A 118,280-nucleotide genomic window follows, 5' to 3' on the forward strand; every position below is an offset into this window, starting at 1 on the left:
AGCCACACCTCAGGCCACCTTTATGCCTCTCCCAATTCTCGAACTTGGCACTCAGAGCTTCAGCCCTTCCTTAGACCCACAAAACCAGCCGTGGGAGACATAGTGCTGAAACAGGCGTCCGTCCGAGCAGTTCCTTTTCTGGCAAGGCAAAGCAAAGCACCCAGCAGGGCCCAAAGAAGAAGAAGGAGGAGGCATTTGTTTCCGATCATTTGGTAACCGGCATCCATTTACACTTTGGAAAGCAATCTAGGCTCATTCAGGCTCTCTGGGTAATTAGTTTCTCGTTCTTGGCTGTAATGAGACGATGCACCACCCTGAGTTACTCCTCCTCATTGGCCTTTTCTGTTTGCTCTTCAGAAAAGAATTGTTGCTGCCTCGGATAACGGCCTTTTCAATCGGGGAGCCCAACATTTTGCAACCTCCTTTTGCAGCCTTTCCAACCCCCCCAACCCCCTTTACCAAATTATGGGGTGGAACTTTCTACATCCGTCCAGATTTTCCCTTATTTCTGTTTTTCTACAGACCATTTTTGAAGGTCTATGACAGGGGTCGGCAACCTTAAACACTCAAAGAGCCACAAAGGCCCTAACCAGAAGCCCCCATTCAATTCTGCAGCCAACTGGAAGTCCGGTTCCCTCCACCATAGTGTCTCCTCCTAGTGCAGCGGCCTTTTTCCTCTACCTATCCTAACTGAAAGCCCTCTCAGTTATCAATTATCAATATATTGTGGAGCTGACTGGTGACAGGGAGCCTGTTGTGGCCCGCCAGCGGCCTGCGCGGATCGTGGCTGATCCCGACGAAGAGGAGGCTGGTGTGGAGCGCACGCCAGCAGCCTGTGCAGCCGGCGCTCGCGTCAGACAGCGAGGAGGCCGAAGAGGATGCGGTGCCAGAGGCCGAGACTCAGCCAGGGCCTTCAGAACCTCCAGAGGCTCCTTCAAGTGGAGAGAGCGAAGTGGAGGAGCCTATCCTCAATGCTCGAGCAGGAGTGGCTACTCAGGAGGAGGAGGTCTACTCGAGAGTAGGACTTGAGGATAATTGGCCACTCCCTTAGCCTATTTAAGTCACACGCCTTTAGTAAGTTTCTTGCTGGAAACAACTCTTATTTATTATCAGTGTATTTTGGTTTATCATATCTTGTTTTCTGGGCTGGTTGCCAACCTTTGCCGGTCTTGTTTATTCTTGCTACTTAATAAATTTGGTAAGGACGGTTGGTGTGTGTCAATCCGGAGCTGGGGCAGAACAGAGCTGCAGCTGAAGGATGCAAGAGCCACAGGCGGCTCCAGAGCTGCAGGTTGCCTACCCCTGGTCTATGAAGATCCTCCATCATCCAGGTCATGATTGTTCCAAAAGTGGGGGGGGAGGGGGGGGTTTGCTTCCAAAAGGCGACTGGACTTTCTTTTTTTTTTTCTTTGAAAACGTTTTGCTTCTCTTCCGAGAAGCTTCTTTGGATTTTCTTCAGAAACTTCAGAATCGATGAAAGGAGGAGGAGAACCTTTTCAAAGTCCAGTGGCCTTTTGGAAAAAGCTCCATTGTTGACCGTTTCTGTTCAAACTGCCAATCAAATGAAAGAACCAGCAACCTTTCCCAGATTTTGCAATGCTGGCTGGACTGTTCTGGAAGTTGAAGTCCAGACACCTTAAAATGGCAACGGCTGGAAAATACCCTTCAATATACCTCTCTCTAGTTTAATCCCAAATGTTCCTATCAGGGGAATAAATGCAAGATTGCAAACTATGCTAAAATGTATGGCGGTAGGTCAGATAGATGAAAGCTACAGTATTTCCCCCAAAAATTTCCTTTGGGTTTGTTTGTTTTTTAACAAATGTGTTGCTTTTCTGCTGTCATTCAGTTCATCTTACTGATAACTCCTTATCTACAGAATAATAATCCGGCTTCTATACAAATCCCCTTTGTCAGGAAGAGGCCTTCTATTATTCACTAGGAATTATAATAACGGAATAACAGAGGTGGAAGGGACCTTGTAGGTCATCTAGTCCAACCCCCTAGTCCAGTGATGGCTAACCTTTAGAGACTGAGTACCCAAACTGCAACCCCAAACCCACTTATTTATCACAATTTAACCTGAATAATGAGGTTTTACCACCTAAAATAATGATAAACAAGGCAGAGTTCAGCTAATTGTTCTAAGAAAAATATGATAAATGCCCCTTCATTTTTTTTCTGCTTTTGAAATATTTTGAAAACTTTTGTAATATCATTTCTCTTTTCCTCCCTCCCTCTCTCTCTCTCTCTCCACCTCCCTCTCTCTCTCTTTTCCTCCCTCCCTCCCTCTCTCTCTCCCTCCCTCTCTCCCTCCCCCCTGCGGGAGAAAGGATGGAGCTGGGCTGGGGCGACGGTGCGTGTGCCCATAGAGAGGGCCCTGAGTGCCACCTCTGCCACCACCACTGCCCTAGTCCAAGCAGGAGACCCTCCCCCATTTCTGACAGATGGCAGCCCGGGGTCTTCTTGAAAGTTTCCAGGGACGGAGCTCCCACAACGTCTGAATATTAGGGATCTGTATCATATCAAGCAATTAAGTGATTGCACTAAACAAAAAGAATGATATCCTTGAAAGAGCGCCATATTGGATACTAAAATTAGAAAGTGCTGTTTCAATGCCCCGGGGGTCACAGAATCCTTTTTAAGGGGAAGCCAGATTCGCCCAACAACCTTAACAGCTGCAGTGATTCACTTAACAGCTGTGGCAAGAAAAGTCGTACAACGGGACAAAACCCACTGAACAAGCGTCTCGCTCGGCAACAGAAATTCTGGGCTCAGTTGTGGTCTACTTGTACGACCCTCCTAGGACAGAGGCCTTCAAACTTGGCAGCTTTAAGACTTGTGGACTTCAACTCCCAGAATTCTCCAGCCGGCAGAGCTGGAATTCTGGGAGCTGAAGTCCACAGGTTTTAAAACTGCCCAGTTTGAAGGCCTCTGTCCTAGGAGGTTCTTGGATGGAACTCAATGCCCAGGCAGGCCAACACCGGATACAGAACTGGCGGCTCTGATTTCTTCTGGCAGATAATATCATCGAGATGCAGGCCGGCTCCGGAGTTTCCCCCGGGGTCCTGGGTGACAAAACCCAGCAGATTCGAGGCCTCTCCGTGGGGAAACAGAGGGGGGGGGGGGCGGACATTATTGAATGAATCCCATGGCAGCTCAGGATGACTTCAGCCTCTCTGACTCAGGGGCTGGAGACGAGATGATGCACAGGGATGCAGCAGGAGGAGGGTGAGGGGGGAACCGCCTGCTACAGCACATTTATGCCCTGGTTGAGCTTAAAAGGGAAGCGAGGAAATAATCTGGGGGGGGGGCGGGGGGAGGAATGCAAGAGGCAGAATCGGGCTTGGAAACCTAACTCGGGCCCACTGCAAAGCCGGAGCAAATATTGTTTTGCATGCATCCAATAGGAAATGCTCACAGATAGAGAGAGAGAAATGCACAGGGGGAATTAAAAAAAAAAAGCTGACCAAACAGACCAGGCAATATGAACAGGAATGAAAACAGCCTCAAACCAACACAGACTCACTGCCATGAAACCTATCATCCTCATATCATCATCATCATCATCATCATCATCATCATCATCATCCCAACTTCAAGTCTCCAGTCCAATTCCAAGCAACCTTTGCTGTCTTCCTTTATCTATTCTTGCTTGGGCGGGGGGGGGGGGGGGGGGTCAGGGTGCTTCCCTGGATGGGGACGATTGTGGCCGAGCCCTCCAGGTTCCTTCCTAGTGGCCAGAGATGTCTTTGGAAATAAAAGGAATACAGTTCAGGTTTTGCAGCTTGGTGGCCTTCCCAGCCCCTTCAAAGTAAATAAGAACGGAAGGGAATAGAATAGAATAGAATAGAATAGAATAGAATAGAATAGAATAGAATAGAATAGAATAGAATAGAATAGAATAGAATAGAATAGAATAGAATAGAATAGAATAGAATAGAATATATGGAATGGAATGGAATGGAATGGAATTCTTTATTGGCCAAGTGTGATTGGACACACAAGGAATTTGTCTTTGGTGCAAATGCTCTCAGTAAATATAATTCTCCAAAAGAAAAAAGAAAAAAGCCCAATGAAAGAGTATTTAGGAGCAGAAAGATAGGTCCAGGGGCCAGATTTTTAAAACCTCGGTCTTCAAAGCAAAATACCATTTGGGGGGGAGAGGAGTGGAATTATGATAGAACCAAAACAGCCACGGAATAATTCAGCACGTCAACATTAATTACAAAGAAGGTTGCTTTTCTTGCCTCCATGTAAGCAAGGGACTTGTTTGTTTGTCCTGTTTTCTCTCCGAAATGTAAGAGAGAAACAAAACCAGGCCAGTCTCTCTGAAGCTGAAATGCCAAAGATGAGGTTGTCTTGCAAAAGACAAAGCAGCCTATAATAACCAGGCACTTCCTGAGTAACTTTCTGAATAGGAACAAGGCTCTTCATTCAAACCCGACAGCTGGAAGGGAGTTTTCAGGCCATCAGTCCAGAAATCCAGATGAAGCCTCCTTCACAGTTGGGGGTCTGTCTTCTCTTGGCCAGGACAGGAGGGAGGGAGACCACCAACTCATTGCATCATCCCATCACAAGGAGACGGCGAGTTCTAGTCCTGCTTTAGGATGAAAGCCAGCTGGGTGACAGTGGGCCAATCACCAGGAGGCTGTGAGTTCTAGTTCTGCCTCAGCCATGAAAGCAACTTGGGTGACATTGAGCCAATCACCAGGAGGTTGTGAGTTCTAGTTTTACCTCAGGCATGAAAGCTGGCTGGAGGACTTTGGGCCAATCACTAGGAGAGGGTGAGTTCTAGTTCTGCGTCAGGCATGAGAGCAATTTGGGTGATGTTAGGCCAATCACCAGGAGGCTGTGAGTTCTAGTCCTGATTTAGGCATGAAAGCCAGCTAGTGACTTCAGGCCAATCACCAGGGGACTGTGAGTTCTAGTTCCACCTCAGGCATGGAAACCGGCTGGGTGACTTTGAGCCAATCACCAGGCAGCTGTGAGCTATAATCCAGATTTAGGCATGGAAGCCAGTTGGGTGTCTTTGAGCCAGTCCCTCTCTCCTAACCCCACCAACCTCACAGGGTTGTTGTGGAGAAAAAGAGGAGAAGGAGGAGGCGGGAGTATTAGGTATGTCCGCTGCCTTGAGTTACTTATAAAGTATTAAAAGTGGGCCAAAAAATTAAATGAATAAATAAATGAACCCTACAGCTGAGTGCTGCCGCTTGTTACAACCAAAAGATACCAAAGTCCTTCAAGTGAGGCTTCAGTTGCCTTCCTGCCATGGCCACGTTTTTTCCTAGACGGCGGAGACCAAAGGGACCCCCAAGGGTTAGGGTCTCCAGTGTATAAGCGCTCAGTGTGCACACAAATAACAACAAAACGACAGGTCACAGATCACAAATCACAGTTACAATCATTAACCATAACATTAAAAGCCGCAGGAGAGAAAATGAGAAGAAGGACGTTTGATTCACTTCCTCGGATTTTTTTCTAAAGCCAGACGAATCGTTTCCCTTTTCCAATGATGTTCTCTAGTCCGTTGGGTTCTAGATCAGCTGAGAACAAGGTCAAGGCATCCTAAGACGAGGAGCAAGAATCCAATCCTGGTTGGCTGGCTCTGGCATGAGAAACTAAGCAGGATGGGACCATCAAAACCCAATCGGAAAATAAAATAAAGAGACGCCTAGAAGGCAGCTATTCCCTTCCTGCACAGACATGAGATGGAGACCAATCAAACTATCCTAAACCATATTTCTTTCTGCATCACAGGAGTGAAGAATGTCTTGGAGGAGACTCCAATATTCCCTTGCCTTCTCCAGAGTCTGGGTCACAAAGCCAACCCCCCCCTCACCCACCCCAAGCTGATATTTCATCCCAACGGCCCATCTATGTTCCTCTGAATACAAATGGGAAACCCTCCTCAATTCTCAGATGCAATTCCAAATTTCGCTTTCCAAGGAATATGTTTTTGGAAAAGCTCATTTCCCCCCAACAGGACGGCACCTTTTTCACCTGCACTTCTGAGTCGCAAAAGCTGCATTTCCACAACTAAGAAAAAGGGCAAGGAATAAAACGTGCAAAAAAAAAGAAAAAAAAAGAAGAAGTTAGGATTATCCTGGTTTGTTAGAAAGAGGGTTTCTGGACTTCCAGTCTATGTTCTTTAGAGTTTCGGATTCAAACAAACTGCAGGTTAACTCAATAACTGGCTTAATGACTGTTGCTGTGCAAACAGAGGTATTTCATTAGAAAAAAAGATGAAGAATTTGATTAAGTTTGGATTCTGGAGGAAATTTACTAGCCGATCTTGTTCCTTGACAAATTTCAGAGGGGCATCCCATTTATTCTCTCTAAGCCAAGAAGATGGGCAGCTCCATTTCTGTGCCTGAGGCTCAAGGCAGCTAATGCCCCAAATGCACCTTTCTTTCTTGGCCCTTTGCATGCCAGGAGATGGTTGTGGTTGTGACTGCAAAACACAAGCAGGCCACACACACACACACACACACACACACACACACACACAAAACCAACCCTTGGGGAAATCGCTCTCCTCTTGAGCTCCGGGCGACGCAGCCCAGGAACTGTCCAAATCCCTGCCGAGCGCCTTTGCCTTGGCATCGGCTGCGTTTCCCGGCGCCCCGTCTAAGTGAGCCTCCGGGGCTTTCCTGGTGGTCTCCTCTCCCGGGTCAGCTACCGAGGAGAGCAAGCCCTTTCCCCGCGGAAGTCTTGGAGCTCCGCGGACAGCTTCCCGGGGGGGGGGGTCGGGGAGGCTTTCCCCACGGCGGAGGGGAAGCGGAGCCCACTCGGGAACCCCCCCCCCGGGGGAATCCCTCCCTCCCTCCCTCCCTCCCGCCATCGCGCGTGGCTCTCACCTCCCGGCAGGGCGGCAGCTGCAGGCTGGCGGTGGCGGCCACGGCATCGGCATCGGCCGGCCAGCCCAGCAGAAGCGCTGCCCAGCCGCCCAGCCAGCACAGCGCGCCCGGCAGCCGGATCATCGCCCAGGGCAGGCGCCGTGCCCGCTCGCCGCCGCTCCGCCTGGAAGCCTGCCTGCCTGCCTTCCTCCGCTGCCCTCCCGGCCGGGCACCGACGCTCCCTGCCTGCCTGCCCGCCTGCCAGCTGCTGAGCGACCGAGGAGCCGGAGGGGAGGGGGGGGAGAGTGGGGGGAGGGAGAGGGCGGGGCCGCCGGGGGAGGAGGACCTGCCACTGCGCAGGCGCCAATGGGGAGGGGGGAGGCAGGGGCTCCCCAGCCCCTGGCCCCATTGTGCCAGCTCGGAGGGGATGCGCGGGAGAGGATGGAGTGGCCGATGCGCTCCGAGGGGCGCAGGTGGTGAGATGCAGGCTGGGACCAAGGCAGCAGAGCCGCCTCTTTCGGTTTTTATCTTGGGGTCGTAAGTCGAGGGCTACCTGGACTGGGGCAACCCCCCCTCCCCCTCCCCCGCAGAATAATAATAATAAATCCCCTTGAAATAGGAGAATTTGATGTGTTGATTTGTCAGGGTGGTCCTTCACTTCCACAACGGAGCCCAGCATTTCCATTGCTAAGCCAAACATGCTTGTCAAGTGGATTTTGCCCCAAATTTCTCGCTGCGGTTAAGTGAATCTGGCTTCCCCGTTGCTGGTCAGTAGGTCACAAAAGGGGATTGAATGCCTCCAGGATGCTGCAACCGTCATAAATATGAGCCAGTTTGCCAAGTCTCTGAATTTTGGTCAAGTGACCAGGGGGAACCTGCAATGGTCATAAGTGTGGAAAACAGTCGTAGGTGACTTTTTTTTTCCAGCGCCGACATAACTTCAAAAGGGTCGCTAAAGGAACTGTTGTAAGTCGAGGGCTACCTGTATTTGTAGCTCAGGGTTGAAATGAGGGGTCCTTGGTGCGGCCTGAGCTTGGTGGGTTTTTGTGGACGTTTCATTACCGAACTAGGTAACACCATCAGTTCTAGATGAGGGCCAGGCTGGGAACGGTTAGGTTGGCCCCAGGAGATTCCCAGATTCACAAGGCACCTGAATCCTAAGTGAATCACCAATTGGATCACGCAAGAATTTATTTATTTTTTATCCAGAAAGACTGTATTTGTATGATTATTAATTAACCCTGGTTTTCTGAGCCCAGGGCACTATAAAGTAATTGAACAAACTATGTTTGCTCCAAGTCCCTCCTGCCACAAGACAAAGAACCGAGGTTAACATTAACCAGGTTCAGCCTGCCCCCGGGGGGAGGGGGGGCTTGTCTGCAGAGTCGCAACCCAGCCTCATTATGCTAACTCAGCTGTTAATTTATGGTTCTGTGTGTTGAGCAGACTTGTAAAACTGGATTAATGGAGGGAACCAAGATTTACTTCACCATGGTTACGGGTTGCATGTGATTCTCCTTCCTTAAAAGCTTTTGCAGAATATATTTGGATGTTGCCATAAAGTAGAATGTGAGATTTTTGGTGCACATACAATGAAAGTCAAATGGTAAATGAATATCTTTAAAAGACTCAGAAAAAAATATGGCTGTAAAGTTAATGTTTGCAAAAGCAACTGCCATCCATCATAAAAGAAATTCCAAATAAACAGACTTTTTTTTTTCTCTGTGGTGCAATACTGAGAAAAAAATAGAAAATGGAATCTTTATTTTTATCACCTTCGTAATCATCCATCTTCACCATTTCTCCTTTGACTTCCTAGAAAAATCTTGCAAGGTAATAATTTTCACTATTTAAGCAAAACCAGACGTTCAGAGAAGCTTACTAATATTTCTTATCCTTTATGGGACTACAATCAGTGGCATGTTATTTTTGTATATGGGAGTGTGTAATATATATAAAAATCTGTGGCTTGTAACAATTTAACTCATGTTTCCAAAATATGCACAATGAAATGGCTGTCAGCAGCCGCTAACACTCAGCTCTGCTGAATTTCTTTTAACATCTGCATCGGGATTGTCATTTTGTGTCTTTATTATTCCCAAACAAACTAAATCAAAGATTATGATGCAAATGCAGTAATTTTAAAATTCGAACTTGAGCCATATCTTTGGACTGTGCGATCCTAAGCGAAGATAAAATTGTTTTAAGCCTCCATTTTCATGCTATGGAGCTCCACGAAGGAACAAATCACAGACCACATAAAATCAGTTCCTCCTGCAATTTAATGGGTACATTTTTTTAACTCAGCATCATGAAATTATAACAGTGGCATAAAGCTTGAAGTAGGTGACACTGAAATGCACCTGCTGATAGAATGTGGAATACTATGTACAAAAAAAAGCCTGTTAGAAAAAAGTAAAAAATTGTGGCTCCAGATCTTTCCCAAAGTGCTTGTAGGCCCACAAAGAAAGAAAGAAAATCCACGTCCTTCATTCCCCTTGTATTCATTTCTATGCCTTTCTGTTTAAAAAACAAAATCCTAGCATTTCCTCTCCTTGGGTTCTGAAAAGCCTCCAAGCCACCTTTCCTCTTACAAGATCTGCCAGCATCATCATGAGTTTGGGAGTCGGGATAATGCAGGAATTTTCCAGTGAAATGGAGTTCCAGTGTCAAGGAAGCTACAGAAGGCAAAAGACACACCTACACACACACACTAGCTCAGTTCTTAAACGGGAAAGGTAAAGAACCTTTCCTAATTTTAACTACATGTCAACATTGGACAGAGAATCTGGAGAGACAGGAAAGATACAGAGTGGGTATAGCTACTTCACATAGAGGTGGGACTAGGGTTTCCTGGTGCTCTGAAGATTTATTTGTTTGTTTGTTTATTTATGTTATTTAGATTTGTATGCTGCCCATCTCGCTTCAGACAAATTTCCTTTGTTCTTTTAGCCCCACGGAGTCTATTTTAGGGCATGCTTTCATTTCTAGGTGACTCCTACATCAAAAAGTCAGGAACTTTGTACCACTGATTTTTTTTTACGCTGCCAAATTTGTGCGAAAGAAGGAAGGAAGGAGGGAGGGAAGGAAGGAAGGAAGGAAAAAGAGAGAAAGAGAAAGAAAGAGAGAGAAAGGAAGGAAGGAAAGGAAAGGAAAGGAAAGGAAAGGAAAGGAAAGGAAAGGAAAGGAAAGGAAAGGAAAGGAAAGAGCTGGGGACTCTGAGCATTTACAGACTTTTTTAAAAAAAGAAAAAGGAACAAGGCAAATTGTTTCTTACAAGGTGATTGTAACCATGGGATGAAAGCTGGATGCAGCTATCAACACACAGCTGATGGCCATCACCTTGGATGACCCATGGAGGTCCACGGTGCAGAAAAGGAGCTTTTAAATTATGGAACACCTCTAATTCCCTGCATACTGTTGACTTCCATAGGTCAGTTCCATCCAGCAAATGCTGAATCAAGAAGAGAAGCCACCTAGAACTAAAGAGAAATTTCCTGACAGTGGAACTGCTTGCCTCCAGAAGTTGTGGGTGCTCCAAAACTGGAGGCTTTGAAGAAGAGACTGGACAGCCATTTGTCCAGAATGGTGTAGGATTTCCTGCCTGAGCAGAGGGTTGGACTAGAAGGCCTCCAAGGTCCCTTCCAACTCTCTTATCCTGTTACTCTTAGGTTATTTTTACAGCTATAAACGATCGGATAAAACAAGTTGATGACATTATTGTCGAGATCAAGAGGATCACAAGTAACCCAATTTTCTCTTTCGAGATAAAGCAGATCTAGGACATTGTGTCATAATGGCTCGACGGTGATTAAAAAATGTTATTCTGTCTTCCACAGCATTATTAAAAGAACTCCGGGAAGGCTGGCATTTTAGTCACTCCAATTTCAAATCAGAGAGGGAAAGAAAATTATTTCATTTACATTTTAATGTGACTTTTGCTCACTCTCTAAAAGTCTTGGGTACGACACAAAAGACTGTTACAGTCAGGTTTTAGAAGTTTGTGTCATGTACAAAAATATTTACAAAAAGAATGCTTAAGATAAAAAATGCTTGTGTTAGAGGAGACCACTTGCGAAAGTTCATATACTAGGAAAAATGTATATAGGATGTCTATATTTGAGAAAAAAACATTTCCTAAACTGTACGTGTCAGGAGAAAAGCAGAGGTGAAATCCAAATTTTTTTACTACCAGTTCTGTGGGCGTGGCTTGGTGGGCATGGCACAGGAAGGATACTGCACAATCTCCATTCCCACCCCACTCCAGGGAAAGGATGTTGCAAAATCCCCATTCCCATCCCACTCGGGGGCCAGCCAGAGGTGGTATTTGTTGGTTCTCCGAAGTGCTCAAAATTTCTGCTACCAGTTCGCCAGAACCTGTCAGAACCTGCTGGATTTCACCCCTGGAGAAAAGCATAGGTAAATAGGCACAAAAATTCACACGGGCTTATTAAAATGTAAAGTGTGAACAGATGAAGAAGCAGCCAAAGAAAAACTGAGGCCAGGAACCGAATGAAATTTAATGTGGCTTGTCTCTAGCCCACATCGATTACGAAGCACGAACTTCTGGTAAATATCAAGCAAATCCTTCCGTATCAATGTTTATTAGAATATATAATTATATTAAAGTTTATTCCTTTAAAATTGACTATTCTGCTATTTACCCCTCACATCCTGGACATAAACTCTTTCAACTCCTACCCTCAAAACGAGGCTATGGAGCACTGCACAACAGAACAACTAGACACAAGAACAGTTTTTCCCCGAACGCCATCACTCTGCTAAACAACTAATTCCCTCAACACTGTCAAACTATTTACCAAGTCTGCACTACTATTAATCTTCTCATCGTTCCCTCCACCCATCTCCTCCCACTTATGACTGTATGACTGTAATTTTGTTGCTTGTATCATTTGTACCCTATGACTATCATTAAGTGTTCTACCTTATGATTCTTGATGAACTTATCTATTCTTTTATGTACACTGAGAGCATATGCACCAAAACAAATTCCTTGTGTGTCCAATCACACTTGGCCAATAAAAAATTCTAATTCTAATTCTAATTCTGGATTTCTTAGATCTGCGTTTTTCCAACTTAGCAACTTTAAGATATGTGGACTTTAGCTCCCCAAATTCTCCAGTCAGGATGTGGAAGTTTGAAAAGCAGGGTCTTACATGGAACCAGGAGTAGATGCTGTTCCTGATTCATCTGTCTTGCGTGTTTAGTCTTAGGGCCACCCTGTGAGGAAGGCCAGCAAAATCCTGTGGGGACGTGACTGGGTCTCCCTCAAGGAACTGCTGGTAACTCTTTCCAGATTCCATGAATGGATCTAAGTGTTTAAACAATGAAGGTTGGGTTGTCAGAATGACTAGTCCTAGCCAATTCTGCATCTCACCATGTGCTTTGTGAAGTCATCCTTTCTCTCTCCTGAGTCTCCCTCTGGTATCCATTGCTGATCAGAGATTCTGCTTCTTTTCCATAACGTAATTGGCTTTTAGTTTGTCTTCCTTTCCCTTTTTCTCTATCTAAAAAAAATTCTGATTCTGCAACCTATGAAGTTGTCAACAATAGAGGTGCAGATGTCTCCATATACTCCCACTGTACAATCAGAGGAGAAGATTCCAGAAGACCCTTTCCAGTTGTTCTAAATTTGAAACGTGGTTATCTAATACTAATAGTACTAATACCACTCTATAAAGCCCTAGTAAGACCACACCTAGAGTACTGCATCCAGTTTTGGTCACCACACTATAAAAAAGATGTGGAGACTCTAGAAAGAGTGCAGAGAAGACCAACCAGGATGATGAGGGGACTGGAGACTAAAACATACAAAGAACGGTTGCAGGAACTGGGTCTGGCTAGTCTAGTGAAGAGAAGGACCAGGGGAGACAGGATAGCAGCCTTCCAATATTTGAGGGGCTGCCACAGAGATGAGGAAGGGGGTCAAGCTATTTTCCAAGGCACCTGAAGGCCAGACAAGGAAGAATGGATGGAAACTGATCAAGGAGAGATTCAACCTGGAAATGAGGATAAATTTCCTGACAGTGAGAGCAATCAACCAGTAGAACAGAAGTTGTCTTTTGAAATTGTGGGAGCTTCATCACTGGAAGCTTTCAAGAAGAGACTGGACTGCTATCTGTCAGAGATGGTATAGGGTCTCCTGCTTGGGCGGGGGGTTGGACTGGATGACCTTTCCAACTCTTCTTATTCTATTCTACTCTAAAGGAAAAACCTACCAAGTGATGTGTGCACACATCTGCTTCAATCTAGCAGAGAAACTGGAAGAAAACATTGTCTTCATCATAGACAGAGTTATGCTGTGGAGCTATGGAGGGCCAGAATTTGGATGGGGTTCACAGGGGTGTCTCAGCTAAAGAACAACATACAAACAAGCCTACAGCTTGAAAGCCTGGGTAAACCGCTTCCACACAGTTGCACGTAAGTGAAGTGCCTTGAATCTAACTATTAATATAATTCATACTTGAATGGATGCATCCTGGAACACCAATCGATCTTACCTTTTGTTCCATTCAGAAAAGTTAGAGCATCTATTTGGTGCAAATGCCCAAAGATAAGCATATATATGAAGAGATCTTACATTGTTTTGCAAATAAATCTACTCCAATTACTCACACACACACCCCAGTGAATTTATTTATTAGCTTTGCAGTCCACCGCAATCTAAGAGACTCTTCATATACGTCAACAGCAGCGCAATAAAGCATCTCACCAAAAGGATATAAACACAATTAATCAAAAGCCACGCAATCATCAGTCACTTCAGTGGTGTCGGCTGCTTCTCCCAGAGGCTTTCTGAAACAATTTCAGTTTTCAATAGCGTGCAGAAAGCTAGTAAAGTGGGAGCAGGTTGACTCTCGGAGGAAAGTCCATTCCAAAATGGAGACGTAACCCCAGAAAATGCTCACCTACAAGCTTCTCCACACACACACACACACACACACACACACACACACACACACACTTTATGAAAGGAGGGTCTCCTGAGCAGGTTCCCCCAGGATGTCCAAGTCAGGCAGGTTAAAACTGGTGGAGAAAAGGTCTTCTTGCAATGCTCTGGTGGCAAACCATGTAGGGCAGTGACAGCTAATCTTTTCTAGACTGAGTGCCCAAAGAGCATGCATGCACATGCGAATGTGTGTGTGTGTGTGCGTGCGTGCCTGACGCCCCCCCAAAATACAATGTGTGTGTATCCCCCGCATGCATGTGTGCCCCCACCCACATCCCGCATCCTGCGCATGTGTGCACCCCCCCCACATGAGCCTCCCCACATGCACAGCAGAGATCCGAAGACCAGTTGGCCGGCAGGAGGCGCACACACATTCGTGGCGGAGCTGAAGTGGGGCAACGGCTTGCATGCCCAGAGAGAGGGCGCTGCGTGCCACCTCTGGCACGCGTGCCACAAGTTCGCCATCACAGCTGTAGGGACTTCAAGGTCAAAAACAGCCCTTGGCACATAAAACAGCACATAAAGACAGTGTCAGGTTTCAATATCATCTCAAATAAATTGCACTCCCAAACAATTAATCTTTGCTGAAATATTCCATTTATTGAGTACGACAGATCTGGCCCCGACTTCGTCATAGTTGATACTAACCCTCTGACCCCCAAACCCTTCCCTTTTCGTTCCCCAATTCTCATCTTCTCATTGGCCATCTTCCAAGTCAGTCTCCCCAGCTTCTGACCTCACCCCACAGGAATGTTCCCCCCACCATCCCATCTCCTAGGGGATATTATCTACAGAGAAAATAAGTACGTGAAAAGTCAAGCCTCGTCTTTTTATGGCAGCATCAGAATGCTGACAGATAGTGTCCAGAATAATAGAGTTGGAAGGGGCCTTGGAGGTCAAGCAGGAGACCCTGTGCCATTTCAGACAAGAGACTGTTCAGTCTCTTCTTAAAAACCTCCACAGAGCTTCTGGTGCCAGGACGTTCCACTGGTTAGTTGTTCTCACTGTTAGGAAGTTTCTCCTTAATCCCAGGTTGCTTCTCTCCTTGATGAGTTTCCATTCAGTTGCTTAAATGAGGTGGGCCACCACACAGATCAAATAAATAGCACACAAGAACCATTTGTATACATTTACACACGTTGAGTAAATTTTTATGCAAATGAGGTAACCCACACGCAAAGGTTTGTTTTCTTGGAGGTAACCAACTTCACCTCCTACCTTTCTCCCCTTTACGTGGCTCAAAGATCCAGCACATCTGGCTTCTTTGTTGCAAGGTGACTCCTCTAACGTTTTTACTTTTAATTTTGGGAAGTGGTTGGGAATGGTCAAGTCCCATTTGTGCAAGACAGAAGGAACTGCAACACACTTAATGGACTGTCCCAATCCCATTTGAACCAGCAAAGGGGGGGGGGAAGAGACCTCAGGTGAGGTTCACCTTCCTTGCAGGTTAAGGGGCAATCTGAGAATGACATTACTCATTTCTCCCCTCCCAAATTGACAGGTGGCCCATTGCCTCACTGGGACAAACAGGAAGAGCAGGAACAGCAGATCAGCCCATACAATCTGGAAATCCTAATATTTGGATAGCACTTTACACTGTCTCCTTAAGCCAATAGCTAACTTACAAAAAGCTTGTTCCTGTTCTGCAAATACCGGACATATTCCTCTGTAAAAGCAATAGGCAAACTCCTTTTCTCAGTCAGCTGCTTCCTTAAAGGCAAAAATAGCTGGAAGGCAGGGGCATCCATTGGAAAAAGCATTTTTGTAAGCTGCATCTTTTCCACTAGCTAAAATTGACCTTGGTGTCTTAGTAGCGTCCAAGAAATGCTAAAAATTAAGCAGTTTCTGTTTTGAGTATGGAAAACTAGTTTTACTGAAAACACAGGCCACATTTAGGCAAAAATTGGTATAATAAAGGTAGAAGGAAGAAAAAACGATAATCAGTCAGATGTTTAGACTGGATTTGACCCTTTTATTCGCCTATTGAGTCCTTCCCAAGGACCTGGCATAGGCAGATATGGACGTTTGGATGGTGTTAAAAGTCTGGTAGGAGGATGGAAGCTGTTCCGAGTAAAACCGCCTTTTGCAATTGACGGACGGAGATTTTGTCAATGCCGATGGTGTTCCAGTGGAGCTCCAGATGTTTTGGGATTGCCCCCAAGGCGCCTGTGACTATTGCGACTACCTTCGCTTCCTTTTGCCGCGGTCGTTCTACTTCTATTTGCACGTCTTTGTAGTTTGAGATTTTCTCCAGTTCTTTCTCTTTCATTCTACTGTCTCCAGGTACTGCCATGTCTGCTACCCAGGCTTATTTCTGTCTTTCTTATCAAAAATTGTGAAATAATAATAATAGTTATTATTATATACACATCAATGGGAAATCACAGCTGCCAATTTTTTTGCATCAACTTCTTCCCAAGAAGCTGAATCGAAGTAGTATATATGCAGATCCAAGCAGCAGGGCCTTTTGCAATGGAAATTTTGACAATGTGCATACCTTCTATGTACTGTCCAGGATTTTCTTTAGTATCCAGTGGGCTCATAATATTTTTATTAGTATTATTACTATGGTTGATCCCACAGGATTTGGCCTTTGTTCCACTTAACGAGTCCTTCCCAAGGAGCTGGGATAGGCAGATGCTATTGTTTAATGATGTGAAAGGTCTCGTTGCAGGATGTAAGCTGCTCCCAGTAAAATTGCCTCTTGCAATTGACTGATGGGGATTTTGTCAATGCCTGTGGTTTGCAAGAGGTGTTATCCTGAAACTGAAACCACCCGATCCCATTGTCAGGAGTAGAATTTCTCAGCCATGTGAACATTACCTGGGAGTGGTGTGGTGGCCTAGAGGTGGAACCCTCGTCTCACAATCAGGAGGCTGTGAGTTCGATCCTAGGTAGAGGCAGATATTTCTCTCTCTGGGCACACTGAGAATATATCTGCTGAACAAAACTCCACAATGGTGACAGGAAGGGCACCTGGCCATTAAAACGCTTTGCTAGCTCCATTCAGTGGCCCAGACTCCACCCCACAGAGGGAAGGGTGGAGAAAGGTGGAACACACAATTCCCGCCTTGGTTATCATTTGGGAAGTCCACCTTTAGGTTTACCTATCAGAAGGTAAACAGGCAGCTGATAAAATGAATGTGCTTGCCATAAGGCAATACTGAGTCATCGATTCAGAGCAGCCGGTGAGTTGAGTCACCTTTGATATTTACTTGGATTACAGGCATTGCTTAAACAATCTCTGGAGATTAAAACAGCACCCAGAAGCACCTCAATAGGTCCATTGTGTCGTTGTGAAATCTGGAGGCTTTTGAATGCCTCTTTATTGTGGGGTTTTTAATTCTCTGGTGCTGAAATTGTGGCCTCTCTAGGCTGGCACGATCCTATTCTAGAAGAAAGTCTCTTGCAGAACAAAAAGAATTTACTCCTTGGGAAAATAACCACACGGCTATAAAAACCATGAGAATTGGGGGGAAAAAAAACCCTTCTTATGCACAGAAGGAAGGAATGGTGTATGCCTAGACACACACATACAGATAATCCTCGACTTACGACCCCAGCTGAGCCCAACATTTGTGTTGCTAAGTGAGACAGTTGTTAAGTGAATTTTGTCCCATTCTACCACCTTTCTTGCCACACTTCTTAAGGGAATCGCTGCAGCTGTTAAGTTAGTAACACGGTTGCTAAGTGAATCTGGCTTTCCCCATTGACTTTGCTCATCAGAAGGTCGCAAAAGGGGAATCCAAAGAGCCCAGGGATGCTGCCACCGTCATTAATATGAGCCAGGTTGCCAAGCGGCTGAATTTTGCTCACGTGACTGTGGAAATGCTATAACGGTTGTAAGTGTGAAGAATGGACCTAAGTTGCGTTTTTCGGTGCCGTTGTAACTTTGAACGGTCACTAAATGGACTGTTGTAGGTCGAGGACCACCTGTGTGGTCTTAAATATGCAGAATGAGATAAGCAACGGTGTTGGCTTCATCTCCTCAGCCAGCCTACAACAGGCCGTGAGTGTTTCATCCTCCAGACTCATCATAAAGAGGAGATAACCATTGATAGCATGCGGAAATGAATAGATTAACTCTAAGAATAAGAGATAAAGACGAATCAGTGTATTTCAAGACATGGGGAAGATTTTACGTATGGTTAGAAAAGAAATATGAAGATCAGAGGATAGATAAATGATTTAGATAATAGAAAGTTAAATGAGGGAGAGGATGAAAAAGAAATAGAAACCCAGATGACACCAGAGTAAATGAAAAAGGGGGATGGGAGGGGAAAAGAAAGAAGATAATAAGAATATAGTACAATTATGATAATACTGGTAGATAGAATAAATCTGAAAAGAAATTGAAAGAAAGGATATACTATTAGAATACAGGAGTAGCTCGGATACCAAACAAGGAGAATATTCCACAGCAAAGAGGATAGAAAGGAGAGGGGAGAAAGAGGAGAGGAATGGAAGAAAGGGAAAAGGAGAGGGAGGAAGGAAGGGGAAGGGATAGGAGTAGGAGAGGAGTGGGGAAAAAGAAGAGAGGAGTGGGGGAAAGGAAGGGGAAGTAGGATGAGGTAGGAGAGGAGGGAAGAGAAAGTAGGAGAGGAGAGGATGGAGGGAAGGGGAAGAGGAGAAGAAGAAGGGGTGTTGCAAAATGAAGAACGGTAGAAGAGCAACTCTGAATGTAATTAAAATGCCTTATTTTAATGCTTTCTTTAAGGAAAATATGTATATGTAGGATTAATTATGTATAAGAAAATTTCTTATGTGTATAAGAAATAAAACTGAAAACCTTTTCCAAAATGAATGCATTGGCCTCCGCAGAAGGTTTTTCCGGATACCTTTCCAAGCCACCTTCGTTGTGTATTTTGCATCCCTTGCTGAAACTGCCTGTCCAGATACTGTATTAAATGCTGGATGTTGTGACCCACTTGTGGCTGGTCCTCATTGTCTTAACAAGCTCATTATCCAGCGAGCACGGAGGGGGCTCTCTAAGGGGCCATTATCTGGGCAGGCAGTTTCTGCAGAGTTGTGAAAAGGAGCAGACGGGAGCAGCATCTGCTGAACTTCAGGGTTTGCAGAAAGGAAGGTTCCCCAAAATAATTTGGTGCCATTGCCTGGTACGGAGCTGGAGGAAAAACCTTTCGCGCGTTATATGTCTATCCTGCCTCTCCATTACAAAGGGCGCCCAAGGCAACTCATCATCAAAAGTCAAGATAACTCACTTAAGCCGTAAAAGACACATCACCGGTTTTAAAAATGTCTAAATCTGTGATAGCCTTCCGCTGGCAGTGTTTTGCCAATTGTTCCTTGGTTAAGAATGCAACACGTCAGGAATGACTATCAGAAATAAACTTTCCTGGATTATTGCAGGAATTTGATATCTCCAGTCTGGTGGAAAGAAGGACTAGGAGTGACATAGTATTGTAGGAATTGGACACGTCTAGTTTAATGAACAGAAGGACTAGGGGAGATATGATAGCAGTCTTCCAGTATTTGAGGGGCTGCCAGAAAGAAGAGGGAGTCAAGCTATTCTCCAAAGCAATTGAAGGCAGGACAAGAAGCAACGGATGGAAACTCATCAAGGAGAGAAGCAACCTAGAACTAGGGAGGAATTTCTTGACAGTGAGAAAAATCAACCATTGGAACAGCTTGCCTCCAGAAGTTGTGAATGCTCCATCAATGGAGGTTTTTAAGAAGAGAGTGGACAACCATTTGTCTGAAATGGTACAGGGTCTCCTTGAGCAGGAGGTTGGACGAGAAAACCTCCAAGGTCCCTTCTAACTCCGTTATTTCTGTTGAACCTCACGCTGTAGCTCTTCAAGAGATTTTGAGAGGTACCTGTCCGAGCTACCTCAGAATGTTATCTTGTTTTGCAGTTAAAAAATTATTCATCTCCCTTGCCTAGACAGTTTCTGCATATCTCTGTCAGAGGCATAAACCAGTGGTGGGTTGCTCCTGGTTCACCCCGATTCGGGCAAACCGGTAGTGGTGGCGGCAGGAGGCTCCACCCAGACATCATCAAAAACGCTCTGCGTAGGTGCAGAAGCTTCTGTTTATGCACAGAAGCTTCTGCGCCTACGCCCGCAGGCTACCGATAGCGAACTGGTAGCGCCGGGATTTGAAACCTACTACTGGCATAAACCCTATTTTCTGTACAGGGTCCCCAAAAAGATGGCTGTCCAGTCTCTTCTTTCACACCTCCAGTGATGGAGCACCCACAATTTCTGGAGGCGAGTTGTTCCACTGATTAACTGTCCTCGCTGTTAAGAAATTTCTCTTAAGAGAGTTGCTTCTCTCCTTGGTTAGTTTCCATCCGTTGCTTCTTGTCCTGCCTTCAGGGGCTTTAGAGAATAGTTTGACTCCCTCTTCTTTGGGGCAGCCCCTCAAATACTGGAACTTCCCATTGGGGAAGCTCTACCTGACCAACAGTTTATGATGGGATTTGTTAAAAAGCAGTATGGACTCTTGGACAGTTTGTCCAGTCTGGAGCAACCTTCCTTATTTGTTTGGCGAGAAAACTCAGGTCGCTGGTTTGCGAAAAGGATCATTTACAGCAGCCGAAGAAACTCAGCGGCAGAAGATAATTTCTCCCTGTTCTTCCCAAGGATAAAAGGGCAGGCGTGAAGAATCTACAGCAGCTGGGATCCCTATCTGAGATTGGCTTGATTTCTCTTATAAATAAGCTAACAGAATTCACCTTCCAGTTGCAGGCTGGAGGAAGCTGGGTGATAGGCAGATAATGGCACTTTATATTAATTTCTCTTGTTTTCCTGAGGTTGTTAAGGGGGAGGGGGAAAATAAAGCAAAATTGAAGCGAATGAGAAGAGATTCGGTGCTTTTGTTGCTTTGTTTTGTTTTTTGCCTCTGTGTGCTCGGCTATTATGTTTTCATTCCAGGGCACTGCTGAAAGCAGCTGCCCTCAAAGGCTTCCGTGAAAGGATGAATCGCTGACGGAACAAAGCTGCATTCACAAACTTGTGCAAGCAGAACAAACAGGGGACAATGGAGCCCCATACATCTATAGGGAAGTAAAAGGAAGGAAGGTCTTACGGCCAGAACATCTGGGCCATCTAGAACAAGGCCAAGTTGAGTTGTTCCACCAGAAAGGAATAATCATGGTTAGTGGGCGGAAGGCTAAAACATACGATAAACGGTTGCAGGACCTGAGGGGCTGCCCCAGAGAAGGAGGAGTCAACCTATTCTCCAAAGGACCAGAAGAAGGAACCGATGGAAACTAAGCAAAGAGAGAAGCAACCTGGAACTAAGGAGAACTTTCCTGACAGTGAGAATAATTAACCAGTGGAACAGCTTGCCACCAGAAGTTGTGAAGGCTCCAACACTGGAAGTTTTAAAGAAAAGATTGGACAACCATTTGTCTGAAGTGGTGTAGGGTTTCCTGCCTAAGCAGGGGGTTGGACTAGAAGACCTCCAAGGTCCCTTCCAACTCTGTTATCCTATCCTATCCTATCCTATCCTATCCTATCCTATCCTATCCTATCCTATCCTATCCTATCCTATCCTATCCTATCCTATCCTATCCTAAATATTGCCGAGCTTGGCCAACTCCTGGCCTAAGGTTTGAAGGACTGAGGCGAAGATAGTCGAAGGCAGTAGATCTTCTGAGCTTCCAGAGTATTCCTCACCCCTAAAGAACAGCCTCACCAACTGTCCTTGTGCCTCTTATTTTCTCCATCGTGATAGCAGAGGGTGACTCATGAACGGTAATGCACTAAAATGCGTTTTCTGTCCAGTTAATTTTCTGAATGGGGAAAGCACCGTACACCCACATCCTGCATTATCGGAAAGCAACCTGTATCAGCCTGTAACAAGAGCTCTTGAAAGGGATGGTTAGGCTTTTAGGATCGATTTATTCTTGATACGATTTCCTAATTACGCATCAGAGACGGGATTTAACTCCTTCAAACACCAAGAGGCTAATTGTCCTCTTACCTTCTGATAGGGGAACACAATTATACGAGAGAGAATATTCTGCCGAATATCAGACAGGAGGAAGACCAAATTCCGTGCTAGGAATATAAAAGCTCTAGTGAAATTGGTAGCAATCTCCTTTCGGAAATCTCCTTTGGAAATCCATCCTGGCAGCTTAGCAGGAAAAGCTTTTAAACAGATTGTCTTTCATTTGATTTAATTTCCTCTTCTGTTTGTTATCCTTGACGCTTGGTATCAGCTCTGTTCCCTGGTGAATGCCCATTTAAATTTAACTCCAGTTTTAAGAAGCCTCTCACAGGTCTTTGACAGCAAGGCCTATCAAGCAAGATGAAAAAGGAATTTCCTTCACTATCAAGGGCTTGAAAGCAGCGGAAGACTTTAAATGAATGCATTGGCCTTACGGATAACACGATCTGTGGTTGCCATCAGCTCAGAGACTGCCGACTTGCTTAGACTGCAAGCTGTTTTATTATGCAAAGATTTCCAGGCACTGCCAAGCTATTACCGAGAAGGTAATATTTAAAGCGAAATAATTCAAAGCATGCAACCAGTCTGTTCTGGTTTCTTCTCCTTGCTACAAAGGCAGAAGCAGAAATGCTACAATCTGTGGCTTTCTTTAAAAAAATAAAAAATAGAACATGTCAATAACGGGGTCATATGTGCAGAATTTCACTAATAGAGTTCATCATTCAGCCGCAGCCGTGCAACACCATATTGAGTGGGGCCTGTCAGGGGTGACAAACCCAATGAATCTCATATCTGACAGCTAGATCGACAGCCAGTTATGCTCTCTAGGAGGTGTGGACTTCAACTCCCAGAATTCCCCAGCCAGCCCTCCAGCCCACTCATCTTCACATTGGCAAGTTTCAGAAGCACTCTAGGACTTGTATCTGAAGCTCAGTGGTCTCTTCTTCACCTTCTACATAAGCAACATCCACAAATCTTAAAGTTGATAAGTATATGGATATAAAATCTATCTATCTATCTATCTATCTATCTATCTATCTATCTTCTATCTATATTAACTGTATCTATCTATCTATCATCTATCTATCTATCATCTATCTATCATCTATCTATCTATCATCTATCTATCTATCTATCTATCTATCTATCTATCTATCTATCTATATTAACTGTATATCTATCTATTTATCTATCTATCTTAACTGTATATCTATCTATCTAACTGTATATCTATCTATCATCTACCTATCTACCTATCTATCAATCTATCAATCTATCTATCTATCTATCTATCTATCTATCTATCTATCTATCTTAATTGTATATCTATCTATCTATCATCTATCTATCTATCTATCTATCTATCTATCTATCTATCTATCATCTATCCAGATGGAGCTTCAATTCTCGTCACCATTTTTTCCCCCTGGCCTCTTGCAATTTTTCATATATTCCTCTAAATATTATTTAGAAAAATTATTGTGTGCACAAAGATGGAAAGATTTGGCAATTCCTACAGTGGAAGAATGGTTGGTGAAGATGAGAGAAATTTGCTGAGATGGCCAAATTGACTTGCTTGATTAAAGAAATAATCTCTGTTTATTGCTCTCTGAAAACCCCCTATGGACTTTTTCTGGGAAAAACATAAACTTATGAATTATGGTTTTGATTAGACTAGATTGTAGAAAGAAGAGAGCCATGATGTAACTTTAGAGAACTGAGGTAAGGAGAAGGAAACCAGATTTGCAGAAAATACAGAGGATGGCTCTTTGATTGCAATAAATTGAAACTGGAACCAAAATTAGGATTATACAGGTGTCTATGTTTCAGAAATTCCATCTATTTCCCTAATATAGTCATTGTTATAGACACTATTCATGCTTAAAACTGGTTGAATCCTCTTGAAATATGCTGGTACTCCAATACAATAATGTCTCTTCAAGACCATTTTTCTTCCTCTTTCCTTGGTTTGGTTGGTATCTTTCTTCTGTTTAGAATAGAATAGAATAGAATAGAATAGAATAGAATAGAATAGAATAGAATAGAATAGAATAGAATAGAATAGAATAGAATAGAATAGAATAGAATAGAATAGAATTCTTTTTATTGGCCAAGTATTGGACACACAAAGAATTTGTCTTAGTGCATATTCTCTCAGTGTACATAAAAGAAAAGATACGTTTATTCTCCAATGTTTCCCCATCTCTGATAGGCGGATTTAATTTGGGGCTCTTGGATCTCAATGCACAAATCCCAACAAATAGCAAAAAAGAGTTTCTTTCAAAAGTTTCTTTAAAAAGCTGTGTGTGGCAGCAGCCAAGAAAGCTAACACAATCCTTGGTTGTATAAACAGAGGCACAGAATCAAAATCACGTGACGTGTTCGTACTGCTTTATAAAACCTTAGTAAGGCCACACCTGGAATACTGCATCCAGTTTTGGTCACCCCATTACAAAAAAGATGTTGAGACTTTCGAAAAAATGTGCAGAGAAGAACAACTAAGATAATTAAAGGCCAGGAAACTTAAACCTATGAAGAACGGGTTGCAGGATTTGGGTTTGGTCAGTCAGTCTAGAGAAAAAAAAGGACTTGGGGGGACATGATAGCAGTATTCCAGTAATTGAGGGGCTGCCACAAAGAAGTGGGGGGTCAACTTATTTTTCAAAGCCCCTGAAGGCAGGACAAGAAGCAATGGGTGGAAACTAACCAAGGGGAGAAGCAACCTGGAATGAAGGAGAAACTTCCTAACCGTGAGGACAATCAACCAGTGGAATAGAAGTTGCCTCCAGAAGTTGTAGGTGCTTCATCACTAGAGGTTTTTAAGAAGAGGTTGGACAGTCCCTTGTCTGAAATGGTATAGGGTTTTCTTCTTGAGCAGGGGGTTGGACTAGAAGACCTCCAAGGTCCCTTCTAGCTCTATTCTGATGAAAGATTAATGCTGTTTTGTGGTCATCCAAATTTTCTCCGTCTGGACCTGGCAGCTGGAATGGAGCTGCCTCCTCCTCTATTAGCAACATGTTATTTCTCTTCAGTCCCCTGAAAGAGTTTGGGATGGAATAGGATGGAATAAGAGAGAGTGAAACACAATAAGATACAAGACAGGCATTGATTTCTCACCCTCAACCAAAGCAAAAATTAGAAAGCAGGGAACTGAATGTCTTCACTGTCCCTTCTGTGTCATCCACCTACAGGCAGCAGGATCCATCAACACTAAAGAAATAAACCTGAAAGGGCCTGACTTTTGACATAAAAATCCCGTGATTGCCGACGCATTGTAGTCGTTCTGAAGGGTGGAGAGAGAGAGAAAAGGCTCTTGAATAGCTCATTCCGAGTGGCACTCACACATATTTACAGAACAAAAGCGCCAACCCAGTGCAAATCGATTCACTTTTTATTCTTCCTCCGAACGAACGAAAAGCCTGGGAGGAAGGTAGAATATTTAATCGATTTATAAATCACCCCAGGTGCCTTCTGATAGCTAGCGGTAACCATTGCATCTTTCTTCTCCGGAGGGGGAAAAAAAGTCTTGCCAATTGCGACAACGGTCGGGTACCAGAAGTTCTCTTCCATTTTCCTTAATATGAATCGCCAGCCACCAACATCTTCCTTCAGGAGCCAGAAAGAGCTCGCCTGGTTTGGCACGTGGGACTTACAGGTATGAAATGTGAGAGTAACGAAGTCATTCCAAGGAAAACCTCTCGGCTTTTTCCGGGAGATCCGAAGGCTGCCAGAATGTGTGAGTTGTTGCAACTCTGCTCCACCCCCCACCCCCCACCCCTTGGCTGCAACAAACGGCTTTCCCTTTTTCGCAGTTTTGCAATCTTGAGAACGTCGTGCAAAGGAGGGATAAGCATAGAACATAGAATAACAGAGCTGGAAGGGACCTTGGAGGTCATCTAGTCCAACCCCCTGCTTGTGAAAGGAGACCCTATAGCATGTCAGATAGATGGTTGTCTAGCCCCTTCTTGAAAGCCTCCAATGACGGAGCCCCCACAACTTCTGGAGGCAAGTCGTTCCACTGATTAATTAAGAGAATAACAGAGTAACAGAGTCGGAAGGGACCTCGGAGGTCTTCTAGTCCAACCCCCTGCTCGAGTTTCTCGGATGAGAAGTCTTCCCCTTCCTCAAAGAAAAAAGAAGGTGGGGGGGGAACCCCATCCTGGTGCCTTTTGAAAAAGCACTTCTGAGATGCGAAGTTTAACAGGACCTTTAAAAATCCTCCCTAACTTCCTGGAACCTCCTTCAAGCGACAATCTCACTTCTAGAAATTTGGAAAGTTTTCTAACGTATTTGCAGGATGCTAAATCAGGAATGCCTGGCCTGGAGGAAAATACTGGCAACCCTGCAGTGTTGGCCTCCCAAAGCTTCAGCCCTCCCTCCACCCCGGAACAACAATCTACACCCTTACAATGGCATCCTTTCCAATAGGTACCACCACCGTTTCTCCCCCTCCCACATTCTTCCCCTTCGTCTTGACGGAGTTTCTCTATCCCAGCTGTAATAAATTTGGATGAACGTCTCCGTCGTTTCGCAAAAGAGCCTGGCCTGCTGTTCCCAAGATGCAGCAATTAAAAACTTCTGTCATCTATATATGCTATATTAAAACAATGTCGTCTAGTAGTTCCAAGGGAGAGAGCCTTCTCTGTGGGGGCACCTACTCTTTGGAACAAAATACCCCCTGGAATACGAATAATCCCAGATCTTCACACTTTCCGACATGCCCTGAAGACCTTTCTGTTTCAACAAGCAGGGCTCTAGCAGAAACATCTAAATTCTATGCCAAGGTCTTAGCAGATACACCAAGTTGACTCAATATATTATTTACTGTTTAAAAAAAAAATTATTATATGTATATGAAATGTTATTCTGTTCACTGCCCTGAGTCCTTCGGGAGAAGGGCGGTATAGAAATTCAATAAATAAATAAATAAATAATAATAATAATAATAATAATAATAATAATAATAATAATAATAATAATAGCAGTGACTGTGAGAGGGGTCAGTGGAGAACCAGCTAAATATGAGCCAGCAGTGTGCAGTGGCAGCCAAAAAAGCCAACGCGATCCTGAATTGCATTAACAGAGGGATTCAATCAAGATCAAGTGAGGAACTAACACCACTCTATAAAGCCCTAGTAAGGCCACATCTAGAGTACTGCATCCAGTTTTGGTCACCACACTACAAAAAAGAGGTTGAGACTCTAGAAAAAGTGCAGAGAAGAGCAACCAGGATGATTAGGGGACTGGAGGCTAAAACATACGATGAACGGTTGCAGGAACTGGGCCTGGCTAGCCTAGTGAAGAGAAGGACCAGGGGAGACATGATAGCACTCTTCCGATATCTCAGGGGCTGCCACAGAGAGGAGGGGATCAAGCTATTTTCCAAGGCACCTGAAGGCCAGACAAGGAACAATGGATGGAAACTGATCAAGGAGAGATTCAACCTAGAAATAAGGAGGAACTGTGGCAGACAGTCCAAATGACCCCCACTCCTCTCTTGGCAGGGAAGAATTATTTACAGGTGAGAATGACAGAATAACAGAAGGGAATTGGAGGTCTTTTGGACGTCAGGGACCACTAAATTCATAATTTTAAATCCCATGGACCACTAATACGATCTGCCTAATGACCAGCTGGGTGGCCGTGGCTAGGTGGTCATGTGACTGGGTGGGCGTGGCCAACTCAATGTCACTCACATCCAGGGGCACCTCAAAAGCCTCTACTCACCCGTCCCACCCACTCCTCGCTTGCCCGCCCGGGCTCCTTAGGGCCCCAACAGGAAGCAGTTGTTGAAGCTAAGCAGCCTCCATGAGAAAGAGTTAGCAAAACAGCTCAGTTCAAATTGGATGTGGCCAAGAAGGAGGCTCAGCAGAAGCACCTCACTGAGGACTAGGAGCATAGGCTTTCCAAGTACAGGGAAGACCTGCAGGAGTGCAAGGCCAGGTAGAGGCGCCTGGAGGCTCAGCGGGCTGAGATGGTCAGCCAGTTCCAGGCCATGAGGCAGTCCCACTGGAACGAGGCTCTCCGGCTCTTCGCCACCAGTGGCACTTCCCTCCAGCCTTCGCCCAAAGCCCCCTCCCCCAGGAGGCTGAAGCAGACCCCAAGTCAGAATTTCTGCCCTCTCCAACCCACACAAAAAGACCCCGAAGGGGGAGACTCTCTGCAGCAACACAAGCGTTCATGGCATGCATTTGGCCCAGGGGCCTTAGTTTCAGGACCCCTGATTTAGTGCAATATAAAAAAATATTTTTTCTGCGGACCACCAAAATTTTCTCACAGACCACCAGTGCTCCACGGACCACCAGTTGGTGATCTCTGTTCTAGCCCCACCCCCTGCTCAAGCAGGAGACCCCGTACCACTTCAGACAAATGGTTGTCCAATCTCTTCTTAAAAACCTCCGGCGATGAAGCATCCACAACCTCTGGAGGGAAGTCTTTCCACTGACTGATTGTCCTCACTGTTAGGAAGTTTCTCCTTGGTTCCTGGTTGGTTCTCTCCATGATTGGTTTCCATCCGTTGCTTCTTGTCCTGCCTTTGGAGGAGAGGTTGGCCCCCTCTTCTCTGGGACAGCCTCACTTGCTTAAAAAAAAAAACTTCTGTAACTTTTTTTTTTCTTCCAAGATTTTAAACTAGTGGAGGTGGAATTAATAAAAAGTGAAATGAGCCCAAATGCAGGGAAGGGGCTACATAGATCATCTACAGTCTCTTAGACTAGGACACTGTCCATTCTGTCCTGAAGAAGCCCAACCCACTGAGTTGTTTCCAAAAATAGCAAGCACATTCTGCAGGAAAAAAATCCGGATCAGGATGCAACATCCCACTGCAGTTTTATGTGTGAGCTTCTGTGGGTGGCAATGCTAAACTGACAGGCGCTAAGCAGGTCCAGCTTTGGAAACGGGGGGGGGGGGGGGGAAAGGTGCAGAAGGATATTCAAATCGTTGTCAAAAGTGTGAAAAGCGTGAAGGACATTTTCCCATGCATGATGGGTTTGTGAAAAAAATATATATATCGAACACAAAGGCCTACAACAAGGCAGATTATTTTAAAAATCAACATCCAGACAAAACCAGGAATTTTCTTTCTATTATGATGTGGCACAATATCTGCAGAACACGTTCTGAATCGCTTTCAAACGATACGTAGCCCTGCTGGATGAATGGATGAGAGACCACCAGGAAATGACAGACCGATAGGCTGGTCTGTGAAGGTTGTTTTTAAAAAAAACAACAACCAAGAAAATAGTACCATAATAGTAAACATGTTTGTGCTACTGGATATTTTCCTGTGTTGGACAAGGCAACCCTTATCATTTTGTTATTGGTGTCTCACATTTGTTTATCTAGAAGCATGCCTCAAAGGCTGGTGTGATACAGCAATCCAGTACAATAAACATAAGAATCCCTCCATGGTGAGATGGGTGGCATTATCAATTTAATTAATAAATAAATAAACAACATGCAAGCAGAAAACAGAGTGGTCCTTTCAGCAAGTCAAGAAATGTCAGGCCCAAACAACCAGACCCAGGTATGCAGAGTTCAGACTACCTACTTTATTATGTTCTGCCTATAATGCAGGAATCTCCCCGGTCTGAAAACTTACTCATGGTGGCGCAGTGGTTAGAACGCAGCATTGCAGACCAACTCTGCCCACTGCCAGGAGTTCGATCCTGAGCAACTCAAGGTTGGCTCAGCCTTCCATCCTTCTGAGGTGGGTAAAATGAGGACCCAGATTGTTGGGGGCAAGAGGCTGACTCTGTAAACCACTTAGAGAGGGCTGAGAACCACTGTGAAGCGATATATAAGTCTAAGTGCTATTGCTATTGTTACTGAGATAGATAGATAGATAGATAGATAGATAGATAGATAGATAGATAATGATAGATAGATAGATAAATAGATAGATAGATATAATGATAGATAGACAGACAGACAGACAGACAGACAGACAGACAGATGATAGAGACATGGTGGTGCAGTGGTTAGAATGCAGTATTGCAAGTTAACTCTGCCCACAATCTGGAGTTCGATCCTGACTGGCTCAATGTTGACTCAGCCTTCCATCCTTCCAAGGTCGATAAAATGAGGACCCAGATTGTTGGGGGCAACAATAAACCGCTTAGACAGGGCTGTAAAGCTCTGTGAAGCGGTATAAGGGGCTATTGCTATTGCTATTGCTATTGCTACTCCTGGGAGCAATTAGATAAGGCTCCAAGGAACTTAGGTGGGTCATCCCTGTCCCTACCTCTATGCTGGATCCCTCCTGCATGCCAGGCCAGGTGCTCGATACCAAGAATTTTAGATAGCACAGTTCTATGGACAACAGGTGTGACACTATGCACATTTATTCTCAATAATGGAACCTTAATAAAAGAAGAATCCAAAAGGCCTCTTAGGAAATTACGGAGCTGAAAAGCCAAAATGTGGAGATGTGAGCCATCTGGTGGTTACAAGGCTGTAGGAAAGTAATCATAGTAAAAACATTGAGTAACCAGAGAGAGTCAATCAGGAATTACTCACAGAAAATAGTAGATGGCATGTCCAGACATTTCCTGGCTTTTTCCGGCTGGCAAGACCACTTTTGCAAGGAGAGTCACCACTGGATGCTGGAGCAAGAGAAGCAAAGGGAGGATTTATTTTTTGAAGTGGTTAAAGAATAATTTCCAAAAATACCAGGCAGCATTTATAACCAGTGGGAAAACTTGCCTTCAGAAATGGTGGGTGCTTCATCACTAGAGGCTTTCAAAAAAAAAAGACTTGATCGTCACTTGTCCAAAATAGTATAGGATCTCCTGCTTGAGCAGGGGTTGGACTAGAAGACCTCTAAGGTCCCTTTCAGTTCTATTCTGATTAATATCAGACTGGCTTCTTCAATCAGGGTTAAAAGAAGGGAAGAGTCACATCCGGTTGCCCTTCATCAAGTTCTGCTGACAGAGATTGATCAATATACCATTTGGCTCTTGTTTTCCTTATCTAAAAGATGAGCTATGGGAGAAGTTAAGTTTTCTTTAAAGAGGGCGATAATCTATTAAAATTGTTTTTGTCTGCTGGGATGAAAGGAAAGGTTTTTTTCTCCTTTTTCCCCTTTTTCTTTATTTCACATCCACACTTTTTTTTTTTTTTTTTGGTATTTTCCTGTTTTGTATTTTTTGTTGTTTCTAATTCTTAATAAAATGGTTTGAAAAATATGTGGCACGCCTGTCTGCTGTTTGCAGTTTATTAAAACTGTGTTTCTTACTTAACTGGGAACAAGATGATTGCATGTAACAGGCTTACTCCAGCGTAGACATGCATAGATTTTATACTCCGGAATCTAAATGCATACTTTCTCACAGTATAATGGCATCTCCACCCAAACATTTTGAACGAGAACCAGCTTTTTTCTCCCACTGAGGAGTTTCCAAGCCTGGAAACTCAGTAGGGAGAGGGGCAGCTACGTAAATTTAATCATTAAATGATTAAAGGCTGCTTACCAAGCTATACCTGGAGACCCCAGGCATAGCATCATCATCATCATCATCATCATCATCATCATCATCTTTTATTCATTAAACATGAAACTCAGTCAGCTGAACATTCAAAAATGTGTCCCAAATACCATTGACTGGTGCTAATGGTTGATATGGGTTGCTGCCAGAGTCCTGTTATTGTTATTGTTGTTGCTGCTGTCAATGTTTTAATTATTGTTATTGTTATTATTAGTATTATTATTAGGCGTATGTCATCTACAGGGAATCACACATTCATTGAAAGCCTCCAGGCATGGGGGGTCTTTTATACAGGAGAGAGGGTCCACTGCCTTCTTCCAGGGTATTTCTCTTCCAACTGGGATCTCCTCGTGGCCCCCCGTCCAAGCGCAGACCAGACCACACAAGTCCAGAGGGGGGGGCGGGGGGTGTCGGTTCTTAAACAGCCAGCCGTGGGGAGAGAGAAAGCCAGGTCCAAATCCCTTTCAAGGCTGAAGCCCACCCTGGGCCCACTCCCTCAGGCGAAGGAAATAAAGGAAGGGGGGGAGGAAGGGGGAAATAAGGAGAACGAAGGCGGCCATCGGAGCAGACAATGCGAAGGGGCGGTGGGGGTGGCTAGAGGGGATGTGTGTGGGGAGCTTCCGGTCCGCTCTGCCCGGGGCTCTCTGTGCCCGCTCCTCCGGCGCCGCCCCTTCCGCCCCGCGGCCTGCTGCTGCTGCTGCTGCCGGTGGAGTTGGTGGTGCTGGTGCTGGTGGTTGGGGCGAGCGAGGGAGGGAGGGAGGGAGGCGGCGTCGCGGCGGTGTCTGAGGCGGGCGGGCGCCTCTCCATCCTGGCATTTCGGAGCCTCCATCCTGGCCTCTCAAGTGCCCGGACCCAAAACAGGAAGTAAGTGCCTGGAAGCGCCCATCGGACGGGGGGGGAGGGGAGGGGAGGGGGGAGGGGAAAGAGGGGGCTCGGTGGTGGTGGGGCGCTTTCTTTCCCCCCCTCCCCCCACGGAATAGATCTCCCCCTCTCTCTCCCCCTCCCTCACGCAAGGACGGACCCTGGTGGGCGCCTCTTTCGAACCCGCCTCCCTCCCTCGCTTCTCTCCCCCCCCCGGGGGAGCCTGTGGGGGGCTTTTCAGAAAGGGGCCCCCCTGAGGTCGGGAGGACGGGCCTGCGGGATGCAAGGCGGGGGCCCTGGGAGGGGAGGGGCTCCACAGGGTTGGGAGGCCTGGCTGGGCAGTGGGTGGGAGGGTGTATGGGAGGGGGTCTCTTGTGAGGGGGGGGGGCTTCACTAGAGAACCAATGGCCTTCCAACCACAGCACACGTACCCTGGCAGTCAAGTCTAGGGAGGGTCTGCCTACATCTATGTCTCTGTGTGTGTGTGTGTGTGTGTGTGTGTGTGTGTGTGTGTGTATGTATATATATATATATACATCTGTATGCGTATGTATATGTATGAATTTAGATATGATTATATATGTGTGTGTATGTGTATATGTGTGTGTATGTGCACCTGTATGCATATATATGTATATGTATATATATGAATTCAGATACTATGTATGTGTGTATATATACATGCGTGTATCTACATCTGTATGCATATGTATATATATGAATTTAGATATGATTATATGTGTGTCTGTATGTGTTTGTATATGTGTATATGCATCTGTATGCATATATATGTCTGTATATATATGAATGTAGATACTCTGTGTGTGTATATATATATATATATATATATGTGTGTGTGTGTGTGTCTACATCTGTATGTATGTATATATATATATATATATATATATATATATGAATTTAGATATGATTATGTGTGTCTGTATGTGTTTGTATATGTCTGTGTGCGTGCATCTGCATGTGTGTGTGTGCATCTATGCATATATATGTATATGCATATATATGAATTCAGATATTATGTATATATGTTTGTGTGTATGTATGTATGTATATATATATATATATATATATATATATATATATATATATATATATATATATATATATATATATATATATATACATATATGAATTTAGGTACATGGTAGATATACAGATGACAGAGGGATGATATTAAAATTCCCAGGCCTTTGGCAATTTCATTGCCACCTGTTATCTTTATCTTCGATTTTTTAAAAATATATTATTTTATATTATTTCTTTGATTGTTCTCAGATCGCCAGAGCCATTGGGAGTTGGGAGGGTCACAAATCTAATAAACTGTTTTTTGGTATGATGATGTATAAAAGCATTGGGCGTGGGTGTGTGTATACACATGTTTGTGTGTACATGTGTGTATGTGTATGAGAAATAGAAATAGAATTCTCTATTGGCCAAGTGTGATTGGACACACAAGGAATTTGTCTCCAGTGCGTAAAATATAAAATGGTAATTTTACAAACCATACCTACATTACAGCAAATGAACGTTCTCATATTCTGCCTACATTGATGATTCATTCTTTCTTCCTTTCCTTTCCTTTCCTTTCCTTTCCTTTCCTTTCCTTTCCTTTCCTTTCCTTTCCTTTCCTTTTCTTTCCTTCCTTCCTTCCTTCCTTCCTTCCTTCCTTCCTTCCTTCCTTCTTTCTTTCTTTCTTTCTTCCCCACACACTATATAAGATTTCCTGCTGTTGCAAAATCTTGGGGTACTGAATTATTGAAGTTTGTGGTTTGAGACTAAAAGATGTTCTCGTATGTCAGTGGTATTTTAACATAAATCCTCTCCTGAATTTGATTGTTTTAAGATTCATGCTGAGAGGTTTTGAGTTATTAGGGCAGCTGGGTGTTCTTGTGTAGGATTTTTCTGTTTCATAAACAACATTGGGATCTTCCCAAGAGAACAATCGACAACCAAACCATGACATTGTAAAACAAAAAGTAGATATATGGATATTTACCACTAATGCTCTGAAATAAAGTGCCTTCATCTTTTCAGTTGGTATGTTTACGTATAGTATGCTACTTGCTTTAATGCTTTGACAAATAAAAACTATGTTTCAAAATGTCTGTTTTCTTCCACTGTATTTTCTTTTCACTTTACACCTGCACAGAATATATAATAGTCTTTCAAAATGCATTTTAGTTCTCAGATAGATCAACTCCGCTCATCAAAACTTGGCTCCGTGCTGAATTTCAAAGGTGCCATCAGCTGCAACAGCTTTTTGTGGGCTCTGAAAACAGATTGATGGAGAGGACTATTTGTTGTTGTTGTTTTTTATCTTCTGTTACATTTAAATATGTCGGTTGAAATGTGCATTGTAGTTAAAGGCCAGCTTGCTGGAACTGAGTTGTAGGCAAGGGGGTAACAATGAGCAATGCAGGACAAAGAAAATCTCATTATCGGAACACTGTGGATATTGTAGTGATATACAGGTAGTTCTCCACTTACGACAGTCCATTTAGTGACCATTCAAAGTTACAACCGCACTGAAAAAAGGGACTTATTTTTTCACACAATCATTATAGCACCTCCATGGCCACGTCATCAAAATCCAGACACTTGGCAACTAACTCGTATTTACGACGGTTGCAGTGTCCCAGGGGTCACGTGATCCCCAAGCAAAGTCAATGGGGAAAGCCAGATTCACTTAACAACAGGGTTACTAATTTAACAACAGCAGTGCTTCACTTAACAGCTGAGACAAGAAAGGTCATAAAATGGGGCAAAACTCACTTAACTGCTTCACTTAGCAACAGAAATGTTGGGCTCACTTGTGGTCGTAAGTCAAAGACTGCCTGTACTCTACTTCAGCTAGTGAGCCTCGCAAGACAGGATACTTCAGTTAGCAAAGCAAAACCTTTTCTTGGTTTGCAGCTCCCATTAAAACCGCCACAGGTCTAGGGAACCCTGGAGCGAGAATGGCCTCCGTGGGGGTTAGGCAAAGGAGCGCGTTGAGTCAACAGGCAGCGGGAATTAATGGTATATTTAGAAATGTATCTACATTAGGGAGGTGGAAACAATTCAGTCGCCTTCTAAACGGTCCAGAAGGGTCCAATTTGGAAATCAAACCTTCCTGACGTCCGAAGAGTTCCAGGATTCCACTACTTCCATAATAGGTTGTGCATCTAGTTTCAAGATCCAAACATTTGCAGGTCAGAACCTTCCGGGACGGCATATTTTACGCATCCAAGATGTCTTCCTGTATCCCTCGGGAGTTCCACACCATGCAAAGGGCAGAAGAATGACCGGATAACGGAGTTGGAAGGGGCCTTGGAGGGCTCTTCCGGTCCAAGAAAACACAGCAGTTGGCAGCGCAGCCCAAACAGCCTGTTAGGAGCGGTGGTCCTTCTCTCCTGCTGCCCTGAGTTTTGGCCGTCATCCTGACGGGGGCAACGACGGAGCAGGCGTCGCCATGTGCCATAGCTCAGGCTTGTGATGCTCAACGTCATGGCACGGAGGCACTTTTCCCTCTCCCCAAATCTTCCTTTCCTCTGAGTTGGTTTTTTTTCCAGCTGAGCACAGAAACCGATGTGGTGCCAGGATCACCTCGTCCTCTCCTCCAGGAAGACGCGCCTGTTTAGGGTCGCCCTTTCCAGCCCTCCTTTTTTCACCCCCAATAGATTATTCACTTACTGGCCTGCTCTTATTTTTGTCAAAACTGCTGAGCAAGGAAGGCATCGCCAGGAGTCTGGCATGTGTCTCCTGTGAGGGTTTTCAGGACGCACACATTAATCTCATCTCTGGGTGGTTTCCGTTTTTTTTCAATCATGAAAGAGCTAAATTAAAAATTCTGGGTGTGTTGGGGCACTCCACAGTTCAACTTCTGGTTGCATTCACACTATCCCTGCCTGTTGAGGCACATGGGTCTTGTAAGCCTTCCCCCCACCCCTTGCTGGGTGTACCAGATAGGTGTGTCTAACACAGGCACACAACTCAGGTCAATAGCCAGGAAAAGGAAGGGACACACAAAAATCACTTTCAACTGAACAACGAGGCCCAACAGGTTCTTCGGAGCACACAGTGACCCGGTGAATTTAAAGTAACAGTAAAGCTCTTCTCTCCACATTTGCTGTTTCTCAGTTGCACACATCCATCCGCACTTAGCCAAGTCAAGAACGCAACACATTTGCAGATGTCACAAAGGCAGGCTAATGGTACGTGAGGATGAGCTTGGAAGACCGAAGGGAGACTCGCAGTCTGGATAACCAGCGTGTAAAAGATTTCTCAGGTCACAGAAGGAGAAGAGGCATGGGAGGCATGTCGGAAGGGACCCTCCGTAGCTTTCCGGAGAGTAAAAGGGGAGAGATACTTTCAGTCTTACAAGAGTCCATTAATGTACAATAAAGGTAGACCTGTGCTGCTTATGGTGCTTCTTGTCTGGACTACCTCGCACGGCTGACATACAGGAAGGACAGCAAAAATAACAAAAGGCCTTAGACCACATTTATCAAGATTCTTGAGGACCTCAACTTGATGAAACAAAAGAATGGGCAGCCACCAACAAGATGAATCTCAGCAGGATGAATTACAAAGCCTTTGATTTGAGTAATAAAAACCAAAGTTATAAGATTGCAGACAATACGACTTCAGCAACAGAGTGGTCAGTGCCTGGAACTCACTACCTGACTCCATTGTTACAGCCTCAAACCCTCACAGCTTCAACCTCAAACTGCCTACCGTGGACCTCACCCCATTCCTAAGAGGTCCGTAAAGGGGTGTGCATAAGTGCACCAGCAGGCCTACCGTCCCTGTCCTACTGTCCCCATTTATTCTTACTCATTTACAATGTATATACTTAATACCTGTTTATACTTATACGCTTATATGTAATGTCATACTTGTTTTCTCATATATGCTTGACAAACTAAAATAATAATAATAAAGATAGGGGTGGGGTGGGGAAACCCAGGAGCCATTTTCCAGTATCTGAATGTAGAAGAAGAGGTAGAGAGCTGTTGAAAGTTGCTCCTGGAGACAAGACCAGCAGAACATCGCAAGAAAGCAGATTGGTTGAACGTCAGGAAAACATTCTTGATGGTCAGTGAACATTCTCAGTCATCCAGCGGAGTTGTCTGGAAGTTGAGGCAGGGCATCCGGAATTCTTTCCTTGCAGGTTCAAAACATTTTGCTGTTCTTCCACGTTCCTTCTTCAACCTAAGCACGTGGGTGAGGAGAGACCCATATATGTCCTCCAGGGAGATTTCATTTCTCCCCGAATCTTGCTAGAGTCTTGTTAGGTGGGTAGGCAGAGAGTCATTGGGATGTTCCAACTCCTAAATCCTTTTTCCTAGGTGGGTTCCTTGGTGCTCCTGTGAAGTGGTCTTGATCTCCCTGGGGACTGATGAAAGAGCAGCATAAGAAATGGGGGACATATATATAACCAACTTCCTCAGACTGAAGGAGCTACTTGGATCAGCAGCGAAACGTTTTCAAGCCAACAAGAGAAGAAGTCCAGTTGCCATGACTCTGCTTCAAGACATTCCTTGATGGCAAGAGATGATCAGCAAGGGAACTGAACTGCCTCAGAAACCGATGAACCTTCCTTCCCTGGAGATGCTTCAACTCAGGCGGGAGAGCCCTCTCTCATGGACGCCCTGGGATGGTCAACCAGATGCTCTCCAGAATCCTTGCATTTCTCTGAGCCTGTCCCTCAACTTTCTCTTCCTTGAAGACTGAGAGTTTCTTCGTTGGTCTTAGGAGAAGTGTTTCGTTTTGAAGATACGAGTGAGAAGGTTCAAGAAATAAAAGGCCACCCATTAACCCAACGAGGAGCAGATGTTTTCTGTCTAGGTCAATAGCACGGCTGTTTTACTTACTGCGCATGAAGTACTGAGGGCCACTTTGATTCCAAGCTAAATAAGTAGGTTGCAGGTTCAAAGTAAGTAACTTGGTGCTCTCTGAGCTTGGTTGTTTTCTTGCAGACGTTTCATTCATCATCCGTGCTAGCAGACTAACTATTTTGGATAATGACGTGTCTGCGAGAGGGAAACGACCGTGCTCAGAGAGCACCAAGGGCCCCACAGTTCAACCCTGAGCTTCAGATGTTCTCCTTTATTGGTACATGATGAGCACCATATGGCTAATCTGTGATTGTTCTCTTGCAGATTTGATTATGACCACAGTTGAAGAAGAATCTGACACAGTGACAGTGGAAACCGTGAATTCCGTGACTCTGACACAAGATCCTCAAGGCAACCTTATTCTTCACTGCCCTCAGGATGGTATAGAACACCTGTTATTGGACTGTATGCTTTCTCCATATTATTTCAAATTACAGTCACTCCTCAGACCAAGATATTGGGCTTAGCTGCACAGCCCGGTGGGGCGGGTGGCTTCGTTTGGTAATAAAATTTGGGAGAGACAGTTTTCAGTGTCGCTGGGAATTTTAGTTTCCTGGAGGAATTTCAAGAATGTCCTTTAAAAAATATATACATATCAAGGGTCTGCAATGGATGAGTTAAAACTTGCATTTCCTTAAGACACCCATTTCACTTCCTGAATCCCACCCCTCAAAATAGACCATGATCACACTGCTAAAGCATGGTTAAAAAAAAGGTAAAGCTTTCCCTCTCCAGTTGTGTCCAGTTCTGGGACATGGTGCCCATATCCGCTTCTTGGCCGAAAGAGCCAGCCTTGTCCGAAGACTATTTCTGTGGTCACGTGGCCAGCATGGCTATACGCCAAAGGTGCACAAAACACTGTTACCTTCCCACCAAAGTGGTACCTATTAATCTACTTGCATTTGCTCAGAGCTGGAGCAAGGAACAGGAACTTGCTCCGTCTCGAACCTGGGCTCCCAGCTCTCCAGCTGACAAGCTCAGCGCCTTTAACCTCTGAGCCATCGCGCCCATTCAGCCATCGCTGAAGCATGAGGATGGTGCATGACCTAGTCTGGCCATTTCCCCCTAAAAACATTTTTTTTTGTCTCCAGAAGGACTTTTGCACCACTTTGCTTCTTACATTCAAGTTGCTTGAGGCTGGAATTGGATGTGGGAGGACAAGACCAGATCAATTACACACAATTGTAATTAATTGCACAATTGCACAATAGGTTTGATGACTTCTATTGGAATTGTGCAAACCAATACATTAAAACAAGTGGTTCCTTATAATGGTTTGGTTATTGTAGCAAATGACTCTTAAACCATTAGACTGTGTATGAAAGTTGGATGAAAGAAAATTCATTTTAATGATATTGTGGGCAAAGCATTAGAACTGGAGATTGCACTTTTTAAAAAAGGGGGGAAAATTAGGCCATTTGTTCTTTAGAAGGCATGGTATGGCACCAGAGAACAGGTCAGACTTTTTGAACTTTTTCTCCCTTAAATGGATTTTTAATTATTTTTTTTCCTGTAAGTGAAGAATCACACCACTAAACATTAGCTGCTAGTCTCTGGGGACTGAAAAAAGGGGTGAGGGCATGAACAGTGTGGTGGCCTAAAAGTGAAGACGCTCTCCCCCCACTCAGAAGATTGAGAGTTCGATCCTAAGTAGCGGCAGATAGTTGTCTCTCTGGGCACAAAGAGAAAATATCTGCTGTGAACTCCGGTTAGGCATCAGGAAGGGCATCCAGCCAGTAAACGCTCAGCTCCACTCAGTCGCTCTGAAAGAAAGGGATGCTGCACCTTGGACCAAGAGCTAAAATGTGAATATTTTTCAGGAACTTAAACAAATGGCTCCATTTCTCCCTAGGATTTCCAGTGGAGTGTCAGGCGGCCTCCTTAAATGATCTGCAGTAGGCAGTTCAGCACGAGAGCATGTCAGGCACGATTCCCTTCCGAGTCTCATGGCTGTCCTTCTCCTTTCTGTCCGCGGGCGTTTAGAGGCAGACGAAGTAGACTCGGAAGACAGCACCGAACCTCCCCACAAAAGGCTTTGCTTATCCTCAGAAGATGATGAGAGCATCGAAGGCAACCCTCCCTGCATCTCGGTCGTTGCGCTTCCAAGTAAGGGCTCCTTCTGAAGGCTCTGCAGGTGCAGCTTAAGGGAGGGAGGGGGCTGCTAAAGGGAGACCACACGGGGGGACCAGGAGGAGGGCTTGTGGAAATGGGGGGCAAGTCAGGTTTCCTTTGGCTGGTGAAGTGATCCACTATTCCTTACCCCAGTCTGAAAACATTCATTTATTCATCCAACCATCCATCCACCGTTCATTCATCCGCTCATCCATCCATCCACTGATTCATTCATTTATTCATCCATCCACTCATTCATTCATCCATCCAGTCATTTATTCATCCATCCATCATTCATTCATTCATTCATTCATCCATCCATCCACTGATTCATTCATTTATTCATCCATCCATCCATCCTTCATTCATTCAATCATCCATCCACTCATTTATTCATCCATTCATCCATCCATCATCCATCCACTCATTCATTCATCCATCCATCCATCATTCATTCATTCATCCATCCATCCACTCATTCATTCATTCAATCATTCATCCACCCATCCATCCATCATTCATTCATCCATCCATCCATCCACTCATTCATTCAATCATTCATCCACTCATCCATCCATCATTCATTCATCCATCCATCCACTCATTCATTCATTCATTCATTTATTCATCCACTCATCCATCCATCCACTCATCCATCCACCCACTCATTCATTCATTCATTCATTCATTCCTATATTACTTTTATTATTTTTACAAGCAACTCAAGTCAGCAAACATATTCAACACACGTATTCCTCCTCCTAGAGGCCTAGGAGCAACCTTGTCAGGTTCCCCAAAACAACAACAACCCTGTGAGGTAGGTTGGGCTGAGGGAGTGGGACTGGCCCAAGATCACCCAGCTGGCTTTCATGGCTAAAGCGGGACTAGAACTCCCCGTCTCCTGGTTTCTAGCCAGGTGCCTTCACCACTAGACCAAACTGGCCCTAAAGACGACAGGTGGCAAGACAGGAATAGCAAAGAGACTCACTGAAACACCCTCACCGAGGAGGGTCGCTGCTGTGCACATGTGAGAAGAATATTCACAACAATCGCACTACACAAGCTTAACCCTTGATGTGCTTTCCAGTTTCAGAAAGCGACCAGAGCTTTGAGGTGACCATGACTGCCACCACAGAAGTAGCTGACCATGAGGTTAACGAAGGAACGGTGACTCAGATTCAGGTAGATGAAACACTCCTGGAGGCGTCCCATGCCATCTTGGCCCATGGCTGTGGCGGGACTTGAGAATATAAAACACATAAGGTGGCCATCGAAGTAATGGGTTTATTATTCTGAGAGTTGAACTCCACACCCCTTGGGGTTGTTGAAGTGGAAGGAGCCCTGCTTTCAAGGGTTTCCTCTCCGGTTGACCTCTCCCAGATCCTTCAGAATGAGCAACTGGACGAAATCTCGTCTCTAGCCAACGAAGAAGTCTCTGCCGTCAGTCAGGCCTGGTTTACAACCAAAGAAGACAAGGATTGTCTAACAAACAAAGGCAAGCTCACATTTTCTATTTGTGGAGGGCATCTCTGGATGGGTCGAGGGAGGCCTGTGAGCATTTGGTGCATGACAGAAAAGGATGACATTGTTTTGAGAGGAATCCATCTGTTTTATCAAAATAACGTGAGGACAATATGCTAGCTTTTTTTGCAATGGGAGCTAATGAATATTCATATCTATTATTTTTTTAGCATACAGCTAAATTGTTATAACTTGTAACAATTTGCCATTTGCCCTGGCCTTTACATTTTATTTTATTTTATTTTGTCTACAAATAATAGAAACTTCATTTCCAATTTGAGGCATTTATTATCAGTGCTAAACGCCAACATTTTTGTACATATGCTATTAAATTTGTTGTGTGTTTGAGTGCATGACTCGGAAAAACATTGAAAAAACTATATTGTGATTTAATGATCATATCTTATTTACTTATGTTTTAAGTAAATAATCGCCATTCTCTATCAGCTTAATACTAAAAAAAATAATGCTGTAGTGGCTATGAACGATTAGTAAAATTTATCTGCTGGATTAGAAGTGGATCTAAATAAACCTCCGCTTCTCTGTGCTAATCGTTCCCCGTAAGTTGAACTGCTCATAGGGCGTCTGTGTGTGACAGCTTCTTCTCCATTTTTAAGGTCATAAGTGGAAACAGGGCATGTGGTCGAAGGAAGAAATTCAGATTTTGATGAGTAACATTGAGCGTTATTTGAAGGTTTGTGTTGCTCTCAATACATGTCTTAGTTTCTGACGTTGGTCCCTTCTGTCTGATGGGTTTCAGAGTTTTCCTCAGTGGGATTCCGTAGAGTTTCTCCATCTCTCTTATAGCCCCCAATTTCCAGGAAAAACTCCCTTCCGAGTCCCTTTCGCTCCGTACGTGAGAGGTCCCTTTCTCTCCGTACCTGAAGAGACCATGCTCTTCACCTGAGTTTGCAGGAGCTTATAAAGCAATAGATCTGGTTAAGCAGCATACAGACTGTTTACTGACCCATTTAATCGAATAATGAATGGTGCTTTTGTTTAAAGTGGGACTGCCTGACCTTTTCATAGCCTTAAATCAAAGACTCAATAGTTGGCATGAAGCCAGGGAATCTTAAATCGGGACATCCTGAACCTCAGCTTGACCCTGATTGACACGGATTCAGCCTTTTCTTAAAAGTGCACAAGAAGGCCCAATTCATCCCAATTCTTTAATCAGCCTGTCTCCCATAGAGAGAGAGAGAGAGACCTTATTATAAAGAACTTTTTAGCTGGATTTGTTTATAATAGATTTCATTTTGTAGTTATACAAAAAAAAAAAAGATTACGGATTCGAATGTCCTTGTTTTGATTTTAAAATCAAAACAGCTCATTTCTTCCATGTTGATTTCAAGGGAAATGAATTTTGCACCTTTTCCTGGTTGCTAGTTAGTTTTCAAAAGGGAAAAAAAAACATCGCTGCCATCTCAGTTTAACCTTATATTAAACCTGTAGTTATTGCAATCATTGTATAACCAAGCAATAGTTTAAGACCTGGGTTGTTCAGCCGCCGTCTTAAACCTGCAAAACCAAATCCTGGCTTATTTCTTCCGCCCTCCCATTTGTCAGCACGAACAGGAAGTGGCTCAGATTGATTAGAGTTTGAATTGTCCTACTTAAATTTGGGGAGGCTGTCCAGGAAAAGAAAGGAAAAAAAAAATCAGTTTTAACTTTCTGCCAAGGGAGGGAAACTTAAACTGTCCTCTTCATGCGACCAGGCCCGTGGAATCAAAGATGCCACCGAGATCATTTTTGAGATGTCAAAAGACGAAAGGAAAGATTTCTACAGGACCATCGCCTGGGGTTTGAACCGGCCTCTCTTTGCTGTTTATAGGCGCGTCCTTCGCATGTACGATGACCGAAACCACGTTGGCAAGTATGAACCTTCCTAAGGTTTGACCCGGAGGGGAGGATTGCTTGCTGGGAACAGCTCCGGGGTCTAGGGGGAAGAGTGGAGGGCAGCAGTGGTGAAATGTAAAATTTGTTACTACCGGTTCTGTGGGCGTGGCTTCGTGGTGGTGGGGTAATGTGACTGGGTGGGCGTGGCCAACGTTTTTTTTGTTTGTTTTTAAAACCATTTTTTCTACAACCTCTTCAGCCGAAGAGGTTGTAAAAAAATGCCTTTAAAAGCCTCTGACGATCCCAGCTGAGTTGCCTGATCGGCAGAGGCTTTTTTTTCTTTTAAAAACATTTTTTCTACAACCTCTTCAGCCGAAGAGGTAAAAAAAATTGCTTTTAAAAGCCTCTGACGATCAGGCAACTCAGCTGGGATCGTCAGAGGCTTTTAAAGGCATTTTTTTTTCTACAACCTCGGCCGAAGAAGTTGTAGAAAAAATGCTTTTAAAAGCCTCTGACGATCCCAGCTGAGCCGCATGATCATCGGAGGCTTTTTTTTTTTTACTTTTAAAAGCATTTTTTTCTACAACCTCTTCGGCCGAAAAAATGCTTTTAAAAGTAAAAAAAAAAAAAAAAAGCCTCTGATGATCGTGTGGCTCAGCTAGGCATGGGGGAGTGGGGCAGCGTAGGGATTTTTGCTACCGGTTCTCTGAACCACCCACCACCATCGCTACCGGATCGGGCGATCCAGTCCGAACCGGGAGCATTTCACCCCGGAGTACAGGCTTAAAATGTTAGAAAGTCATCATGAAGGAACTGACTTAGCAACGGTTCATTCAAAGTTACAATGGCACTGTAAAAAGCAGTCAGTGGGGAAAGCAGATTTACACGACAGCTGGGTTACTATTCAAACAACTCCAGGGATTCAGCTAACAACTGTGCCAAGAAAGGACGTAAAATGGGGCAAAACCCATTTAAGACTGTCTCGTTTAGCAACAGAATGTTGGGGCTCAATTGTGGTCATAGGTTGAGGACTACCTGCAGAGTGACTCTCCAACGGAGAACTTCACCTTCCGTAGGAAATCATCGTATTAGAGATGAGGCAAAACATTTGGGAATTAGAGATCTTTGCTTGTGTACCAGAAGATCTGGGAGTTTAATCCAAATTTAACTTCCTCCCATTCCTAGCAAATATCCTGAGCACCAGTCCAAACGAGGTGGAGGAGAGAAGCTCATTGGTGGCGTCTCCACAGGGATCATCATCATCATCTTTTAATGACCCCATAATCCCTTGTGAGGTGCAATCTGGCCAACTGAATGATGGAGCTAGCAGAGCGTTTTAATGGCCAGATGCCCTTCCTGTCACCAATGCGGAGTTTTGTTCAGTAGATATATTCTCAACGTGAGCCAGAGAGAGAAATATCTGCCTCTACCTAGGATCGAACTCACAGCCTCCTGATTGTGAGGCGAGAGCTCCATCTCCAGGCCACCGCACCACTCTGGTGTCTCCACAGGGATGAATAGTACTTAATCCTCCTCCTCACCTCCCATGAGAGCTTAAAAGACCTGACTCTGCCACTTGGCTCGGGGCTCTAACGGAGGGGAATCACACGGGGGGGGGGGGGGCATTGATGGATTAACAGCGGATCTCACCCCCCCTTCCTCATCCTATTCCCTCCCTCCCTCCCTCCCCATCTTTTTAGCTAGGAAGGGCTTTCTTTAATATATAATATTGTGTTTGTACGATTAGGTTTTGAATAGTTTTATCTTTTAATATTGTAAGCCGCTCAGAGTTATCCTTGGGGTAAGATGGGCAACTGATAAATTTTACAAATAAATAATAAATAAACGTTCTTTAAGTAAGATTGTGTTCTTCTAAAAGAAAACCTCCCAACTTGTAATATTCTGAAATTCTGACAACTATGGCTCGAATGTCGATGGAGATTCTCAGCCATCCAGGTCGTGGTTGTCCCAAAGGTGCTTTTTTCAAGAGGGAACTGGACTTCCTTGTTTTTTTCTTCAAAGACTTTTCGCTTGTCTGTGCAAATTTGCACCACTCAGGTGACCCTGAGGACACCGATAAACCTCCAGGTGACCTTAATGACTCACTAAAAAGGACGCAGGTGACCAGTTCTGTCTGCAAGGGGTATAAATCCTTCCCTTCCCCCCCATCCGGTCAGAGCTGAGGAAGCTTCTTGGATGAGAAGCGAAACGTCTTCAAAGAGAAACCAGAAAGTCCAGTTGCCTCTTGGAAAAAAGCCCCTTGATGGATTCCTAGCTTCATGCTATAGTGACCAGGAGAAAATGACCCAGCTTCCTTTCCTGCTGATCCTAATTAAAATCATGATTGCCAACAATTGTATGCAAGCGAGCGAAGGACGGGAGACCTCGTGGCTTCCCTTTTGCCTCAAAGGTCTCCACAAGAGGAATTTGTATAATGAGCGTATATTTACAGCTTCATTAAATCTGCTGTTTCCATGTTTGAACAGGTACACTCCCGAAGAGATTGAAAAACTCAAAGAGTAAGTTTCATTTAAATCAGATTTTGCCAACCGTTCATAAGAATCTTGGTTTCCTCTTAGATGGACAAGTCAGGACTCGTGAATTGACACCCGAGAGAGAAAAGGAACATCCTCAAAATGGATTGTGTGAATGAAATGTCCCCCCCAAATCCTCTGCGTTTGCCTTGGGAGGCCTTTCAAGTTTTGTCTGGGGCAAACCACTTGGTTGGAAAGGCTTCGTTCATTCTGTGCTCCGTGTCATGCAGAATAACGGTTGGAAGGAACCATGGAGGTCTTCTAGTCCAGCCCCTGATCAAGTAGAAGTTCACGCCCTGTGACCTATGTCATAGCCAGCCTTAGTGGCCAGAATGGTGCAGAGAGACTAGGATGTTCAGAGACCTCACTTGGCTGTAGACATGCCCAAAAAGCCCGGCTAGGTGGCTCAGTGCCTAAGACGCTGAGCCTGTTGATCAGAAAGGTCGGCCGTTTGGCGGTTCGAATCCCTAGTATAGGTCTCTTGCGTGAGCAGGGGGGTTGGACTAGATGACCTCCAGGGTCCCTTCCAACTCTGTTACTGTTATTTATTTAATAATTTTAATGGGTTTTTTAATGTTTGTATTGTCTATACTTTATCTTGGCTGTTCACCGCCCTGAGTCCCTCGGGAGTAGGGCGGTATACAAATTTAATAATAAATAAATAAAAATAAATTTATTTAAGCTGAATGAATGCATGTCAAGAATACAGCCACCAGCTCTTACATAGATCTGAAAAAGCAATACCAACAATTTCTCAAAAGGGGAAAAGTTGCAAAGATGCCCCGGGGGGAAGCTGATTGATTACTGTGGCTCAGTCAAAGCCTCAGCGTTGTTTCTTCCCTGGCATCCCGTGTCATCTCCCTCCCAACGTTGCCTCCGTGGGCGTCCCTCACCCCTGCAGCCCCCTGGGAGGAATACTGGCAGAACCGCCCAAAAAGGACGGTGGGGGGGAAGCCACTCCTAAGTCAAATTTCGACGCGGAGACATCAAACTCTGTACCGTACTGAACTGAACTGCACTGTGCTACGTTCATAGGGGACAACATTTTGGAATGATGATCTTGGCTCTGATTCCCATCTGTGGACATTAGCCCACTGTGCAGTAGCTGATCTTCCCAGCCCCAATGAGCAAAAATGAACAGCTTTTTTCTCCCCTTTAGATTAAGAATCAAGCATGGCAATGACTGGGCCACGATAGGAGCGGCTCTTGGACGGAGCGCTTCCTCCGTCAAAGACCGATGCCGGCTGATGAAGGACACTTGCAACACAGGTACGGCAATTAAAGCACCTGCCAAGGAAACTCCACTTACACTGGCTTGGCAGGCAAGGCGTCCACGTCGGCTTCAGGAGAGTAAATCTTGGGACGCCAGGCCTTTCCGATTGAGTCCCTGGCAAAGCTTTTGAAAGAGGTGTTTTGCAATGGGTGAGGAAAGCACCTCTCTTCAAGGCGTTGAGGCGTCTGCTTCCTTTGCCAAGGGCAGTGCAGCTGCTTCCAACCCCCCACATTTCCAGTCGTCTCCGCATGCAGTGCACAGCACAGGACCCCTTCCGATGGCCCTGTCATTGGGCCAGATTTGGCCCGGATGCTCACCTACAGAAAGCCAGGGGACCCTTGCGAAGAAATCATGAGTGAGTCAAAATACATGGCTGCTTTTAACCGGTTGAAGAGAGGAGGAGTTTCATCGAGACGAAACTCTTTGGAACGCTCTTCATAAACACGCCACTTTAGGTTACCGGCTGCTTGTAGGATGTTAAGGGCGCAGAGTAGAGCCAGCCTTCCAGATCTTCTGAATTGCCTGTTGGCAAGGACTTCCTTGCCTTACCCTCGGTTTCCTCTCCCAAAAACATGGGTGGCTTGCAAGGAGCTGTCCACGGTTCTTTTATTCTGTTTCATGCTTGACGGGAGCCTCGTTGCTGTTACAACCCACCTCCCTCCCTGAACAGAGTGCCTGAGAATGCCTTATCCGGGGGGGAGGGGGATGCTAAGCAGGGGGTGGCTTCAAAAATTTTAGCAAGGGGTTCTCTGCCTGGTTGCTGGGTAGGCGCGGCCATGGTGGGCATGTCCTAGTCAGCCTCCTGCACCACGGCTTGTGGGGGGGGGCATTTTTGCCCTCCCTGGGCTCCATAAGCTTTCCTTGAGCCTCCAGGAGGGCAAAAACGCCTCCCCAGGCTCCGGAGGCCCTCCGAAGGCCGGAAATGGGCACGTTTCTGGCCTTCCCAAACTTCTGGTTTCCAAAATGGGTCGCGTGGGGACTCCTGGGAGGGGCTGAGCGGGGTGAGCACGGAGTGGGATTTGGGGGTTCTCAGAACTGCACAGAATCTTAACTAGAGATTCTCCCAAACCCCCCAGCAACCCACCCCGATGCTAAGATATATTTATTTTTATTTTTTTTAATTTGATTTATATGCCGCCCTTCTCCGAAGACTCAGGGAGGCTTACAATGTGCTCAGCAATAGCCTTCATCCTTTTGTATATTTATACAAAGTCAGCTTATTGCCCCCACAAACTGGGTCCTCATTTCACCTACCTTAGAAAGGATGGAAGGCTGAGTCAACCTTGAGCCTTGGCGAGATTTGAACCCTGCAGTAATTGCAGGCAGCTGGTCTTAATAAGCTTAATAACAGGGTGCCTTAAACCCTTGTACTACCAAGGCTCTCTGTCCTTCCTTCCTTCCTTCCTTCCTTCCTTCCTTCCTTCCTTCCTTCCTTCCTTCCTTTCCTTCCTTCCTTCCTTCCTTCCTTCCTTCCTTCCTTCCTTCCTTCCTTCCGTCCTTCCTTCCTTCCGTCCTTCCTTCCTTCCTTCCTTCCTTCCCCCTCTTCTCAGTCTGCTGTTCTCCTCCTGATCTGACCTCCAGTTGACAGAACAGAAAGATGTTGGGTCCCCTTGCTTTTTATGCAGCATTTCGCCTGTTAGATTACCGCTACGTCTTAAACGGATTTTAAAAATTTGAATCATGCAAATATATATATATATATATATATATATATATATATATATATATATATATATATATATATATGTAGGTCTTTGGTTATTCGGGTCTTCTCCCACGTAAAATTGGAAGTGTCTTGGCGACGTTTCGACGAAGTCTCATTCGTCATCTTCAGGCTGGTGTTCTCGGCTTCGTGCTTCCAGGAGCAATGTGAGATATATAGATATATATATATATATATATATATGTGTGTGCCACATAGAAGTTGGCTATATTGCAAATTGTCAGCAGGAGAGTCAAGAAGACGTTGGCAACTCCTAATTTCTTTCAGCCCTGACCCTGCCCTGATCAGCTAATGGCAGTGGATTGTGGGAGCTGTAGTCCCAAAGATGCTTTTTTTTTTTTTTCAAGAGGCAACCGGACTTTCTTGTTTTTCTTTGAAGACTTTTCTCTTCTTCTCATCCAAGAAACTTCTTCAGCTCTGACTGGATGGTGGAGAATGGATGACTGAGATGACTCCACAGACATCTGGGAGCTGTAGTTCCAAGTACAAATAGCCCTCAGGTTAATGTTGATTCATTCAGTGACTCTACAGTCTTACAGTGACACTAAATAAGGGATACCGGTCCATTTCTATCTTGGATATCGGTATTTTTCCACTTTCTTAGGTCCCGGTCGCTGCCTTCTGTTGAACAGCAAGTCCTGATCAACAGGCTAAAAGGGGTTTTTGGAAAAATGGGGGGATATAGGAACCTCTCTCCTCTCCCATCCCCTCACCTCCCCATCATAAGCATCACATAAAATAAGGAGAAAGAAAAATGAGGATTTGGGGCTTAGCTCTGGGGTGGGAGGGTGTTTTTTTCTCCTCCATGCCCTGCATTATTGTTTTTCTCACCAGGCTCAAGGTTGACTCGGCCTTCCATCCTTCCGAGATGGGTAAAATGAGGACCCAGATTGTTGGGGGCAGACTCTGTAACCCGCTTAGAGAGGGCTGTAAAAGCACCGTGAAGCGGTATATAAGTCTAAGTGCTAGTGCTATCTATTTCTATCTCTAGCATATCTGTCTACCTCTCTCTCTCTCCATGGTGCTTCAGTGGTTGGAAAGCAGCATTGCAGGCGGACTCTGCTCACTGCCACCAGTTCGATCCTGACCAGCTCAAGGTTGGCTCAGCCTTCCATCCTTTCATGGTCGCTAAAATGAGGACCCAGATTGTTGGGGGCCGAAGGCTGACTCGGTAACCCGCTTAGAGAGGCCTGTAAAGTGGCATATAAGTCTTAAGTGCGATTGCTACTATTGCTTTTTGGATTGTTTCCAATTCAGGGAAATGGACGGAGAAAGAAGAGAAGAGGCTGGCGGAAGTGGTCCACGAATTAACGAGCACCGAGCCGGGGGACATCGTCACGCAAGGGGTCTCCTGGGCCGCGGTGGCCGAGCGCGTGGGAACCCGGTCGGAGAAGCAGTGCCGCTCCAAATGGCTCAACTACCTCAACTGGAAGCAGAGCGGAGGCACCGAGTGGACCAAGGAAGACGAAATCAACCTCATTCTCAGGTTTGCACCGCTTGGCTTGGGAAGGGCCGGCCTTGGGTCGCAGGGAGAGCGCGAAGGCGCGGTTTCTGGGAGACCAGCACCCCAAAGGCTAAGGTGCGTCTTATACTCCGGTGCGTCTTATAGTCCGAAAAATACAGTAATTGGTCTGGTCTTGAATTGAAGAAAGCCTGTCCCTGAAGGCTACTGTTTGTAAAAGGAACCCTTTCTTTCTCCGTGTGATCCTGTCAGAATAGCAGAGCTAGAGGTCGCGGATGAAAACGGCATCAACTGGGATTTGCTGGCGGAAGGCTGGAGCAGCGTCCGCTCACCCCAGTGGCTTCGGAGCAAATGGTGGACCATCAAGAGGCAGATCGCAAACCACAAAGAGGTGTCCTTTCCCGGTAAAGTCACCTAACTCTATTCTTGGCTTGCTCTCGGACCGAACAGCCAGGATCCACAGGGGAAGAGTTCCGTTAGTCCTTTATTGTCCGTGCCTCTTTTACAGGAATCTTCCCACCCTCACAGCCTGCACCAGGGCCTGACTAGATCAGGCTCAGTGGCTTCCCAATGGGGTTAGACTCTGCCCTCTTGTGCCTATGTAAGAATTCAAGACTATTTCCCCGCTTGACGCCTCCCTCTGACTCGGCCAGTTTCTCTCCGGCATCTGTCCCCATTTTAAAATTCTCCCATCAAAATCCACGCTGAGTCGTGTCCCACTTGGTTGAGGGATCGGAAACCCAACCTTTCCAAAAAAAAAGGACAAAAATGGCTCATTTCAAACTGAAAACCACTCTCTGAAACTTTGAATCGAGACTTGCAAAATTTGGAAAAGTTGCCATTGGAAACACCGATCCCAGCCTGGAGAGGAAGACTCCTTTTCCCTCTGGTAACTTGGAAGGTAATTGAATAAAATAACGAGTGTTTCCTGGAGAGAATATTATGGCAAAAAGTGAAATACTGTATTTTTCGGAATATAGGACGCACCTTTTTCCCCGAAAAAAGAGGGTGAAAATCTGGGTGTGTCTTATACTCCGAATGTAGCCCCACCCAACGGAGGTTTCAGAGGCTGAAAAAAGCATCAGAAACAAAACTTCAGAAAAGAAGCCTCCAAACAGAGCTTCAGAGGCTTTTTTTCTGAAGCTGTTTCGGAGGCTTTCAGAGGCAGGAATTTTTTTTTTTTCCTGAAACAGAGTTTCAGAAGTTTCAGAGGCAGAAAAAAAAGCAAGGCACAGAGCTCCCAACCAAGGAACCTGTTGCTAAAATTTACCTCTGGGAACAGCTGATTGGGGGTATTCTGATCCACCCCCCCATCAGCTTTTTCCTTATTTTCCTCCCCAAAAGCTAAGGTGCGTCTTATACTCTGAAAAATACAGTATATAAATTGTATTGGAGATAACTAGAAGCTGTACACATTTGTGACTCGGCCAATGCATTGTTTGTTTGTGTATGTTTGTTTTAAAAAAAAACTTTTATAAAAAAAAAAGAGTGTTTCCCAATCTTGGCAACCAACGCAGGCTGGGCGGATTCTGGGAGATGAAATCTGCTCATCCCAAAGGTTTGGAAATGCTGAAATAAGTGATCAGGTGACTTAAGCAAATGGTTCAGGGCGAGACTAGCCTAGGATCTTATTCGCTCTAATTTGCTATCATGAATGTGTCAGTTAGGCCTAATTGCTCTTAATTATTTTATTACAAATTTTGACTTTGGTTTCGTTGTCCAGCAACCTTGAATGCCTTTTTTCTTCCAGTGCTGATAAAAGGTCTGAGGCAACTGCACGAGAGCCAAAAAAACGCCCCTGCACACCAACTTCCAGACGCGAAATCTTTACCTGGGCTGCCAAATTCCCATCCTGGTTCCGGGGTTCAGCACGTCCAGATCCGCGTGGCCCGTCTGGAGGAAAGTTCCGTCTGCTCCCCTGCTTCTGTGGCAGCCTTACAGATCCCTCTCCAGATCACCCACGTCTGTGAGTCACCCACCAAAGCTCTCTTTTTTTTTCCTAAACAGCTTTTACTAGATCTGTGTTGCTGCTTCTTTAATTGGGGGCTCCTGTTCAGGAGGGGGCAACCGGCAACGTTTCCAGGGTATAGATATTGCTGGTTTCTCTTGCATGGCGCTGACCGCGGTGGCAGTCCCACGGATATGAAAAGTTGGACGAGCATCATTAATTTTATTTAATTGCACAATTCACAAGAGCCAGCCAGGAGTTCAGGTGAGGTGGGGGGAGGGGCTGGTCTTTCACCATGGGGGCTCCCTTCGGACAAGGGTCAATTTTTTTTCAGGCCAATCTACTTTACGGGTTTCCTGGTGGAAGAAAACAGAGGAAATAGAGGCGATTCAGCTAATCCTTCACTTAGAAGAGTTTGTTCAGTGTCCGTTCAGAGTTACAACAGCACTGAAAAAATGTGACTTAGGACCGTTTTCCACCCTCAAAACTGTTGCAGCCTCCCCATGGTCACATGAGCCAAATCCAGATGCTTGGCAACTGACTCATATTTATGACAATTCCAGTGTCCCATCTTCTGACAGGCAAAGTCAACAGGGAAGCCGAATTCACTTAACAACCGTGTTATTAAATGAACAACTGCAGGGATTCTCTTAACCAGTGTGGCAAAAGGCCGTAAAATGGAGCAAAAATCACTTAACTGCCTCGCGTAGCGACGGAAAGTTTGGGCTCAGTTGTAGCAATAGCACTAGCAATTGCATTTGGACTTATATACCGCTTCCCAGTGCTTTACAGCCCTCTCTGAGCGGTTTACAGAGTCAGCCTCTGGCCCCCAACAATCTGGGTCCTCATTTTACTGACCTTGGAAGGCTGAGTCAACCTTGAGCCTGGTGAGATTCGAGCTGCTAAATTGCAGGCAGTCGGCAGTCAGCAGAAGTAGCCTGCAGTACTGCACTTTAACCACTGCGCCACCACTTACGTTGTCGTAAGTTTTGGGCTACCCGTAGATAAATCTACCAAATTCTCCTATTTCCCCATTTATATAATGATGGGAATACAGACATTCCCCACTTCCATTACCCTTCCTGCGTTTTCTCTCCAGCCGATGTGGTCCAAACTTACATTCTTTCTTTCAAAATACCGCATTGAATCAGCCAGCACTGTGTCTCCAATTGCGTCTGTGCAAGCTTTTACAGTCTTGCATATTTTATATTGTGGCTTTTCAGATGCCCCGAGCCCCTGGCTCTCCCTCTCTGCAGAGCCGTTCTTAGGTCCGGTTCCAGCTGTGGTGCCTCCTTTTGTCCTTTGAATGCAGCTGCCAGGTGGACGTCAGCAGGCATTGATGATAAACCAGGATTGGGTTAAGAACTCCGATAATCCTACCAAGTGGGGATTAGATCGAAACAAAAGCCTTGTGATGTTACGGACTGAGAGAAGAACAAGATTTGAATTAGTGGCACTTAATGATGATGGCCAAATGTTTCTTCCTTTTTTAAAATGCGATTCCATGGGGCACCATTGCTCATATTCCTTATGTGCCGTCTTGTCAAGAAGATTACACCAACACGGACGTGGAAGTTATTCAGAGTGGAGCTTGACTTCACAGGGGCTTTGACCTTCTATTTTGTCCTTGGTGAATTGATTTCTGCAGACCCTGAAGATTTATTGAGTGGAGAACGGCATTGTACAGATAACACACACACAGAGAGAATTGATAAGAGAGCCATAGGCTGTTGTGGCCCGTCAGCGGCCTGTGCAGCTGATTCCGACAGCGAGGAGGCTGGTGTGGTGCTGCGCCAGCAGCCTGTGCAGCTGGCGCTCGAGTCGGACAATGAGGAGGCTGGAGAAGATGTGGTGCCAGAGGCAGGGATTCAGCCAGGGCCTTCAGAACCTCCAGAAGCTCCCATAAGTGAAGAGGGAGAAGAGGAGGAGCCTCTTCTCGATACACGGGCTCACAGAGCTGCCAAAAGGCAGGAGTGGCTTCTCAGGAGGATGTCTCCTCAAGAGTAAGGCTTGGGGCTAATTGGCCACTCCCTTAACCTATTTAAGGAGGAACGTCGACTGAAGCAATTTGCAGGGAACAACTTTAGTTCACTCTACTTCGTGTCTGGATTCTCTGCAAATTGCTTCTGGGCTTTCTGCCAACCATAGTAAGATTATGATTATTGATTCTTTGGATTCTTGTAGGCTGTTAAGAAAGTTAATTAACAGCCTTTGTTTGAAAAAGACTGATTTAATTTAGTAAACTAAGGTTTGTACAGACTTTGTGTGTGCTGCGTTCTTTGGGGTCCGTAGCTGGGGCAGAACATAGGCGGTAGTCAAGATAACTTGGATGTTTCCATTAGCCAGTCTCTTAGGTGGACTGCAATTTAAGTCGTCTTCTGAAGCTAACAAAATCTGGGAGGAATTTGTGGTGGGGGTCTTCCCAGGGACCCCATTTAAACTCTTCCAAACTTTGGCCAACGGTCGCTTCTTAATATATAAAGTTCTTTTCCTTATTCCTGCTTTGACCAGCTGGGTGCATGTTCTTCTTTTATATTCTCTTGCAATTAAATATGCTCAGAAGGTATTTACCGATTTGAATCTTGTTTGTCTTTTTCTTCTTCTTGTGTAGCTTCTGCCGATTCCCCTGCGGCTTCTGTCGACTCCGAAACCATAACGCTAAATAGTGGGACGTTACAGACTTTTGAGATTCTGCCGGTAAGCACTGCAGAGTTGACTTGATTACACCTTTCTGTGGTTAAAAGGTTTTAACCGAATGATTTCAAACTCTAGGGCAGGGGTCTCCAACCTGGGCCACTTTTAAGACTTGTGGACTTCAACTCCCAGAATTCCCCAGCCAGCCATGCTGGCTGGGGAATTCTGGGAGCTGAAGTCCACAAGTCTTAAAGTGGCCCAGGTTGGAGACCCCTACTCTAGTGCAAAGCAGAACACGTGTCTAACATCAGATCTCTCAGAATTCCTCCTCCCCTGAATCCTCAACTACAATGGCCCCAAATAGTAGACAGTAGAAATAATCTTCTTCGCCATACCTTCTTTCAGTTACGTTTGTATAACTTCTTCTCGGTTTCTCTTTGATGTCACACTTGGAAGGAGCTCCGTTGAGATGGCCGTGAAAACACCTGACTCCTCCTCTTTTCCTTCTCCCCTTCCTAGTCTTTTCACCTGCAGCCAACTGGAACCCCAGGCACCTACCTACTCCAGACCAGCTCAAGCCAGGGCCTGCCTCTCACCCTGACCGCCAGCCCCACGGTCACCCTGACGGCTGCTGCGGCCCCGGCCTCCCCAGACCAGATCATAGTCCACGCCTTGTCCGTACGTATCGGAACAGTAAAACTATGGGGAGTGGGGGGCTTCGGAGCTCTGGCTGGCAAGTTCTGTAAGCTGTTGACTGACCTTATCAGTTCAGGGGATCCTTGACTTATGGCCACAGTTGAGCCTAACATTTCCATTGCTAAGCGAGACATTTGTTGAGTTTTGCCCCGTTTTACGACCATTCTTGCCACAGTGAATCACTGCAATTGTTGAGTCAGTAACACGGTGGTTCAGTGATCTGGCTTGATGTTGGGAAAGAGGGAAGGCCAAAAGAGAAGAGGACGGCAGAGGAGGAGATGGTTAGGTAGGGTCATCGATGCAATGGACGTGAATTGGGGCAAACTCTGGGAGACAGTGGAAGATTGGGGAGGGGAGGGGAGCTGGCATGCTGTGGTGGTTGGGGGTCGCAGAGTCAGACCTGACTTGGAGGCTGAACAACAGACACAATTCAGCCAGTGCACGTGTATTGCTGTGTGTGCTTTGCCTTTTTATGGGTGGGTGCATGTCGTTCCTGGCAGCTAAGAAGACATACATGTATGACATGTGCATTTACGGGCGGGGTGTGGAATCTCTGAGATCAGCGTCATATGAAGGGGGCACTCCAAACCCACAAGGAAAGGAAGCCGCTTGGCCTGCATTTCTTCTTCTCCATTCCTCCCTTGGTGAACGGGGGATGGCCTTCCTTTTGATGACCGAAGCTGAGAGATCAGGTGGCTGATTTCCAGCTTCCACTTTCTTCTACAAATATTCCTGCTTTGTCTTGTTTTTTAAAAAAATAACCACCTGGCACCGAGCAGCCGGTTATCCATCTTGCCAAAGAGGATAAAAGCAGCCTCGGGTGTTTTCTTTGCCACCTTTGCCAAATACCCAACCGCCCTTGTGTGGCCCTTCCCCCGCAGCCCGAGCACCTGCTGAACACGACGGAGAACGTCACTGTGCAGTGCCACGCGCCGAGCGTCATCATCCGCACCGTGGCAGCCGAAGACATTTCTCCGACGGTCAGCCAGGCGGAACTGAGCACCGATCCGGACATGCAACCCGTCGATGTAGCGGGCACGCCCACCTCCCTGGAAACGGACTCTTTCCCGGAGGACCTCCACCCCTCCAAACTCCCAGGGGGAGACCCGTCCGCTTTCAGCGCCGTCAGTTCCTCCAAATTTGGCAGCCGAAGCAGCCCGGAGCTCCTGGGAAGAGCAGGGGTCGACATTCTGAATTCAGATCTCAAGCGGGAAGATAATTGTCCATCGGATTTGGCCGGCACTTACGTTTCTGAGGTAAAAAAAAAACAAAAACACTTGTAAACCTTCCGAGCTGAGGTTTATGTGGTCCTAAGCCACAGTTCTCCAAATCTGGCAGAAATGTGAACTGGATTTAAGTATTAGGAAAGTGAGAAAATCAAAGCAGTCTCCTCTTAAGTCGTTAACGAGTTGATCTCCCCTGTGCACTAAAAAAAGGCCTATCTGTGTTCCTACCCCTAGAAGTTAAAGAGTTCTTTGTAGAATTCTTTTCTCTGGCCAAGTGTGAGTGGATACGCAAGGGATTTTGTCTCCGGTGCAGCAGCTCTCGGCGTACATACAAGCAGCAAAGAAATAAGTCAAAGATCATAAATCATAGTTAGAAATCCTAAATCCTAAGATACAAACGACAAGTGATAAATCATAAAGCGGTCAAGAGGAGGAGGTTATTAGGGAAGATGAGGAGGAGAATAGCAAGACAGCCCTACTACGTGGGTAAGTATCCTTAGGCGTAAGGCAGTGCTGTGGGAGTCAGGTGTTACCAAGTTATTAATAGCCCTCACACCGTTTTAAGATTTTCATGCGTGGCCTCCAACACTTCTCTATTCGCAGGAATTTGTCTGTAGCAAGAAATGTCGCTCAGCTTCTGTCCGGGGTGGTGGGTTTTCCCAAAAGGCTTTTTAAAATTCTGCGGAAACGGCTCAATGACAGTTGTCTGTGGTTGTTGTGCAGGACCTGGGTTCTCCCACGGCCGAAGAGCAGGTGGGACCGTCCGCCCTGGACAGAACTGTCCTCATTGTGCCTTCTCCCCGAGGCTTCATCCAGGCGTCCGAGGACATAGACGGAGAATCAGTGCTGCCTCTGACCACCTTAGCAGGTGAGGCTGCTGAACCTGAGCTTGGCTTCGTGGGCTGCTTTTTATCCTGCATCCCGCCATTAGCGTTCCTCACAAACAACCCACGGGGGTGAACATCTCACAACACACGCCTTCCCCCTTCTAGTTTGCCCACCATTCTGCTTGCTCAGCGCTTTAACGCAGCACTTCGGGGAGCTTCAGCGCTTGCTCTGCATCGCAGCCAGGACTCGGTTCCTTCTGAACTCACTACAGGTAGTTCTCGACTTAGGACCACAATGGAGCCCAGAATTCCTGTTGCTAAGCGAGAAATTTGTTCAGGGAGTTTGGCCCCATTTTACGACTTTTCTTGCCGCCACATTTGGTAAGCGAATGACTGCCGTTGTTAAGCGGGTAACCTGGTTGTTAAGCGAATCTGGCTTTCCCTGTGGACTTTGCTCGGAAGAAGGTCGCCAAAGGGGATCCACGTGACCCCGGGAGACGGCAGCCGTCACAAACCCAAGTCAGGTGTCAAGAATGCAAATCACGTGACCACAGGGATGGCACAGCCGTCATCACAAGAGGGGAAAACGGTCACTTGTCCAGGGCCGTTGTAACTTTGAACGGTTGTTAAGTCGAGGACTACCTGTACTGAACGCTTTGGTGAAGGTGATGGGTGCCTAGCAAGGACCATCCGGAAGGTTCCTTTGCTCCTGGCAAAGGAGGCTCAGCTTTGCTCTGAAGTCCAAACGAGTTTTTCTACCGTGTTTCTCCAAAAAGAAGGCCGGGTCTTATTTTCTTTTGGCCCCCGAAAAAACTGGCTAGGCCTTCCTTTTGGAGGGTTCTAACTATTGACTCCCCTCGCAGCAGTGGCACCGACAGCCCCGCCCGGCAGGAGCCTCCTGCTGGCCCTCTTCTTCTGCGGCCGCTTGCCGCCACTCGCACACATTGCCCCGGCCTATGTTTCACCTTCCGGCAGGCATCTAAAGGCAAAACGGAGGCCGGGGCGATACGTTCGAGTGGCGGCAAGCGGCCGCAGAAGGAGGCAAGGCAGGTGTTGGGGTGTGCAAGACCTGGTAAGTAGGGCAGTTCCACCACCATCACTCCATCCCCACCCTGGCTTATTTTTTACTGGTGTGCCTCACCCCAGCCAGTGCACCCCGGGGTGGGCGGGGTCTTAATTAGGGCTGATTTTGTGGGTGGGGCTTAATTTGATCGCATGTGCTCGAAAACGTGATAGGGCTTCTTTCCAAGGTGGGTCGTCTTTTTGGAGAAACACAGTATTCTGAGCAGCATTTTCCACCCCCACGGTTCCCGTCCTGCCTCTTGCAGGTGAAGGTTAAAGAAGCCAGCCTTCAACCGTGTTATAGGTCGCGCCTGCGTGTTAGCCAGCACGAGAGGAGACCGCCTGTGTAGCAACCTGTTGTATCTCGGTTCTTCCTAGATCCCATCTTACAACACCACGGAGAGAATTCTCACATCATCGGCTCCTCGTTGGACAGCCCCAGTTCTGAAGACTCAAAGGGCATGGAGAACTTAGTCAGCTGCCACTGAGGATCTTCCCGGTCCGTAACTCCTGCGTTGGTCAAAGGAGGCTCCACCTGGCAGGGCTGGCCCAGAGGCCCCTTTGGCTCTCTTCTGATCCCAAACGGAGACCCCTCCCAAGGGTCTGCATTCTTGGGATGGACAGTGAGGAAATCCAACGCTCCAGGCTGCGAACCCAGCGGCAAACAAGCGTATGGAGTTGAGGTGACACCGTTTCAAGAATTTGCACCGGTCCTCCTGCTTCTGGGTAAGACTATGGTTACAGCGTTGTAACTACCGAGCGAGCAAGAAGCTACGTGAGGAGGAAAGGTTAATTTTTCTAGGGGTTCCAGGCTATTCAAGCAGCCGACAAGCCGGATCGAGATCTTCCTTGAAACTGAAGAATCTGTTGCTGGCAACGGATGTCGCGCCTGAATGATCAGACGTAATTCTTAAACTACTACAGCTAGAAACACCCCCCCCCCCCCCGAGTGTAGCATGGAGACATTCAAGCTGCGATAAATTTAGGCGTCCGTTTTCAATCCCTGAGGAGACCACCTGCTGTCAGTTCAAAAATCGATTCACGTAACAATGAATTTGTAGTGAACGCGAGAAGCCGGTCGCGGTGGGAAGGAGCGGAAATTAGCCAGCTTAACGCGAGCGAAACTCTCTTCTCTTCTGTCATAGTAAATGCCTTTTTATTTATAATGTAGTATAGACATTTGCAGTGCTGCGGGTTTTTTTGTACAGTGTAATAATAAAAAAGAAGGCCGTTTTTTCCCCCCCACACACAATGGGGGGGGGGAAAGGGTGCGCCACTCTGAAAAACACAAACGTACAACTGGAATGTTCATTAAGTGCGCTAATAGCGATTCTGTGGCTCACCCCACCCCCACTCCCTAAAGCAGATGCTCTTGTCGTATTGCACTACTTCACCTCACCGGCAGGAAGGAAGGAAGGACCATTGAAATACACCCCTCTGAACTATCCTCCGGGTCTTCCTTCCGACCTCTTGTGCCGGTTGAGGTCTTGGCGTTATTTTGGAAGCCCTCCTGGTCCTCTCCTCAGAAAGCACGGCCTGAAAAACGCTACCTGGGAGCACCTGGACACGTTGCCACCTTTGTCATTTCCCCACTTCATGGAAGTAGAGGTTGGCACATATACAAAGCATGATGATCGAGAACAAAATGTAGTAGATGAGGTTCCTAAATTTAGGCTCCAGGTCTCCTTGTCGATACCAATAGATCTGGAAGGGGGAGAGAAGAGGGGAACAAAATGTTAAAAGAGGAGACGGGATGCCATCGTTGTCTTAGAACAGGGGTCTCCAACCTTGGCAACTTTAAAACTCGTGGACTTCAGCTCCCAGAGTTCCTGGCTGAGGAACTCTGGGAGTTGAAGTCCACGCGTCTTAAAGTTGCCAAGGTTGGAGACCCCTGTCTTAGAAGAACCCTTGACCATCTCTGGGATACTTCTAGGGTTGAGGTTCTCCAAGAAGGTGGAGAAGTTGCAGGGCACCTGAGCTACGGGGTGATGTGAACTGAACCCAGTGGAGGCTTTGATTCTAAGGAGATGGTGTGATATCAAAGACTCCCGAAAAGCCACCTTTTCATCATCCCAATCCTTGCGGGCATCTGCTCTGACGCATGTCGTTCCCTTGGGTGATGAAGTAGATCAGAGGTCCCACCCTTTGGGGTGGTGGCCATGGCTGGTTCAGCAGCCCACATCCCTCAGAGGGAGTGGCCAAGGGAAAATCCAAATCTAATTAAAAGCTCAGTTGCAGATAACCCTGTATTTCATTATTTCACCCCGTGTGAAGGAAGGAAGTTTGGGGCTCTTATCCTACGACTAGTCCCAGCTGCCATTGTAAGTGTTAGTCTAAAACCTGGCTTAGGGCCCAGGCTTGCTACCGTAGCTAGTGCAAATAATTAAGACATCCTTTGTGGACTTAAATCCTTGTTTACTTTGGGCCTTGCAATATTTTTACGACTCTCCATGGTAGCCATACACCATTGTTCCCCTCATCTGAGTAAGATCTACTTAATCTTCACAAAAGTAAATACGAACACTTACAAGAATGCCAGCCGAAACACAACTCAGGGAGATGCAGAAAGCAAAAAAGATATTCACTGGTTTTGGAGGTAGGTGAGGAAAGACGAAAGCACTGATTAAAGTGACCTGCAGAGAGAGAGAGGGGGGGGGGGGGAGGGAGGGAGGGAGAGAGAGAGAGAGAAGGGAAGGAAGGAGAAAAACAAAAAAAAGGAAGGGACAGAGAGAGAAAGAGAAAGTTAGTTCAGTGTCATACTCGTAGAAAACAAACTTTTGTGGAACGTAATTATCTTTGAGGGTTTCAGTCTAAGGTAAAACTAAATTAGTCAGAATACAGTTTGATCAAGCTAACCTAGCCAGTCTGTTCAGCATTTGGCCAGCTAATTGAAACTCGGATGAAGATGAATGAAAAGATGCAAAAACTGGTTGAAAGACATTTTCTAAAGGGTCAGTTTTTCAGCGCCTGTTTTTCCACTGCTGGCAAGGGGAGTCCAGCTGTGGGTGGCCCTTCGTGGCTGAATGGCTTGCAAGTTTCCCTCCTTCCACGTAGAAGATCTATGGAGGATCTTCCAGTACGGCCACAAAGGGGACAAAAAAATTCCTGTTGCTAGTAAGGAAGGTGACGGGAAAGTCAGCCAAGTTTTGGGCCCTTTTTTCCATGCTTAAAGGGAATTGTGTGGTCATTAAGTGACCCAAGCTCCACTCTTCCCCCCCCCTTATTTTGCTTGACCCCACGGGGAAGGTTGCGAGTGGTGATATTTTGACAGTGTGACTGACCCCAGGGATTCCCGCAACAATTTCTAAGTTTGGGGACCGACTGTAAGGACATTTTTCAATACCGTTGTTAACTTTGAACGGTTACTAAACGAATGGTGATAAGCCAAGGACTATCTGTGGTAAACTCTTTGTTCCTTACTAAAACAACAGCCAGAGAAGTGACAGTCAGTGCACCCATCAACTTTCCACCTTGAAACTCTACGGAGACCTTCTGGTCGCCTTCTGTTCCTTGGAGTTTCAGGACACCCCAAAGCACCGTTATCCTGTTGGCACCTTCTCACCGAACACAGGAGCTTCGCCCCTGGATTTTAGGGGGTGTTCTATATAGACCACGGTTTGTTGTGTTTGACTCTTGAAGGTTTCATGGAGAGATCCCTATTACTCTCATAGCAGAGTGATGCAGCGGCCTAGAGGTGGAGCTTTCCCCTCACAATCAGGAGGCTATGAGTTCAATCCTAGGTAGAGGCAAATATTTCTCTCTCTCTGGGCACACTGAGACTATATCTGCTGAACAAAACTCCACACTGGCAACAGGAAAGGCATCCGGCCAGTAAACACTCTGCTAGCTCCATTCAGTGGCCCAGACTCCACCCCGCAAGGGATTATGGGGCCGTTAAATGAGGATGATGATGGTGATCATTCTCTTAATCCTGCGGCCGACTCTCTGCAGGTATAATCATCTTTTCAGTCCTTATAATAAAGAGCGCTAAAAGTTCGGCTGTTACACGAGGCCCTTAAAGCGCCTTCCCAGAGGGCAAAGGTTAATTTATCTGCATTTTAGCGATGCTTACTTCTGGAGCTTTGTAAAACACAAGAGAAAGCTAAAATTAGAGAGGGCTTGAAACAAGTGACACCTTGAGAAAAATCTCACACGTTTGGAGGTTTAAGTTGGTGAGGGGGGAAAAAAAAAACCAACTCGTGAGAAAGTGAGAAAAACATGACAGTAAATCAGAATGGAGAACCAAATCATTCATCAAATAACGAAACTTTAAAAGTTGAATGTGGAGACGGGTAACAAAGCATTGAAAACTTAAAAAAAAAAAAAAAATCTTTTACAGGAGGGCTGGAAAACTCCACAGGCCTGAAGTTCTCGTTCTGCGTCTCCTGGATTCAAAATTTCTTAGCGAGTAATTCTGATGGGACAGGGACATTATCCACATTAGAGTCCTCGTCTTACAACAGTTCGTTTAGTGACCGAAGTTACGATGGCACTGAAAAAAGTGACTTTATGACCCTTTTCCACATTTAGGACCGTAGCAGCCTCCCCAGGGTCACGGGATCAAAAATTCACTCGGCAATTGACTCGTATTTATGACCGTCGTAGTGTCCCGGTGTCACGTGATTCCCTTTTAATGACCTACCGACGAGCAAAGTCAACGGGGGAAGCCAGATTCACTTAACCACCATGTTACTAACATAACAATTGCAGTGATTCGCTGAACAAATGTGGCAAGGAAATTCGTAACTCACTTAACAAATGTCTCACATAACAACAGAAATGTTGGGCTCCATTGTGGTCGTAAGTGGAGGACTGCCTGTATGTCCATGTTCCTCATCATGGTGGCAACAAGCCAGCAGCATATTCTATTTTTATTTTTACCACGGAAAGTTAACTTTTCTCTAGCAACTACTCCGTATTGCAACAGCCAAATTTGGCAACCTTGATGGAGTGGAGGCAGAAGGCTCCCCATCCAGGGTGCATTTCTTTGTTTTTCAAGCAGGTGTTGTTTTTTTTAACTGGCCCTCACCAGCCACTCACTCTATTCAAGTGCTCTGATCTGGGTATTTAGCTGCAATACATAAATCAAATATTTATACACAGCAGCTAAGAAAATCGAAGGATCAGCGTTTGCAAGAAACAAATGGAAGGTTTTCAAAATAAATGAACAAATGCCAATATGTCCACATCCTTATAAAAGGTATCGGAATGGATGGAATGAATATTTCCCTATACCTTGTGGGTGGGGTGGGGGGGGAATAATAGTAGTTAATACCTCCTTACAAGCTGCTAGAAGACAAATCCGATCTGAACCATTTTGGTACCGATTCAAACCTAGCCTCAACTTCCCGAATTAGGTTTGCGGGGCCAAGCGGGATACTTACTAGAAGCAACAAGGAAACTACGACGCCAACGGCAAGATTGATTATTCTGTCCTGAAAGACAAGACAAGAAAAAGAACAACAAATAAACAAGGCGTATTCTGCACAATACAGAATATTGAACCAATTGCAAAAGGGCAGAAAATTGGCGCCGGTTGTGTGACAGGGCAAAATAAATCCCACGCAGGCGTCTAAACTTTAAAAAAAGTCTTTTAAGATTTCAGCAAAGGAACCCGAGATGCTCGGAAACAGCTAGGAAGTCAAACTGTGAACAAGGCTGATGGTTAAGTAAATAATCATAACTGTCTCTTCGCAATCAATGCAGCGACATATTTAATAATGCTTCAGGTGGCTTAAGATCCTCCAGTTCAGGGGGCTGCAACCCTAAACACTCAAAAGAGCCATTTGGATCTGTTCCCCACAGAAAAGAAAACACCGGGAGCCACAAAACCCTTCCCGTGCCTATTTCTTCAGTGGCCACAAAACTAGCATATGTAGTTGAATTAAATGTTCTGTTTTCTTCTGAAACTTTTCTTTTCATGGATTTATCCATGGTTGGCCTACCGGGGGTTGAAATAAACTGCGTGCCGGTGGGAGTCACACATTGCCAGTTGTGCCGCATATTTTGAGTGAGAGGGAGCCGCAGCAGAGGGGTGAAAGAGCCACATGCGGCTCCAGAGCCGCAGGTTGCTGACGCCTGCTCCAGTTGGTCCCCTAAAACTCCTTTTAAAATGACAAAAAGGGAAGTTTGTGTAGGGACTCAGTTGCAATTCCCCAGTTGGCGTCTCTTGCGTCAATAAAATCATAATTGTAATTTCAGTTTCCCTTCTGCTGAGAAAAAGACCAGATTCTCCTCCATCGCTGCTGCTTCAGCCCTTTGCTTTTCATTTATTTTTTTTCCCCCCTAGTGCACGGGTCTGCAACCTTGGCCACTTTAAGCCTGGAGGACTTCAACTCCCAGAATTCCCCAGCCAGTTGGCTGGGGAATTCTGGGAGTTGAAGTCCTCCAGGCTTAAAGTGGCCAAGGTTGGAGACCCCTGCCCTAGTCCTTTCTGCAGATGGCATTCCTACATTGAGGACTTTAGCTTTGGTTCTTTGCCAAGGTTACTTACTGCCAGGAGAAAAATAAGGGAAGGGAAGGGGGGGGGCAGTTAAGAGAAAGCAAAGTAAAAAAACGTTAAATATTGTTCGTGCCAAGTGAGGAGGCTGGTTGGAGGGGAATCTTATTTTAAGTCAAGAGGCATTGGAGTTAAGGGAGACACTGATTTAAGGGGTGAATCTTCCCCCCCCCCACTTTGGGAATGTGTCCTCCATTCAAATGCCACTGTATATACAGGTAGTCCTCCATTTACAACCAAATTCATTTAGCGATCAAACTTACCACAGCTCGGAGGAAAGCGACTTGTTCACACTAACTTAACAACTGGAGTGATTCAGTTAATAACTGTGGCAAGAAAGGTCATGAAATGGGGCAAAACTCACTTTACCAATGTCTCGCTTAGCAACAGAAATGTTTGGGCTCCGTTATGGTCATAAATCGAGGACTACCTGTATTGGGGAAGTCCAACCTCATCAACCCTAATCCTCCCACAAACAGATGCCTCTTCCAATCTTCAAGGCTGGCAATGCCCAAGATCCAGTTGAATTGGATATGTCTAGTTTAATGAAAAGAAGGACTAGGGGAGACATGATAGCAGTGGTCCAGTATTTGAGGGGCTGCCCCAAAGAAGAGGGAGTCAAGCTATTCTCTAAAGCAGCAAAAAGCAGGACAAGAAGCAATGGGTGGAAACTCATCAAGGAGAGAAGCAACCTGGAGAAACTTAACAGTGAGGACAATTAACCAGTGGAACAGCCTGCCACCAGAAATTGTGGATGCTTCATCACTGGAGGCTTCTAAGAAGACAAGCATTTGTCTGAAATGGCATAGGGTTTCCTGCCTGAGCAGGGGGTTGGACTAGAAGACCTCCAAAGTCCCTTCCAACACTGTAATTCCGTTAAGAGTTCTGAATTAATCAAATCTTTATAGGTAGTCCTCAAGTTACAACCATTTCTTTAGCAACTGTTCAAAGTTACAACGGAGCTGAAAAAAATGAGACTTGCAACCAATTCTGGCTCTTACAACTATTGTATCTACTCAGTGCAGGCCAAATTACTCCACTCGTTATAAGGGAGACTGACTTTGAGGCCACATTTTCTTCCTTATCAGTTTGACCCAGCTACTCCTTTGCCCTGGACTGGGGCCACTTCCAAAGGGTGAGTCCCTCAACGTATCTTCTATCTCCACAAGTCTAAATTAGGAAAGTCTAATGACCACTGAAATCAGGATTAAGAAACAAAAATAATTATAATAACGTATTTTCCAGAACAAGAGTTAAAAAGGTGAGGCTTTGTATTCTTAACAAGGCCCACTTATGAAGATACTTACAACTTCCTTCCTTCTCTTCGTCCCTTTATTGTTATTTCTGCTTCTGTCCTGAATTTTTTTTTTTTTCAGTAGGTTGGGATTCCATATAATTTAGTCCCGTAATCCAATTGTCCCTACATTTCAAAACCATCCTTGACTCAACTGGAGACCTTTCTGATAGGTTCAACTACAAATCCATTAATTCAGAAGACTTTAGTCCAGTGTTTCTCAACCTTGGCCGCTGGACGATGTGTGGACTTTAACTCCCAGAATTCCCCAGCCAGCTGGGAGTTGAAGTCCACACATCGTCCAGTGGCCAAGGTTGAGAAACACTGCTTTAGTCACTCTGACCAAGTCATCCCAACATCACGCTGACAAAAGATTGCCTAATTCTGTTTTTTTTTTTCTTTTTAGAAAAACGCATTTTGAAAGTCAGAGATTATCCCACCCTATAATCACACCCTCGATTCCACATTTGTAAGGTGGTATTGACACAACAGATGTTTCTCAGCATGTAGCTTACCCAAAGGCAAACATTATCTGTCGCAATTTAAAAAGTACCGAAAAATATCAACTAAAAATGTTAAGGGTACCAAAACTGCAAACAATTGGTTTCTTCTCTACTACACGTTGCCATTCTCTCTGGTTGGGATCTGACTAGCCTCCTCTTCAAAGTGCTTTGGGAAATGGCCAATGAAGGAAAATATCTGTAGCTCGGGGGTTGACATGAGGGCTCCTTGGTGGTCGGTCACTTGCGCTTGTTGGTTTTCCTGCAGACGTCTCATGACCCAAGTAGGTAACATCATCAGTGCTCGTGTGGCAAAGGATACCAAGATACACCTCTGATCACTGATCCTGTTGGCTCCCTATTGTTAAGATTTACTCAAAGAAATAACCTTTAGATGAGAGGTCTCCAAACTTAAGGTTGGGCCTCTCCCAGAATTGGAGTTGAAATCCACAAGTCTTAAAGTTGCCAAGGTTGGAGACTCCTGCTTTAGATATAGCTGCCTAGGATTCAGACCTGGAGTCTGTCTACTTCTCTCACACAGAGAGAGACACACACACACCTGAATGCTTCCAGTGCACACTTGCAGGTAGGGGCAGTCTGAAAAAAGCTTTGCCCCTAACACACAGAAGATCTCAGTCTCCTAAAACAACCGAGCTGGTTGGGGCTTTGAGAATCGTGTGGTCCAACTTGTTTGTGGAGGACATCAACCAGCAGTCTATGCAGAGCTTGTAAAACCCATTTATGGGAAAGTCCATCCCAACGAAGGATCAACGCTTCCTCTAACAAACTGCAAAGCATAAAACTATTCATTGCAAACGTTTGAGAGGGAATCACAACGAAGCTGGTGCAACAAGAAAATAAACCCTCATCTCCATCAACATGGAAGACCTCCATCTCCTAAAACAGGGATGGCAAACCTTTTTTCCCTCGGGTGCCAAAAGTGCCCACACGCACGCGATAGCACACGCGCGTGCCCACATCCATAATGCAATCCCCCCCTGTGCTGCCCCGCCCCCCTGCACAGGTGCGTGCAACCCCACCCACCCACGCATGCACGCGTGACACCCCCCTCCCCGTTTTGGGCCTAGCAGGCCTTCATGAAGCCTCCGGAGGCCGGAAACGGCCTGTTTCCAGACTTCCACTAGGGCCATTTTTCACCCTCCACAGGCTCCGGAGGCTTTCCGGGAGCCTCCAGGAGGGCGAAAACTGCCTCCCCCAGCCTCTGGAGGCCGGAAATGGGCCATTTCTGGACTTCCAGTAGGCCCATTTTTCCCTCTCCCAGAGCCTCTGCGCGAGCTAGGTACTTACTTGGCATCCAAAACGGGCCGTGTGGAGACTCCTGGGAGGGGCAGGGTGGCATGGACATGCGTGTGTGTCTCCCACATGCGTGGCAGAGATCCGAAAATCAGCTGGCGGGCGGGAAGCACACACACATGCGCAGTGGAGCTGATCTAGGGCGACGACTCGCGTGCCCGCAGAAATGGCTCTGTGTGCCACCTGTGGCACCCCTGGCATAGGTTCACCATCACAGTCCTATTAATTTATTATTTTATTTATTTTATTTTTCACATTTCTATGCCGCCCAACTCCCAAGGGACTCTGGGCGGCTTACAACAGAGAATAAAACAATGCAACAAAAAACATACCAAGCTGGTTGGGGGCTTTGAAAACCGTGTGGTCCAACTTCTTTGGAGGACATCAACCGAGGATAAAAACGTCGTCTAACAAACTCCAAAATACAAGCTATTTATTGCACAGCCCATGAATGAGCATGGCAAATGAGAAGACAACTCCACGTCAACTATAAAGTCTAGAGTCTCATACTTGAATTTAAGCCAAAGGCTCCTGGCAAAATATATATCTATATCTTGGAAAGTTTGTTGAAATAATCCCGTTAAAGCCGAGGAAATCCCACCCTTAATTCTGTCACAATTAAGCTTGCGCAACACAAAGGGCTCTTTATAGGAGAGGACCCCAAAGGAGTCAGTGGGAGCTTCCAAAGCCTGCAGGCGAAAGGCTGCCATTGTGCCCGAGTTACACAATCACAGGATTGCTCCATTGCACTCCAAGGCAGGAGAACTCCCACACGTGGCTGCAGTCTCCAGCCAGGGGCGGGGGGGGGGGGGAGTTAGAAAAACTCCGTGAAGGCTCACCCTAAACACAACCTCCGTCGTCACAAAACGGAGCAGAGGCCGCCGTTTTGGAAAGGGGCGCACAGCCACTCCTGGGTGAGCAGAGCCGTCTGCACAGTGGAACCAAAAGACTTACAACCCTTCGTTTAGTGACCGTTCTAAGTTACAACGGCGCTGAAAAAAGTGACTTACGGCCGTTTTTTCACACTTACGACCGTTGCAGTATCCCCAGGGTCACGTGATCAAAATTCGGATGCTTGGCAAACTGGTTCATATCTATGACGGTCGCATTGTCCCGTGGGAGGGGGGGGGTGTCACGTGATCCCCGTTTGCGACCTTCTGGAACAAGCCAAGTCAAGGGGGAAGCTGGATTCGATTAACAACCATATTCACGCAATGATTCGCTTAACAACTGTGGCAAGAAAGGTCGTGAAACGGGGCAAAATTCACCCAACGAATGTCTCGCTTAGCGACATAAACTTCAGGCTCAATTATGGTCGTAACTCGAGGAAGACCTGTCGATCCCAGATTGCACACAGGGCCTAAGGTTCTTTCCTTTCCATCTCACCTTGAGAAGCCCAAGGGGGGCGTCGACGGCAACTCAAAACACCCAATGCGGAGGCGTTTGTGGGTTGAGAAAGCATGACTGGCTCAGTTCTCCCAGGAAGTCTTGGCCACGCCCCCCCAGCCCTCCCCCCCCACCCCCTTGAGGTCAAACACAACCCTCAGGCGGCCCTCAATGAAATCAAGTCTGACACCCCTACGTTAGACCTTGGCAACTTTAAGATGGGCAGCCTTCAACGGCCGGACTTCCCAGGTGGGGGATTCCGGGAGTTGGAAGTCCGGCCACGGCTGGGGAAACCCTGCCTCAGAGACCAAGAGAAGCTCCTTCCTTCTTTACCCTTGGCGACGTCTCTCCAAAAAGAGGCCGGTTATCCAAGCCTCCGGTCCCGTACGTTCTGGTCGTGAAGTCCTCCATGATGCCCTTCCCAAGGCTCCTTCTCAAGTCCAGGTCTGAAGAGCCGCGCTGGCCTCAACACAGAGTCATGCCTTGTTCCCAAGAGGGTTCCTGGAGCCCAGGGGGCAGGCGGGACATCGGGCGGGGGGACGGCCGACCTCTAGGAGAAACGCATGCCTTCTGGAGCGCCGGTTGCGGTTCAAGGCCGGGGATCCGGGCCTCTCCTCCAAGCCTCAACTCTGCTCCTCATGATCAGCAGCTGAGGAGAGAAAGAACAGAGCGGCACTCAGAAGGGGGCCAGCTCCCTCTCCACCCCCCAGGACTCCCCAGTCGGTTCAGGCGGCTGGTTTGGTCACGGCTGGAGCTGGTTTGGCCGAGGGGGATGCCACCCAAACTATTTGCTCCAGGAAGATTTCCTCCCCCCCCCCGAACCTTACAGCTGTGAGTTGAAGAGAGGGACCCTGCAGGGCCAGGAGAGATTGCGAATCTGGGACCACTGCCTGGATTTCTCTCTCTTTTCCTCCCCCCAAACAATTTTACTAAAGGTTTGAATAAAACAATAGAAGATAGGATGCATGGATGGGTAGGTAGGTAGGTAGGTAGGTAGGTAGGTAGGTAGGTAGGAAGGAAGGAAGGAAGGAAGGAAGGAAGGAAGGAAGGAAGGAAGGAAGGAAATGAGTAGGAGAAAGGAAACAGGAGAAAGGGAAGGAAGGAAGGAAGGAAATGAGTAGGAGAAAGGAAACAGGAGAAAGGGGGGAGGGAAGGAAAGGAAGGAAGGAAGGGTAGGAGGGTAGGGTAGGAAGGAAGGAAGGAAATGAGGAGAAAGGGAAGGAGGGAGGGAGGGAGGGAGGGAGGGAAGGAAGGAAGGAAATGAGTAGGAGAAAGGAAACAGGAGAAAGGGAAGGAGGGGGGAGGGAGGGAGGGAAGGAAGGAAGGAAGGAAAGAAAAAGAAAGAAAGAAAGAAAGAAAGAAAGAAAGAAAGAAAGAAAGAAAGAAAGAAAGAAAGAAAGAAAGAAAGAAAGAAATTTGGCATTCCCTCTCCATTATCAACTTCCTGCAAATAGCGTGTCAATTTGAGAAATTTCCAAACAAGGCAGTGTGACATCCTCATCAGGGGTTGAAGTTTGACTCTCCTTTCTTCTACATGCTAAACTTGGGGGGGGGGGGGAGTGATTAACCTCAGTTAGTTAGTCTTTGTGGTGCTTATTAGCCTGCTATAAATTCCACGGGGGGGGGGGGGGGAAAGAAGGCAAGTCAGTCACCTGGGGAAGGCGGCTGTGGGAAGGCAGCCGGTCTGTTGGGCAATTCCAGGTGGAACCGCCGACCTTGGGCTCCTCGGGGGCAGGAGGAGCCTGAAACCCGGGTCAGGAGTTGCAACCAAAGTGTGAGGCTAATCCTGCAGATTGCACACCGCTTAATCCCAGGCTGTTTTGCAGGGAAGGGCGTCCCGCACAGGGGACCCCTTAAGCAGGCCAGCATCTGAGCAATAAGTGGCTGCAGGAGGAACCAGGTTAGCTTCTGCTCCGAGAAGCCTCCCCTCAGCCCCCCCACCCCCGGGAGTTTAAAGTGCGGAAACCTTCAGCGCTTCTGAATCTGCACCAGCTGGCATTCAGTGGCATCCTCAGAGGGGCTTCCTGGGAGAGAGGAAAGGGGCTCAGGGAAGACCCCCCCCCCACTCTTCCTTCCCCCTACCCGAGGGGCTTCCTGTTGGTTCGATGGCTTCCAGCCCCCCCTCCCTTCCCCATCCCTTGGCAGTGCTTAGCTCCCCTTCCAAGCCCCCATCGGCTCCAGAGAGGCAGGCGCTAGGACGCCCAGATTGGGAGGTTCCGATTTCATTTCTCAAATCAACCCCCGGTCAACTCTCCGGCTCCTCTTCCTCTCGGAAAACCGCCCGAGCGGAGTTGGAAGGGCCCTGCGAGGCCTTCTAGTCGATCCCCTCCGCTCAGGCAGGAGACCCTGCGGGGCCATCCCTTACAAGTGTCGGAGCAGCCACAAGAAGCGAAAGAAGCGCAACCTGAAGGCGGCCGGAGCAAAAGCCCCCCGCGCCCCGCTCTCCAGCGCCGGATCGGCCCCACCTGCAGGCAGCCGCTCCCGCCTCCCCCCCCCGCCCCCCCCCCCCCGTCACCACTGCCCGAAAGCCGAACCTGCCCGGGAAAGTCGCCTCCGCAACGTTCCGAAACGGAACCCCGGAGAACCGAACGTTCCGAGAAAGAACCTTGGCGACGCGAACGTTCCAAGAAGGAACTCCGGCGACCCCAACGCTCCAGCGCGCTTCCCCACCTCCTGCAGATGCCGGGCGCGCTGGGAGGCGGAGGCGGCTCTGGCTCTGGCTCTGGGCCGCTGTCGCAAAGTCCCCCGCGCCGCCTCCGCCTCCGCCTCCGCAGCTCCTGCCTTCTTCCCCGGCCCGCCCGCTCATTGGCCCCGCTGCGCCAATCCCGGAGCAGGGAGCTCGGCACCTGGGCCGCCGACCTGGGCTGGCTTCGCCTCGGCCCGGGAGCCGCCCGCGGCTTGGCCGCCGCTTGGCAACCGGAGCGCGGCTCCCGGTGGGTCTCCCGAAGCCGGGAGACCAGGCGGGTTTTCCGGTGGGGAGGCCGGGTTTTTGCCGGTGAAGCCTCCAGGTCCGGGAGCAGTCTATCTGTGCGGAGGCTACGGCCCCCGCGGTTGACTTTGGCGTTTGCTCTGCTCTTCCCGGGGCTGCTTCGGGGGGGGGGGGGGATGCGCCGGGCGGACAGCTCCAGAGATGCCGGTAGTAGCTACACCAGGAGGAGGAGGAGGAGGAGCTCCTGGCCAGAAGGGGCTTCTCCGAAGCTTGCCAAGGGCTCCATCCATCCCAGCCCCGGTGAGGGTGTCATTTCTCTTGAAGGCCACTCGGGGCTCCTTGGCTTCTCAAGGGTTTGGCCAGAAGAACCTGCAACTGGCATTGTGACAGCTACAAACCTTGACGGGTGAGCCAGAGATGATGAGGCGCCTGGCAGCCAAATCCTGAACCGAGTACCCGTTGGAAGGAAAATCCCAGATCTGGTTCAGTTTCAGACTGGGAGAAAGAACATGGAGGCCGATTGGAAAGAAGGCCCATTTATTGATGAAGCAGAACCAGCAGGGTTGGTGGTTCTGGGGCAGCTGGCCAAGTGGAGTTGAGAGTGGGTGGGTTTTTAAGACCTTCTGGATTCCTATGGGGCCATGTAGGGGTCGTGGCCGGCTCTATAGGCAAAAGGAGAAATGCAAATCCTAAGTGTTTCTCTGAGCTAATCTTGTCAACCTTCTGTTTGTTGCTTATCTGGAGTTTCCATCTGGCCCAGTCTTTCTGAATGAATGACCAAATCTGCATTTCTAAAAGCTGGCCGCCTCAGTTTCTGCTTGGGGCAGGGAAACTGGGGCTGGTTTCTGCCTCCCTTGAGGTTTTTTCCCCCATTTCTCCTTTAGGGGAAATATTCTATCCTGACTTTTTAATATCCCCCCAAAATATTTCATTCTTCGGGGTGGGGGGCCTTCTCACACAACCAATCGCTAGTTTCCCATATCGCCTAATCCTGTTTCACAGTCATCTGGATTTTTGGAGGTCACACCGGGTGTAAATCTGTTTTTTTTTTTTTTTTAATATTCCTGCTGCTTTCTGCAGTGCACATACAGGTAGTCCTCAATTTTTAACAGTTCATTTAGTGACCAAAGTTACAATGGCACTGAAAAAAGTGGCTTAGGACCATTTGGTCACGTGATCAAATTCTAACCTATGAGACAGGTAGTCCTCAGCTCTTGACCGTAATTGAACCCAAAATTTTGGTCGTAAGTTGTGACACTTGGCAACTGTTCCATATTAATGACGGTTTCAGTGTCATATTTTGCGACCTTCTGACCAGCCCTGTCAGTGGAACAATTTCTGATGTAGGCCCCGTTTTACCAACAAAAAAGTCACCGTTTCGAAAAGTTGCTGAACCTGGAAACTCCCGGAGACTTTGAGGGCCCAGATCCTGCTCCCGCCCAACTTCTCCTTGATGAGAAACTCCTGGGATTCTCCTGGGGTTCTCAAGTGTTCCTTTTCCTTGCGTGGAGAATATTATTCAGCCAAGTTATGGTTTGGAAATCTGACGGAGGGAAGTGCTTTGGGTCAGATTGATGGAGCACCTGGAGAAAGAAACACGCGGTCTGACGGGAAGGAAAACCGAAATACGAAAGGCTTTCCGGATCCTTCAAATCAATCCAATAAAGAGCTGCAGCGTTTCCTGCGTTTAACCAGCACTTCAGAAAGTCTGTTTGAGGGCCACTCGAGATTAGATCAAGTAATTGCTTTAAATTGTTAAATATTTTAATCTGGCCAGGAAAGAAACCAGTTTGGTAGGAACAGAAACCAGTTGACGAGAAGTGTTCACTGAGCTCTGGAAAAATAGGGAACCCTTAATTTACTGGATCATAAAACTGTAGGATAAAACCATTTCGTAATAGGAATGTTCGCTGTATTGGTCTCCCTCGAATTCTCGACATCCTTCTGTCCGTCTGCTACACTCCCAACGTCTTTAAAAAATCCAATGCAATGGAGGAGAAAACGGATTTGAGGGCAACTTTTCCAAACTTGGTTGTTGTTATGGCAGAGAAGGCAAAAAGGAGGGGGGGGGAGGGAGGGGAGTTGAAGCAACTGGGCAGCAGCCAACAATTTTGCCATTTCTTCTTTCTGAGCCTCCTCCTCTCCTGGTTGCAGGAAAAAAATGAAGGAGAAACTACAGGGAGGTGACCCTTTTGTATCCACACGAACCCTTCATCTGTTCTTGGCTGGCTCAAGAATTCTGGGAATTGAAGTCCGCAGGTCCATAAAGGGGAGCTATTCACCCACCCTGAATTAGAGCCTCTTCTAACACTGATGATGTTACCTAGTTGGGTCAGGAAATGTCTGCCAGAAAACCACCCAGCTCAGAAACGCCACCGTTCAACCTGCAAATGATTCTCTTCTCTAGGAAGCCTTTGTGGGTGTCCAAATGCTTCAGACATTTGCAAGCAAAGGGGAGAAATTTTGCACGTAGGAACAACTGTTCTTTCTGCACAAAGGCCTGTGACGGCAGCCCCCCCCCCACTTGTGTCCAATGTAGCTGGATGGAAAATAGCTCAAGAAAGTGAGCAGACCTCGGATTAAACAAATGCCAACACACCATATTGGAAAACCTCTAAGAGCAGGACTGATGATATAACCTAGCTGGGTCATGAAACGTCTGCAAAAAAACCACTCAGCTATGAGAGCACCAACAACCTCCACAGTTCTCCTCCTCCTCCCCCCACTCCCTTCCAGCACTGATGATATAACCTAGCTGGGTCATGAAACGTCTGCAAGAAAACCACCAAGCTCAGAGAGCACCGAAGACCCCTCATTTCGACCATATTCTTTTTTTGCTTCCATTCTTCAGCAGAAATATGTGGTGCAAGACCCCCCACCCCCAAAATCAGGCAACATTATCAGCCCTGACCAAAGCCACTAGAATAAGCTAGACGCCACTTCGATGGCAGGTAAGATGCAGAGTAAGATACAGGCGAGGGAGGGAATCCAGAAGGAAGCCAGGTTGGTACGTGAATTTAAAACAAGCTCTCTTTGTTCAATCTGCTATCTCTTGACAGTTCCTAAAGAAAGAAGGAAGCCAGTGTATACAGTCAAGGACAAGCAGTTTCTACCCTGAACCGGCCAATGCTTGTTCCTCCTAATAAGGTAAGCAGGAAGAGGATGTAGCCATCTTAACAGATGGTTTGTTTTCTTGCAAAGCTTTGTCGTTTCCTCTAAGAAAACCCCTTGTTGTTACAGATCAATAAAAATCTCAAAGCTGCCTACAGAGGTTAGCTTTTTGTAGTTTACTTGGGGGAAAGGGGAAAGTTTTTCCAACATTGCTCATAGTTTATTACTAGTAGTTGTAATTTCATTCACATACATCAAAGGTGCACAACAGAAAACAGAAACCACCGCACCCTTCCTTACCACAGTATCTTTGCAAAACAATTCTATTTATATCCACAGAAAAGTTTCCTTTGTACAGCTGCATCTAACAAGCTATTCATCAAAAGAGCTGGAGGATCTTGTATGTGATGTGTAAAATAAAAACAAGAGGAAAAATAAACCAAAATAATTATCTCCAAAGAATATTTTCTACGTTTTAAGTAACCCAACCTGGGTTCATTTCTAAAGCAGAAAATATACAAGTTGGAAACCGCGTTTAGATGGAGTTTGAATCCTTGAGAGAGAGAGAAATGGCATATCCAAAGTAAGCTAGGTTAATGAAATAAAGTAGTTTAAACAGGGTTCCTTTTTCCTCTTACTCTTGAGCCGTTGAAATGGGCCACTCAAGTAGTTTTTGAGTAGTGCCATTGATTTCAACATTATCCACTCTGGAACAAGATGTTAGGATTTTGCTCTCTGTATGGATGGAAATGGCTTAACTGTCATGGAACTCCATAAACTGTAGTTTTATGAATTTTCTAAGTAAACCCATTCAAATTCTTCTCCCAGCTAGGGTTCCCAAGATTCCTTGGGGGTGAAGAAACCAGAACTAAAGGCAGTTTTTACCTCTCATTTTCTCATCTGAAATGTTGTTTTTGTGAGAATTTGCGGCGGCTGTGAAATTGATGGGTTAAAAAAAAAAAGGCCTCTACCACTCATAGCCACAGAAAACTATAGCAAAGCCCAAGTCCTTCATTTTCCACTATTTATTGTCATAATTTTAAGTCATATTCTGAGGTGGCCAACATTTTGCTGTATCTAATGTTGTTTTAGGAAACTCCAGTTGGGGAGCATTAGTTGAACGAGTTTGGTAAATCTATGGGATTTTAACTCGCATGTGGAAAAACAATGTAAAATCCGTATGTAAAGCCAACCATAGTATTAATTCTTTAAAGGAAATATTAAATCCTTCTTGCTCAAATCATTGCATTAACTTGGTTTAACAAACAAACATCAGGGACCTTGCTTGCTCTCTCCGTGCCAAGAGTTTATCTTTATGTACTCAAGATTTTATTCGTAAGATTTTATTTTTATTTACTGACGGACGCTCGTGGCAACTCTACTTGGACCTCAAGTCTAGTGACAAACAACTGAATTTCAGGAATGCTCTTGAGTTTACTTTTTGAATAGTTACACAAAAACAACCAACCATACCTGGTTTAATCTTTTCGGGATGTTGTACACACAATTGCCTTCGTTTTCCCTTTTTTTTTTCTCCCCCTGAAAGATCCAGGAGGACCCGCAGTTTCCAGAATGCCAGAAGAATTTCACTCACTGGAAAAGCCACATCTTCAGGATGGAACTTCCGGTTATGATGATTCCACGGGAGAAGCCATGACAGTTAAGAAAGATTTGAAAAACGAGGAAGTCTCGTCTTTTATCTATAGAGATTCTCCGTCATCCAGGTCACGTTTGTCCCAAAGGTGCTTTTTTTTCAAGAGGCAACTGGACTTTCTGGTTTTTTCTTTTGAAGACGTTTCGCTTCTCATCCAAGAAGTTCCTTTGGCTCTCATCTTTATCCTTTCGGTGATCACTTTTATCGCCTAGGCCAGCCTTTCCCAACTTAACTTCTCAACTGAAAATCGGTCACTTCATGACTGTTCAGAGTTACTTTCGACCCAGTGTCAAGGTCAGTGGTGGAATTCAAATTTTTTTACTAACAGTTATGTGGGAGTGGCTTGGAGGGCATGGCAGGGGAAGGATACTGCAAAATCTCCCTTCCCACCCCACTCTGGGGCCAGCCAGAGGTGGTGTTTGCCGGTTGTCCGAACTGCTCAAAATTTCTGCAACCGGTTCTCCAGAACCTGTCAGAACCTGCTGAATATCACCCCTGGTCAAGGTGATCACAACTGGTCTGTATTTACGGCCATTTGCACATGACTGCAACCTGGTCTTTATTGCTGATTTCCAATAAAAAGGCCCTTTAAATCCAATATGTTCACTTTAACAACTGTGGCATTAACAACTGCATTTACTGACCACTGCAGTAAAGGTTTTAAAATCAGGTTATCTACTTCATGACTGGCATGACTTAAGCATGACATTCTGGGCTCAATTATAGTTGTAAGATGAAAACTACCTGTCTCTGCAGTAGTGAGATGGGAAAGCAAAGTAATAAGCCCCCCCCTTCCCGGAGAGGAGGGACCTATCCATGAATGAATGAATGAATGAATGAATGAATGAATGAATGAATGAATGAATGAATGAATGAATGAATGAAGGCACCTGTGTATCCCTGAGGAGGGGCTCCAGCACAAGTCCCAAAGCTTGGAAGTCTCCTGGTGACCGACCCAGATTGGACCTTGCCACAGATCGACTCTTTCAGTTGGGGCTTTGCTGCTGCCAGCCAGGAAGGAGTGAAAGGGGGAGCAGGTTAAGAGCCCCCAGCCCCAAATGAGAGGGAGGATGCAGACTCTGGCAGAGTCCTCCGTCCCAGCCTTTGCTGGCAGGGGAAGGGCCTGCATGGGGACATCGAGGCTGCCCCTTCTGGGGAGGTGTAAGAAACTCATTTGGAATTGGCAAAATCTTCTGCAAGAGACGGACAGTCCGGATTTGCTCCCAAATGGCACAAAATGCATGTCTGGCTCAGGACCCTTCCAAAGGCACGCACCGACTGACACCACCCTCGCGCCTTCTGGACCGAAACCCACCCAGGCTTCCCTGCAACTGAGCACCCCCAAGGGTGAAAGTGCAGCGCCAAGCCACTCTGGGTTGAGATGAAGGAGACGAAGTGGGGTTAAGTGCGCTCGGCCTGTGTGAGACACCCCCCACCCCTCCCCCAGGGGCTGTAAGGCAGGATTGGAGTATAAAACAGCAGCAGGGGGCTGTAGAAGCCAGTCCCATTTTATGGCCAAGAAAACCACAAAGACCACACAATTGGAGGAGGGAGCCTTCGCCTTTATTGGACGCGTCTTTGAAGGAACTGCATCCTTTCTCTGGGTGAACTGCCACCGTTGGCTCCATCAGCCTTGGCTGGATGGCAAAAAAAGATCTTTGATCAAAATCCAGAAGAGACCCCATGCAGCAAAAGTGGAGCCAGATCCAGGGGTCACTGAACAGGACAAAAAAAATAAGGCTTCCAAACTGTCCTCTCGGGGGTTGGGCATTTTAGGCCGTAACCCAACAGCCCTACCAACAAAGGCTTCTCAGAGTAAGTTGAATCCTACTACTCAGGGTGCATTTTTTGACCAACTGGTTTCAGTTGGAATTATTTTCCTATTCTGTTATTACAACCTTTGGATTGTTAAGGCTGAAATTTCTTGGGTCCTGTGCTTCAGAAGGCCAAAGGACGCGTCTGCCTGCTCTCCGTCCCCATAAAAGCTATGCGCCCGTCTGCATTGTTCTGTTCCTCCAGCACAATGCAGGGTTGCCCCAGAAACCTCCAAACACTTGGAGTTTGGCTGTGGTGTTTTATTGCTGTGGAATCGTACGTTACATTCGTTTTGTACTTTTTAATCTGATTATCGCTGAGGGAATTGCATTTCCTGCCCAACTCCCGCTGCTAAGGAGGTCACTGCCACTTTTAGCGAAAGCTGGATGTATTGGGTGCCAGAGTTTCATGAAGGCAAAACCCCTCCCTGACAGGTCCCCTTCAGACAGACTGTCATGCACCATTCTCACGGAACCTTCTAGCAGATGTGGGAGGAGGTAGAGATTAAGGGAGAAGGAACATGGGGAATGCCAAACGTGGCCGCCAGAAACGGCCTGGTGCCCCGATCCAAAGGTCTCTTGCCCATCTGGGTATGCTCGTACTTGCTCTCGGAGCGTCTCTGCTAAATGGCAGCCGGGTCTGTCCGGCGTCTTCTGCCTTCATGGTAGGAACAGTGAGGGAGGATTGGGAGGGCGAGGGAAGGGCCAACTTCGCCTGTTGTTTCTGACATGCCTGGGGGAGAGGCAAAAGGAATTCCAATGCCCGGAGCCAGCAAATTCATTCTCCAGGACTTTCTTTTCTTAGTTCAGAGTAGGCCTCGATTTGTTCCCTGGTAAAATGCTGAAGGAGAATATGGTCCTCCCATTTATATATTTAAGGATCAAAGAAGCCGACATTGAAGCATAAATGTCATAAACAGGAACCGCTGTCCTTCAAGGTAAACAGTAATAAAGGCTCCACTTCAAAGGCGCACCATACCATGCAGGTAACATACATACATTTTCGGGAGAGCACCTTTTCTCACAGAGAAATGAATTGTGCATTAAAGACTTCCTAGGTACACGCAGCCCTCACAAACACATCTGGTCACGTTTGCTGCAGAGCAGCAGATCCTTTCCCTGTAGGGGCTTTAGTGCTCTTTGAACTGTGCACTGATGATGTTACCCAGTTGGGTCATGAAACGTCTACAGAAAACCACCAAGCTCAGAGAACACCAAGGACCCCACCATTTCATCCTTTTCCTTTTAAAGCATTAAAAGTAGCAATCTGGACTTGGTTATGGCTAAAGCTTTCTTACAAAATTCACCTACTGAAACAGAAGTAAAATGGAACTGGAGAGCCAGGGAGAAACTTATATCACTTTACACAGAAAATACATTATATGAAGTAGGCCAAGCCAAGACAATAGCACAATGCACACACCTGAAGAAGTCCACTAAGTTCATCTCCAGGTAAACAGATATACCTTCACAGCCTTTAGAACACCTCCAACTAACAGAAATCTCAAAATCAATTTATTATCTTTTACATTGCCCATTAAAAATATATTTACTTTTGTTTTTTGACAGAGCAGAGCCACATATAAAATCAGATCAAGTTACTCTTAAAAACTTTTTAATGGGTTCCATTCTATTCAAGACAAAAAAAATCATTTCTAAAAACAGTGGATGAGAGACATAGATCAGTAGCCATACATTTTAACGTTATGGACTTCTTTGTCTTCACATTCTCTTTCCTTATCATAATAGTAGAAAGTATTGTCCCTCCTCTGAAGCTTCTTCACAAATCCAGTTTCTGGCCACCTTTCCACCTGCATGCAAACAAGAAGAAGGAAAGTGCCCATGTGTTCTTGGAATGGCTGAGCACACATTTATCTATAGGTTCTGCTAGTGAAACTTGAATAAGGGATGGAAAAAAGGATTACATACTGTATAACGTATATGGGACAAATATACGGGAGGAGACCAGGCATGCTGAGCATAGGATCCCAAACCTGATCCAAAGTTGACAATGCAGATAGGAAGAAATTCAGGATTTCACAATCTCCCCTTTTCAACATTCTCTTCGAAAAGAGTTGGTCAGCAGTATTCCAACTAATTCAATTGGTATGGAATTCTGTGACTTTTCATTCTGTTCAAATGGTTCAAACAGTTTGAGTTTTCGGGTTCAGTTCATTTAAAGCTGACACAACTTCTCTTATCCCTTTATTCTTATAAAGATTCAAATGACTAAGTACTTTGTGTTGCTCATAGTTTATTTTAATCAGTAGCTTCCATTCAGAAGACTTGACTAAACATCTCAGTAAGCAATACTTTTAATTTTCTTTAACTTTCAATAGTAAATGTGAAGTGTTCCTGTGCTCTCAAAATACATCTTATCAGAAAGAAAGAAAGAATTAATCACAAATTCTATCAAATTTAATATCGTTGCAGATTTTGTTGAAGGCTAGAACACAAGTCAGTGAAGTTTTCAATAGAGGGGGCAAAAGTTTTTTTAGAGTAAGCAAACAAGGACTAACTCAGTCGTTTTATGCAGCATTAAAGGACTCCAGTGAGTGGGAAAAGGGTTCCCACAGAGGGGCTGTTTTCAGAATGAAATGACCATCAGGGTGAATCTAGGTTTTCTGAAGCATTATTAGAAAGAAAAAACATTTTCATTCGCTCAGACTGAAGGAGGTAACACAAATCATAATCTCGGGGGCCTCCTGACCAGCATCAAAACATCATCATAATTGTCTCTTTGTAGGAGACTGCCACAGGACCCCTCTGGAAGCAATCTCTTGGCTCAAAGTCAGGTTGCGCTGACGCAGCCAGAGCACACAGGAGATGCAGCTGTAATCCCTAAATGCTGCTTTTTGTTATGTATGCAAGTCCTATTGATTAGTCAAGGGTGGCATAACCCTCCATTTGTTCTGTCCATAAATGTGTTATTCAGTATTCTTTAAGAAGCCCGGAAAATCTATTTCTCGTGGATCCATTATACATCTGTGTTCTTAACAGAAGGGCCGAGAACCATTTACTTGTTCCAAGATTTGGACCTAATTTAGTGGGATTCGCAGTGTCTTTGAACAGCTGATGGCCAGGCAGCTCTGCCTGCCCACAATACTATATCACCAAGTGCTCCTGAGAGTTGAGAGAGATAAAAAAAATCAGACTTGTTATGAAGTAGGCGGTTGGCTGGGCTTCAGAAGCTCCTCTCCAATAGAGAAGCCTTCTGAATTAGCTTTTTGAATGCCAGCCAACGACTATTATGTGTCATGCACTTCTTTTTTTACCCAAGATTAAAAAACAATTTGGGTGGTCAGATGGATGCCTGCAGCCTGAAAATATTTTCTTCCCCTCCCTCCCTCTGCACATATCGAAGTGTGCTTAGGAAGTGCTTCTCCAAAAATCTCCAGCTACACCATGGCATAGTTTCCCCAATTTCAACATTTTTCAATCTCTCGCTGATGGATGTTTCTACATAATGGAAATTCTACTTTCCACTCCCTACTCCCACAAAATCCCTACTCTTCTCCCCCTTTGTTTCTCTCCTTAGTGACAGAGAGCCAAGAATAAACAGAGAAGGGCTCTTTTGAAGCCAGCACTCCAGGCCCCTGAAGTAACCATGGAGTTAAGATAAAGAGTCAGCTCAATTCTTTCTTTGTAGTCTCCAAATGGAAACAATAAATTCTCACGTAGACATGCACATGAAAGTAACTTACATTATTTTTTTCTGGACCCAATCAAAAAGTTTAATGCCCTAAATAGCTTGGATTCCAACTAGACACATGACTGAACCAAAAGCATTTGCCATAAGCAAATAAACTGGCTGCAGGGTCATCTGATTCAATATGAACGCAACTGGACATTAAAATCGACAAAATATTTTTGATCGCACATGAAAAGTGTCTTGTGCCATTCCCATGCTATTAAATTTGTGAATTTGGATTGTTATTTTTATATATTTTATAGTTTCTTCAAAAAATCAAAGGCAGCTTATTTATGCATACACACTAACACATATTCACAAAATATAAACTAAAACGTTAATTAAATACGGAAAACATATTGCAGAGCAGGTAAGCTTATGTGTATGATAGCAGCTCTTCAGCAAATGTTAATACATGACCAGTAAATCTTTAGAGAGAGGAATGTATTTGAAAGTTTCTCCACCCATAGATTCCAAAATGGGTAAATTCAGCCATCGGTATTTATCTTTCATAGTTTGCCACGTTGCATCAGTTCAGTTACTTGTCATTTATTTGAGAAACCCTCACTGAACAAATTCTCTGATGGTGCTTTTTCTACCAACAGCAACAAAATCACGCCAGGAGGAAATGATGAAAAAGTACCACAAACCTAAGAAGATTATTGTACGGAATAGTAAGTTTTCATCTTTAAAATGCTCAATTCTTAAAATCTATCAAGTCTTACCACATCAACATGCTTTACTTGTTTATATTCATTTTCATCTCTATAGCCAGCTTGCTGAAATCTGTATAAATTTTCAACTTCATCCGACCATGTTTTGGCCCGCTGCATGAATTTTGGCTTGCGATCAATACTGGCTGTTGCCCCGGAAACATCACCGGCTAACTTGCTGAATTTTTTTTTAAATTGCAATGATATGCATAAAAAAGAGTAGAAGAAACATCATCAAAATTTTTATGAAAAGACATTGCAACTAAATGTATGGACATAATTAATTAAAGCCATAACTGTATTATGAACTGTTTTGATACCACTCAAAAGACTTACCAATTGTTTTTGACAAAAAGCAGCTGTACTTTTGAAAAACAGAGCTACTATTGAAAAAAGGGAATAAATAATCATGGCTTTAGACCCAGATTTCCTCTCCTTCGGTTATTCTTTCCAGCCTAAATATGCATATATTTAGAATATAAATCCTGATTTGTCCCGTTGCTTCCAAAAAGAAAGTAAGGCGGAAGAAAAGCTCTTAGGAAGTAGAGCCGTCTAGGGTATCCTCACAGCAAGACAGTCAGCAAAGAAGTTTTACAAATAAATACATCTGTAGATCTCCATTTTGTCTCCTCCCATATTTGGTTCTAGTTCCTAGCAGGCTCATCTTCCTTTCTTTCTTCCTTCCTTCCTTCCCTTTCCTTCCTTTCCCCCAACTTCTTGAGACATGATAGATTATAATTACTCCAGCGATTTACATCCTCAAATGAACAAAACCTTCCATCAACAGGATGTCACCCTGAAGACCCTGCATGATGGCCACTTACGTGTCTTCAGGGCTATCTGCTCCTCTACTGAAGGACGTACCAGGCTTATCTGTCATATGTGCTTCTCCAGAGGAGAAAGATGCACAGGCCATATTCTTACTGTCCATAAACAAAGCTGAACTTTCCATAGGCGCGTCTGCAAAAAACAACAAGCATGATACCAGGAATATAAATAGCAACAGCACTTATTTACCACTTCACACTGCTTTACAGCCCCCTCTGAGTGGATTTACAGAGTCAGCCTATTGCCCCCAACAATCTGGGTCCTCATTTTACCGACCTCAGAAGGACAGAAGGCTGAGTCAACCTTGAGCCAGTCAGGATCAAACTGCTGGCAGTGGGTAGTCATACTGCGTTCTAACCAATGGGCCATCAGGGCTCAATAAAAAGGCAGCCTAGCTAAAAAAAGACCTTAAAATCTTTACGGTTTTACAGTTTTTACAATATGTTGTTTTTGCCATTCTGCCAAAGAAGATAATACACAGGTAAGTTGTCAACTTACAAGAGTTCAAAGTTACATCACTGAAAAGTGACTTATGACCTTATTTTTCACACTTCCGACCATTGCAGCATCCCCGTGGTCACATTAAATGCTTGGCATACCGTATTTATGACAGTTGCAGCGTCCCACAGATCATGTGAACACATTTGGGACCTTCTGACCAGGAAAGTCAATGGGGAAGCCAGATTCACTTAACAACCAGGTTACTAACTTAACAACTGCAAGGCTTCACTTAACCACTAGTGGCAAGAAAGGTTGTAAAATGGGACAAAACTCACTTCACAAATGTCTCACTTAGCAACATAAATTTTGGGCTCAATTGTGGTCGTAAGTCGAGGGCTACCTTTGTGTATCAGTTGTGAATAGATATATACACACTGTACCCTGCATTTTTTGATTTATCAGGAAAATCTGCAATATGAAGCCATCGCTTCAGCTAATTAGAGGAGGCAAGTCACGTTTAGTTATCAAAATATTAATTTGGGAAGGAGCTGGAATAGAAAAAAATAGGAAATAAGGAAAAGTTTACACATTCCTTAGCACGGGAGAAAAATGTTCTAGGAAAATACAGAGTTTATTTTGAACTCTCTTATTTCAATGTAGCAATCCAATAGTTGAAAATTAAAGACAAGCAATAACAAATTCACAAAACTGACGTAACAAAACACACGTTTAAAAAAAAACCACATATAAAAGGGAACAATTTTCTATTGATGAGGAGCCAGAACAGGTTCAAGATAGCGATGTTCATGAAAGGCGAGAAGGAAAGCTCATAAATAGCTCAGCATATATATATTTTTAATTGAACGAGAAAATTGAGTATTAATTATGTAATCATTATTATTATTAGTTATTATTTGTAATTACTAGTTGCTTTTTGGTATCCTGAATGGCAAGTGAGATGCCAAATCTTCAAGTCCCCGTTTTTTGATTGAAAATTCAGAAAGTATTTTCCTATATTTGTAGAATCTACGTTTTTGTAAATTAAAATTTTTTTATAGATTTTTATAATCCTGGGCCGTGTGCAGCACAGAGACGCGCACCGTTCGCCCCTCAAAAGCCCCTCAAACAGATTCCCGCCAAAATGTGAACCAACGGCCCAAACACGTGCAGAGCCCTATTCCCGCCTCACCCGCCCAAATCTCGCGATGCTTCGAGCCGGGAGCGGAGTTGCCACCCAAAAGGGGCGGGGCCTTAGTGGCGACCAATCAAAAACTATGTTTATGAGGGAAAGTAAAACGAGACGAGCCCTTATTCCCCTATTTTCTCTCCATCGCCGGCCACTCCTACCCTGGCCGGGACTACAACGCTTATCCTCAGCCGAAAGGAAGCCGGCCTCGCCAAGCCGCCCCGGCCGGCCCTGACTTACCTCAGGTGTGCTCCTCCACGCACGCCGATGACACGCCCCGCACCCGCGGCGGTTACGCGGTTGCTTAGCAACCAAACACGTTCAGGGCTCCGAGCCAATCGGAGCTGCCGGCGAGGACCAATCTTTGCGAAGGCGGGCTCTTCGTCTGTTTGGACCAATCAGCGGGTTCTATTCGCCGCTAGGTCCTAAAAATACAGTTCCCAGAAGCTCGAGCGAGCGTGACAGACGTGATGGAATTCTGGGAATCGTAGTCCAAAACAATCCACGCTGCCGTAGTATTATTGATCATTATCAGCGAGGGGTTCAGAGTAGGGAAGCTCCATATAGAAATTGTGTCTCGTACTTTCGCACTTTAGGTTGTGGCAACCTTCCGCTTCTCTATTTTTCAGAGTAAATACAACTTAGTCAATTTAATGCAAGGACAATCAAAGCTTCGCTACCCTAAACCATGCCGCACTAGGACCCTGCAGGTCACAGATTCCCTCCCTCGCCCCCAGCATATGTGAGGCCTTCCTGTGATAGGCTGAGGCGGCGCCAATCACAGAGAAGCCTCACCCGGACGCATGCGCAAATGGGAACTCGGACGGCTGGGCGGAGTCTCCTTGTCTTTTTAAGATCAAGGAGAGTAGGGCCACGCCTCCGAGTTCCTATATACGCATGCGTCCGGGGAAGGAGTCCCTGTGATTGGCGCCGCTTCAGCCAATGAGAGGGCCGCGGGAAGAACCTGGCGGAAGTGTGAAGCGGAAGAGGAGCGGGTGGCGGCGGCGGCGGCGGCGGCAGCGGCAGCATGAGCAGTTTCGGCGGGGTGATGCGGGAGTATCCCCACCTCTCCATCGACCGCTTCGACCGGGAGAACCTCCGCGCCCGCGCCTACTTCCTCTCCCACTGCCATAAGGGTGAGCGGGGGCGGTGGGGGGCGCGTTCTGGGAAAAGGAGAGGGAAAGGAGACCACCAGGAGATCCCAGCGCTGCCTCTTTTGCTCTGGTTCAGTCGCTAACTCGCGTCTGACCCTTGCAGGGTCACAACACGAGCCCATGCAGGTGGTCCTCCACTTATGGCCACAATGGACCCCAAAATTTTATGTTGCTAAGCGAGACACGAGTTTTTTTCCCCGTTTTACGGCCTTCCCTGCCCCGGTTGTTAAGTGAATCACTGCAAGTTGTTAAGTTAGTAACACGGTCGCTAAGTGAACGGGGTTCCCCCTTTGGTTTTGTATATCGGAAGGTCGCAAAAGAGGATCAGGTGGCTATTTTAGATCATTTTAAAGAAAAAGATACATACAGGCTGCTAAAAGGCCCAGCAGAGGCTGAAGCCTCCTTTTCAGTCTGGGTATCGATATTTTACAAACGGGGAAAACTTGTTTATGTATTTAACGTGATACTTTTCTAATGATTTGTATGGAGACTATTTTAATTTATACCAGGTTGTTGTTGTTTTTTATTTAGATCACATGAAAGGCCTGAAAGCCCCTTCTATGAAAAGACGGCTGGCATGCAGGTAGAGAACCGTTTCTTTTAAATTTTGCTAGAATAACAGACTTCACAGCATCTTACAGGAGCTTCCAAATTGCAATCACCTCTTTTCGAATTTCTTTGAAAAGCATATTGCAATAGCATTTCTTTCACTTGCCATCTTTCTTATCTCTATATTTTTTCCCCTTTGTACAAAGGAAGCGATATTAACTGAAATAAAAAGTAATCGAAGTAGATTCTTGCTGGCCTGCATTGCAGAATTTGACATACTGTACTTAGCAGTTACACACAATTCTCAAATTTCCCTTGTGGAAGACATTGGCTTCCATGCCTTATGAAATAAATAGCTTGGATAAGAGATCAGAATGCTGGAAGAAGACAGAAATGCTTCTTCATTTATGCAGTTCTTTTGAATTGTTCACCAGCAGGAAATGGAGCTGTCTCCCATTATTGTTTCCTATTATTCTCAATCTTCCCAACTTTTAAGATGTGTGAACTTCAGCTCCCAAAATTGAAATATACATTGCATTGTATGTTTGTTTGTTTTGCTTCTATCTTACAAGCTTGAAACTCCGCCTGTATTGCTCCCCTGTGACAAAAGAATTGCTACTGTCCAGCCCGCGATACACATTCTGGGAAAATTACATTGTGAGTTACCCATTTCTTGTACCTCTTTACGACCTATAAACACTACAATGGCAATAATCAATTCTAGTAATTAATAATAGATACCAAAGTGTAAGAATAATATTGTTAAGTTGATACGGCACCAGGCTAGAAAGTGGGAGACTGGGAATTCTAGTCCCACCTTAGATATGAAAGCTATCTGGATGACTTTGGACCAGTCTCTTTCAGCCCAACCCGCCTAACAGGGTGGTTGTTGGGAAAGCAGGAGGAGGAAACTGTTTAGGATATATTCGCTGCCCTGAATTATTTGTAAAAATAATAAAAGCGGTTTTTTGGCGCTGAATTTTCTTAAATAGAGCATTGGGAATTATATGGCGAGGAGCTCAAAGGCATGATTGAGAAAAGATAATTGCAAATAATAAAGATATTAACAAATATAAGAGTGGAAACTTCCTGGCTAATCAGGCAGATCTGCTCTGTTCATTCTTTTACCAAACCAGAATGCTGCATTTTCACATTCATGGCATTTCACACATATCCGTGTTCCCCCCTACATCTTCTTCCTGTCATAAAAAGACACTAAAAAGGTAAAGGTTCCCTTCGCACATATGTGTTAGTCGTTCCCGACTCTAGGGGGCGGTGCTCATCTCCGTTTCAAAGCCGAAGAGCCAGCGCTGTCCGAAGACGTCTCCATGGTCATGTGGTCGGCATGACTCAACGCCAAAGGCACATGGAACGCTGTTACCTTCCCACCAAAGGCGGTCCCTGTTTTTCTACTTGCATTTTTTACGTGCTTTCGAACTGCTAGGTTGGCAGAAGCTGGGACAAGTAACGGGAGCTCACCCCCTTACGCAGCACTAGGGATTCGAACCGCTGGACTGGCGACCTTTCAATCGACAAGCTTAGCGTCTTAGCCACTGAGCCACCATGTCCCTATAAATACTAGTGTATTAAAAATACACTAGGAATTGCATAAATATATCTCCTTTCTCAGCGTTGATCTGCCTGTTGTGGTTTCTATGATTTAGGTCACCCTGGAAGTTGAAACACCGACTCAAATTTCTCTCATTGAGGAAACATCAGGAGAGGTGAGACGCTCATTTGAAACTCAGTGCTTTATCTTTTTGATCAAAATATGTGCCTGTATTTAAAGTTTTCTAATGTGAATGTCTAACCCATCGTAAAACACAAGTGATGTGATGCAGGACTGAAAACAGCCACAAATGCAGCCACGTTGTTGAACGCCAGGAGGGTGGCATAACCATTGAAATCCAGGCCTTAAGTCTCTTTTTTTAGGTTGATCAAAAGGTCGATTGCCGACTGACCGACCATAAGAAATAATTCCTTTTCTAGCCATTCAATTGAAAATCTTAAATGCAAGACAGGACAAAATCGTTCCTTTGCTGCTTCTTACGGCTGTTCCAACCATCAACAGAAGGAATCTATAAAAAAAAAAAAAATCCCACAATTCAGAGTTCACACTATCTTGTATTTGGATCAGAAGGGGATGTTTGGAAGACTTTTGATTTCAAATTGTTTTGCATACTCGACAAATGGGCAAATAATTCTAAGCAGGTACCTCCTGTTAACTGTGGCCAGTCATTGGGGACCAGATACTAGTATAAAAATCAAGAGTTTTCCATCCTTTCTGTTATCCAATGAATTTGAAGCTCTTTTTTCACCTTTTCCTTTCCAGAAAGAAGATCTAGAGGTCACACTTCTGCCAGCCGGCCATTGCCCAGGATCAGTTATGTATGCTTTTTGTTCTCCTATCAGACAATGAACAGCAATGATGGAAATGCGTATTTTGTTTTCTTTTGCCATAATTCTTTCACATGTCATTTGGATCAAAGTGTAATTGCTTAATTCACCCCCATTAGGGAGGGGAAGGGAGGGAGGAAAGAAAATGGGAAGGAAAAGGGAAGGAAGGAAGGGAAGAAAATGGGGAAGGAAGGAAGGAAAAAGGAAGATAGGGAAGAAAAGGAATGAAAAGGGAAGGAGGGAGGAAAGGAAGGAAGGAAGGAAAAAGAGAGGGAAGAAAATGGGAAGGAAGGAAGGAAAAAGAGAGGGAAGAAAATGGGAATGAAAAGGAAAGGAAGGAAGGAAGGAAAAGATTTCCAACAGTGCCTATCAGCTTCCCACAAGGAAATGCAATGGGGAAGACAGCAGGAAGTCAAAAGTTGTCCTGCTCTAACTGCTTTTTTGCCCATCCTTGGTCATTCTGTTTCTCAGCTTAGCTGAGGAAATATCTCTGAAACAACAACCCAACAGGGCGTGGGTTGTTTAGCAGCATATGTGAATGTGAATAATGAAAGAATCCGTTTCCAATCAGGTTTCTCTTCCAAGGGGAAAATGGGACTGTCTTGTACACGGGGGATTTCCGACTCGCCAGAGGAGAAGTGGCCCGAATGGAACTTCTGCATTCAGGAAGCAGGTGAGGCAAGTCCCTGGCTCTTCCTCTTGGACCACCCGTAGTAGGCCTATGAAGAAAAAGGTGCGTATTGTCCCTGCTTTGGGGCCTCAGTAACATGCATGGGGTCAATATGGTGGAATGAGTTCAACTCTTTAGCATGTTGGAATGTCTTGAACTTAGCTGGCGAAAGATGCTTGGAGGATGCTACTTCCCTCCTGTCCTATAATATGAGGAACAAAAAGCCTCTTATGCACACTTGGGTGATTCACCTCTGGGCTTTCTCTGCACTTGCTATTGATTGATTGATTGATTGATTGATTGGCAGAGGAGTAGATGAATTTTCAAAGCTGAGGGATCTATTTGCCACTCCCTGCAAACACAGTCGCAGTATATACCGTATTTTTCGGAGTATAAGACGCAGCTTAGTTTTTGGGGAGGAAAATAGGGAAAAAAAATTCTGCCTACCAGCTATTCACCTGGCTAGCATCCTTAGCCTGGTCAGCTTCAGCACATTAGTTCGCTCGCTGGTTTTGAGGTTGGGGCTGGTTGGGGCTAAAAAAACAGTTTCAAAGGCACAGCTGATTGTCGGAGGGAACTCCAGTGACTAAAGCAGGCGAAGTGCGAAAGGGGTAAGAGAAGGCAGCAGCTGTTACGGTAGTCATTTTGGGCACCACACATCGCGTTTTCAGCCTCCAAACTAGTCGCATTTTTGGGCGGCGATCCACAATGTGCTTTGGCGATCCCCACAGCCTTGAAGGGCTCTCAAAGGGGGCGTTTGGAGACTGAAAACACAACGCGCAGAGCCCCAAAACACAAGCCATTGTTGGTGGCAATCTCTGCAGCCAGGAAGAGGACGCGTGGAGGCCAGCGGGAGGGCAGGGCTACATTCGGAGTATAAGACGCATCCAAATTTTCAGCCTCTTTTAGGAGGGGGAAAAAGTGTGTCTTATACTCCGAAAAATACGGTAATCAGCGAGAGGGTCGGTTCTGACAAGGTCAGAAGCAAAGACCCGAGTCATTGGAATTTCATTTTAATGTGCGCCATTGTTTACGCAGAAACGTGACAATAAAATTGATCTACCTTGCCTGGTCTCTTCCAATAACAAGGATCAGTGGCCACTGTCCCTCCCGCCCACCAGCACGATGGGGTTTGCCACCTGTGGCATCGTGCAGGTGGGAGAAAGGCGTGGGAAAATGGACCATGGATTTTCCTATCAACTGGGCTTGTTTGCATTTTATGGTAGAATTCTTTCTCAGTGGCTTTCCTGGTTCTTGCAAAAAAAAAAAAATTACTTAATAGAGATCCGGGTCCTTGAACCAGAGTCCAAGAGGCTTCCAATTCTCATCTCAGCCGAGAGAAGCTTGAAAATAAATGTCCTGCTTTTCCTTCTCAAGAAATCATTTTGTAAAAGCAAATATAATATTCCATATCCTGACATCATCATCTCTTTTTAAAGACCCCAGAATCCCTTGCATCGGGGTGGAGTCTGGGCAAACTGAATGGAGCTGAGTGTTTTAGTGGCCAGATACCTTTCCTGTCGCCAATGCAGAGTTTTGTTCAGCAGACATATTCTCAGTGTGCCCAGAGAGAGAAATACCTGCCTCTACCTAGGATCGAACCCACAGCCTCCTGATTGTGAGGCGAGAGCTCCACCTCTAGGCCACCACACCACTATTCCAGATCCTGACATAAACCTTACGAATTAACGTATAGCTAATTATGTCAGATGCAAGATGGGTACTCCTAGACTTACAACAATTCATTTAGTGACTATTCAGAATTACAAGAAGAAAAAGTGATTTACGACTAGTCTTCACACTTACAACGGGCATTCCCACGGTCCCATGACCAAAATTCAGATGCATGATCCCAGGGTCATGTGATTACCATCTGCAACCTTCCTAACATGCAAAGCCAATAAGGCAGTGTTTCTCAACCTTGGAAGCTTGAAGATGGGTGGACTTCAACTCCCAGAATCCCCCAGCCAGCAGCGCTGGCTGGGGGAATTCTGGGAGTTGAAGTCCACCCATCTTCAAGCTTCCAAGGTTGAGAAACACTGCGATAGGGGGAAGGACTGTTTAAGGACTATTTGCGATTCGCTTAACAACCGTGGCAAAAATGGCCATCGGATCTGCCACAACTCACTTAACCGCCCTGTTTTGCAACAGAAATTCTGGACCCCAACTGTGGTCATAAGTCAAGGACTACTCTACCAATACTGCCATTCTCTTTTCAGAGTGAAGGACATCCAGAGTGTCTATTTAGACACCACGTTCTTTGATCGCAAATATTATCAAATACCAAGCCGGGTAAGTAAGATGAGAAGATAACATTCCACTCTTGAATGCTAATGGTGTATAATATGTAAATGAATACATTTCACACCCTAGTAATGAAGATAAAAATAAGCGTGCCTTGAAGCATAAAGGTATGAACCTTATGAAAGAAATTACATGCACGCATTTCGTTGCAGCCAACAGGGATAGCAATAAAATTTTAACTATCTTCCTATTTGTGGTGCAGTTTGGCTTGCCGTGCTGCTGATTGTGATAATTCCACTTAAAACTCTTTGCAATTCAAATATTCGGTTCCCATCTATACAAATTAATGATTTGGGCAGCCATCTAGCCAATTTAGACCTTCCCAATGCAACATAATTAATTCAGGCTTATCCTGTGTTAGATTGCCGAATATTGCAAGCAAGAAGTGTCTAAATTACGATTAGAGCTCAATTTTGCTTTATTCTAGATCAGAGGTCTTCAAACTTGGCAGCTTTAAGACTTGTGGACTTCAGCTATGCTGGCTGGAGAATTCTGGGAGTTGAAGCCCACAAGTCTTAAAGCTGCCAAGTTTGTAGACCTTTGTTCTAGATGATGGATCCTTGCATCTTGTCCACACTCCTTATTCCTTATTAATTATTTGGGAATGCCCCAATAGATAATCCGATTGTTTTTCCCTGCTTTAAAAGAAAGTTTTTACCGTCACTTAGTCATAAAGCTCACTTCAAAGGAAATTTTGCTTAACATTTGTAGTAAAGTGACTTCATATTGAAAAACAGGCATATGGGGCTTATCTGCATTAATTCAAGGGGGGGGGATAAAAGAATTCAACTCAAGCGTGTGGTATCATTGCATTGAAGTTGAAACCATCGTATGCACTCTTTTTCACATCAGGAAGAATGTATGAAGGGGCTGATGGAATTAGTCCGAAGCTGGGTGGTCCAGAGTCCCTATCACGTGGTCTGGTTGAATTGCAAAGCGGCTTATGGATATGAGTATTTATTCACAAATCTCAGCGAAGAGCTTGGGATCAAGGTAAGACTGCGTCCCTAGGTTGAGTCTTTTCTAAACAGGAGACATGTAGACTTCGACTCCCAGAATTCCCAAACCAGCTGTGGGGGGAAATCCACAGATCTTAATAGCAATCGCACTTGTTTATTTATTGGTTCGATTTATATGCCGCCCTTCTCCGGAGACTCAGGGCGGCTTACAATGCGTTAAGCAATAGCCTTCCTACTTTTTGTATATACCTGCTTAGTAGCGCTTTCGGCCCCCCGTAAGCGGTGTTCTTTTTTTTATACAAAGTCAGCTTATTGCCCCCACAATCTGGGTCCTCAATTTACCTACCTTAGAAAGGATGGAAGGCTGAGTCAACCTTGAGCCTGGGGAGATTCGAACTTACTTTAATTGCAGGCAGCTGGCAGCTAAGTGGTACTTAACAGCACTTTAGTCTGCTGCGCCACCAAGACTCCTTCATTTACTTATTTACTTAGACTTATATACCGCTTCATACTGCTCTACAGCCCTTTCTCAGCGGTTTTACAGAGTCAGCAAAATGCCCCCAACCATCTGGGTCCTCATTTTACCAACCTCAGAAGGATGGTAGGCAGAATCAACCTTGAGCTAGTCAGGATTGAACTGCTGGCCGTTGGCAGAGTCAGCCTGCAATGCTGCATTCTCACCACTGCGCCACCAGGAAGGAGAATGAGAAAGGGAATAAGAGAGGGAGGGAGGGAATAAGGATTAGCCATAGCACTTAGATTTATATACCACTTCATAGTACTTTTACAGCCCTCTCTAAGTGGTTTACTGAGGCGGCATCTTGCCCCCAACAATCTGGGTCCTCATTTTATCCGCCTCGGAAGGACGGAAGGCTGAGTCAACCTTGAGCCAGTGAGGATCGAACTGCTGGCAGTGGGCAGAGTCAGCCTGCAATCCTTCATGCTAAGCACTCTGCCACCTGGACTCTTGGCTTCAGGTTGCCATGGGTGGGAAACTCTGTCCCTTGTGGTCAGTCAGAGGCAGTCTTGCAACTCACAAGTTGAATACGAACATAGCAGTCCTATTTCAATATTTTTTTACTTAGCAATTGGTTTTGCTTCCTGGGTGTTTTTTCCCTCAAAGTGTTCAAGCTGACAATATTTTACCAACAGGAGATAATATTTGTTGCTCAGGTTTGAACTGGGATCTTTGGTGCTCTCTGAGGCTGGATGTTTTCTTGCAAACCTTTCATTATCCAGAGCTCTAGCAGCCACAATGTTCCCTAGCTGGGTAATTAAACACCTGCAAGAAAACAACCAAACTCAGAGAGCACCAAACTTTTGCCTTGCGATGGCAGGTTACGGATCGGTCTGGATCAGGCTCACTCGCGTTTCAAACACAGTGAGGATGCTTGGTGGTTCTGTTTTGTTTTGTTTTTTAATCCACGGGATGAAAACAAAGTTATGGCTGATTTAGTAACCTAGAGTTCATTCTACATTACATTCTACATTCTCCACCAATTAGCCAAGAAATTCTCTTCCAATATGTTGTTGAAAAATGATTGCTAGTGTTATCGCTTGTCTCTTTTCCGAGTTGCCTAAAGTACCTTTTTTATGACTCTCCTGTCCTAGGTGCATGTGAACAAATTGGACATGTTTAAAAACATGCCAGAAATTCTCTACCACGTTACCACCAATCGGCGTACCCAGATTCACGCATGTCGCCATCCGAGGGTATGTATCTCTTTTTTTAAAAAATGAGGGTTGCCTTCCTGCTAATTGACTAAAGCCTTCCCTCTGGTGGAAGACAAGGTGGAGATGATGAAATGAAAACCATGCGGTATAGAATCATTGACAGTGACCTGAGGCCACTATTGTACTAATATCCCCAAAGATGCTTGTGTCAAAAGGCAAATGGACTTTGTTTTTTTCTTTGAAGACGTTTCTCTTCTCATCCAAGGAGCTTCTTCAGAATTTCTTCAGATGAGAAGCGAAATGTTTTCAAACGAAAAAGAAAAAAACACAAGTCCAGTTGCCTTTTGGAAACATCCTGCAGCCCAGAAGGCTCCACATCCATTTGCACCACTCAGATAAACCTCCAAGTGGCCTCAATGACCCTCTCAAAGGATGCAGATGACCAGCTTGGTCTGCAAGGAATACAAATCCTTCCGTTCCCCACCATCCAGTCAGAGCTGAAGAAGCTTCTTGGATGAGAAGCAAAACGTCTTCAAAAAAAAACCCCCATAAAGTCCAGTTGCCTCTTGGGAAGAAAAAAAAAAAATACCACTTTTGGGATAACCAGGACCTGGATGATTGAGAATCTCCGTAGACTTTTAGCCACGATCTGACGAGGTGTTATCTGTCCATTAGGATTACGAAATGTACCGCGGGAACAGACTGCCCTGTGGAATGACTTCCCAGAACGGACACGAGTTGCGTGTTATCAGTGTCAAGCCATCCACCATGTGGTTTGGAGAGAGGACACGGAAAAGCAATGTGATCATGAGGTGAGGGCAGCGTATGTTTTAATTTCCCAAAATTAGCATTCAAAGAGAATATTGGCAGCTCGGGGTTGAACTGTGAGGTCCTTGGTGCTCTCTGAGCTTGGTGGTTTTCTTGCAGACATTTCGTGACCCATCTAGGTAACATCATCAGTGCTAGAAGGAAGGAGGAAAGAGAAGGAGGAGGAAGGGAAAAAGGAGGAGGAGAACTGTGGATCCTTGGTGCTCTCTGTGCTTGGTGGTTTTCTTACAGACATTTCGTGACCCAACTAGGGAACATCATAAAGGAATCTTAGTCAATTTGTGACCTTCCGAAGTGAAAGGAATTTGATTCTGGGTGAAAAACAGTCTTCTAAACAAGCTTAATCTTGAATATGATCCAGCACTTTTAACAAGAAGATGCAAGGATGCAAGATGCATAGAAGATGCAAACACCACTCCCTTCTAGCACTGATGATGTTCCCTACTTGGGTAATGAGATGTCCGGAAGAAAAGCACCCAGCTCAGAAAGCACCACGGACTCCACAAAATTAGCAGTTTATCCCTATCTCTCATTGATACTTTTAGGGGTTTTTTTTCCTAACTACTTGTATAAGGATTATTCTTTATATTATTCATTTAGAGAAAACGAACTAAAAAAATTGCTTGATAAAAGGTTTAAAAGATACAGGCAAGTGAGGAATATTTTTTATGGTTCATCCTTGCATCTTCTTGTTAAAAGTGCCGGATCATATTCAAGATTAAGCTTGTTTAGAAGACTGTTTTTCACCCAGAATCAAATTCCTTTCACTTCGGAAGGTCACAAATTGACTAAGATTCCTTTAGAAGATTGAAGTTTTAGAAGAACATCTCTAGTCTTCCAGATGTCTGTTCAATTATTATGGTCCTCAAGAGGACACCACGTTCCTCCGGGAAGGACACGGGACTAAGGAAGATGGCTGCAAAAAAAGAGCATGCTTTTAATCTTGTTTTGATCAACAGCAGAGGAAACGAATTTAAATTTATGCCTTGTGTTTAGGGCCGGAATGAGTTCCTACAGAGCTTGCTTCTCGTTTCACTCTTCTTATTGCGAGGTACGTAGTTGCCCTTTTGTTAAATTGCGTTCCCCCTACAACACAGTCACCATTGGCAAAGATTTTATTGATTTGTTGGACTTACGAGCGACTCATCTCACCTTATGAAAAATCATTGTGTGCATGTTATGAATTACAGGTAGTCCTCGGTTTACGGCCACAATTGAGCCCAACATTTCTGTTGTTAAGTGAGACATCTGTTAAGTGAGCTGTGCTCCATTTATGACCATTTCTTGCCACGGTTATTCAGCGAATCCCTGCAGTTCTTAAGTTAATAGCTTGGTTGACTTTGCTTGTCAGAAGGTCAAAGAAGGGGATGATGTGACCCTGGGATACAACCGTCGTAACTATGAAACCAGCTGCCAAGCTCCCGAATTTTGATCACGTGACCACGGGGAGGCTGCCAAGGTCCTAAATGTGAAAGAGAGTCACATTTTTCAGTGCCATTGTAACTTAGAAACGGTCACTAAACAAACTGTTCTTAGTCCCTCCGTACTTCTTAAAGTCGTTGCAAATCATAAGTACAAGAAATAAAGGCGAGGCATTAAATATTATCAATGGCTCCTTTTTTTCCCCTCAATCCTCTATTCTAGATCCAAGATTTCTTGAGCTACATTTGCCCGGTGAATGTCTACCCCAACGTGATTCCAATGGGGTCAGCCAAGGACAAAGTGGAAGAAAAGTGAGTGTTCTGTCTTTAATTTCCCCCCCCCCTCCATAATACAAATAAAGTGTTCAGTTTGCAACCTGGTCAGCTAGCAACTGTTCAAAATTACAGCGAATTTCCTGGGAAGCTACTCACAACCTGAATTTTGAAGTTCCAGTGATGGCTGCCTCTCCCCATAGTTGTGTGATCAGATTTTGGGGGCTCGGCCACCGGGCCACGTTTGTGTCCATTTGCCATGTCCGACGGTCACTTTATGATGGTTTTTCTGAAAACCAGTTTTTACTTCGTTTTCCACCAAACTGCACCAACAGCAAACCGTCGTTTCGGTTTACGACTGCTGTGTTCGCTTAACGGCCACTGCAAAAAAAAAAAAAGACAACGCCAAGTCGGTCATGTGACCGATTCGTTTTATGGCCATCACAACTTACAACCAGGTTCTGTAACCGCTGTTAAGTGAAAGGCTACCTGTAATGGAATCCACATCAAGCCGTCTTTTATTAAACTTTTCCATCAGGTAAAGGTAAAGGTTCCCCTCGCACATATGTGCTAGTCGTTCCCAACTCTAGGGGGCGGTGCTCACCTCCGTTTCAAAGCCAAAGAGCCAGCGCTGTCCGAAGACGTCTCCGTGGTCATGTGGCCGGCATGACTCAACGCCAAAGGCACATGGAACACTGTTATGTTCGCACCAAAGGTGGTCCCTATTTTTCCACTTGCATTTTTTACCTGCTTTTGAACTGCTAGGTTGGCAGAAGCTGGGACAAGTCACGGGAGCTCACCCCGTTACGCGGCACTCGGGATTCAAACCTCTGAACTGCCGACCTTTCGATCAACAAGCTCAGCGTCTTAGCCACTGTGCCACCACGTCCCCCCTCCATTGGTTACTTTTATCAAAAACTATTTTGATAAGGGCTTGCCATCTTTTAATGTAAGGGTAGCGGTTTCCTAACCAAATGCTGGATTCCAAAATTGGAGCATCCGGATGACAGTCTAAATTTGATTCTGTTCACTTTTAAATTTCTCTAAAATTAAGTAAATGATTCGTTTCCTGTTCAGTATTTGGTGTTTTTCTCCCCTTGTAAGATTTTAATAATCACTTTGTAAAGTTGGGCCGTTCTTTCCCCTCCTCAGCCTGAAGCCTTTCTGCAGGAAGTACAGGCCAAATAACCGGCCAATTTATAAACCTCTCGGCCTGCTGAAGAGACCGAGACCCTTGGAGCTTCTGGACACCAGTAAGTTGAAAAGATCAACCTTCTTTCCCCTTGCCATTTTTCTTTTAACAGTTATATATTTTTCCTTAACATACATAAGTGCTTTACGAACAGCGTATTGTCTGGATCAATTTATCTAATTGTATACAATATAATAATATACTAAACATAAGACATATATAATAGTATTTTTCCAATTTCTACTTCTGTTGATCAACCATTGATAAAATAAGTTCCACATTTGAAAGTATTCTTTATCTTTTATCTTTACTGTCAGCCTATCCATTTCTGCACAATCTAGTATTTTTTTTAATTAAATCTTCTTCCATGGGTGGTTCCTTGTTTTTCCAGTGCCATGCATATACAGTTCTTGCTGCTGTTAAGACATGCAATATTAAGTATATATTCCCTTTATCATATGTTTCCGGTACTATGCCTAACAAAATATTTCTGGCTTATAATCTATGTGTTGCTTTAACATTTTTCCTAACCTTGTATGTATTTTCATCCAGTACTTTTTTGCCTTTGCACTCGTCCAGCACATGTGATAATATGTGCCCGATGTTTCCCCTTGCGGTTTGATGTGGTCTTTCATCCTTGGCTATTTTAAGACGTGTGTGGTCTGCAAGACCCCAGAATTCCCCAGCCAAAGCTACGTTGGTTAGGGAATTCTGGGAACTGACGTCCACACATCTTTAAAACACTGGTCTTGATGTAATCTTTGGTTAATTTGTCCCAAAGGTGCTTTTTCAACTGGACTTTCTGCTTTTTCTTTGAAGATTTTTCGCTTCTCATCCAAGAAGCTCCTTAGATGAGAAGTGAAAAGTCTTCAAAGAAAAAGCAGAAAGTCCAGTTGCCTCTTGAAAAAAAGGCACCTTTGGGACAACTGTGACCTGGATGATGGAGAATCTACACAGACATTTTGTTAATTTGATTTTTGGCCTCACCTTCAAAGCGCCCACCTGGTCCTTCATCTTCCAGGGGTTTTTTCCCCTGTGTGATGGGTTTAGGCTGAGATAACAACTGGGCCAAAATCATTGAAAGCTGCTGAATATAGAAAACAGCCCACTCGAAAATTCCCTCCGTGCAGAAAATCAGCATGCCTGAATGAGGGTTTTTGAGTAACCAAGATGGTTCTCTGCCTGAAAAGGATTGTGTGTGTGTGTGTGTGTATGCTGTTGAGACTCCAGAAAGAGTGCAGAGAAGAGCAACCAGGATGATGAGGGGACTGGAGGCTAAAACATGCGATGAAGGGTTGCAGGAACTGGGCCTGGCTAGTCTAGTGAAGAGAAGGACCAGGGGAGACAGGATAGCAGTCTTCTAATATTTGAGGGGCTGCCACAGAGGGGAGGAAGGGGGTCAAGCTATTTTCCAAGGCACCCGAAGGCCAGACAAGGAATAATGGATGGAAACTGAACAAGGAGAGATTCAACCTAGAAATGAGGAGAAATTTTCTGACAGTGAGAACCATTAATCCACGGAACAGCTTGCCACCAGAAGTTGTGGAAGCTTCATCCCTGGAAGCTTTCAAGAAAAGATTGGACTGCCATTTATTTGTTAGAAATGGTGTAGAGTCTCCTGCTTGGGTGGGGGGTTGGAGTAGATGACCTCCAAGGTCCCTTCCGACTCTGTTAATCTCTAAATATTTTGGGTTTTTTTGGACAGATGGTGGTAGTGACGACGACGATCTCTTTGACTCTGGACTGATTCCCACAAATTGCAAGATTCCAAAACAACTGCCAGAGATCGGCCCCGGGGAGAGCAAGCCGCTTCCCCCAAATCGCGAAGAAGACCACGGTTGTAAGGCCTCTCTGGTGCCTACCTCTTTGCAGGTTGATTTTGTGGAGTGCGAAGAATCGAATGGTGAGGAGGAGGAGGAAGAGGAAGAGGAGGAGGAAGAACAAGCTGAGAAGGAGACGGCTCTTCCTGGAACTCCATCACCAGGGACAGACTTGGTTGAAGATTTGCAGCCCCCCGACAATCTTGTGGGTTCAACAAGTCCCGGGAAGCCCAATGAAGACCAACCGCAAGCTAACTCGGAAGTGCCAACGTGGGAGAGTTTCTTTAGACGTCCTTCAGAAGACCCCGAGACCTCTGACCACGAGGGCCACCTGCCTTGCACAGGCTCAACCGAGACGCCTTCTCCCGGTGGCCCCTTCAACGATGAGGATCTGAGCGACTCGACTCACATCTCTTCTCAGGATTCCTCTCAGTCCACCCACATCTCTGAACAGGGCAGCCAAGGCTGGGACAGCCAAGCCGACACTGTCCTCGTTTCCTCCCAGGAGCGAAGGAATTTCATGGAGTTCAGCCCTTCCAAGGGAAGGACTGAAAGGATGGCCGCCTGCCTACCTCATCTCCCTGCAGGAGAGAAAAAAACGGACTTGCCAAGCAGCTGGCAAGCTTTAGATCGGGGTGCCTCTTCCGCAGAGCACGTTCCCTTGGAAGGCGGAGGCAGAGGTTGGGGCGCAGGGGCAGCTCCCAATCAAAGTGAACCAATAGAGGAGAGGACCGAGCCAGAAGGGAGGCCAGAGGTCAGGACAAGCAGTCCAGAGGTCCAAACGGTTGACTCTCAGAGCTCTTCGGATTTTGAAGTGCCACCTACTCCCGGGGCCGAGATTCCCAAACCTCAGCAACTCTGCAGTCTCTACCAAAAGCTGGCAGCTGGAGAAGATCTCCCCTGACGGGGAGGGAGCAGCTAGACCCAGAAGCTTCTGCCTCCCTAAATAGCTTTACAATGATGTTTAAAATGTTATATATATATATATATATATATGTTTTTGTATTTTGTAAAAAATGTAATACAAAATGTTTTTGTATTTTGTACATATAAACTTTGTGTGTGTGTATTCGTGTGTACAGAGTCATGTGTATCCTTATATATATGTGTGTGTGTACGTGTGTGTGTACATGTATATACATACCGTATTTTTCAGAGTATGATGCATTTTTCCCCCTTAAGAGGGTGAAAATTTGGGTGCGTCTTATACACCGAATGTCGCCCCACCCACCCCCACTCTTTGCCCTTTGCTTCCTAGCAATTTTACCTCCTAACAGCAAACAGCCCGTTTCAGCTTCAGCACAGCCTGATTAGCACAAGCAGCTGATTGTCGGTTGGATTGGCAGACCATCAGCTGTTTCAGGCTGCAGGGATTGCTATTGCCGCCTCCGTGGTCCCCATTTTCAGCCTTGGCTGTTTGCTGCAAGGAGGCAAATTGCTGGGAGGCAGAGGCAGATTTTTTTCTTATTTTTCTCTCCAAAAAAGGTAGGTGCGTCTTATACTCCAAAAAATACGGTATATAGACATATATACACATGCACATGTTTATATGTACGAAATACAAACATTTATGCTCTAACTGCAAACAGTAGGACTAGAGAGCATCTGGGAGTGGGAAAAATCCCTTTTTAAATAAATAACTGACAATAAATTATTTATTTATTTAAAAAGGGATTTCAAGCATTTTTTTCCATTTTTAAGCAGATGATGATGAATCTTCAGGTTGATTCCAGGAGACAAGTTATAGTTTCTAATCACAGTTTGCACAAGGACTCTCATTTTCATGGAAGGTTTTTCTCCTTAGCCAACTGCCATTTTTGATGAACAAATCAACAAATTCTGGAATGCATGAACGATGGTAGTTCCACCGGTGTTTTGCCATAGTAATGAAGCGTTGCCCGGCCATAAATACTGGAGCACCCCTTCATTAAAAAAAAACCAGATGTCCGTATTCCCAGAATTCACAGAAACGTTGGCTTTTCCCATTATTCATGAATTACCTCTTAACACTGATTAAAACCTGTCTACCTAAATATTGATTTGTGCCCAATATTTAGGTCCTAGCTTTTGGAGAAACTGGCCGCAGGTGCATAAAATGTCACCTTTTTCATATTGTTTACAGTTAGCATTGAAAAGGGGGGGGTGGAAAGTGCCTGGGCAATCAGTTACAGGGTCTGCCCACTTATGGATTCTGAAAGCCAAGTGTATCCATCCAACGATGAAACGGGCATCGTCTGGGGTTCCAAATTAAGTTCTCGTGATGGTCTCCTTCTTCAGACAGACCCACCGGGAGTTGATGTGAAGCACTGGAGCATTCGTTTCAAGGAAAGACATGGAAGCCCAGGGCACATTTATGTCACGCCATCCTTCCGTTGTGATAGAATAAGCCTCATTTCAGAGGCTTTTCATGCCTTTCCTGCAGAGTTTGGAGCCCACCAGCCTGTGGCTCGAGACCAACCAATGTTACTAGCCTCAAACTTATTCTTTTAGCAGTGTGCAGTTGACGAAAGTCAATATTTTATCAAAGTTATTATTTGATAGCCCACTATGGATCTGGAAGTTTATTCTACCGGGTCTTATTAGATTGGTTTTAACATATTTAAATCATCCACAGCTGTTGGCCTGTAGCTTTCGGATCCTGACTTCAGGATGAATCATGAAGGTTCCTCTTCATAAGGAACCCCTGGCCTATTGCCTTCACCCCAAAATCGCCACGCTCAAGGCCTTTGACCGGAGTTCCTTGACCTGCAAGCAGCAGGTCAAGAAACTGCTCTTGGCACATAATGGGTGCCGTTTTCCAGTATTCTTAGGTTGTGGCTCGTAAGAACAGCTCTCTGGCTCCCTTCCCTGAGAAGAGGAAGTGCTTGAAGAATGTCACTGGTTTTTCAAGTTTTCCCTCTGCTTTACTAACAGACCAGGTGATCATTCCACCTGCGATAGGTGGAACCTCTTTTGTGTTTTTCTTCTGCGGCTTCTAGCACACGCTCCCAAGTTTTGTTTCTCCTGGCTTTAAATCGCCTCACCGGACTTGGCGTCGAACTTCTCTGTCAGCCAATGTTAACGGAGGCATGACTGACGGCTGCCAAATTCTTTTCTACAACATTCTAATAATGTTCATAAAAGAGGTCATTTGTTAATATACCTTCTGTGTTTTGTTGTCTATTTACAGTTCTGTTTTTTTTTTTTTTTGTTTCCGTATCTTTCCTAAGGAAGGCTCATGTCCTATTATTATATTAAAGTCAGACTGAACAAGCTCCCAGAACTGTACCTACATAAAAGGGATGGATTGTTAAATTTATGATGGAAGGGATTATTATGCTTATGCATAACCTTTTAACATACCGTACCAAGGACTTAATCGTGCCAAAACCAACATACGCAAACATCATTAACAACGGGTGTGCGTTATCCGTTCAGCCCATCCTCGTGACTCCAGGTCACTCAGAATTTCTCGTCAGCCGTTTTCAGGTGCCAACGGAAGCCCATCTGCTAAAAAAGCTTTTAACGGTTTTATGATGTCTATAAAAAGATAAGGTTTATTATTCACAAGTAACAGAATAGATTCTCCAATGTACACGGTTCACAAACCGAGATGAAGCCAATTGGCCTTTTAAGGGTTTTGTAGGCAGGGCTCCTCCTTCTCCCTTCAACGTTTGACAGTTCATGGCGGAGACGCCCAGCTGTGACCGGTGGCCTCTGAAGGAGGAAACCTTTCGCTCGTCTTCAAAGCTGCCTATGGGAAGATTTCCTGTAGCTGAGAAAATGGGCCTAGGAGGCCACTTCCACAGTGACGGCTTCGGATTTTCCGCTGTCTTCGTCTGTGCAGGTTACATGTAATGATCCGTCCCTGAGAAAAGAAAAATAAATTTTTATCCTCTATTCCTAAACATTTAGATCAGGGGGTGTCCCAACTTTGCCCACTTCAAGGCCTGTCCCAGAACTCCCTAGCCAGCAATGCATGAATGGAACGTTTTATGTTGATCCGCACACAATTTCTGTCGCCAAGATCTAAATCAGGGGTGTCCAATTCTTGGCACTTTGGATGTCGACTCCCAGAATTCCCCAGCAATGCACCGTTGGCTGGGAAATTCTGGGAGTTGAAGTCCACAGGTCTTAAAAGTGGCGAAGGTTGGACACCCCTGATATAGGGGTTAGCGACAAAAATGGTGTGTGGATCAGCATAAAATGTTTAATAATAACTTTATTGTCATTATACGTGTATACACAGCATACCCATACAACGAAATTCACTTAACACCCAGAGACCAAGCCCAACACACATGACAATCCCCAAACACACTCCCACCCACCACAAATTCCCCACCCCTAAAACACTCAAAACATCCACACAGCAGACCAAGTAATGCTGTCCAACAGCTCACAGATGGTGGCCCTTTAGTTCATGGCTGAGTGCAATTATAGCTCTGGGATAAAAACTATTCAGAAGACGTGTTGAACTCAGAGGTCCCAGAAATTGGTGTAAGAGGGATTAAAGAAGGACATTTATGTTCTATATCACACACACACACACACACACACATGTGTATGTATGTATGTATGTATATGTTAATTCAGGAAGGGCTTTGTTCTTACTCATTTCTTTCTTGGCTTGTAGCTTACGAGCAACAGTCTCCTAGCAACTGTTCTTCCATGCAAGGATGCTGCCGCTGAAAGTAGGCCCACCAGAGATAGTTCTCCAGTTACAACAAGCCATTTAATGACGGTTCCCAGTCAAAACAGCCATAAAATAAAAGCTTTATGGCCCCTGAAACACTTCTGGGCTGTTGTACAATATGGCACTGTTCTCCTCCCCTCTCCCCCAGTCTCACAGCCCCATTTCAGGTGCCGGCCAACCTGTTAGCATTTACAACTGGTGGTTGCCATGTGCCCCTGTGATCAGCTTCCAGTCTGGGTATCCCTCTTGCCTCTCCACAGGGGAGGAGAACGGCCGTTGAAAATGGGAGAAGTGAAATTTGAACAGGAAAATTAGAACTGCCCCACAAATGTCCTTTCCAGTGTCTATAATAAATATTTAGAATCTGGTTATCTTCCCCCACAAAATATGTCAACATGAAAGTTATCATATGGTAAATCCCGTAAGTACTCGTGGTTCTGACCCAAAGAATTAAGATTTTCGTTTCCAGTACCTCTTCATTGTAAGGATAGTTGATATATGATGCAGACCTTCTTTGACGTCTAAATCCTGGAGTACGATCTGTTGTTAAAAAAAAAAAAAAAGCAACCACAAATATATCATTCAGCTGCAACGAAGTTTTGAAATCACTGTTAGGGAAATATTCTAAGGTTGAGGTTTGCTTTAATCCTCTACTTGGACTAAATGATAAAGCACATCAATTCTTTTCACAGAGATTTTAAGATCAACATTAATGGAACTTCAGCACCTGATGCTAGAAAATTCCACTTTTTCTTTTTTTAACTTGGGAGATTTGAGAAGTTAAAGAGTCAAATCTTATCAGGAAAGTATGGGATGCATAGCAAACTGTTAAAAAAATCCTCTAAATTCCTAAAAAAAAAAAACCAAATCAGGCTATTTTTTCTCCCAAAAGATGTATTTCAGTGGAAATCCCTTTTCCCTAAAGTAGAAAAACAGCCTTCACTTTAACTCCTGCCTTCTCCCTGTGATATTACAAGATTGCAATCCTTTAAAAGGAAACCTCTGCAACTAAACCCTAATCACTAATGCTGAAATGTAAATTAATTTGAAGGAACCAAGCATGATATTTTTTTTTGTATAGAATAGTTTTGAAAAGTGCCTATTTCCTGAGCAAATTTTTTTTGGTCATCCTAAATTGGGCCTTTTATGCCAGATTCTGCTCCATGGATCTCAGGTTTCTAGCAAAATAAATAAATAAATATCCAAACATGAAGCTTGCTCGTTTCTGACAGACTCGATCAAAAAAAAAATATTCATAGCCTGTAATGTTGAAGGGAGCTTCACCGAAAACAAACATTTCCTTCTGAGCAGATATAAAATTGCGCTGTAAAAATTAACATGCTTTTCTTTCTCTACCTGTGCAAATCTGTCGTCTTCTTGTACGGGGCCTTTTTCCAGAGACTCATACAATTCCAGGCAGACGGAGGAAATTTCTCCTGGGGCCTCCAGTGTGTGTTGCCTTCGAGCTGGCAAAGGAGTTCCTGACGGTAACACCACCAGGAATTTGTCAGTCCCCGACTGGTCCAATGCCTGGAAATAAATAAATAAATTTAAAAAAAAAGTCTTGCAGAAGTTTTACTCATTTCGAGTGAACCTCTCCCAACAGACGCAGCAGGAGTAGCAACCCAGCTAACCTTGGCCCAATCTTTCTCGCGGGAGAAATCATTGAAGAGTAAAAAAAAAAAAAAATTCTAGAAGGCAACAGTGGCCAAATTCTGTATTTCTGCCAACTTCAGCATCTATGACAGAGGTCTTCAAACTTGGCAGCTTTAAGACTTGTGGACTTCAACTCCCAGAACTCCCAGAATAGCTGGCTAAAGAATGCTGGGAGTTGAAGTCCACAAGTCTTAAAGCTGCCAAGTTTGGGAACCCCTGATCTATGAGGTTGTCAAGAACTGAACAACATGAGTTTACTAAATTTTATTTAATTATTAAAAAGGAGGTAAAATAGTGTATATATACACACTAGAACCCATAACTTCTACATGAAACAGAGCCTGAAGATGACAGGGTTGTGAGCCTGTCGAAACGTTGCTTTAAGAAAAACTTTTAAAGTCACTGGTAGGATTTTAGCTGAGGTTTTAAAGGACCTTGCAGAGTGCTCTGTAAGGATTTTTAGAAGATTGTAAGCTGGGATTTTAACCAGGATTTTAAATATTTTAACCAACTTATTTATAATGACGCGGGAAAACACCCGAGATTTTAATTTTTTGCATATTATCTATCTATCTATCTATCTATCTATCTATCTATCTATCTATCTATCTACATACATGTACATATATATATATATGCTGATTTGTGACACAATGATTTGAGATTCTGCCCCCGTTCCTTGGAGGAAACTGAATCAATTAACACCTCCCACCTTAGTTTTTCCCTCTTATTCGAATTGGCACAAAAAGTGAATGACACCTCCTTTCTCCATCTGTCCCAACAAAGCAGATGCCAGTCTGGTTCTCTGCTTCCCAGCAGTCGCTTCAGAGATGACCACCGTGCAAGCAGCTGAATGAATGCACGTTAATCCCACTGTCCTTTATTGCAACGTTGCTTAGTTTTTCTGATTTCCTGTTCAGAATATTTTGTGCTATGATGGTGCCTATCTTTTCATCCTAACGGTTTTCGAACAGTTATTTAATTTTGGTTAGTGAGCAGCGTGGTGGCCTAGAGGTAAAAACCCTCGCCTCACAATCGGGAAGTTGTGAGTTCGATCCTAGGTAGCGGCAGATATTTCTCTCTGCTGAGTGCAAAGGGAAAATATTTGCTGTGTACTCCGCGTAGGCATCAGGAAGGGCATCTGGCCAGTAAACGCTCAGCTCCACCCAGTCGCCCCGACTCTACTCCGAGTTAAGGGATTCACAGGGCCATTAAAAGAAAAATAATAATTTTGGTCAGCAAGTTAGGGATGTCACATTCGCAGGCATCTCTGTAACCATCTTACCTTGACTAATATGTCCTTGGCGGAACATTCAACGGACAGCATGTCGTCCTCCGAAAAAATCTCTCTTCCAAGCAAGATTCCTGCTTCTATGGCCGCTCCGATGGGGATGACCTCATCGGGAGGGATGGAGTTTAGCAAGTCAACATTAGGGAAAAGTTCTCTGATCATTTGCTGCAGTTTTGGAATACGGGCTGATCCGCCACACAGAACCACCTAGAAGGCGAGTGAAGCGGGTTTTAAGGACACAAACGTTGAGTGGGAATGAGTTGTTAGACAAATAGAGCCTGCTTGGTCTAGTGATGAAAGCACCAGGCTAGAAACTAGGAGGCTGGGAGTTCTAGTCCTGCCCAACTGGCTGCACAAGGCCAGCTGGGGGAACCTTGGGCCAGTCACACTCTTTCAACCCTAGGAAACAAGCAATGCCAAACCAGAATGGGACAACTGGCTGCGGCCAACTCACTGTTACCACAGGATAATTCATCACAGGGCAATTCAATAGTTCAAACTAATTTTTTAAAATATATTTTATTTTTTATCATTCATATTTTCATTCTGTCCCTCCTTTGGCATTCTTTCTTAAATGATTCTATTCCACCATTTCTTTGATATTGGTGTTAAGTCTCGTCCCGTGGTGAGTTGGTCACGGCAAGGTATCTTTGCAGTCAGGTGGCCGTGGCGAATTGGCTTACTTTGCTGCCACCTAGTGTTTTTCTAGATTTCTGCAATGCTGATACTATCGTGCAGCCATAAACATAACTAGCCCATTTGCCAAGATATAAATAAGTAAGATTAAGTGATGATGTAACTAGCATCAAAACGAAACACTCATCTTGTAAATCATGCTGTCTCACCCAGACAATTGTGCAGGTTATTGTTTGAACGTTTTATTCAATATTGTAATGTTCCTTGTTCTACAGGCAGTCCTCAACCTATGGCCATTTGTTCAACAACCGTTCAAAGTTACGACGGTGCTGAAAAAAAAAGGGACTTAACAACCGGTCCTCGCACCGATGCAGCTTCCCCATGATCAAAATCCAGGTGTTTTTTGACACAGATATACAACCACTAGAGCAGTGTTTCTCAACCTTGGTAGCTTGAAGATGGGTGGACTTCAACTCCCAGAATCCTCCAGCCAGCGCTGCCGGTTGGGGGATTCTGGGGGTTGAAGTCCACCCATCTTCAAGCTTCCAAGGTTGAGAAACACTGCACTAGAGCATCCAAGGTTTATAGGGCTAAATTAAATTAAATTAAATTACCATCTGCGACTTTCTCTGGGCTCCTGACAAGCGAAGGGATTGGGGCGAGCTGGATTTGCTTAACGAATATGGGATTCGCTTAACAACTGAAGCAAACAGCCTCTCCCCCGCCAAAAAAATCGGGAGTGACTCACTTAATGACCGCATCGCTTAGCGACAGAGGTCCCGGTCCCAATTATGGTCATAAGTCGAGGACTACCTGTAATGACATTCGCAGATTCACAAGGACAAATCCCTATATCGGCCTCTCATTTCAAGACTGTACATTTTATAGTCATTTATGCACAACATGGTTTGAACTCTGCAAACACTGTCCTTGTTCTGACATCGGTTCTCAATCTGAAACCCCTGGGTGTATCCATTCTGGAACAAGCGTTATGTCTAAAAGCTTCTTTTCCCGTTGATATTAAATTCTAGTTTATATTAAGCCAGGATTCCTCATTACATCTACACCAAGAACACCCCCACTTCCCTATACCCGTCAAGACCTAGAAATCAAATGAGAGGAAAAAAGGTGAATAAAAGGACACCCTTACCTTGCTAATATCATCCGTTCCGAGTCCCACTTGTTCCAACAGTTTTTTGATTGCTTCAATGCTCTTAGCAAAAAGTGCAGAACAAATAAGTTCAAATCTGGCTCTGTTGTATAATAAGAAATAAACATTTTATTAGTCTGTCGACTTTGCACGCTTTCTCTTCACGCTGTGGTGGAGTGTAGTCTGGATTCCCCGTGTTGTGGTCCGCCAGCAGCCTGCGGAGCTGGCAGCGGAGTCGGACAGCGATGAGACTGAGGAAGAAGATGGGCCAGTCCTGGAGTTAGGGGAAGGCCCGGATGAGGGCTCTGCGTCGGAGGCAGAGATGGGGTCAGGGCCATCGGGGAGTGATGTGCGGACTCCGGAGCCTCCAGAGGCTGACAGTAGAGAGGCAGAGGAACAGAAGGAGCCTGTTCCTAGTGCACGCATGAGAAGAGCTGCCAGAAGGCAGGAGCAGCTACAGCAAAGAGGACGACTCAAGAGTAAGGCCAAGAGATGATTGGCCCCTCCCATAAGGCTTAAAAGACCAGCAATGGCTCTTGGAAAACAACGTTGAGAGAACTGCTTCATGTTTCACTGTATTCATTTCTTGTCGGCGTCTTCTGCTTCTGAACATTTTTACCAAGAAAAGCCTTTGGCAATTATCCCAAGGTTGGTGATAAGCTGAGGGATGGTGTTTTGAAGAATTTGCTTTTAATTTGGACTACGCTGAGAATGAGTTAATTCTCAGCTGTTCTAATAAAGTCTGTTTTCAAACTGTTTGTATTTAATACTAACTACTTGGGCCTGGGTCACAACACCCAGGAGGGAGGGGGGGGACTCCTTCCCAGAGGGGAAGAAAGAGGCAGCCAAGTCTGGAATGTCCGGCGGGCAGGAAGAGGGAGAAGATGGCTCCTCTCTAGCAATTCACAGAGTGTATCTATAGTTAGGCAGAGAATTGTCTTAGTCTGGCAAGATTCTGTCTGTAGGAGAACAACAATAAAGAAACTGCTCAGAAATAACTCCACATGTCATCTTTGGGACCCAAGACATGCATATTATTTATTGTTTATTTTATCTTAACTGCTAAGTGTTCTTTCAATGTTCAACAGTCTAGAAATGTCATTAATAATGTGACCCATCTGCAGGGGATGAGTTATGTGCCCATTTTCTGCAGGATCTACTGTTGAAAAATAGGAATATGCAAACTGCTTTAAATAATTGAAGAGTTTTGAGCTTCAAAGACATGTTCTGAGCGCAACACAGCCTTTCCTGACAATTCACCAAATGCCCAAATTTGAAATAGCTGTTTCTAGCTCAAAACGTAAACGAGGTAATTGGAAGGGCCTGCTTTGAATGTTTACAAGCATCAAATTGAAGGAGTTTTACAGGAAGTGCCAGTTGACAAGCTCCCTAGATGAAAATAAAGAAAAGAGGCTTGAAAATATTGAATCGTTACCTGGAAACGTTGCAGTCAAAATCCATCCCATCGTAGAGAGAGTCAACAAAACAATTTGCGGTTCCCAAGGTCGACAAGGAATGTTTTGCCACTTCGGCACTGTTCATTAACTTCATCATAGCCCTGGGATTTCCTCTCACATCGTTTCTATAACATCTGGGGGGTTTTTTTAGAAAAAAAAATCAGTTATTAATCACAACAAAACATAGAGTTAAGCCAGCCACTGTTTATCCTGGATGTTTGAGGGAGATGGGCAGTTCAGAAATGCAAAATAATAATAAATAAAATAAAATAAAATAAAAAATAAAAATAAAATGTTACTTTGGTTCCAATCATTCCCTAATGTTCTATATAAACAAATTAAATATGATTCTGATATTAAAAGTTAAATAAGTATATTTGTGTAGGTTCCTCAAGATGTACAAAGAAAGTCAAATATTAAGGACTGAAAAATTTCAAATTATCTGTAACTGTGCTCCTTAGACAGACAGTTTAATAGAGGTAGTTAATAAAGCTATAAAAAATGTTTAGCATTCTCAGGGAGATGCACTTTACAAATGACAGGCTCTTTCAAAAGCCTAAAATGGAACAAAGGGTCTTTCGTTCTCTCCTGCTGAGACCATTAAACTTATTTTTAGCTGACTTGAATGACAACAGATGTCCGATGTGGCCAGTTTTGCTGATAATGGTTCAGTGTATAAAAACTTTATTGAATTTTTGTCACACCTTCCATTCAGGATTTCAAGGTGGCATATATCACATATCATGAATGGTTTCAGAATTGGGTATGTCTAATCTAATGAAAAGGACGACTAGGGGTGACATGAGAGCAGTCTTCCAGTATCTCAGGGGTTGCCACAAAGAAGAGGGGATCAAGCTATTCTCCAAAGCACCTGAAGGCAGGACAAGAAGCAATGGGTAATCAAGGAGAGAAGCAACCTGGAACTAAAGAGAAACTTCCTAACAGTTAGAACAATTAATCAGTGGAACAACTTGCCTGCAGATGTTGTGAATGCCCCAACACTAGAAATTTTTAGGAAGAGACTGGACAACTATTTGTCTGAAATGGTATAGGGTCTCCTGACATAGCAGGGGGTTGGACTAGAAGACCTCCAAGGTCCCTTCCAACTCTGTTACTGTGTTGTTATATATACAGTAGTGGCCAAAATTGTGGAAACCTTTTGGGAAAAGTGTATTTTTGAGGTTTGATGGCTAATAACACTTTTTTTTTTTGAATTTCAAGATAATCCTATTCCACTGCTGGAATGGCCTGGAAATAGCCCAGACCTTAACCCAAGTGAAAATCTATGGAGCCGACTAAAGAAACTTGTTAGTCAGAAGCGACCCAGCAATAAACCCAGTTAATAAAAGCCATCATTTAATCTTGGTTTCACATGATAACAGCTGCAGAGCTAAAAGACTTGGTTCCCTCCATGGGAAGACGTTGTAAGGCCGTCATTCATGCTAAAGGTTACCCAACTAAGGATTAACTGAAATGGAGATAATTTTTGTACATCACATTTTTTCTATGATCATTTTTGTATATTTCGTTTTTTCTACGTGTTTCATTTTCTTCTTTATACTGTAACTGCTATTCTAATAGCAAATCCTTCCTAAAACTTATGGCATTACATTGTTGATTAAATTATCTTTCCTTTGATATATAATTTTATGGTACTACTCAAAAAAAAAAGTGGTGTTCTTAGCTAGTTTTAGAAAATACATTTTTCCCAAAAGGTTCCCACAATTTTGGCCCCTGCTGTAGCATTCTCTCTCCTAGGTTGAGCTGAGAGTACATTACCAATGATCTTGCACAGCTGAGGGCAGACTGCACTCTCAGTTTCCACATTCCTAGCCTGACACAGTAACTGCTAAAGCAAACATCGCTCTAGATTTTTGAGCATTTACCTGCGAAATTCCGAAGCCAAGTGTTGCGCCAATGCTTCCGTGAAACAGGTGCCGCCTATGCTGTCATCGGTTGTGGTAGAAAGCACACGATAGAGCCCGCTGTTGACTTCTATGACCGTGATGGAAAGCGAAGCGCCTCCAAGTTTATACACCAGCACGTTGCTTCCATTTGCAAAACATAAATGAAAAATCTTTTTTTTTCCCTCAAAGTCTTTAGAGTAGAATAGAACAGAATAATAGACGAAGAGAAGAGAAGAGGAGAGGAGAGGAGAGGAGAGGAGAGGAGAGGAGAGGAGAGGAGAGGAGAGGAGAGGAGAGGAGAGGAGAGGAGAGGAGAAGAGAAGAGAAGAGAAGAGAAGAGAAGAGAAGAGAAGAGAAGAGAAGAGAAGAGAAGAGAAGAGAAGAGAAGAGAAGAGAAGAGAAGAGAAGAGAAGAGAAGAGAAGGTGGGGAAATAAGAGTAGGAGAGAAGGTTAGATAGGGAGGAAGAAAAGAGGACGGGGAGAAAGGAAGGGGAAGTAGAAAAGGAGAGGAGGGAAGAAGAAGGTAGGAAGGATAAAAAGAAGGGAGGGAGAGGAAAGAGAAGAAAGATTGCTGTAAAACAAAAAAGATGAAATGGAAGAAAGGCAACCCCGAACATCTTTAAATGTATTAGGATAAAGAATAAACTATCAAAAAATTAAATTAAATTAATTAAAAATGGAGAAATTAGAACTTGAGGGCGAAAGGAGATGTTGTTTATATAAATAAGAATAGAAATATTAAGATATGTTTAAAAAATATGGAAAAAGAATATTTTGGCAGAAATTGTAACTAAGTAAAATGTATTTGGATATGACAAAATTGTATATGATATGATATGGTCAATACTCTGTTTCATAAAATATGTAGGTGTGTTTGTGAGGAAAAAAAAATAATAAAAAAACTTGATTCAGAAAAAAACAAAAATCCCCGTAGCTGAGAAACCCTTAATCACCTTTTTCCACTGGGAGAATCTTGTCCGATTCCGTAAGCAAGCAGAGCAGCCGATGGTTCGTGAATTAGTCGAAGAACATTAAGTCCAGCACCTTTAGCAGCTTCTCTGTAACAAACATGACTCCAGAAATCAGATAGAACCCCAACAGCCTTTTTCCCCCATAAAAAAACCCCAGGATGCTTCTTGTATGTTATCCTAGGTAAATCTAAACCAGTGATTCCCATTCTTGTCAACTTCTAGATGTATAAATGTCATCTTTGTAATTAATGGGTGAGTGGAGGGATCCTGTACATTTAATAAAACAAAAAAATGATAAAACTTCCAGAATTTTACAACTCAGCCATGGAAACAGCAGGCGGTTTAAGAGTTCACAGAGTTTCAAGTTACCAAGATTAGAAAACTATTTTTGAACCATTCCAGATATAAGTTGTCTTACACCCACGCTGCAATAATATTGAAGTAACCGAGTATTTTATTTTGTTAAGTTACACCAATATGTAAAAGAAAAAGAGGGGGGTTGCAGGAAATTAACATTTATATTCACTCCTGCATCAAATTCAGGACATTTCAAATTTGCACCTACTTTCAATATATTTGTATTTCAGTAATGCGATAACCACTATGATAGCAGCAGTATTTAAACGCCAAATACAGAGAGGAATTCTTTTAGCAACAGATGAAAATGCGAATTGGTGTTTGAACGCAGTTTCAGTATTTGAAAGGGATAACCCAGCATACATTTTAAAACAGTTTTTGTGTGAGTGTCTTTCTTAGAAAAAAACATATCCTAGAGGAAAAACAGGAACAGGGTAGCTTGTACTGGTAAAATTGGTAAAAGATAACTAAAATTTCTTCTAGTTTGGCTTGTTTTTCCCATGAAAAAATTCAAGATGATCTGTCACTGTTTATTTGTGACTTTTCTCTTCCGAAAGATGCGAACAAGGCAACAGCCAGAGAAACCAAAGTGTGACATTTTGTGTGACTGATGAGCCGGGGTTTCAAAAGGAGGTCTGATCCAGGCAAAACTCCCTGACCATAGGATCTGACCTCTATGAACTCCAGAAACTGCATTTAGGGGAACCAGACTCACCCAAGAACTCTTTTCTGCGTCTCCCCAAAATCGAAAGGCACGGTAATCACGGTGTCATTCACATCCGAACCCAATGCGAATTGAGCCGTTTCTAGAGAAACATATAACGACGTACCGTAATTCATAAAAGCTGTTTCATTTCCCAGAATTTAGCATTCCCCCCCCCCCCCAACCTGAATACCGTACCTTTCATTTTCCTGAAGATTAACTTTGCAACATCTTCTGGAGAAACAAATTTGCCCTCTATCTCGTAAGTAAGTTTTCCGTTCTTTTCGGTGACCTACGGACAAATCAACCCCAAGTATTTCTTAGGTTAGTTGAACTATGAGAGAAGATTTTCAATGAGCACCCCCCATGTTTTGCTTAAGAAAACATTCAAGCATTTCTGATCCACCCACAATGCCATTTAGTTTATATTAAAAAGAAATTAAGAAGTCATTTTACAGGGGCCTTTCTATACCAGCACCTCCGAATGTTGTTGGCTACATGGCTAAGAATGGAGGAAACTGAAGTCCAGCTGATGGTTGATTAGCTGGACCACAGCAAACATGTGAAAAAATCTAAAAATATCACTACTCCCACAAAACAAAAAATTAAGCATTCTTCTGACAATTTTGCAACTTAATCTCAGTGCATTATTATTTTTTTTTACCATAAGCATCTTGTTGATTTAAGAATGTTGTACAGCAATAGCTAAATATAACATTTTCTGATCGTTAGAACAATTAATCCGTGGAACGGCTTGTCTGCAGAAGTTGTGGATACTCCAAAACTGGAAATCTTTAAAAAAAGATTGGATAACAATCTATCTGAAAGAGTGTAGGTGTTCCTGCCTGAGCAGGGGGTTGGACTAGAAGACCTCCAAGGACCCTGCCAACTCTGTTATTTAACACCTGCGTTAGGGAAGCTTACGATTATTTACATTCTATCAAACTTCTGAAATTAAGAAATCAGGTTTGTTTTGTTTAACTTTGTTCTTTTGATGTGCTAATTCACTAGGCCTTACTCTGAATGCTTTTTTTCCCCTGGAACATCAATCAGATTGAAAAAATAAAAAGGGAAAATATTGCTCTGGCATATCCTTAGGAGCTTCTTGGAGAAGTGAAACGTCTTCAAGGGAAAAAACCAAGGAAGTCCAGTTGCCTTGTGGGAAAAAAAAGCACCTTTGGGACACAAATTCATACATTTTCCCTATAGGGAAAAAAATGGCAAAGCATGCCCTCACTTACTGAACATTTACTTTCTGCAATATATTTTTCCGCTTGTGGGTCTCCAGAGCTGAGAAAACAAGCAAAATTAGAAGGTACTTTAAAAATATTAAAACTTAAAACAAGCAAACAAAACAGTACATTGTTTGTTTTCATTGAATGGGAGTCAAGTTTCATGAATTCAACTTTCACTCCTGATTTAAGCAGTATAATTTCTGTACATCTTTAAATGACGGGGAAGAAAAATAGATGAAAAATACAAATTAACCTCAGCTACTTTCTTAAACAACAGCGCTGAGACTTGAGTTTACAAATACAGCCAAAACAGACCAGTCAATAATTACATTTTTTTAAAAAAAAATTTTTAATTTGATTTATATGCCGCCCTTCTCCGAAGACTCAGGGCGGCTTACAATGTGCTCAGCAATAGCCTTCATCCTTTTGTATATTTTATACAAAGTCAGCTTATTGCCCCCACAACTGGGTCCTCATTTCACCTACCTTAGAAAGGATGGAAGGCTGAGTCAACCTTGAGCCTTGGAGAGATTCGAACCCTGCAGTAATTGCAGGCAGCTGGTCTTAATAAGCTTAATAACAGGGTGCCTTAAACCCCTGTACTACCAAGGCTCTTTAAAAGGTAACCATTTATTCAGATGCACGCTAATGGAGTACACAGTAAGCTTTTAGAGGATATTTTATGGCATAATTCATACCTTCTTCCAAGAATCTGTTTCACTTTCACTACAGTATTTGAGAGATTTCTGACCCGGTTTTGTTTCGCTGCCAGACCAACGATCTAAGAAAAGCATTTAAGAGGGTTTTTTTAGGAAAAA

General features: G+C 44.8%; 5 protein-coding genes and 1 long non-coding RNA gene across 10 annotated transcripts in view; 3 read left to right on the forward strand and 3 right to left on the reverse strand.

Moving 5' to 3' along the window:
- Positions 1-31,964: 31,964 nt before the first annotated feature.
- Positions 31,965-60,095, forward strand: DMTF1 (cyclin D binding myb like transcription factor 1). 2 transcript variants are annotated; one of them, XM_070947070.1, is made up of 17 exons: positions 31,965-32,075; positions 38,234-38,350; positions 39,953-40,075; positions 41,169-41,263; positions 41,462-41,576; positions 42,220-42,296; positions 43,318-43,475; positions 45,925-45,957; positions 47,132-47,241; positions 50,226-50,454; positions 50,683-50,834; positions 52,181-52,396; positions 54,990-55,075; positions 55,532-55,690; positions 56,590-56,964; positions 57,658-57,802; positions 59,202-60,095. In XM_070947070.1, the coding sequence occupies exons 2-17, from the start codon at positions 38,242-38,244 to the stop codon at positions 59,309-59,311; spliced, it is 2,292 nt and encodes a 763-aa protein (XP_070803171.1). In that variant the 5' UTR covers positions 31,965-32,075; positions 38,234-38,241; the 3' UTR covers positions 59,312-60,095. The 2 variants fall into 2 exon arrangements, with proteins under 2 accessions (XP_070803171.1, XP_070803170.1); XM_070947069.1 differs by lacking the exon at positions 31,965-32,075 and having other exon boundaries at positions 38,092-38,350.
- TMEM243 (transmembrane protein 243) lies at positions 59,959-72,525 on the reverse strand. 3 transcript variants are annotated; one of them, XM_070947072.1, is made up of 5 exons: positions 72,487-72,525; positions 70,150-70,465; positions 64,208-64,258; positions 61,352-61,456; positions 59,959-60,527 (listed from the first exon to the last, which is right to left on the reverse strand). In XM_070947072.1, the coding sequence occupies exons 2-5, from the start codon at positions 70,225-70,227 to the stop codon at positions 60,405-60,407; spliced, it is 357 nt and encodes a 118-aa protein (XP_070803173.1). In that variant the 5' UTR covers positions 70,228-70,465; positions 72,487-72,525; the 3' UTR covers positions 59,959-60,404. The 3 variants fall into 3 exon arrangements, with proteins under 3 accessions (XP_070803173.1, XP_070803174.1, XP_070803172.1); XM_070947073.1 differs by lacking the exon at positions 72,487-72,525 and adding an exon at positions 72,422-72,485; XM_070947071.1 differs by lacking the exon at positions 72,487-72,525 and adding an exon at positions 72,351-72,437.
- Positions 72,526-75,263: 2,738 nt separating this feature from the next.
- LOC139319411 (uncharacterized) lies at positions 75,264-84,097 on the forward strand. Its single transcript, XR_011600622.1, has 5 exons — positions 75,264-75,696; positions 75,805-75,892; positions 77,403-77,804; positions 83,621-83,689; positions 83,787-84,097. It is a non-coding gene; the product is annotated as an uncharacterized lncRNA (long non-coding RNA).
- MEIG1 (meiosis/spermiogenesis associated 1) lies at positions 80,923-86,458 on the reverse strand. 2 transcript variants are annotated; one of them, XM_070947270.1, is made up of 4 exons: positions 86,424-86,458; positions 84,553-84,688; positions 83,741-83,906; positions 80,923-81,135 (listed from the first exon to the last, which is right to left on the reverse strand). In XM_070947270.1, the coding sequence occupies exons 2-4, from the start codon at positions 84,678-84,680 to the stop codon at positions 81,007-81,009; spliced, it is 423 nt and encodes a 140-aa protein (XP_070803371.1). In that variant the 5' UTR covers positions 84,681-84,688; positions 86,424-86,458; the 3' UTR covers positions 80,923-81,006. The 2 variants fall into 2 exon arrangements, with proteins under 2 accessions (XP_070803371.1, XP_070803372.1); XM_070947271.1 differs by lacking the exon at positions 86,424-86,458 and adding an exon at positions 86,345-86,410.
- A 752-nt stretch (positions 86,459-87,210) lies between these two features.
- On the forward strand, positions 87,211-102,343 carry DCLRE1C (DNA cross-link repair 1C). The gene is made up of 14 exons (XM_070947010.1): positions 87,211-87,319; positions 87,869-87,920; positions 88,459-88,543; positions 89,551-89,610; positions 90,219-90,274; positions 90,855-90,956; positions 93,173-93,245; positions 94,110-94,250; positions 95,828-95,929; positions 96,566-96,702; positions 97,715-97,769; positions 98,363-98,451; positions 99,565-99,665; positions 101,310-102,343. Exons 1-14 carry the CDS (start codon positions 87,211-87,213, stop codon positions 102,326-102,328), a joined length of 2,181 nt encoding a protein of 726 aa, XP_070803111.1. The 3' UTR covers positions 102,329-102,343.
- Positions 102,344-104,932: 2,589 nt separating this feature from the next.
- HSPA14 (heat shock protein family A (Hsp70) member 14) overlaps positions 104,933-118,280 on the reverse strand; it is a 15,245-nt gene continuing 1,897 nt past the window's right edge. Inside the window, exons 3-14 of the mRNA XM_070946956.1 lie at positions 118,161-118,243; positions 117,469-117,517; positions 116,426-116,519; positions 116,240-116,330; positions 115,150-115,254; positions 114,176-114,337; positions 112,268-112,423; positions 110,833-110,935; positions 109,041-109,253; positions 107,456-107,629; positions 106,572-106,639; positions 104,933-105,271 (exon numbers count right to left, since the gene is read on the reverse strand). Of these exons, the coding sequence (XP_070803057.1) occupies positions 105,193-105,271; positions 106,572-106,639; positions 107,456-107,629; positions 109,041-109,253; positions 110,833-110,935; positions 112,268-112,423; positions 114,176-114,337; positions 115,150-115,254; positions 116,240-116,330; positions 116,426-116,519; positions 117,469-117,517; positions 118,161-118,243 (1,377 nt within the window). The 3' untranslated portion in view covers positions 104,933-105,192. The remainder of the gene's footprint in view (positions 105,272-106,571; positions 106,640-107,455; positions 107,630-109,040; positions 109,254-110,832; positions 110,936-112,267; positions 112,424-114,175; positions 114,338-115,149; positions 115,255-116,239; positions 116,331-116,425; positions 116,520-117,468; positions 117,518-118,160; positions 118,244-118,280) is intronic.

This window comes from Pituophis catenifer, unplaced genomic scaffold (genome assembly GCF_029215685.1).
Source record: "Pituophis catenifer annectens isolate HBS135680 unplaced genomic scaffold, rPitCat1.0.hap2 SCAF_7, whole genome shotgun sequence".
In the NCBI taxonomy this organism is placed as follows: domain Eukaryota; kingdom Metazoa; phylum Chordata; class Lepidosauria; order Squamata; family Colubridae; genus Pituophis; species Pituophis catenifer.

Coding starts and splice junctions, on each gene's coding strand:
- DMTF1 (XM_070947069.1), top strand. CDS start 38,191: ATGATGAGCACCATATGGCTAATCTGTGATTGTTCTCTTGCAGATTTG. Junction 42,297..43,317: donor ACATTGAGCGTTATTTGAAG/GTTTGTGTTGCT, acceptor TCATGCGACCAG/GCCCGTGGAATCAAAGATGC. Junction 47,242..50,225: donor GAAGGACACTTGCAACACAG/GTACGGCAATTA, acceptor TTTCCAATTCAG/GGAAATGGACGGAGAAAGAA.
- TMEM243 (XM_070947072.1), bottom strand. CDS start 70,227: ATGGAGGACTTCACGACCAGAACGTACGGGACCGGAGGCTTGGATAAC. Junction 61,457..64,207: donor TAGTTTCCTTGTTGCTTCTA/GTAAGTATCCCG, acceptor CTCTCTCTGCAG/GTCACTTTAATCAGTGCTTT. Junction 60,528..61,351: donor GTGTTTCGGCTGGCATTCTT/GTAAGTGTTCGT, acceptor TCCCCCTTCCAG/ATCTATTGGTATCGACAAGG.
- MEIG1 (XM_070947270.1), bottom strand. CDS start 84,680: ATGGAAAGTTCAGCTTTGTTTATGGACAGTAAGAATATGGCCTGTGCA. Junction 83,907..84,552: donor GCAGATAGCCCTGAAGACAC/GTAAGTGGCCAT, acceptor AAAAAAATTCAG/CAAGTTAGCCGGTGATGTTT. Junction 81,136..83,740: donor AAGTAAAGCATGTTGATGTG/GTAAGACTTGAT, acceptor GTTTGCATGCAG/GTGGAAAGGTGGCCAGAAAC.
- DCLRE1C (XM_070947010.1), top strand. CDS start 87,211: ATGAGCAGTTTCGGCGGGGTGATGCGGGAGTATCCCCACCTCTCCATC. Junction 94,251..95,827: donor GCGAAGAGCTTGGGATCAAG/GTAAGACTGCGT, acceptor CTCCTGTCCTAG/GTGCATGTGAACAAATTGGA. Junction 96,703..97,714: donor AAAAGCAATGTGATCATGAG/GTGAGGGCAGCG, acceptor CCTTGTGTTTAG/GGCCGGAATGAGTTCCTACA.